This window comes from Ictidomys tridecemlineatus, chromosome 3 (assembly GCF_052094955.1).
Source record: "Ictidomys tridecemlineatus isolate mIctTri1 chromosome 3, mIctTri1.hap1, whole genome shotgun sequence".
Classification (NCBI taxonomy): Eukaryota; Metazoa; Chordata; class Mammalia; order Rodentia; family Sciuridae; genus Ictidomys; species Ictidomys tridecemlineatus.
In genome coordinates this window covers 19,085,679-19,229,054 of record NC_135479.1, presented here as the reverse complement: position 1 = coordinate 19,229,054, position 143,376 = coordinate 19,085,679, and the positions used below count along the sequence as shown (strand labels likewise).

Here is a 143,376-nt window from a genome sequence, read left to right as displayed (position 1 = left end):
GGTTCAATCCCCAGTTCCACAAAAAATAAATAAATAAAAGTGAAAATAGAGACAGAGAAACATTGATCTAGTCCATAGTTGGGCCCATCATTATGGGTGTGCAGGTTGTCCACTGTACAATTCTCAACAATATAATTCATGTGGTGGTTAAGTGCATGGATTCTGAACCCAGACTGCCTGAATTCAAATGCTAGCTGGAGGTCAGGGATGTAGTTCACTGGTAAAGCACTTGCCTACCAGGTACAAGCCCTGGGTCAATCCCGGGGTGTGTGTGTGTGGGGGGGGGAGAATGTGAGCTGGAAGCCATTGGACATGTTGCTTATCTTCTGTGTGCTTCAGTGTCTTCATTTGTAAAATGGGAATAGTAACAGAATTCACAATAATATAAAATAACCTCATAGGGTCACTTTTTTTAGGATGACTTAATATATGTAGAGCTTAGAACAGTGCTTTTACCAGTTCAGTTAATGCCAGGTGATTATTATTCTCTGAGGTCTGACTTCCCCATCCATAGGGGTAGGACTGCAGTTACTACTCCCTGATCCTGATTACATATCTGGATTCCTGAGGCTTAATTTTCCCTGGTGCCATCTGTAGTCTTTTTTTTTTTTTAAATATATTTTTAGTTGTCAATAGACCTTTGTTTTATTTATTTTTATGCAGTGCTGAGAATTGAACCCGGTGCTTCTCATATGTTAAGCAAGCGCTCTACCACTGAGCTAGGACCCTAGCCCCCACCACTTGTAGTCCTACTGTGAACTCCCCTTATCACTGAAGGTTGGTTATTGTACTCTGCAACCAAAAAATCTTATTTATTTATTTTTTTTTAAGTTGCTGGGGATTGAACCCAGGGCCTTGCATGTGCGAGGCAGGCAATGAGTTACATCCCCAGTCCAAAAGTCTTATCAACCAAGGTAAAAAAGACTCACCAAAAGCAACAATAGGTAATATAAAAATGCTTCCCATTAAGTAAGGGATTGCTTGGCATAGAAAGACCAGAAGTGGTACAGACAATACCTAATCAAAATTAAGTGAAATCTCAATGCAAATGACAAGTCATTAAGTGAATGGAATGCTGCTAGCTAGGATTTCATTTGCTATTCTAAGAGACAGGCTAAGCCGCCAGGACCTGTCCAGGTTTGTTCCTAAAAGGTCAAGGGAAAGAGGCCCTCACCCCTAAGATCTTTCCTCACAACACCTGAAGCTCTATCGCTGGAGACTCATGCCTTTTCTTCATAGGCCAAATTTGAAAAATATGAATGTGTGTGTGGGGGGGGTGTGGTTATTAAGTGGCTTCCTCCCTCTCCCTCCATTCTCCCAGCAACAAATATGGGCTCCAGAGCACCTGGAGAATGGAGGAGGCTGGGTTTTGCAGGAAGCATCCTCCTGCAGAATAGCTGACATGTACACCACATGTTTACAGAGAGCGAGCAGTGGCCCTTAAGGAACTGGACAGAATGTTCAGATTTATTTGTTTGGCTTGTGAACAGCAGGAATGACTGTAGCTGTTCAGTTTGGCAAAGATAAATCTGATCTTGATTGCTCTGAAATGAAGGTAAAGGTAAAAGGGGGTGAGCTTTTGGCTCCTAGAAATGATTGTTCATTTATTAAATCAGTGACTCCCAAATTTTGTTGCAGATTAAAATCATCTAGAAAGCTTTAAAATCTCTTGGCACTGGACCAAGAATGCTTGCCTAGCATGTCCAAGATCCAAGGCCCAAGGCTCTGGGTTTCATTCCCAGCACCACAAAACAACAACAACAAAACAGTAACATTTCTTTCTTTCTGGTGGTGTACAGTTTTATGACATTATTTTTATTATTATTATTGGTACTGAAGAGTGAACCCAAGGGTGTTTAACTACCGAGTCACATCATCAGCCCTTTTCATTTTTATTTTAAATTTTGAGATAAGGTCTTGTTAAATTGCTTAGGACCTTGCTAAATCCTCCTGCTTCAGCCTCCCAAGTCTATGGGATTATAGGCCTGCACCACCATGCTATCAGCTCAGTTTTATAAATTGTTTTGTGATGATAAAATTTACATACCATAAACTTCACCCTTTTAAAGTGTATAATTCAGTGGCTTTTATTATATTCTATTGTATTCACAAACTTGTACAGCCATCACCACTATCTAATTTTAGGATATTTTCTTTTTCTTTTTTCTGTACTGGGAATTGAACCCAGGGCACTTTACCACTGAGCTGTATCTCCAGCATCCTTTATATTCTTTTTGAGACAGGATCTCACTAAATTGTTCAGGCTAGCCATGAATTTCAGATCCTCTTGTCTCAGTCTCTCCATGTCACTGGGATTACAGGTATGTGCCACCACATGCAGCTTTCTGGGACATTTTTATCATTTTCTCTAAATACTCTATACTTATTAGGAGCTATTCCCATTTCTCCCTCTCCCTGACCCTTAGCAAGTATGAATTTACTCTGTTTCTATGGAATTGCTTATTATTGATCTTTCTTGTAAATGGAACCACATATCATGTGGCCCTTTGTATCAGGTTTATTTCACTTAGCACAGTATTTTCAAGATTCATTCATGTTGCCAGGCCTGGTGGCACATGCCTATAATCTTAGTAATATAGGCGGTTCAGGCAGGAAGATTGCAAGTTCAAGGCCAGCCTCAGCAATGTAGTGAGACCTTCAGCAACTTAGTGAGACATCCTGTCTCAAAACAAAAAATAAAAAAAGGATTGAAGATGTAGCTCAGTAGTAAAGCATGAAGAAGAAGAAGGAGGAGGAGGAGGAGGAGGAGGAGGAGGAGACTTATTAATGTTGAAACATATATTAGTTTTCATGCTTTTATTGCCCAATAATAGTTCACTGTATGGAAATACCAGATTTTGTTTACTAATTTATCAGTTGATGAATATTTGGATATTTTCCACTTTTTTTACTATTGTAAATAATGCTGCTAAAAAATTTGCATACACATTTTTGTTTGAACATACATTTTATTCTCTTGTCTATATATCAAGAAATGTAAGGCTGAGTGGTTAAAAGTCAGGACTTTGGATTCAGGTCATCTGGTTCCAGCTGTACAACTTGCCATCCATGTGACCTTGGGCAGGTCATAAATCTCTCTGTACCTCTAGTTTTTTTTTTTTTTTTCAAAATTAGGGTAGTAATAACACCCACTAAAGTATTGCTGAAGATTAAATGAGATGATTTAGGGGGTACATAGCAAACTCCATGGGTGTTAACTCTTATTATTTGTTTTTGTAACAAACATTTGTTCTGTGGGAATCAGGAAGAGGTGGTTTTGTTTTTAATATAATCCCTGGGAATGGAACCCAGGGCCTTGTGCATGCCAGACAAGTGCTCCACCACTGAGCTATACCCCTAGCCCAAGAGGTGTTTTTTGAGCTGAGCCTCAAGATCTAGAAGGACTTCCGGAAATTGAGATGGAGGCATTGATGGAGTGGAAGCTGCTCTTTAGAACCATATATTTTCATGGTGGCACACACCTGTTATCCCAATGTCTCAGGGAGGTGAGACAGGAGGATCCCATGTTTGAAGCCAGCTTCAGCAGCTAAGCAAGGCTCTGAGCAACTTAGTGAGAATCTAACTCAAAATAAAAATATGAAGGGCTGGAGATGGATATGGCTCGGTGTCCAAGTGCTTCTGGATTCAATCCCCAGTACCAAAACCAAACCAAACCAAACCATATATTCTCTCCCCTAAAGAAAAGTATTTCTTTTCTCTTTTTTTTTGTTCTATTCTTCCCTTCCTCTTCATCCTGTTCTCTTCTCTTGCACTGTCTTTCCTTTCCCTATCTCTTTCTTTTTTCCTTCTGGTGTCCTTGACTTTATGAAGTCACTGACCTCTGGGTAATGGACTGATGCTCTGAGGCTGCAGGTCCACCTTTGGCCCTTCCCTGGGGACTCAATATCTAGATCCGAGTGGAAGCAGGATTCTGTCAAGGGTTCTTCTCCTGCAGCCTGGTGCCAGCGCTGGGGGGCGGGGATGGACTTAGAGCTGGGTTACTTCTATTACAAATTATTGAATGGTTTTCTGTGTCGACATCAGGCTCATGTTAGGATAACAGCTCGCCCAGCTCAGGCCTGTTCAGTTAATAATTTACTGCTGGGGAAATGGGAGCAAAATGAGCCAGGGGGCATATTTTGTGTGAACTGTGGGGTACCTCTGACAGCGATTTGTGTAATTTGTCCAGGCAGATCCTAAAGCTGTCTGAATTCTAATGTCCCACCTGCCACACTGACCTTTTGGGTCCATTTTATTAACATGGTTGGCTTTGATTTATGTTTATTGCTCTGATTTCTCTGCTGAACTTGTGACCATAGCAATAGTGAACATGGAAATGGCTCTGTGAGGAATTAGGCTCCTGGATGTCCTCTCGAGGACAGTCACCAGCAGCTGTGGGTTTGTTCTGCTTTTACAGCTGGGATGTCTTGTGATAAAACTGCCTCTTTCTGCTAGGTTGATCACTTCATGTGTGCAGGGCCCCTTGTCTAGAAGGACTGACCCTATTTGGATTTAATGTTCTGCTGCTGCTACCATTTTGATATTATCAGTACTTAATTTTTTTCCATTTTTAAAACCATTTAAATTTTATTAAATTTTCCATTAAACATGGACTGGAATTGTGGCTCAGTGGCAGAGCACTTGCCTTGTACATATATGAGGCACTGGGTTCAATCCTCAGTGCCATATAAAAATAAATAAATAAAATAAAGGTATTGTGTCCATCTACAACTAAAAAAAAAAATTTTTTTTTTACCACTAAATAAATGTTTAAATTAAAACATTTGGGCTGGGGATGTGGCTCAAGTGGTAGCACGCTCACCTGGCATGCGTGCGGCCCGGGTACGATTCTCAGCACCACATACCAACAAAGATGTTGTGTCCGCCAATAACTAAAAAATAAATATTAAAATTCTCTCTCTCTCTCTCTCTCTCTCTCTCTCTCTCTCTCTCTCTCTCTCTCTCTCCCTCTCTCACTCTCTCTTTAAAAAAAATGTTTAAAAAAAAAAAAAAACATTTACTGGGAGGTTAATCATTGAAACTCTCAAGACAAACTGAACACTGGAACAGCTGCCCTCTTGGGTGTAGGAGCTGTTTCTTCACAGAATTCATGTCTGAAATTGTGGTGTGTGATTTTTTTTTTTTTGGTACCAGGGATTGAATTCAGGGGCACTTAACCACTGTGTCATATCCCCAGCCCCTTTTTAATATTTTATTTAGAGATAGGCTGTCCTTGAGATGCTCAAAGCCTCATTAAGTTGCTGAGGCTGGTTTTGAACTTGCAATCCTCCTGCCTCAGCCTCACAAGCTGCTGGAATTACAGGCATGTGCCACCATACCCAATGGTATTCAATTTTTAGGTGCCTTATTTGATCAGTCCAGGTAGTATTCCAATTTAATTTAATTAATTATTATTATTTTTAGAGGGGCACTGGGGATTGAATCCAGGGGCACTTTATCACTGAGCTAAGTCCCTAGCCCTTTAAAAATTTTAAAAATACTTTTTAGTTATACATGGACACAATATCTTTATTTTGTTTATTTATTTTTATGTAGTGCTTAGGATTGAACCCAGTGCCTCATACGTGCAAGGTAAGTGCTCTACCACTGAGCCAAAACCCAAGCCCTTTAAAATTTTTTTTAAAGAATATTTTTAGTTGTAGATGGACACAATACCTTTATTTAATTAATTTATATATTGCTGAGGATCAAACCCAATGCCTCACACATGCTAGGCAAGTGCTCTACCACTGAGCTAAGACTCTAGGCCCCTTTTTTAATTTTTTTTTTCTTTTTGAGACAGAGTCTCACTAAGTTGCTGAGGCTCCTGGAACTTTCCATCCTCCCACCTCAGCCTCCTGAATCACTGGGATTACAGGCATGTGCCACCCCTCCAGCTGTATTTGGTTGTTTAGCCTTGGCACTCCAGTTATACTTTTTCTTGCACTTGGTAGGATAGCCACATATGTCACAGATTGACGTCTGAAGATGGCAGGCCTTAGAGCCACAGTGGTGGCACAGTGTATGCATCTTATTATGATTCTGTCCAAATGATGACATTCCCTTCGTGATCTTGCTTCTGCTGCCAAGAGCCTGGAAGATACTGGAAGAACCTCAATACTTTATGAATAAGGAGTCACACATTTTGTACTAGACCTAAGTTAGTACAGCTTTTTTTTTAAGATTATATATATGTATGAATACACACACACATATTTATATTTTAGTTGTAGGTAAACACAATACCTTTATTCTATTTTTATGTGGTGCTGAGGATTGAACCCAGTGCTTCATGCATGCCAAGTGAGCACTCTATCACTGAGCCCCAGCCCCAGCCCCTTAGTACATCTTTTTGCAGGGACAAAATACCTTGAAAAAACAATTTAAAGGAGGAAAGGTTTAGTTTGATTTGTAGTTTATGAAGTTTCAGTCCATAGTATGATGGCTCCATTGCTGGGACTTGTGGTGAAGCAGAATATCATGGTGGAGAAGGTGTGGTAGAGCAAAGATCTTATCTCATGGTGGCCAGAAGGAAGGAAGGGGCTCAGCCTGGCTTGGCCAGCGACAGGAGACAGTCCTGAAGAGCAAGGCTCAAGGGACTTACTCTCTTCAACTAGGCCACCTCCTACCATTTCTACCACCTCCCAGTAGTCCAGTCAGCTATGTATCCATCAGCAGATTAATCCACACTAAGATCTGAGTCCTCATTATCTATTCACTTCCCGAAGACCCCACTCTTTTGCATTGCTGCACTGGGGTCCAAGTCTTTAACACATGAGCTTCTGGGGGGCAGTTCATATCCAAATCATAATAGGGCCCTAAAAATTCTGCAACCAGCCCCAAGTATGTGTGTATTTCATATCCCCAGTTCTTTAAATTGAGGTTAGGTGACCTCCAAGGTAATTCTATTCTTTCTTGCTCTAAGGCCATCTTGGAATCCTGAGTGATGACCTCTAGAAGGCCATAGGGACTTTGTACAGAAGTTTTATAGTCCCACCAACTAAAGTATCATAAAACATACATAGAGATAAATAATTTATTTAAAAATAAATAATGTGGGGCTGGGGTTATGGCTCAGTGGTAGAGTGCTCGCCTAGCACATGCAAAGTTCTGGGTTCAATCCTCAGCACTACATAAAATAAATAAATAAAGGTATTGTGTCTAACTACAACTAAATGAAAAATAAATAAATAATGTAATAAAAAATAAAATAAACAATGCATGGTTATATTTCAAAATTCAAAAGGTGCAGAAGGGTGTACACTAGGGCTCCACTGTGATCCTCTAGTTTTGTTTTGTTTTTTTCTTCCCTGGTGTTTGAACACAAATATGCTCAACCACTGAGCTCCATCCCCAGTACTTTTTGTTTTTTTAGAGCTTTATGGTTATACATAGTAATTGAGTTTATCTTGACAAATTCATACACGTATGGAATTTGATTTCAGTTCATGATGTGCCCCCTCTTCTCTCCTCCTCCTCCAGCACTTTTAATTGTTTATTTTAGGACAGAGTCTTGATAAATTGCTCAGTTTGGCTTCAAAACTTGTGATTTTCCTGCCTCAGCCTCCTAAAATGCTGGGATTACAGGTATGCTACACCATGCCTGTTTTTTTTTTTTTTTTTAAAGACTGGGGTCCTGCTATGTTGCCTAGGCTGACCCTAAACTCCTGAGTTCAAGCAATCCTCCTGACTCAGTCTCCACCTCAGCTGAGACCTCAGCACACAATCACCTGGAGCTTAACTCCCTACTTATTTATTGATTTTTGATACTAGGGATCGAAACCAGGGGTCTTTAACCACTGAGTCACATTCCCAGTCTTTTTTATATTTCACTTTGAGATAGGGTCACTCTAAGTTGCTTAGAGCCTCACTAAGTTGCTAAGGCTGACCTTGAACTTGTGATCTTCCCAACTCAGTCTCCCAAGCCTCCAGGATTTCAGGCGTGTGCTACTAGGCTGGGCTAACATCTTATTTTCCTTGTTCCCCTTCTGCAAAGCAAGTGCTGCTATCCATCTCTGGGCACCCAGCAGACAGAGTCTATGCTTTGATAAGACACATGTATATATTTCTATATTTTTTTTCTTTACCATATGGTGGGTTGGTTTGTATACATTTCTTTCTTTCTTTTCTTTCTTTCTTTCTTTTTTTGGAGATCCTGAGGATTAAACCCAGAGGCCACTTTATCACAGAGCTACATCCCCATCCTTTTTTTTTTTTTAACAGTGTTTTGTTTAAGCAATTTAGCTTAGATTGGCCTTGCACTTGAGATCCTCTTGCCTCAGCTTCCCAAGTAGCTGAGATTATAAGCATTTGCCACCATGCCCATCCATTCTTTTGAAAGTTCCCTTTAAAAAAAAACCTAACTATGCATCTTAGAAATAGTTCCAAACCATCATAGAGATCTACCTCATTATTTCTTCACTAACAATTTCCCATTGTTTGAGTTTACCATAATTAACTTCACAAGTTTCCCTATTGATGGACACTTAGGTTATTTCCAAACGTTTGTTCCTATAAATAGTGCTCTTAGAAAAGGATGGCCAGATTTAGCGAATTAAAATACAGGCTGTCCAATTAAATTTGAATTTCAGATAAACCATGAATAATTTCTTAGTATAAGTGTGTCCCATAATTTTGTCTCAAAAATAAAGTAGGCAATTTGGGACATAATTATATTACAAAAAAAAAATGTTGTTTAATCTGAAATTCAAATTTACTATGGCATTCTATAGGGACTCAGTAAAGATTTTTTGAATAAATTGATAAATGTTCCTTCTCTGGAATGAAAGCTCATAAGGGAAGTTATTTTTTTAAATATTGTTTTAGTTGTTGATGGACCTTTATTTTGTTCATTTATTTATATGTGGTACTGAGAATTGAACCCAGTGCCTCACATACGTGAGGCAAGTGCTCTACCACTGAGCCACCACCCCAGCCCAGGAAAGTTACTTTGAGGTGTTCCCTGTAGGATCCTTGGTATTTAAAAGATGTGTTTGTTCAACACATGGACAAATGTTACAATGATGGTCTTCATGAATGTTTCATTGGGCCCATGAGATAATTACTTGTGGAATAAATTCATTTGTTTAAAAGTCTGGTTGATTCTGTTAAATTGCCTTCTATAGGACTCCAAAACTTCTTGGCCAGGTTGTGTAATTATATTCCTATGTCACTAAGTCAGTTAACCTTTGGGGGATTTTCTAAATGGGGATCAGAAAGGAACTGAAAGTGCCAAACCCATTATACCAGCCCTTCATGTCTCCTCCATCAATTCGTGCCAGAAAATAAGGAATTTTAGATGCAAATTGTTGGAGATAACATCTGGCCCATCAGGACCCCCTCCCTCCCCCACTATCTTGTCCCCAGAGGTGCCCAAGAAGCCCAGAGCGCCCTGCCAGTTCCTGGTGATGGATGGTTCACATTGGCTGGGCTGTCCCAGAGGCACCCTTGAGTCCATTGTCCACCTGCCTCCCAGTCTTCCAATCTGTCACTGGCACAGGATGATTTAATCATTATAATGAGGCTGTCACTGAGCGCACACTCTGCTACCTCCGATGGGAGAGGTAGTTCCTTGTCCCAACTGAGCTAGGCACACATGGTCTCTGTTTGCCAACCACAGAGGGGACACGGTATTAAGCCTTTTGAACTAGGAATTAGGGTGGTTGGATTTGGGTCTCTGTTTCATCAGTTCTGTACCAGCTGGATGGATGACTTTGGACAAGTTACTTAACCTCTCCGAACATCAGCTTCTTTTGTAGTAAAAAGAGGACTAATAACTATTACTTCATGGGTGTGCCATAAAATTCGATAATTATGGGGAAAAGAGTTTGTAAACTGTGAAGTGTTCCATAAACACAAAATATTTTGAGGTATGTGTAGAATATGGATGGCAGAGGGTCTAAAGTGGTTTCTGGATTATTATTTTTTGAGGTACTGGGGATTGAAACCAGGGCCTAGAAAATGCCAGGCAAATGCTCTACCACTGAGCTACATCCCCAGCTCCGGACCTCACACGCACTAGGTGAGCGCTCTACTGCTGAGCCACAACCCCAGCCCCCCACCCCCAGCCCTTTTTATTTATCTTTTTTTATTTATGTTTCATTTTGAGACAGGTTCTCACTAAGCTGATGAGGCTGGCCTCACTCAAACTTGCCCTTCCCCTGTCTCAAACTCCCAAATTGCTGGGAATACAGGCATGTGCCACTGTGCCTGACTAGCTTGTTTTAATCTTATTTTTACTATGATGGCTTCAAAATTTCTATCCAAGAATGCTTAAAGGGCAACAATATGGAAAATGGATGGCATAACTTACTCTTTTCAAAACATTTAGAAATAGTCGATATTAATCTTAATGTCCATCAGTGCAGGGGGCAGGACTAGCTGGTTACAAGGGCCGGTGAAGCCTCTCTAAACCACCCCTTGGTTACCCCATTGTTTCTTCCCAGAACTGGGAAATAAGGTCCCTGTTCCCCTGGGCTTCTTGTTTCTCTATATAGAGAACCCTCCTGAAAGACTGTGGAGACAGACAAAATTTAGTCCATTAGCGTCTAGAAATCTGCCAAGGAGGTGGTTGCCCAAACTAATTAAAGATGGAGTTTCTCCCAAGTCCTCACCTTGGCACCTGGCAATCCTTGGAGGATGGGAGTTCTTGCAGTATTAGAAAAGAAGCCAATTTCTCAGCACTCCTGAGGAGGGAGAGCCTTCCCTGAAGAGGCTGGGAAGCAGAGGAAGTGCTAAGCCAGGCCTGGGGCGAGGGAGGGAGGTTCTTTCTCACACTTGGTAGACCAGGATGTGAGTGTTGAAGTGAAGGTCCTGACCCACCCTGTCCCTGCCTGCCAGCTCTGGGTGTGTGGCTCTGAACTCTTTTGTTTCCTTTGAAGTAGATGGAAAGGTGGCAAATCACATTTTGTGTGGCGTGTGTGGGCCTGCCCATGTGTGTACCGAGATGGGGGGCCAGGACATTGCTGACCTGGTCTACAGAGGCCCCCTTCCTGTGAAGACACACGAGTTTTGCTGGGAGCTGCAAGAGAATAACTTCCCAACAGCTACTTCCAGTGTAAATTACCTCCAAAAGTCTCATGTTGCACCTTTTTGGAGAGGCTGCCAGCTGTGTAGCCAGTTGTTGGGCCTGACAGCTTCACACTCTGAAGTGGGAAACACACAGGAGTGAAAATAGGTTTGTCTACACTGCACAGGGGTGGAAGGAATTCCCTAGATGGAGAAATCAAACGGACCTAGCCAGAGCACATCAAACCTCGGTTTATTTCACATTCCGCATCTGAGGGCAGAAATGAATTCTGAGCTTTAACAGAGCAGGGAAGTGAGGGGTGGTGCATGCTGGATGCTGGAAAAACTTGGTGCTATAGGCTGGGGATGTAGCTGGTGGTCAAGCTCTTGCCTAGCATACAGAAGGCCCTGGTTCTCTCTCCAGTACAGCAGAAAAGAAAAGATTAGGACTATAACCTTTGTAGCACAAAAGTGGGTAATGTACCCAGCTGAGAGAGCCTCTGAAATGTGAAGAGGGGTGTCTGGTTTCTGGCCTGGTGGCAGCATGCCGTGTTTCCTCCTCTGTACTCTCCTTCTCAAAGAGTTTGGGATAGAAAGGGGGACATGTCCCTTTCATGGTACTGTTTTGGCACAGGAAGTAGGTAAGTGGAAGGAGGTAGAAACCACACTATTCCCCAGCACTACTCCCAGGAGGAACCTCTTGGCCAATTAAAAGTTTGGAAGTTTGGAACCTATAGCTTTTTCCATAAAGTGGCCCTCTTTATAGCTCTTCTACATTGGCCTTTTTATTTTGGAAACTGACATTTTGACTCAGCAGGGCCTTTGAATCTGTTGCATTCTATCCAGAGTCTTAGATATCACAAATTAGAAGCCAGCCTGGGCAATTTAGTGAGACCCTGTCTCAAAATAAAAAACAAATAGGGCTGGGATGTGGCTCAGTGTTTGAGCATCCCTGGGTTTGAAAAAAAACACATCTGTTAACTTATTTACTTGTTTGTCATCTGTCTTCACAGGAGCAGAGACATTTCTCTCTCTCTCTCTCTCTCTCTCTCTCTCTCTCTCTCTCTCTTTCTCTCTTCTATAATTAGCACCTGAGAGAAGAGTACCTGACCCATAAGTGATTCTCAGAATTTGTTGGATGAATGAACAGGGACCATGTTTGTCACAGATCTGTCCAGGTTAAAACGAATGCCCTCTTTAGAAGAAAATTCTTTTTATTTTCGGTACTGGGAATTGAACCCAAGGGTGCTTTAACACTGAGCCACATCCACAGCATCTTTTATTTTTTATTTTGAGGCAGAGCTTTGCTAAATTGCTTAGGGCCTGGCTAAGTTGCTGAGGCTGACCTCAAACTTATGATCCCTTCTGCCTCAGCCTCCCAAGTCTTTGGAATTACATGTGTGTGGACTATATAACCAGCTTTCAGAGGAAAAGTCTGACACATAGATAGACTGATGTTGTTGTAGAACTAGTACCATTAATCCAGAATCACTTTCCTGCACTGAAGTCTGAATAAGGTTTCTTTTTCTAATATTTTATGAAATTGGTTTATGTGTCTATTGATTGCCTACTGTTTGTGCTAGGCACTGTACTGGGAACTTTTACATATGTTGTACCTCAACAGAGAAATTCGATTCAACAGGTAATATCATTTGAACTTTTGCATTTTTCATATATATGTACATGGACACAATACCTTTATTTTATTTCTTTATTTAATGTGGTGCTGAGGATCAAACCCAGTGCCTCAAACATGCTAGGCAAGCGCTCCACCACTGAGCTACAACTCCAATCCTGCATTTATCTATCTTTCTTTCCTTTCTTCCTTTTTTTTTTTCTTTTGTGGTGCTGGGGATCAAACTCAGGGTCTTGTGCGTGTTACCACTGAGCTGCATCCTCAGCCTTTATTTTTAAATTTATTTTGTGACAGAGTCTCACAGCATTGCCAAGGCTATCCTTGAACTTGCGATCCTCCTGCCTCAGCCTCTGGTATAACTAGGATTACAAGTACATGCTACCATATGCAGCTGGATGTTTCTTGATTCAAGGTCAAAGGGCTTACTTTGAAGTGGTTACATCAATGACATACTTGATGGAAAATATGGTGATTTGGACTAAAACTATAGCAACACATAAGACTAAATCTGAATTTAGGCAATAAAATGTTGCATTCTCCCGTTTTTGTATTTTGTATTTTTAATTACAAGGGAAGTACTGTAACAAACAAAAGTCAGTTAAAGATCTAGATAGGATTGTGTCTGGTCAACAGGGATTTTATTGTACATTTGAACTATGCTTTTACATTACAAAACTTTGAACAAATAATAGTAGGTGACATGTATCATGCATGTACTCTCATGAGTAATTTATATTTATTAACTCATTTAATCCTTTGAACAAATCCTTTCTAGCTGTTTTTTTTTTTAAGTTTTAGTTGTAGATGTACATAACACCTTTATTGTATTTATTTATTTTTATGTGATGTTGAGGATTGAACCCAGGCCTCACATGTGCTAGGCAAGTGCTCTACCACTGAGCCACAACCCCAGACCCATCTAGGTATTTTTATTATCTCAATTTTACAAACAACCAAAAAAAGCATCGGAGGCTCAGAGAAGTTACACAGCCAGGAAATGGTAGAGAAAGCATTTGAATCCAGGCTCTTATGCTTACATTATGCTGTTCTGGTAGCCAACCAACTTGTCCTGGTTTGCCCAGGACTTCCCCGATTTTGGTCAGCAATTTTGTAAATAAAGCCATAATTACATCCAGATTGTGCAGCATCCAGTGTGCTGATCGCTAAGAAGATAGGGGAATTGTGAAAATGACCTTGTTAGGCTGTTGCTATTAAAGTAAACTAGGTAATATGGAGAGAGATCTGTGGAGAGGACAAAAACATGAGCCAAGGAAAACAGTTCCAAATGAACTATAATGACTAAGAGAGAATGGGATTGGCAAAGGACTGGCTGCAATGGAGGCAAAGAGAGTTGGAAATACCCCAAACAATGAAGGTGATAATGGTGATAGTTGAATGTCATGTGTCAGTTCTTTCTTTTTGGGGGGGTATTGGTGATTGAACTCAGGGGCGCTTAACCATTGAGCCACATCCCCAGCCCTTTTTTTTATATTTTATTTAAAGACAGGGTCTCTCTGATTTGCTTAGGGCCTTGCTTTTGCTGAGGCTGGCTTTGAACTCACGATCCTTCTGCCTCAGCCTCCCTAGCCACTGGGATTCTAGGCATGTGCCATCATGCTCAGCATTGGGTTCTTTCTAATCATCTTATAAGGATTAACTCATTTAATGCTCGGGCAGCCATGTGAGGTAGCACTATTATACACATTATTTAAAACTGAGACTCAAAGATGTTAAACTGGGAGAATCCTTGTTGCATCAGAGAAAGAGACCTGCCCCAGGAGGGCATAACTTGAAAAAGAAAACCCCTGTGAAAAAGATGTAGGCTTAGGCCTATTCTTGACTTGAAAGATTGTTTCAAAATGTTTCCTACTCATATTGTTTCCAGAATCCCTGAGGACAGAGGCATTTTTTCCAGCCCCAGTGGTTTGCCCACATTTGAACTGGAAATCAGAATAAGGATTAAGAGCAGCCTGGACCTTTCACTCACCATAAAGACTACAGTTTTGTAATCAGTAAACTGCTTTTATGAGCAGAGCTTGCCACGTGACCTGGTGTTTGACAGCTGGCAAGTCAGGCGTCTCCTGTGTGTCTTGGCTGGACAACTGGATGTTAATGAATGACTGATGAAAAAACACGGCAGTGATTGCCCCTGTTAGATGTCCCATTGCTTTGGGAGACGCCCAGGCCCCTCTGGAACAGCCAGTTTCATTTTATACACCTTAGCGAATTATTCATCTGTCACCCTCAAGGGCTTGCAATTAATTTTCATTTGTCCTGGCTTTTTTACAAGTGGGTTATAAATGGCTGGCTTCCCACTGGTATACAAAAATCTCCTTTTAAAATAGTCCCCTGTAATAGGTAGAAAAGACCTCTTTAGAGCTGGGTAAATACATGAAGGACTTTGTTTTGTTCTGAGGATCGGATGGACCTGATTTGTAATAATCAGTGGCTATCCTTGGTTCTATTTTCAGGGAGAATGTGGATTTTTTTTTTTCTTTTCAGTACTGGGAATCTACCCAGGGGCACTTTACCCCTGAGCTATATCCCCAACCCTTTTAATTTTGAGACAGGGTCTTCCTAAATTACTGAGGCTGGCCTTGAATTTGTGGTCTTCCTGCCTCAGCCTCCTGAGTAGCTGGGATTATAGTGTGAGACATTGTGTTTGGCTAGAATGTTTTTTTTTTTTTTTAAAAGGGATGAGGGTAGGGCTTTTATATTTGCTTTATTTTGTTATTACTATTTACTATTTATTTTGTTATTACTATTTACCCCCACCCCCTTTCTTTTTTATAAAGATTTTCTTTCTTTCTTTGTTCAGTGCTGGGGATTGAACCCAGTTACATGCTAAGCAGGTAACTACCACTGAGCTATATCCTTAGCCTACCTACTTTAAAAAAATAAACTCTGACTTAATGGATATGTGAAGTGTGATTTAGTAAGTAATTTTGAATCAAAGTGTACTACCTGAATGCTTCTAGAAAATTGTGGTAAACTACATGTAAATCTGAATTGTACCTCCGGAACCATTTTCAGAGAATAGTTCAATGGCTTTAAGTATGTTCACATTATTATGCTACCATCACCACCATCCTGCCACAGAACTCTTCTCATCTTGCCAAACTAAAACTCGGTAACCATTAAACAATGACTCCTCATTGTCCTCCCTCCTTTTTGATTTTTATTTACTTTTTTTATACTGTAGATTGAGTCCAGAGGCGTTTAACCACTGAGACACATCCCCAGCCCTATTTATTTGTTTATTTATTTATTATTTTGGTACTGTGGATTAAATCCAGGAACACTTTACCACCGAGTTACATCCTCAGCCCTTTCTTTTCTTTGAATTTTTATTGAAATATTTGTTTTTTGTTGTAGATGAATATAATACCTTAATTTTATTTATTTATTTATTTATGTATTTACTTATTTTTTGTACCAGGGATTGAACTCAGGGGCACTCAACCACTGAGCCACATTCCCCAGCCCTATTTTGTATTTTATTTAGAGACAGGGTCTTGCTGACTTGTTTAGTGACTCCCTTTTGCTGAGGTTGGCTTTGAACTCATGATTCACGGGTCTCAGCCTTCCTAGCCACTGGGATTACAGGTGTGCACCACTGCGCCCGGCTTCTTTATTTATTTTTATGTGGCGCTAAGGATCGAACCCAGTGCTTCAAACATGCTGGGTGAGTGCTCTACCACTGAGTCACAACCCCACCCCCAGCTCTTTCTTTTTTTTTTATTTTTTAATTTTGAGACAGGGCCTCACTAAATTGCTGAAGCTGGTCTTGAATTTGCAATATTCCTGCCTCAGCCTCCTGGGTCACTCCTCTGTCACTGGGTTTATAGGCATGCGCCACACAGCTCTATTCTTTTAAAAAAGAAACTACAACAATGGAATCTTACTGTTTGTACCACTCTATCACTTCAAGGCTACATTATGTTCATTTCATCCATGTGCCATGATTCATCTAACCATTTTCCTGGTGATAGACATTTGGATTGCTTGTAGTTTTTCACTATTATAAGCAATATGGCAATAAACTTCCTTATTTTTACATAGTTTGCTTAATTGTGTATACATACCTATAGGATAAATTCTTAGAAATAAGATTTAAAAGTTAGATGGAGGGCTTGGGTATGGTTCAGTGGTAGACAGGCTTAGTTTGCATAAGGCTCTGGTTTCCATTTTTGGCATCAAGAGAAAAAAAAATTTTTTTTGGATAGATATTTCCAGATATTGAAGGATAAGATTTTAAGTCAACTGCTAATCTGAGAAGGCTGCTAATGGCTTTATGAATGGCTATAAACTAAAGAGATCTTCAGCCAGTCAATAAGGACCATGCAACTGAAGGAAGTCTATGTTGTCCTTGCACCTACATCATTTTAGGCTGGAATCTTTGTAGCACCGAGAAGCTTTGCTCTCATTATAAATGAACATCTTGGTCTTCTGATTTCTAAGACAGTCTCTTGATGATTTTGGTATCAATTCATTCTCTAGAGACTGTCAATTTAGGGTGATCAATATGATCTACAATCTAGTCTCTTTATTGTCCTTAAAGGCTCTGCTTGAAAACCTTTCTAGCTCTTTCCTATCCTTCCTACTACTTACCCTTGGTGAACATTTTAAGAATTTCTAGTCAAGCTGGGTGCAGTGTCATATGCCTGCAATCCCAGCAACTTGGGAAGCTAAGGTAGGAGGATAGTAAGTTTGAGGCTAGTCTCAGCTACTTAGTGAGGCCCTGGCTAACTTAGCAAGACTCTGTCTCAAAATGAAAAATAAAAAGGGATGGGAATGTGGCTCAGTGGTTAAGCACCTTTGGGTCCAATCCCTGGTATCAAAGGACAGATAAATAAATAAATAAGTACAATGTGATTTATCTTGTCTGTGGATTATAAACTCTATGGACAGGAATTTTTTTTTTTTACCCATTCTTGGATCTCCTACAGCACTTAGTCCATACTAAGTGTTCAGTTGCTTTGCTTAATCAATTGTTGGCTTGAACAATTAAATGCCTGGAGCCACTATGACACCTGGAATAAATATGGATTCTCATTTTGTCCAAAGTCCAAGGGGTTTCTGGTTAGCCTTGGCTGTCCTGGGGGAGTCTGTTCAAAGGAGCAAATAATCTCTTCCTGGGTATTATTCCATTTATTTTCTTAGGATTAGGTTGGGTTGGAATTTAACCAGGACCTCAGATTGTCCAATATGAATTTGAGTTAGAGATTCATACTCAACCAATCAACCTGCCCAGGTATACCGGAAGGACACACCAAAGATTGCTGTCTAGGCTTTGAAAGTGGAACACCACACCCAAAGGGTCAAACCTGTGATCGGCAGCAAGAACTCACAGGCATTCAGAATTTTCTTTGAGCTTCAAGTGACCCATATATATGATATATATTGCTGGCTTTCTCTCTGACTCTTCTTTCCTGCCTCAAATGACCCAAGATGGAGGATGCCCTCTTGACTCATTTTGTGCTTCCCTGTCCAGGATCTGTGAGTCGAGTCAAAATCTTTGAACTCATTTCCCTTTGTGGTGGTGTGTTGAATTTGAATCTTTCTTTTGAAAATCCAGGAGATACCCAGATTGGGTTTTCCCAGAGAGGGCTTCAACCATAGTCAGGCAGGCATAAATAGGACATGTATGGGACAAGAGTCACAGTGATGTCTGCCAATACAAACAAGTTTCCCTTGTGAGAAACCCCCTGGTTGTGGGTTGAACAACTAGGCATTAAGTTGCCCTCCACGTAAAAGAAGTAACCCATGAAAGACACACTGCAAACACCCACTTCTAGCTCCTCTTCATTTCCTATTAGGGCCTGGCTGCTAGTTCCTCTGGTACTAGAACCCCAATTTAGCTGGGGGGCTCTCAAACACCAGAGAACAGAACCATCTGTCTAGTGCCAGGGAGTCAGTGACAGATGCCTCTCTGGGTGCAGGAAGCGATTCTGCAACTTCAGCTGAGAGAGATTCCCCAAGTGACAGCAACGCCTCTACCCACATTTACATTTTGATCTAATTTCTGCATGTGATTTTAGAACTGATATTTTTCGGGTGATGAGGAACTAAAGCAATGACAGGCCTGAATCACCGTCATGTGCATGACAGGAAAAAAAAATCACGTTTTCTACTGCTGGGATTGCCTGCTAGTAGAAGGGCAGGGTTTTTATCTCCATGGACTTAAGCAATGGAATGTCCTACTGTCTCCTTGAATTAGTGTCTCATGCCACTGAGACTAGCAAAAGGGTATCCAGGTTGCATGTCCAATCTGTAATCTTTTACTAGCTCCTGCTATGATCATTTTTTTTTCTTGAACATTTTTTTGTGAGTCATAGGTTTCTTAAATAGCTTGCTTGAGAAGCAAGACCTTTCTATGCTGGAAGATATAATAATTTCTAGGGTCAGCAAGCATTTATTTGCAGGGCCAGCAGGCACAAGTGTCTTCTCATGCAGTAGGGAATTAAGGTCCCTGAACTTGCAGTACATGAAGTTATGACCAGGTTAGAAATGCTCACAGTTTGAGATATAGCTTCCTATAGTGTGGCACGGCCTAAGACAACCCAAATTTAAGTACCTCCTCCAAATCTAATTACTTGTCATATTGAATGAGTCACTTCATGCTCCTGAGCCACACTTGAAATGGTCACTGAGCATTGATAGCACATGGAATGAATGAACCCATAGTACTGAGTACCTGTTATGCCTCTGGCTCTGTGGTTTCTTTTCACAAGTCTTTGTTTCTGTAAAATATGGTTAATAATTCTATATCTGCTCTCTATCCCTGCAGTGTTTTCAAAAGACAAAACAAGATAATGTGGGAAGGAATAAAGATATAACAATGTAGAAGTCTAATTACCTTTCTCTCTCTCTCTCTCTTTTTTTTTTTTTTTTTTTGGTACTGAGGATTAAATCCAAGGGCACTTAACCACTGAGCCCTTTTTATTTTTCATTTTGAGATAGGGTCTAGCTAAGTTGCTTAGGGCCTTGCTCAATTGCTAAAACTGGCTTTGAACTTGTGATCCTTCTGCCTCAGCCTCTGGAGCTGCTGGGATTACAGATATGCACTACCAAGCCCAGCGCCTTTGCCTTTAATTCAGATTTTCTACATTCTTCTCTTTTTCCCTTTCATCCTAAATCTGTATGAGTTTGCCTGGGTGTGGCTTCATGGGACTGATTATTCATCTTGCCCCATCCAAGTCCAGTGCAGGCACATAGCTGGGAGAGTAGCATTTCCTCCTGATCTCATGCCCCTAGGTGTACATGTCATCTTGAAATGTACAACATCCATGGGAACATCAGCTTCCCACACATTGTAGGAGATTTCAGCTAAAATGTGTGTGAGTCACGTGAAGTTGAAGGGCTGGTTTTGGAGCTTTTGGGCTACTCATTCCCACATTATCAGAGACAAGATCTGAGTGACCAGGTGAATTTGGTCACCTGCAGCAAAAAGAGCACGGGCTCAGAAGTCAAACCATTCCATCCAGGACTCCTTGCCCTGCCAGTTACTAATTACATAAACTGGTCAATGACTTAACCCAGCTTGGGAGAAAAGGGAAATAGTGGAAGGATTCCAGGGCCTCTACAATCAGGGATAACTGAAATGAGGGATTTAAATGCCTTCAGGATAAATTTTCCTGTTTCTTCCTCTTTTTCTATGTCATTCTTTCAGTCATGATTTTTCCCTAGAGAGGGAACCATGACTTTGATAGCTCTCATGTCTCATGGGTTATAGCTCTATTATCAGAAAAGCCCTGGTCTCTTCTCTCAGTCCCAACTTCAAAAATCCTGGAGTGGAACTCTGATTGGCCTAACTTAGGTCAATAGTTAGGTCCCAGACCAATCAACTGTGGCAGGGTGGAGGCAGGGTCATGGAGTAGAGGCAAGACCATGGGTACCACTCCCAGAGATTCTGAAACTCACCGGAGCCTCATGTGCTTGCACTTAGACAGTTACTTCACCTCTCTGAGCCTGTTTTCTTATTATGTAAAATAGGACTATTAATATGGCCCAACACCATATATAGCTTTCATTTTCATCTTGCCCTTAGTTTTACTTGGGGCTGAAAAATGATGAGACAAACCAGATTTTTAAAAATGTATTCTTTTAGTTGTAGACAGACAAAATACCTTTATTTTGTTTATTTTTATGTGGTGTTGAGGATTGAACCCAGTGCCTCACACATGCTAGACAAGTGCCCTACCATTGAGCCCCAACCCCAGCTCATTGTTTTGTTTTTTTAAGATGGGTTCTCACCATGTTGCTTGGGATGGTCCCAAACTCCTGGGCTTGGGGGATGCAGTACGCACGCCTGTAATCCAGCAGCTTGGGAGGCTGAGGCAGGAGGATCACGAGTTCAAAGCCAGCCTCATTAAAAGCAAGGCACTAAGCAGCTCAGTGAAACCCTGTCTCTAAATAAAAATACAAAATAGTGCTGGGGATGTGGCTCAGTGGTCAAGTGCCTCTGAGTTCAATCCCCGGTAACCCCCTCCTGGAAAAAGAGATTTGGTGACATGCATAAAGCAGTTATTTTTATATCTAAATTATTTTGGGACAAGACCTATATTCTGTAATTTAGTGTCTAATTAAATAGTACTTTTAAAAATAGTAAATGAAAATGTTTGAATATTTAAAAATGCAAACTTATCTAAAGATTACTATTACAGGACTGGGGTTGTGGCTTAGTGGTAGAGCCTAGCATGCTTGAGGCCTTGGGTTTGATCCTCAGCACCACATAAAAATAAGTAAATAAAATAGAGGTATTGTGTCCAACATCAACTAAAAAAATATTTTTAAAAAGATTATTTTACAGAACTGACAAAAAGATGAAAATACTAGTGTGGGTATACAAATACATAATTGAAGCTGGATGTGTGCTATACCCTTGTAATCCCAGCTATTTGAGAGGCTGAGACAGGAGGATCACAGGTTTGAGGTCAGTTTCAGCAACTTAGTGAGGCACTAAGCAATTTATTGAGACACCGTTTCAAAAAAATAAAAATAAAAAAGAGAAGGAATGTGGCTCAGTGGTAAAGCACCCCTGGGTTCAATCCCCATTATCCAAAACTACCACCAATAACAAAAATCCCATGTTTGAATATGAAATGTTTCTGTTTTTGTAATCCAAATTTAAAACTACTAAAGGGGAAGATACAATGTTAAGAATTTACAAGAATTTTTTTTTTATAAATAAAGAATTTTAAGCTACAATAAATGAATAGATTAAAAGTAGAGGGGTGGTGGTTGTGGCTCACTTAGCATGTGCGAGGCCCTGGGTTCGATCCTCAGCACTACATAAAAATGAATAAATAAATTAAATAAAGGTATTGTGTCCATCTACAACTAAAAATAAATAAATATTTTTAAAAGTTGATATTGTTCTGCTTGGGAGGCTGAGACAGGAGGATAGTAAATTCGAGGCCAGTCTTGGCAACTTAGAGAGACCCTGTCTCAAAGTGAAAAAAATAAAAAGGGCTGGGGATGTAGCTCAGAGGTAAAGCAACCATAGATTTGATCCATAAGACCAGAAAATTAATTGATTAATTAAATAAAAATAAAATAAAGTAGATATGATATACATGTATTTATAATATACAAGAGATTATGCGATTATTCAGTCTTTCTTTTATAGTTACAAAAATACTTGGGTGACACCCAAAGAGTTTCCCTGTTTTTTTGTTTTTGTTTTTGGTACTGGGAATTGAACCCAGGAGTGCCTTTATTACTGAGCCTTAGCCCTTTTTATTTTGAGACAAGTTTTTGCTAAATTGCTTAGGACCTTGCCAAGTTGCTGAGGCTGGCTTTAAACTCATGATCCTTCTGCCTCAGCCTCTTGAGTAGCTGGGATTACAGGTGTGAGCCAGTGTGCCCAGTTGTTTCTTTGTGTTTTGGAGAAAGAACGGTCTCGTTGTGAGCAGGAGTAAAAATATATTGAGCACCGTCTCCTATGTGGTAAAGAGGATGGTTTCTTGTTCATAAACCCAGCTGACATTTATAAGTAGCTATGAATGACTAATCGAGACCATGACAATTGGGGGCAATACAGGTCTTAGAAAACAGCCCAAATTGAGGCCCATCATTTGAGGTCTGGTCAAATGGTCCTGTTGTTTGTCTGCACACCTCCTGTATCTTCCTATAGTTCCTATCTACTTTCCAGGGTTGTAGTAACAATGGCTAAAAGTATCTAGTTGCAGCCTACAAAGATACTCAGTAAATACTGATTCACTTTCTTTTCCCCATGTCTTAAGAACTCTTGCAAAGAATTTCATGAGGAACGGGGTGCAGTGGTGTGTACCTGTGGCTCCAGCTACCTGGGAGGACTGAGGTAAGAGGATTGCTTGAGCATAGGAGGTCAGGACCAGCCTGGGCAGCATAGCAAGACTCCCATCCTCACCCCTGCATCAAAAAAAAAAGAAAGAAAGAAAAGAAAAGAAAAGAGAGAGAGAGAGAGAGAGAGAGAGAGAGAGAGAGAGAGAGAGAGAGAAACGAGATTGGGTATAGGCATTCCATTATAGGAATCGGTCACATGGCTCAAATACTGACTGTAGTGTCCTCTGATTTGTTTTTAAATTGGCTTTGAGGATCCCACCATGATTCTCAATTTAGCCTGAGAAAACTCAATTTGAAATCTATTTCAGTTTTTTCTTTTTGGCACTGGGGATTTAACCCAGAGGCAGTTAACCATTGAGCCACTTCCCTAGCCCTTTTTATTTTGAAACACAGTCTCACTAAATTGCTGATGCTGCCCTTGAACTTGTGATCCTCCTGCTTCAGTCTCCTGAGTCACTAGATTACAGTGCCTTCCACCATGCCCAGCTATCTCAGTATTTTCTAAATGCTTACCTGACCCATTAGGAATTCAGCAGATGAAAGCATGTGAAGAAACACATCTAGTCCACAAATATATATGTGTGTGTGTGGTGTGTGTGTGTATATGCATAAATAACATATGTGTGTAAATATATATGTATATATTTTATTTACCGTGTATATATAGACACGTGGATATAATTATAGTGTACAGTATGCCACAGGCTCAAAATATCGGAATAGTTATGTAAATTATAGTTTAGAATTTCTCAAATCACTACTTTTTCCTAACAAGTCCATGTCCTTATGATATTGTCAGCACAATCAAAAGAAAGAAATAAGGTTTATATTATGTGAATGTGCAGTCTCTATCATATGGCAGAACATCTGTAACTAGCCATGTGGCTTTGGGCAAACCACTTGGTATTTTCAATTTGAAAAACACTTGTGTGCTTAACACGTGTGAAGCTTCGAGATGGAATCTGGGAGATGATTCAGACATGCCTTTAAAGAGAGGGGCCTGTTGGAAAGACTTTCAGTAGAAGTAAGTACAGAATCTGCAATGGTTCTAGAAGCATAGGGCATATTTAGAGTCAGGACTAGCAAGTGGTCTGGGTTGACTGAAGTTTATAAGACATGAAGCTAAGGTGTGTAGGGAGCTAAGGTGTTGGGGAGTTATATCCATATAGGGGTCAGGAGGGAGGGAGGTGGCATAGATCTGAATTTAGGTGACTTGAAGAATGGGATACCTTTTAAGCAATATTAGGGAAAAATAAGAGAAGGAGTGAGTATGAAGAATAATGACTTTAATTTTAAATATTTGTACTGGGCTAGGGATATAGTTAGTGATAACATGCTTGTCTAGAATGTGCAATGCCTTGGGTTCAATCCCTAGCACCACAAAAAAAAATCCTAGTTGGCTAGGTGGACATCCAGCTTGGAAGAGTTGCAGGGGCTGAAGCTAATAGACCTGAGAGTTGTTTAAAGTGGTATTTGAGCCAGGTGTGGTGGCACACACCTGTAATCACAGCTGCTCAGGAAGCTATAACAGGAGGATTCAAGTTCAAAGCCAGCCTCAGCAATGGCAAGGTACTAAGCAACTCAGTGAGACCCTGTCTCTAAATAAAATACAAAATAGGGCTGGGGGGCTGGGGATGTGGCTCAAGCTGTAGCGAGCTCGCCTGGCATGCGTGCGGCCCGGGTTCGATCCTCAGCACCACATACCAACAAAGATGTTGTGTCCGCTGAAAACTAAAAAATAAATATTAAAAATTCTCTCTCTCTCACTCTCTCTCCTCTCTCACTCTCTCTTTAAAAAAAAAAAAAAGGGGCTGGGGATGTGGCTCAAGCGGTAGCGCGCTCGCCTAGCATGCGTGCGGCCCAGGTTCGATCCTCAGCACCACATACCAACAAAGATGTTGTGTCCGCCGAGAACTAAGAAAAAATAAATAAATGTTAAAATTCTCTCTCTCTCTCTCTGTCCCCCCCACCTCTCACTCTCTCTTTAAAAAAAAAAAAAAAAAAAAATAGGGCTGGGGATGTGTCTTAGTAGTCGAGTGTCCCTGAGTTCAATCCCCAGTACCCCCACCCAAAGTGGTATTTGAATCACTGATTAGGATATAGTTTCCACTGCTAAAATAGTGATACCAAAATACTTGTGGTTTAAACCATATAGAAGTGGTTTTCTTTCTCACATTATTCAGGAGTAAGCAGTCAAAGGATAGTATGGTACTCTGGAAAGTCAAAGATGCAGACATCTTCTTTTTGCCCTGTCAAGCCCAGGGTCATTCACATGGACAAAGATGAGTCAACATTACCAAATCTGTTCTTCCAGCCAGTGGCTGCCCACAACAAAGACTACTTTTCTCCCTTGCAGATAATGTGGCCAATGAGAGGTAAGCAAAAGACATGTGAGCCTCCTACAAACATATTTTAAATATCAATATATTCTCAAATACTGTCACAGAGTATAGCATTATGAAATGAGTCTTCTGAGGGAAGGACTTCAGGGTGCCTCAGGTGAAGGAGGAGGAGAATTGAAAGCATGGGGGCAGTGGTCCTCAATCAGGGGTGATTTTGCACTCCCCAACCTGGTCCCAAGGCTCTCTAGAGATATTTTTGGTTGTCACAACTGGGGTTTGTGTGTGCTACAGGCCTCTAGCAAGTAGAGGTCAGGGATGCTGCTAAACAGTTTACAATGCAAAGGAAAACCCCCAGCAACAAAGAATGATCTGGACCCCAAATGTCAATAGTGCTGAGCTTGAGAAATCCCATATTAGGAGATGAGGACAGTGGTTCCCAAACTTTGCTGCACATTCAAATCACCCGGGGAGCTTTTAAAGCTCCAAATACCCAACTCAGACCAAGGCCAATAAATCTCTTGGTGAGACTCAGGCATCAGTATTTTCAAATAATCCCAGGTAATTCCAAAATGTAGCAAGGTTCAAGAACCACTGGATTAAAGGATCTGGTAAACTCTAAGGGGAATTTCAATGATTCCTGGCACATGGTGGGTTCTCAGTAAACATCTGAGGAATGAGCAAATATGTAAGTAATAACATCATGTGGGGTAGAAGTAAAGGGTCAGGAGTTAAGGGAGTAGATTGGAGGTGGAGGTAGAGGGAGAGTTTTGCTTACAGATTATTCTTAGAACTATTGCTATATTTGGAAACATGAAGGGCAGTAGGTTGAGGAAGAAGCTGATAGAGAAAAGAGTTTCTGTTTTTAGGTTGACGGAGAATTGTTTGTAGGAAGAGGGTAAGGAATAAGGAGAGGGAAAAGGGGTAAGGATATGAGAGAGAACAGGAGACATTAGTAGAGGGTATGAGACAAACAGAACGATTCGAGGCATGAAATTGAGAAGAATTGACACATTCTTAGACACAGAAGGATAACTCAGGTGAAGATATGGACTAATTTTGAAATGGGGATAAAGTTGGGGCCAGAGTCTCCCCCAGCCCCCTTTTCTTTTCTTGGGACTGGGAATTGAACCCATGAAGCACTTTACCATGAGTTAAATCCACATCCCTTTTTGAGTTTTGAGACAGGGTCTGGCTAAACTACCAAGGTTGGCCTTAAATTTATGGTACTCCTGCCTCAGCCTCCAGAGCCACTGGGAAAAGAGGCATGTGCCACCACCCCTGGCTAGTAGAATCTGGAATGACCTCCATCTTCCCTATAAGTGGATGGGAGGTGAGGAATCTTCTGAAAATAAATATGATGGGAGTGGATTTTGAACTTGAGAAATGTGGAGAAGTCTTGGGTCACACTGTATGAAAAACCATTGTTAAGAAGAGCCCAGGTATGGGCTAGGGTTGTGGCTCAGAGAAAGAGTGATTGCCTAGCATGCCTGGGGCACTGAGTTCAATCCTCAGCACCACATAAATATAAAATAAAGGCATTGTGTCCAACTACAACTAAAAAATAAATGCTTAAAAAGAAGAAGAGCACAGGTGGGCTGAGGATATAATTTAGGGGTGGCACACTTGCCTAGCATGTGTGAGGTCCTGGATTCAATCCCCAGCACCACTTAAAAAAAAAAAAAAAAAAAGAGTCCGGTGCTGGGTATAGTGCACATGCCTGTAATCTCAGCTACTGGGAAGGATGAGGCAGGAGAAATGCAAATTTGAGGCCAGTCTTGGCAATTTACAGGGTTTCCAAATAAAATAAGAAGGGCTGGGGATGTAGCTGAGGGATAGAGCACCCCTGTCTTCAATCCCTAGTGCTGAGTGGGCAGAGAGAATTTTTTGAGATTGTGAATTTATACTAGGTCAAACTAGCATGACCTTGGGCCTTTCTCCAGTAATGTGGAAGGAGAGAAACAAGTCAAAAGGAGCCAGTTGGGGCTGGTAAAGCAGGGACAGTAGAAAACCAATGGAGAGGGCTGGGGCTGAGTTAGAAAACTGTGCTTAGCATGTGCAAATCCCCTGAATTCAAGCCTCAACACCAAAAGGAAAGGGTGGGTGGGGGTGGGGCAGAGTTCTTTGGCATTTGTGATCACATTCCAAGATGGCTGAACATGAGATCTAGGTCAGGAGGAAATATGAGTGAAATTAAAATAGTGCTGAAGGATGGGGCTGGGGATATGACTCAAGCGGTAGCACACTTGCCTGGCATGCGCGCGGCCCTGGGTTCGATCCTCAGCACTACGTACAAATAAAGATGTTGTGTCCACCAAAAACTAAAAAATAAATATTAAAAAAAATTCTCTCTCTCTCTCTTTAAAAAAAATAAATAAAATAAAATAAAATAGTGCTGAAGGATTGGAGAAATGATGGTAGGTGAAGACTTAGAGATGTCAGGAAAATTAAAAGGAGGTTCAATGGTAGAGAAAAAGATGAAGTTGGGTCAGAGAAAATTTCATAGATTAAGATCTGGGAGTAGAATAAGTTCAAATAATGATCAAATTTAATGTGTAGGTTTGATTGTATTATCTTTTAAAGCCCTTTTAAGTATAAAAAAAAGTCTATGAGAAATGTGAATTGTTGGATTCTGAATTTACATCCTAATTTCTGAGAAGCTAAGAATGTGACCCTAATTGATCTTTTTTACACGTGAAGTTCCAAGTGGTTTGTGTCCATAGGGAGGGACTATCTGGGAGGCCTTCTGCATGTGCTCAGTGGTGAAGATGATCAATCAGTATTGGGCCTCAATGTCTTTCAAATTTTTTTATATAAATTCAACTGACACTAAAATTTAAGAGTAGGCTGTGGAAGTTGGGAAACATGAGAATCTTTCTGGGTCATATAAAAGTAAATATTTGAGAATGAAAAAATCTGCCTTGCACATTCTCATGCAATAAAGGCTAATCTCACTTTTCCCTTTCTCTGCCTTTGGGCAAATTGCAATTAAAAAAAAAAAAAAGTAAAATGGCGATATCCTAGAACAGATTACTTAAACCACACATTGGTGTTTATGGGAGGACTCAGATTCACACTCCATTGTGAGGCTAACAGGATGCTTTTCCGGGGTCTTGTGATCATTACTTGTGATCCACATAGTGGAACCTGAGCCCCTGAACTCTCTTTCTGCTGTGTTCTGAGAGCCAGAGTTTGGCTTCCTAATTGCCCCATATGGTGGTTTTATTTGGTGGCTCAGCTGGGTGGAGTGAACTCTCGGAAGAGATGCATTCATTTTTAGTTACCTCATCAGATTGCTAATTTTCAATCTGGCGGCATAAATCACCATAATTACTGTAATCCCCAAACAGAGAGGCAGATATTCTGGCACTAGGGTAGCAGCTTATTGCTATTGCTACACCAAAGCTGTTCTACCGGGTGCTCAGAGGTTGGAGAGTGTCTGGCCTGCCCTGAAAAGACACTCTGGGATTTGGGATGGAGGGCTTGCTGGGCAGCTATTTTCCTTTACCTGGGGGAAAACTCAGTCCTGAGAGGAGCAGCTTCTTCTGAACTAGCAGCAAGGGTCTGCAGTTTAAGACAGACTTTTGGGTCTGGAGTGTTCCTCAGTGGTAGAGTATGTGCTTAGCATGTGTGAGAACTTGGGTTCAAATTCCAGAACCCAAAAGAGAGAGAGAGGGGGGAAAAAAAGGCCCTTGGCCTTGGACAGCTGTTTACATGGTGGTGTGCAAACAGAACTCAACAAAACTTCAGTCCTCATTTCTTTCCCTTTTTCTCATGAACTCATTTCTTGGTGTGGCGTTATTATTGCATCTCTCCTGAGGAAAGCTTTGAAAGTCCCAAAGAATTATCTCATATCAGAGAGGAAAAAAGAAATTCCAATGTAACTTACCTCTTTAACATTTATACTTGTAATATAGATTTTAAAAAATAAAATTAAAAAAACCTAAACTAAGTTTTAGGTATACAAACTAGATCCTGAATCAGTCACTTGGTGGAAAATGTAGATGAGTGGTAGAGTACTTGCCTAGCAGGTGGGAGGTCCCGAGTTCGATCCCAAGCACTAAAGGGAAAAAAAAGAAAGAAATCTTGTAAATATGTGAAAATTCCTTACCATTCCCACAGAAGGTGAGGAGGTCCATACCAAACTTTCTTGCTTAGTTTATATCATAAGGTTGTTTGAGTACCTGTTTATTTGGTTTTGGTTTTGCTGGGCATTTTTAAATGTTTGGAGTATTGGGGATTGAACCCAGAGGAGCTTTACCACTGAGCTACATCCCCTTTTTATTTATTTAACACACTCTCTCTCTCTTTCTCTCTCTTTTTTTTTTGGTACTGGGAATTGAACTTGGGCACTTGATCAGTGAGCCACATCCCCAGCCCAATTTTGTTTATCTTTTTAACTCTTGAGACAGGATCTCACTAAATTGCTTAGATTCTCACTAAGTTGCTGAAATTGGCTTTGAACTTGTGATCCTCCTGCCTCAGCCTCCCAAACCACTAGAATTATTGATATGTATCCGGCTTTGCCAGGCATTTTAAAGACATATTAAAGTGAGAGAGAAAGAGGAAACCAGACTGTAACAAAAACAAAAAAAGCCTGCTGAGGAGGGATTTTTTTTTATCTAATACTATGAAGACTTGGTGGATTTTGAGCCCAAAGCGTCCTTATTACTGATGCCCTGAGAGTAAATTTTAGGTCAGGAATGTTCTGCGCAAAATTGAGGCTGTGCTTGGCCATTTCAAGATAAGACAGACAAATAATGGATTGCAACAGGATAAATTGCCCAGTAAGATGGCCCTGGTCCTGTCTGCCCCTGTCTCCCCCTGGCCTGGCTGCCCTCAGATGACAGGAAACAGACTTACTTTGTTTTTTGTGTTCTAGTCACCTTCCCTTATGTTTCATTAGCAGAGGGACTTGAATTATAAACACAGTTCTGCCATGAGCTTCCTTGACTGAGTGTGGCATTTAGAGCATTCTCATCCTTTTTTGATGTTTCCCACTATCTTTCAGATCTCTTATGATTCTTTCCAGGACATAGTACAGTGCCTAGGCACAAAGTAGATGTGAAAATTTTTTTTTCTTTGTACTGGAGATTGAACCCAGGGGTGCTCTACCACTGAGCTAAATTTTATTTTGAGACAGGGTCTTGCTAAATTGCCAAGGTTGGCCTCAAACCTGATCCTCCTGTTTCCTCCAAGTCACCTGGGATTACAGGCATGCTCCATCAATAAATATGATACATGGTTCAAAAGTGGAGAGGAATTTTGCAGGGGGTGGGTCAAAGAGTAAAAAATGAGGGGCTGTTCAGTTTCTTTGAAGTCTTGTCCCAACAAGCAGGGGCCTCAGATGCAAGGCTCGGGTTATTCTCAGAAGTGTCTTGAAGATTGTTCCTAGGCTCGCCATTGGGTTTAGGCTAACTTTTCTGAAGTTTTTCTGCATTAATGACAATAACTTTTGGATGGCAGTCACATGCTTAGAAACAAATCATTTTGATCTTGCCTTCTAGAGCAGAGATTTTCCCCTTGAGATCTGATCTCTTTTACTCCAGTAAAAAAGGCCAAGGCTATAACACTATTTTGTTTTGGTGACAGGATGCCCTTTCTTACCAACTTCTTAAGGATACCATTTTCAGCTACATATACCTAGATTACCCTTTCCCACTCAATCTAAGATTGCTAAGAGGTCTGGTACTTTTTTTTTTTTTTTTTTTTTTTGGTACCTGAGATTGAACCCAGGAGTGCTCTATCACTGAACTACATTCCCCAGTCCTTTTTGTTTTTAATTTTGAGACAGGGTCTTGCTAAGCTGCGTAGGGCCATGCTAAGTTGCTGAGGCTGGCTCTAAATTTGTGATCCTCTTGCTTCACCCTTCCAAGCTGCTGGAATTATAGGCATGCACCATTGTGCCTGGCTGGTACATTTTTCTCTGCTTCCTACCACCTCCTAACTCCCAAGTTCTTACCCATATGCCAGTAACTGGGATTAGTTTCTTTTATAGAGCAGAAATCGTATGATAATTGGGGGGTAGGATTGAACTTACATGTCTTGGGGCTGGAGGTGAACTCAGTGGGAGAGCATAAAAGCCCAAGGCTCTGCATTCAATTTCTAGAACAACAAGAACAAAACAAGCAACACCCCTTTTTACTTCAAGGATGGTAATTGGAAGTAATACTTATCCATCATGGGTAATAGTGAGTAGTGACTGAGTATAGTCTATTTGTTTTAGTATTTTTTTAATATTTATTTTTTAGGTGTAGATGGACACAACACAATGTCCTTATTTTTATGTGGTGCTGAGGAAACCCGGGTCCTTCCCATGCTAGGCGAGCACTCTACTGCTGAGCCACAATCCCAGCCCTGTTTTAGTATTTTTTGCAGAGGTAAATTATTTATTAAGAACTATCAATGGCTGTGTTAAAGGGTCACATGGAGACTGTCCAAGGAAGGCTTTACAATAATAATATAGTAAACAGCCAGGTGTGGTGGTGCACGGCCTATATCGAAGCAGCTGAGGAGGCTGAGGCAGGAGGATCTTGAGTTCAAAGCCAGCCACAGCAAAGCAAGGCACTGAGCAACTCAGTGAGACCCTGTCTGTAAATAAAAATACAAAATAGGGGTGGGGATGTGGTTACTCCCCCCCAAATAATAATGTAGTGAACAATTGTCTGATTATACTAAAAATATATATTGTATTCAAAGACTGTTAAAATGTTCCCCTTACCTTTTCTTTCATGCTGGGAATTGAACCCAGGGCCTTTCCCAGGCTAAGCATAAAGTCTATCACTGAGCTATACCCCCAACCCTGTATTCACTCTTTTTAAAAATATTTTTTTTAGTTGTTGGGGGACCTTTATTTATTTACTTATTTATGTATTTATATGTAGTGCTGAGAATCAAACCCAGTGGCTCACACATGCCAAGCAAGCACTCTACCACTGAGCCACAACCCCAGCCCCACTATATTCACTATTTAACTACGTATGGTTCCATGTCTCTTATAAGGAGAGTGCATAGGAAGATTCCATGTGCCTCTGTTTAGGCTGTCAAGTTATTATTTTTATCTGTTTATTTACTTGCTTTCCTTTGATTAAAAAATTCCATGGTAGTACAGGAAATATGTGATACTGAATAAAACTGTCACTTCTGAAAATATGCAGTTAATGGCATTATATAAATAAAATTTAATAAATATTGTTAATATTTACTCTTGAAACATGTTCAATAATTCCAAATTTAAAAAAAAATTCTTACAGAACCAGGTACAGTAGCACAAGTGTATAATTCTAGCTACTCAAGAGGCTGAGGCAGGAGGATCACAAGTTTGAGGCCAGTCTGAGCAACTTACTGAAGACCACATCACAAAATAAAAAGGGCTGGGGATGGAACTCAGTACTAGAGCACTTGCCTACCATGCAAGGGGCCCTGCATTCAATCCTTCCCTCCCTCCCCCCAAAAGCTCTTACAAATATTTACTGCTATTTCTACATCTTTAATCCCTTTTCTGACATAGATTTTAGAACAAACTCCATAATCTGTTCCCTTTTCCTATTACATGTCAGAGTAAAACAGAATAGAAATATCAACTTTTAAAGGCAAACACGCACTGGAAAGGAAATCAAGTGGAAGAAGCTCCTGAAATCCCAACTCCAAGCGGGCAAGTTGACCATTTTGAATCAAGTGCAGGATTTTCTTTTTTTTTAATATTTATTTTTTAGTTTTAGGTAGACACAATATCTTTATTTTACATTTATATAGTGCTAAGGATCAAACCCAGTGCTCGTGCATGCTAGGCGAGCAGTCTACCACTGAGCCACAACCTCAGCCCCAAGTGCAGGATTTTCTATTTCATTCATAGGGAAAAGGAGGAAGAGAAAATGGAGAAGACTCAAAAGCTCCGAGTGTCAGTATTGATTCCTTAGGAATCTAGAAACAAGAATCTTTTTGAGGCAGTGCACTATTTTGGTTTTCTCCACCTGCCTGCAATTCTTTAATCTGTGGGGAGATGCTGAGACGCTGAAGAAAGAGTGCATAGATCATCCGTGTCATGTAGCCAAAGCAAAAAAGCAGAAGGGGCTGATTTTCTTCCTTTTGATTAATGGGAGGGCTATTCACTTTGGAGTGCCTCCATCTCCCTACTTGTCACACAAGAAATACTCACCTGACTTTAGGGCTGCCAGAGGGGAAAAGAAAACTGAAGTTGAGAGAACTAAGTGTATGACAACAGGTTAGCAGCACAACTTATATTGGGGGAGAACAAGTTCTGAAGGCACTAAGGATATTGGCAATAGGAAAACTGAGGGTTAAATTTCACAAGAAAGGAGGGAGGTGGCTTTGTGGGGTCTCAGACTGGGGGAGGGGGCATGTGTTTGACAGGCTTCAATGGGACCACTGTCTCTGCCTTGGGATACAAGAATCATTGCTATTTGTCGTGCATGCCTACTGTGCGTCAAGCTCCTTAGATAGTCATTTCATTTAGTCTTCATCTAAACCCAGTAAGAGGAACACTATCCCAGTTTGCAGATGAGAAAACTAAGGCTCCAGACAGTTAATTTGGTCAAGGCCACCCAGTTGGAGAAATGCCACTCTCCTCATCTCATCTGTAAACTGGAGTTATTAACAGAACCAGAATCCATCGTCTGCTGGTTTGACTTGCTTGAAATCGAGCGTGAGAATACACGAAGAGAAGAGGCCCTGGACTATTCCGATCTACCGACAAGTGAGCTGGGCTTTTCCAGACTTTTGTTTGGGTTCCTTTTTCAAGGTTTCTAAAGCGCAGGCGCGGGAAGTTAGCCACCGTCTTCCGGCGCCCCTTGAGTAGTCCATGGTCGCCCTCTGCTGACGTGTGTGGCAACTTGCGGAGAGCTAACATTTCCAGGCCTGAGGGTGGATTTATCTCGCCTATAGAGGGCGCCCTTCGTCGCGCTGAGTAGGCCCACTCTTGGAGTTCCTTCCTTAAGGACTTCCTGTCTGATCTCTATGATCCATCCTGTTGCGACGGGCGAAGTTCCTAAAGTTTTCAATTTACAGTAAACAAAAGAGACCTGCTCCAACCCGGAAGTGAAAACTGGAGCCTGACCTGAGTGGCTTCCAGCGCCGGCCGACCGGAAGAAGGCAGAAAGGAAGCTGCAGCCATGGCTGTGGCTGTGGCCGCGGCGGGAGTCTTTATCGGCTCGGAGCCAGGCCCCGCGGAAGAACTCGCCAAACTTGAGTATCTGTCTTTGGTGTCGAAGGTTTGCACCGAGCTCGATAACCACTTGGGGATCAACGACAAGGACCTAGGTAAGCTTGAGGAGGTCTCAGCGGCCTCAGGGATGAGGTTAAGGAAGAAGAAGCCGGGTGATTGATGGGCCGACTGTGTGTGTTCGTGTCGATCTGTCACAGATTTGGACCCAGAGAATCTGTGGCGGTGGCTTCTGCTCGAGAGGTCCCCTCTCCCTCGGTCCCGTCATTTTATTAGAAACCATTTTCCAAAGCTGTCAGTGAAGCCTGGGGCTGCCATCTCTGCTTGATACCCCCGTCCCAAGTTATTGAACAACAGCAGCAGCCGCCGCCACAATGAGGATGATAATTATGGGTGACATTTACCGAGTGTTCACTGTGTCAGATAGTATGGTCAAGTCTTTATTTATATTATTCTATTTGGTCTTCACTCACTTTTTTTTTTTTTTTGGTACCGGCAGTTGAATCCAAGGGGTCTTAACCACTGAGCCACTCCTGAGCCCTTTTTTTTTTTTTTTTTTTTCATTTTGAGACAGGGTCTCGCCAAATTTCTCAGGGCCTTTCTAAATTGCTGAGGCTGGCTTTGAACTGGGAATACTCCTGCTTCAGCCTCCTAAGCCGCTGTTCTCGCCACTCTTTTAGATAGTATCCTTTGAGCTCTGTGCTTTACCATGTCTCAGATAGCCGTCATTTAGGCGTTTAGGGGCAGCCTACATCCAAACTAAAAAATTAGAAAAGGCCACCGACCTACAGCTAAGGTCATAGGCAGATGGAGGTGAATAGGGATGGGTAGAAATCAAGGGTATAAGTGACGGAATTGCTTTTGATGGTACCAGGATGTTTCAGCTATTGTAACAGGAGAATATGACCATAGATGTAACTAACTTTAGAGATTGATGGTAGGAAGATGAGTGAGAGAGTGCCATTTGTTTTCAAAATGAAAATGTAGCGAAATTACCAGATGGAGGAATGGTGGGAAGGGGCATGTGATAAGAGGCTGGAGAGGTGTGTGAGGCTCTGGGTTTGATCCCCAGCATTACCAAGAAAGGGGGTGGCTGGGTGTCAAGGAGGTTAGATTCCTGACCTTGGATAAGATACTTAGTTTCTCAGAAGCTGTTTTTCTCAACTGTTAAGTGGGATGATAATATTTCTTCACAGGGTTACTATATAGCACCTTGGAAGATGCCCTGAAGCCAGTTCATTTTAGTTCATTTTTTTCTTGGCCTTTCAGTCAAGATGTGCCTATCTTATACAAATCAAGAATCCCTAACCCAAAAACACAAAATCTGACAGTTTTTTGAGTATCAGCATAATGCTGGCAGTCTGAATATATTGCTGCTTGCTTTGGGATCCTTTGAGTATGGAATACTGGGCACCAAATGACTTAATTGTCCCTCTACCTTTCTCTAAAGAATGTTGCTGAAATCAGATTGCATGGGTTCCAGTCTTGTCTCCAATTATTATTGGGAAAGATGGTGTCTCAAACACTATAAAATAGGACAATAACAGTACCTACTAATGAGAATTGTTGTGAGGGTCTTGGGGATAACCCATATAAAACCCTTAGTTTAGTGCTCTGCAGATAATAATGTTCAAAAAGTGTTAACCATTAGCATTGTTGTTATTAACTTTGTGTGTGTGTGGAGGGGCTACTGGGGATCGAATCCAGGGGCTCACATATGCTAGGCAAGTGCTCTATCACTAAGCTGCATCCCAGTCCTTTTTTTTTTTTTTTTTTTTGAGACAGGGTCCTCACACCGAGTTGTTCAGGCTGGCCTCAGATTTCTCCCTCAGCCACCCAAGTAGTTGGGATTATAGGCATGTGCCATCCTATGCTGTTAGTTTGTTATTATGCATAAGCATTATGCTTAGTATCATTACAAAAAAAAAAAGGCAAATTCTACCATGAAAATGGTGTGGTAATACCAGTCACCCAGATCTTCCATTTATTTATTTATCTATTTATCTATTTATTTATTTATTTTAGGATTAGCATTCAAGAAAATAATCATTAGTAATTTCTTGTGGAACTCACAGTGTGAGGTTTATTATCTCAGCCTATGTTAATAATGTACTTGTTTTCTGAAAGTCTCTTTATGAATAAATTGCTGTAATATTAGAAGTATTTTTGTTCTTTTTTTTTTTTTGGTACTGGAGATTGAACCCAAGGGTGCTTTACATCCCTAGCCCTTTTTACTTTTCCTTTTTAGACAAGGATTCACTAAGTTGCTGAGGCCCTTGCTAAGTTGAAGAGTGAGGCTGGCCTTGGACTTGTCCTCCTGCCTAGCCTCTGGAGTCACTGGGATTATAGGCATGTGTCACCATGCATGGCTACTATTAGAAGTTTTAAGAACTAAGCATGTTTGAGGAGACAATTTTGGGAACAATTAAGTCTTTCATCAACTTGGAAATTATATCATCCAGTATCTCCCTGACTTTTACATATAGATTGGGTCGGACCTTCTAGAAACCATAGAAAGCATTCTGTGTGTGTCTGTGTGTATATGCATGGGCTCATGCTTTTGTACATTTTCACCTTTAGAGTCTATGTGGCAATGTGCATAGCTGATAGTTTTGTTTTGTTTTTGTGGTACTGGGGATTGAACTCAGGAGCACTCTACCACTGAGCTATATCACCAGCCCTTTTTATTTTTTAATTTGAGACAGGATCTCACTAAGTTATAGAGGCTGCCCTTGAACTTGTGAACCTCCCATCTTAGCCTCCTAAATTGATGGGATTATAGACATGCACCACTGCACTATGCCATAGCTGATAATTTTGTGAGTAGAGGGTATGACAGTCTGGGCAAATAGCTCTTCCTAGTTTAAATGCACTCAAGGACTTGATTGAGCTGTTTTTAAATAATGGTTTCACTTATAAAAAATTGACTAGAACATATATGGATAATCTCAGCCATCTAAATTTTCTTTCTTTACCTTCACTAGATGATAGTCTTTGGCTTTTATGACTGTTGGATAACCTGATTAGTTTTTTTTTTTTCACTGTACTTAAAACTAATTTCTTGCTCAAGTTTCTATTCTTAATTCTTTTTCTCATTTGCAGCTGAATTTGTGATCAGCCTTGCTGAGAAAAATACTACCTTTGATACCTTTAAGACTTCGTTGGTCAAAAATGGTGCAGAATTCACAGTATGTATATTTGAAGACTATTTTTTTGTTTTGATGTCATTATTGAGTTTAAATTTGGGGAGGATTTAATGGTAGGATTTGGATGTAGGAAGGAGGCAGTTTGTATATCCCTATTAAATAAGCCATTTAATGTGCAATGTTTTCATGCCATGAGGCAGTGGTGATGAATCTGGATTTCCTGTGCCTCCTTTCTAGGATATTGCATTATGATTTCCATCATTAAATATTTTTGGATGTTTACATTCTTGTTCTGTGAATCAGAAAGTCTGAAACAAGAATCTAGGTTTTAGAGGTGATGCTAAAGAATAGGAAATAAAATGGTTGAAGGGAACTAAATAACTTTTCCACTAAGGATTCGTAAAGTTAGCATTCTCTAAAGCTGCTATTTCTAGCTTCATGTTGTACCAGGTTGAATTTTGTGTTCATTTGTTCCATTAGCTAAATTCAAGTGCGTAATTATCCCTCACATTCTTTTTTTTTTGGTACTGGGGATTGAACTCAGGGGCACTCGACCACTGAGCCACATCCCCAGACCCGGTCTCACTGAGTTGCTTAGTACCTTGCTTTTGCTGAGACTGGCTTTGAACTCACAATCCTTCTGTCTCAGCCTTCTGAGCTGCTGGAATTATAGGTGTGCACCACTGTGCCCAGGTCTTACATTCTTTTTCTTTTCTTTTCCTTTCTTTTTTTCCTTCCCTTCCCTTTCTTCCCCCTTTCTTCCCCTTCCCTTTCCTATTCTTTCCTTCCCTTCTTCTTCCCTTGTCTTCCTTCTTTCCTCCCTCCCTCTCATTCTTTCCTGAGGATTACACCACTGAGCTATATCCACAGTCCTGTTTATTTTGAGACAGGATCTCACTAAGTTGTGGAGGCTGGTCTTGAACTTGTGCTTTTTCTTACTCAACCCCCTGAGTAGCTGGGATTACATGTCTGTGCCATACTTGAACCCTTACTTTTTTTTTTTTTTTTTTTTTTAGTTATAGATGGAACATAGTATCTTTTTTTTTTTAATTTTTTTTAATATTTATTTTTTAATTCTCGGCGGACACAACAACATCTTTGTTGGTATGTGGTGCTGAGGATCGAACCCGGGCCGCACGCACGCACGCCAGGCGAGCGCGCTACCGCTTGAGCCACATCCCCAGCCCTGGAACATAGTATCTTCATTTTTCTACCACTGAGCTACAGCCCCAGCCCCCTATATTCATTTTTTAGGTGTATATGGACACAATGCAATACCTTTATTTTTATGTGGTGCTGAGAATTGAACCTGGGTCCTTCGCGTGCTAGATGAGCGCTTTACCGCTGAGCCACAATCCCAGCTCTTTTTTTTTTTTTTTTTAAGCTGTAGTTGGACATAATACTTTTATTTTATTTATGTATTTTTATGTGGTGCTGAGGATTGAACCCAGGGCCTCACACATGCTAGGCGAGCACTCTACCGCTGAGCCATAATCCCAGCCCCCTTACTTTTCTTTTCTTTCTTTCTTTTTTTTTTTTTTATATTTCTTTTCAGTTGTAGATGGACACAATACCTTTATTTATTTCATTTATTATTTTTATGTGGTGCTGAAGATCGAACCCAGTGCCTCACACGTGTTAGGCAAGTGCTCTATGACTGAGGCACAACTTCAGCCCCTGATCCCTTACTTTTCTAAGTATGTTTAATCACTGATTGAGGGTTTGACAATTTTTCTCCTGTATTTTTTTCAAAGGATTCTCTTATTAGTAACCTTCTGCGTCTCATACAAACCATGCGACCTCCAGCAAAGCCTTCTGCTGGCAAAGGTGAGCAAAACTTCCAACTGAACTTAGCCTCCAGAATGATTTAGATTGTGAGCACCTTCTAAATTGTTTTTATTTTTATCAATGTAGCTGCTGAGCAAGTAAATGTTCATAAGAATTTTTCAAATGATTTAAAACAAAATTAAAATTATACGACATAATCAAATGAGTACTGATGTACTCCCCCTCTATATGTCCAGAGTTTGTTGAGGTTTTGAAGTTAATGTGTTTAGAAAATTAAATTGTATATATAATAACTATGGTTATGTGTAGCAAAGTTCCATGTCCTTTTTCAGGTTAATTCAAATCTAACATTGAATTTACTTTGTGATCTGTAATATTTAATAACGTTAAATATATCTTTTTTTTTCTCTTTAATTCTTTCTTGTTCTTCAATGAATTAAGATCCAGTTGTTAAGCCAAAAACCGAAAAAGAAAAGCTGAAGGAACTTTTCCCAGTCCTTTGCCAGCCAGACAACCCTTCCGTTCGGGTACGGACCCATTTTGAAAATGTCTGCTATAAATGTCTTCCATTCCTCTTCTTTGTATCATTAGTAATTTTATAATTTTTTTAGTAATTTTAATAATTGTTTACCTTTGTTGTTCCATGTTTCTCAAAGTGAAAATATGCCATCACTCCCTGATCATGTTCTATGTATCGAATAGTGTTGAATTGAGATATAAAGTACACATGAAATGATAAGGTTCTGAAATAGGTGACTGATGGGTGAAATTAGACTTTTGTTCCATTACTTGTTAGAGGAGCAATTTTTTTAAGGTAATTTGGTTTTTAAAATTCATTTTAGCTAATTATCTATTGAGTACTTACTGTATGCCAAGCACTGTTCTAAGTACAAGGTAAAAAACAGTGAACAGATAAGCGTGTCTGCCTTTTTGCAGATTATACCCTAATGTTGGGTGAAGAGCTAGAAATTAACATATAAGTAATCTAGTGGGGGAAGAGACAGATAATAAACAAATAAGCATAATTGTCCCACAAAAAAGATAGATAAATAAGTGTGTAGTATTTGCATAAATTACATCCTTTTGTATATTTTATGGTTTATTTTTTGGTTTTGGTTTTGGTTTTTGTTTTGATACAAGGATTTGAATCCAGGGGTGCTTTTTACCACTGAGCTACATCCCTGGCCCTTTTTATGCTTTTAATTTTGAGACAGGGCCTCTCTAAGTTTCGAGGCTATTCTCAAACCTACCTCAGCCTCCTGAGTCTGGGATTACAGGTGTGTGCCACTAAGCTTGGCCTTCCATATACTTTAAATCATTTCTGTATTACCTAATACAACGTAAATGCTATATAAATTGTTACTACTATTCTGGGTGTGTGCTGGGGATTGAACCCAGGAGTTCTCTACCATATCCCCAACTTCCCCTCCTCGCCCTTTTTTCTTTTGAGACACAGCTATGGAAAATAATAAATTGGGAGGAAGTTGGGGAGTGCTTTGGGATAGTTGCTTTTTATAAATTTTTATATCTGAATTCTAGTTGTAATTATTACTTGCATGCATTTATGAGAGAGGTGATTAATATATAATTGCCTACGTTAGGATTGTATTAAGGTCAAATGGGATTTAGTACATGTAGACATGATGCTCAAGAACCTTTGCCCATTCCTTCTGGTTGTCTCTAATCACATTAGAAATCTGTGTCCCCTCTGCTTCCTTTACATAGGTTTTTAGTGATGTGGAGGGTGGTCAGATTTGTAGATATAGCTGAAATACATACTGATTCTTGAGTAGTTTGTTTTCCCTCTCCTCCTAACTTTGCTGGCCTTTGTCCCTGCAGACCATGCTGGATGAGGATGACGTGAAGGTTGCTGTGGATGTCTTAAAAGAACTGGAAGCTTTAATGCCCAGTGCAGCAGGCCAGGAGAAGCAAAGAGATACTGAGCACCGGTTTGTCTTTAGTGTCTTTTTCTTTGGAAGTTTTGAATACTGTGATAATTGTATCTTGTGGACCAGTCAAGTAAAATTTAAGGCAAATTTACAAAATCTGAACTGGTCATGTATCCTAGTCTTGGATCTCTTTTCATTGCTCACTGCCAAGTGTATTTATGCATTAAATGCTAAGATGTTCAGAAGATAGAAATTGGGGTTGAAAGACTAAAGGTTTGTGCTATGATCCTATATTGGCCTATAGGGATGTCATAATCATTGAAATGCTTAATTCATTTTAGCACTTAGCTGTGTTTACCTTGTGCATGGCACTGTACTGGGTGCTTAGGGATGCAAAGATGAAATTGGGCTGATTTCTTTTTCAAACAGGTACTTGTTGATTTATTAGGGACAGGACAAAAAAGAAGAAGCGGAGTCGAAGCCGAGACCGAGACCGTGACCGTGATCGTGACAGAGAACGAGATAGAGAGCGAGACAGAGACCACAAGCGGAGACATCGATCCCGTTCTCGATCACATTCTAGGACCCGGGAGAGGAATAAAGGAAAGTCTAGATATCGGTCCAGGAGTAGAAGTCAGAGTCCCCCCAAAGATAGGAAGGACCGTGACAAGTATGGGGAGAGAAATCTGGACAGATGGCGGGATAAACATGTGGACCGCCCTCCCCCTGAAGAACCTGCCATCGGGGACATATACAATGGCAAAGTTACCAGCATCATGCAATTTGGATGCTTTGTGCAGCTGGAGGGACTAAGGTAATGTTGGTGTTCTTTCAGAATGAGGGCAGAATGTCTTTTATTACTGGCAGTTTTCACATTCTAAAAAGTTATGATCAATGACATATTAATGAAATCAGCTATTCCTGGTTCTTAGAAATTAACTTTTCTGTTTGTTTTGTGGTGCTGGGGATTGAAACCAGAACCTTGTGTATGTTAGACAAGTACTCTACCACTGAGCTATATCCCCAGCCCTTGACTTTTTTTTTTTCTTGTACTAGGGATTTAATCCAGGGGTATTTTACCACTGAGCTATATCCCCAGCCCTTTTTACTTTTTTATTTTGAAACAGGGTCTCACTAAATTGCTTAAGGCCTCTGGCTAGAGTTGTGGCTCAGAGGTAGAATGTTTACCTACCATCCATGAGGTACTGGGTTTAATCCTCAGCACCACATAAAAATAAAATAAAGATATTGCATCCACCTATAACTAAAACTAAAAATAAATAAATAAATAATTGCTTAGGGCCTTGCTAAGTTGCTGTGGTTGGCCTCTACCTTGTGATTCTCCTGTCTCAGCCTCCTGAGCTTCTGGGATTATAAGTATGAGCCTCTATGCCCAGCTAACTTTGACTTTTTAAATGAAATGCTTCAGAGACATTTATTTCTTCCTCTGCCTTCAGTAGATCTGCCCTTTGCTTCTTAGGACAAATGAGAATTTGTCCCTCTTTCTTCCCCATTATTCAGTATTTTCTTTAGAAAGGTGGTAATACCACCTTCTTGGTACTTATCTCATGAGCTTAAGACCATTTTGTTTGTTTATCTCCAATAAGGGTTGGAATTGCTTGGGGAAAAGGTGTTTTTTGGCATGTACCAGATGTGTCTGATTCTCTTTTAGGAAGCGATGGGAAGGCCTGGTGCACATCTCTGAGCTCCGGCGGGAAGGCCGTGTGGCCAATGTGGCTGATGTGGTGAGCAAAGGCCAGAGGGTCAAGGTCAAAGTGCTGTCCTTCACAGGGACCAAGACCAGCCTGAGCATGAAGGTAGGTGAGGTGTCCAGCCTATTTCTACATTTGATGACTAAAGGAGTGTGAGACAGCAAGTGAGATAACACCCTTGTTTCTCTGCCCTAGGATGTAGATCAAGAGACTGGAGAAGATCTAAACCCAAATCGACGACGAAATTTGGTTGGAGAGACCAATGAAGAGACCTCAATGCGGAATCCAGATAGACCCACTCACCTTTCCCTTGTCAGTGCCCCTGAAGTAGAGGATGACTCACTGGAGCGCAAGCGCCTCACCCGCATCTCTGATCCAGAGAAGTGGGAGATCAAACAGGTTGGGGCTATTAACTTTCATGGCTACAGTTATCTATTATGTAGAGTGGTGGTTAGGAGTGGGGACCCTGGAGTATGATGGCCTGGAGTGACTTTTGGCCACTTACTAGTTTGTTATCCTGAGTCAAGTTCTTGTTCCTTTTTGTGACTCATTGCCCTCATTTGTAAAACAGGTCTAATGATGGTGTTGTGGGAATTAAACAGATGAATAGAGTTGAAACTCTTAGGTTCGTGCCTGGCATATGGTAATTGCTATTTAAGTCTTTGTTATTGTTTTCATCATTCTTCAGTAAACATTAGAACTATGATGTGTCAGGCTCTGTTTAGTGCTGAGGCTACAAAGACAAAAATTTCTTTTTTTTTTTTTTTTTTTAAAGAGAGAGTGAGAGAGAGAGAGAGAGAGAATTTTTAATATTAATTTTTTAGTTCTCAGCGGACACAACATCTTTGTTGGTATGTGGTGCTGAGGATCGAACCCGGGCCGCACGCATGCCAGGCGAGCGCACTACCGCTTGAGCCACATCCCCAGCCCAAAGACAAAAATTTCATGATTCCTATCCTTGAGCTCAAAGTCCAGTGGAGGAGACAGAGCTAAACAAACACTTGTGAAGGGTTACATGTCACGTAAGAATAAGAATATATAAGAATAAGAAATATAAAGAGTACTATGGAAATAAGGGAAGGGACAGGTAATTCTTCCTAGGGATAATACCTTGGAGCTGATGCTTTTCAGCACCTTGTCATAGTGCTCCCCAGGGATGGGATATGTGACATTATAGGCTCTGACATTGTGGGTCAGAGGAGGAAAAAATACCCGTGGTTTCCTGCATGAAACCTCTGTAATTAACTGCTGGAAAAGAGTTTTGATTCTGACATATTATAAATGTTGCCTCTGTCCTTTGGCTAGATGATTGCTGCCAATGTTCTTTCCAAAGAAGAGTTTCCAGACTTTGATGAAGAGACTGGCATTCTCCCTAAGGTGGATGATGAAGAAGGTAACTAGCCACTTGGATTGACCAGGATATTGGATTGGGAGGATAATGGCAAATTGAGTCATTAGACTGGGCTGTCTATAGTTTAACCTAGTGGTTGTAAATCATTTGTTCCTTGGATCTCACCACTCATCTCTTGATATAAGCAAGAAGGTCATTTGCCTGTCAAGTATTCATTTTATTGGGCTGGGGATGTAGCTTAGTGGTGGAGCACTTGTCTTGCATGCATGAGGCTCTGGATTCAATCCCAGCACTGCAAAAAAGAAAAAAAGTGTTTATATATTATGCTAGTTGCTTGTAATAGGTTCTCATTTTAGAGGGACTGGGTTGTAGCTCAGTAGCAGAGCACTTGCCTAGCACATGTGAGGCATTGGGTTCAATCCTCAGCACCGCATAAAAATAAATACATAAAATAAAGGTGTTGCTGGGCATGGTGGTGCACACCTGCAATCCCATGGCTGGGGAGACTGAGACAGGAGGATCGAGAGTTCAAAGCCAGTGTCAGCAATGATGAGGCACTAAACAACTTAGTGATATCCTGTCTCTAAATAAAATACAAAATAGGGGGCTGGGGCTGTAGCTCAGTGGTAAAGTGCTTGCTTTGCATGTGTGAGGCACTGGATTTGATCCTTAACCCTGCCATTTTTATTTATAAAAATAAATAAATATACTGTGTGTCCATCTACAACTAACCAACTAACTAAATAAATAAGTATGCAAAATATGCCTGGGGTTGTGGCTCAGTGGTTGAGTGCCCCTGAGTTCAATCGCCGGTATCAAAAAAAAATTTTTTTTAAATAAAAAATAAAAACTATTGTGTTCATCTACAACTAAAAATATTTAAAAATAAAGTTATAAAGTTGTATTTTGGGGAATAAATTTGATCTCATAATCTTACTATTCTGAAATCCCTGGATCTATTTAGATTATTCTGAATTTGCTCTAGTAACAACTATTAATTCAACCTATTAGTAATTTTTTTAATTGTGAAATAAATCCTGTAATGGAGCATATGTAACTAGTATAATAATAATAATTGAACTCTTGTGTACTCACTGCCCAGTTGAAGAAGTAGAAAACTACCTGCACCTTTGAAGTCCTTATATGCCCTCCTCTGATTAAATCTTACTCTTTCCTCTTAGGGGTAACTGCCATCCTAAATTTTGCATCAGTCATTCACTTAATTTTCCTTACAGTTTTTTCATCTAAATATCTATCCCTAAATATTGTATAGTTAGTCTGTTTTTTAACTTAGTTCATTTGTGGATTTTGTTTTGTTTTTTGCAATGCTGAGGATTAAAACCAAGGCCTTGTGTACTTGTATGCTAGGCATGCACTCTACCACTGGAGCTAAACCCCTTGGTTTCCTTTTTCTTTTTGTGACTCTTGTATTTTTACTATTTATTCTTGTTCCTATTTATAGTTGCATTTCATATTTTCATTGCTGTAAAGCGTTATATAAATTTACCCATTTTACATTCTTTTTTTAACTGGGGATTGAGCCCAGAGGCACTTTACCACTGAGATACACCCCCAGTCCCTCTTAATACCAGTTAAAATAGCAAAACATATTTGCACAGTTTTTTTGTTGATTTTACTTATTTCATTTTTTTTTTTGTTTTGTTATGTTTTTGTGGTAATTGGGATTGAACCCAGAGTACTTTACTGCTGAGCTACATCCCTATCCCTTTTTATTTTTTCTTTTGAGACAGGGTCTTGCTAAATTCCTGAGGCCAGTCTCAAACTTATGATCCGTCTGCCGTAGTTGCTAGAATTACAGGTATGGCCACCATACCTAATGTGGCCTAGCTTCTTTTGAAAGCAACTTTGATCAGTTCTTGGGCTGGAGCACAAATGCCCCAGAAATGGCTGGGGAGTTTTCAAGGGGGAGGAATAGACACCTGGGCTAGTTTCACTTGCATTGCTGTCTTTTTGACCTTGGAAACTATTTTTGATTATGGTGCTAATAGAAATTAATTGTTTGGGTGAAAATAATTGTTCATTTCTCTTATTTGTTTATGACTAATTCTTTTCTGGGTACTTTTAGATGAGGACCTTGAGATCGAACTGGTTGAAGAAGAGCCTCCATTCCTGAGAGGGCACACCAAGCAAAGCATGGATATGAGCCCCATTAAAATCGTTAAGGTAAGAAGTGCTGGGACTTCAACCTGGAAATGTTCCATAGACTTCTTAAAGGAATAGGTCAAATTATCAGAGCTGTGTAAGCAGAACTCAGGCCACTTAAGATATTACTTACTGTTAGGCAAATCTAGAATATTTTTGTTTTAAATGGAGATTGGCTGGGCTCTGTTGCTTTTGCTCTTTTAGTTTTTGTTTGAACTCATTTTGGGAAGAAACAGAGATAAATGAGAGTATGGATCTACTCTCATTGCCTTTGCCTACATTCCTTAGGGCTCAAGTCATTATCTTGTAGATTCAAAAGCAATTTTCTTTTTCTTTTTTTGGTACCAGGGACTGAACTCAGGGGCACTCGACCACAGAACCTCATCCCCAGCCCTATTTTGTATTATATTTAGAGACAGGGTCTCACTAAGTTGCTTAGCATCTCGCTTTTGCTGAGGCTGGCTTTGAACTAACTCATGATTCTCCTGCCTCAGCCTCGCCAGCTGCTGGAATTACAGGCATGCATTACCAAGTCTGGCTCAAATGCAGTTTTCAAGGGGTCATTTGGTCAGTTTTGTCTTGTCCCCTTAATAAACTATAGCCTGGGTGTTGGAGGGCAGAGCCATGAGGAGAATGCAAACCAGAATCCATAGAACTATTAAAAACTTTTAGGTGTGGGGAAAAAACACCCATGTAATGCTTACAATCCACTTATGTAACTCTTCTGTATTGTTCCTCCCATGTGATTATCTCATAATTGCTTGACATTAGTGACAGGGAAATTGACCATCCCTTAAGGAAGCATATTTCATCTTTGGATGGTTCTGATTGTTCTTATGGTTCTTTTGTTCTTATGGTCATACAGGAATTCTTTTCTGTCTCTTTTTTATATCCTTCATACATTTAGAGGTTGCACTGTTCTTAACTCTTTTGGGGTTCTCATCATCAAGCTAAAAATCCCAATTCTTTGAGTGATTTTTAAAATTTTATCCCCCTGTGCTGCAGTTTATCCATTTATTTTATGTAGTCCAGAATTTTATTCTAGCTCTGGTCTCATGTTTTAGATTACAGTGTCTTAACATCTGCATTTTATTTCCCAGGCATTTAATGCATGTTGCTTTTTCTTGTGTTGCTTTAGAACCCAGATGGCTCCCTCTCCCAAGCAGCCATGATGCAGAGTGCCTTGGCCAAGGAAAGGCGGGAACTCAAGCAGGCCCAGCGTGAAGCTGAGATGGATTCTATTCCTATGGGACTCAATAAACACTGGGTTGATCCTCTGCCTGATGGTAGGACCCTTGGAGGGGCTATACCTTTTTTAAAAATCTGAGCCTTTACATATACACATAGAAGGTACTGCCAGGACACATTGAAAATTTAGCCTCATTTTTCCCCTTCCATTAGAGAATGTTTGTTTTCTTGGCTTTTTTTTTTTTTTTTTTGGTATTGAGGATTGAACCGAGGAGCACTTTACCACTCATCTACATCCCCATCCCTTTTTATATTAAGACAGGGGCTTGCTGAGTTGCTGAGGCTGGCCTTAAACTTGGAATTCTCCTGTCTCAGCCTCCCAAGTTGCTGACTCTAGGTATATGGTTTTTTTTTTGAAACAAATATTTAAAATGTTTTAGTAACTCTGATCAGATAATTAGATTGGCTAGTTGTTTATCCTAAATATTTTAAAAGTTTTGTTCTAAAAATATTGCAACTTTTTACTTATTTATTTTGGTATTAGGATTGAACCCAGGGGTTTTTAACCAATGAGCCATATCCCCAGCCCTTTTTGTTTTTCTTTTTTCTTTTGAAACAGGGCATGACTAAGTTGCTTAGGGCCTTGCTAAGTTGCTGAGGCTGGCCTCAAATTTGAGATCCTCCTTCCTAAGCCTCCCAAGTTGCTGGGATTATACCATGCCTAGCGAAAACCAACTTTCAACTTTCCTTTTTGTAGTGGCATGCCTATGATCCTAGCTACTTGGAAGGCTGAGGTAGGAGGATAACAAGTTTAGGCCACCCTGGGTAACTTAGTGAGACCCTATCTCAAATGAAAAATAAAAAACTGGGGGTGCAGCTTAATGGTAGAGTGCCCCTGAGTTTAATCCCCAGTACCGTATACTTCTTTGTGCAGTAAATATTAGCTAATTACTGGACATGTCATAACAGATTCTTATTAATTTGCATTAGGCAATTGAGGATACAACTGTGAATTACATAGACATGATCCTTGCTCTTAGAGGCAGGAGAGATGGACATTAACCAAATAACTACCAAATAACTAACTAATTAATTATATTCTGGTCAGTGCTCTCTGAAGAAGTACGGGTAGCATAATTGGCTAGTGGAGGTGTCATGTCACTGGGGAAGTTGAGATATGAAGGATAAATAGAACCTAGTTTATCAGAGGGCATTGGGAATGTGTTTGAAGTAGAGGAATAGCTGGCGCTGTGGGGTTAGTAGAGGACCTTATAGGAAGTTTGTGTAGCTGGAGAATAGTGAGTGAGGGGCAGGAAAATATATATATATATATATATTTTTAAAATATTTTTTTAATTGTAGATGGACACAATATCTTTTTTTTATTTGGTGTTGAAGATCGAACACAGGGCCTCACGTGTGCAAGGCAAGCGCTCTACCATTGAGCTACAACCCCAGCCCTGAAGTACATTGTTATAGCATACTTTTACCGTTCAAAGTTATAATATATTTGCTTATTCTGAAGAGCCACTAAAATTCTGTTGATTCTTTTGCTTCTTATTCAAATCACAAATTCGTGGTTGACATTAAGCCAGGTGAAATAAACTAGACAAAACACCACTTATCCAATGAAATATCCAGAATAAGTCAACCCAAAGAGATAGAAGGTAGACTAATTGGTTGCCAAGGGAAGGGAAAAGGGGGGAAAGAGATTTCTTTTGGGGGTGATAAAAATGTTCTAAAATTAGATGGTGGTGATGGTTGCACAATTTTGTGAATAAACAGTAAGCCACAGAGTTGTCACTTGAAAAGAATGATATCAGCCGGTACAGCGCGCATGCCTGTAATTCCAGCAGCTGAGGAGGCTGAGGCAGGAGGATCTGAGTTCAAAGAGGCCCTAAGCAACTAAGTGAGACCTTGTCTCTAAATAAAATATAAAAAAGGGACTGGGGAGAAAGAAAAAAAGAAAAAAAAAAAGGGGACTGGGGATGTGGCTTAGTGATTAAGTCCTCCTGGGTTCCATCCCTGGTACCAAAAAAAAAAAAAAAGAATGATATCATATATAAACTATATCTCAATAAAGCACTTACTAATATATATATATATATATTATATATATATATATATATATTTTTTTTTTTTTTTTTTTCCTAGGATCAAACAATCAAGTCTGACCTCTCTCAACTAACCTTCCTTTTTTCTATTAGGAGGTATCACAGATTGTAGCACCACTTATTAGGGTCTCTTCCCCTTGCCTATCCCCTGTTTCCCCTTCTCTGTCCTTTTCTTCACATTAATTTGTTTCTCTGAGTACTGTTGGTCAAGAATCAGGCAGAACACATGTGCTGACCTACCATTTTGTTGATTCCCTTCATTTATCTTTGAGGTAACATGAGGACGCTACTCATTTGCCTGTTTTCCTTTACAGCGGAAGGCAGGCAGATTGCTGCCAATATGAGGGGGATTGGGATGATGCCCAATGACATTCCAGAGTGGAAGAAGCATGCCTTTGGGGGCAACAAAGCTTCTTATGGAAAAAAGACCCAAATGTCAATCCTTGAGCAGAGGGAGAGTCTGCCCATCTACAAACTGAAGGAGCAACTGGTTCAGGTGGGAAGTGCTTTTAAGATGTATTGGTGATAGGGGAATAGAGGTGTTTGCTAAGAGGGATGGATGGTGTTTTAAAATTTGAAGTAATTAGACAAGTATGTGCATATTTGAAGTGGCTTTTTCAAAAGGGATAAGGAAAAAAAAACTAAACATTTGCAAATACTTTTTAAAGAAATGTTATTATTCTATATTTCTTTGTTTTCCTATGAGGAGATAAATTTTTTAATTGGGCACCCTGGATCAGTTCTGGTGGGTGGAGTATTATGGCACATGGAACAATAGCCCTGGGCAGTAATTAAAAATAGGTATACTCAGTAAACCATGGCAAAATCTTTCTTTAGATACTTCTTTCCATCTCTGGAGTTCTAATTTTAAGATCATCAAACCTTCCTGGAAGTAATCAAGTGTACTAGCTTTCAGTGAATCCTTTTTATTTTTATGTGTTGCTGAGGATTGAACCCAGGGTCTCGCACATGCTAGGTGAGCACTGAGCCACAACCCCAGCCCAGATTGTTCCTTTTTTAAAATACATTTTTAGTGCTTTTTTGTGTGGATATGCTTATTTAATTACTACTGTATTTATAGACATATAGGTTGATCACAATCTTTTGGTTTTACAAATAGTGTGAAAATATGAAATAGATAATTTTGGAGGGTGAGGTATTGGAGATTTGGGAGTGGTGGTGGGAAGAACACTTTTTATTATTATAAATTTGCTGTTGAATTCTTTTTTTTTTTTTTTTTTTTTTATTTTTTTTTTTTTTTTATTGTTGGTCGTTCAAAATGCTGTTGAATTCTTTATATATTGACTTCTTTATATATGTGTGTCTCTTTTCCTTGTTTTGTGTTAGAACATAAGCATTCATTATTTTACTCCAGTGTAATGTGTGGCAAATTCTAATGACTTGATTCAAATTCTGCTGCTTTCAGGCTGTACATGACAACCAGATCCTGATTGTTATTGGAGAGACAGGGTCTGGAAAGACAACACAGATCACCCAGTACCTGGCAGAGGCAGGCTACACTTCCAGGGGCAAGATTGGGTGTACCCAGCCCAGAAGAGTGGCAGCCATGTCCGTGGCCAAAAGAGTGTCGGAGGAGTTTGGTTGTTGCTTAGGTCAAGAGGTAGGTGGTTAGTGAAGCTACTCTGGAAATGCTAAAAGAAGAAGAATATAAAGGCCCATACCTTTTATCTATAAAATGAGAATAATACTACCTTTTTTCAGATTTCTCCTGAGGGAAAATTTTCATTGTTATCATCAATCTATTCAGGATCAGGTCCAAAGCAGATTTTACTAGAGGAAATAGATTCTTATCTATTTCTAGTAGTTCTGAGCGCTAGTATGACTGGTTTGAAATCTTGTCTGATAATTGCAAAAGGGAGAGGTTTATGCCTTAAATTTTCGACTTCTGTTCTGCTTTAGGTGGGTTATACCATTCGGTTTGAGGACTGCACCAGTCCTGAAACAGTCATCAAATACATGACAGACGGTATGTTGCTCAGAGAGTGCCTGATTGACCCTGACCTAACTCAGTATGCAATCATCATGCTGGACGAGGCACATGAGAGGACAATTCACACCGATGTGCTCTTTGGATTGTTGAAAAAGGTAGTCTTTACTGACCCTTTTACTTAATGAAAACTGATTTCTGAGAACAGGCTCTGAGTACCTATGTCCTTTGGGTAGTCTTTTTGATAAGCCACATTGCATTTCCCTTTAGACGGTTCAAAAACGACAGGACATGAAACTGATTGTCACGTCAGCTACCTTGGATGCAGTGAAATTTTCTCAGTACTTCTATGAAGCTCCTATCTTCACCATCCCAGGTCGAACATACCCAGTGGAAATATTGTACACAAAGGAACCTGAGACAGATTATCTGGATGCGAGCCTGATTACTGTCATGCAGATCCACTTAACTGAGCCACCAGGTGAGAAGAAAGAATGTTTTTTTTTCCTCTAAGATAAAAAATCCTAATGTGGGTATACCTTTTAAATACTGGTCTCTGGAGATTCTGTAAGTCTCAAGATTGCATATTTAAAATGGTGGTGGTAGATAGGCACAGTGGCAACATACCTCAGCTGCACGGGAGGCTGAGGCAGAAGGATCACAAGTTTGATCACAAGTCTGGTCAACTTGGTGATGCCCTGTCTCAAAATATAAAGGTCTGGGGGCATGGCTCTGTGCTTGTCTAGCATGTGTAGGCCTTGGTTCAATTCCTAGTATTGGGGAAAAAAAGAAGAAAGAAAGAAATGATGGTGGTCAAAGTATAAAAAAAGTGTTGTGCTGGGTTTAGATGCACCTATTTAAATATGGGTAGATGATGATTTCTTGGTTTAGCTAGAGGTCAGAATGTGAATGTGTATTTTCTGTCATTTGAAGGTCTGTTAGCCTTGTTATAACCTTTGTGTAGAATACATACAAGCCAGGCACTGTAATATCTGGGACTCCAGATACTCAGGAGGATGAAGCAGGAGGGTTGTTTGATACTGGAAGTTTCGGGCCTGCCTGGACAATTTAGGGAGACTATCTTTACTTTAAAAACAACAATAACAACAATGCACACAAAGTAAATTAATGCTCTGTTCTCTTCATAGGTGATATCTTGGTTTTCTTGACTGGTCAGGAAGAGATTGATACTGCTTGTGAAATCCTGTATGAAAGAATGAAATCACTAGGACCTGATGTTCCAGAATTAATTATCCTCCCAGTGTACTCTGCTCTTCCCAGTGAGATGCAGACCAGAATATTTGACCCAGCTCCTCCTGGCAGCAGAAAGGTAACATTGAGCTAAAATAAGATGCTCCTCTGTGCCCTGAAATCATGTGGTCTATGTAGCCAGCTGTGGAGGAGATTGTGTAAGTGCTTAAGGTGTACATGAGTCTTGTGTGTTCCATTTGTTTGATTGTTTAGATTGAACTTTGGGATGCTTAATCACTAAGCCACATCCCCAGCCTTTTTTTGTATTTTATTTAGAGACAAGAGTCTTGCTGAGTTGCTTAGGGCCTCACTAAATTGCTAAGGCTGGCTTTGATTCTCCTGCCTCAGCCTCCTAAGCCACTGGATTATATGCTTGCACCACTATACCTGGCTTGTATGATATGTTTTAGAGACTGGTCCAGCCAGTTTATCTAGGAACAGGGGTCTTATATATGACTTCTACTCTTCTGTCTTCATATGCTAATTTTTTTCTTTTTAATTAACATGTAATTATTCATATTAATTGTATACAGTGTGATATTTTGATATAAATATGCAAGATATAATGGTCAAATCAGGGTAATTAACATATCCATCATCCCAAATGAATATGATAAATATTTTTTGACATCTGCCAGGCTGTGAACTAGACATTTGGGTAGCAGTATAAGGAAAGGCCTCTCTACCTGCTGAGGGGCATCCACCAGTAAATAGGCCTTCAGCATATTATTGTGAAAGTGTTCTAGTGCTCAGATACCCAGAATGGTAGCACCCAACCCTGTCTTTTTAGAAGAAGTAAGGATCAAAGCTAATCATGCAGAACTGGTAAAGGGCAGGGGGACCTGCATTCTGGAGAGATAGACCTCATGTGATGGCGTGGAGGCTAGCAGAAGGGGCCAGTTCAAAGCTGTGTAGTTCCAGTAGTAGAAACTAAGTGTATGACTATGCTTTTAAGACAATAGGAAAATATTTTAAAAAATAGAAGTTTTAGTGAAATATGATATAATTATATACCTATGTCAGTTTTGTGCTGTTATAACAAGATACCTGAGACTAGATAATTTATAAAGAACAGATTATTTCTTATAGTACTGGAGGTTAAGAAGTCCAAGATCAAGGGCCATATCTGGCAATTGCCTTCTTGCTGTGTTATCCCATGATGGAGAGCACAGGGACAAGAAAGCAGAAAACACAGATGAGTAGGGAAGGGGCTGAATTCCTCCTTTCATCAGAATCCTGAGATGGCTAACTTGCTCCCCTGGTAATGATATTAATCTGTTCTTGAGGGCAGAGCCTTCCAGACAGATCCAGTCACCTTCTAAAGGTCCCACCTCTCAATACTATTACATTGGGGATTAATTTCCAGCACATGAACTTTGAAGGATACATTCATTCAAATCGTAAAACAATTCACTTTTCTCAAGAGAACAGTTCAGTTTCTTTTAGTATATTTATAGGATTGTGTAGCCATCACCACAAAATCTTAGGAACAGTTTCATCATCTCAAAAAATAAATTGTACACTTTTGCAGTCATCCTCCCCACCATTCACCCCTCTGCTTAGCTTCTGGGAACCACTAATATATACTTTCCATCTCTGTGGATTTGCCTATTCTATGCATTTACAGTTCATGTATATTTATGTTTGCCTATACATATACATTTACATTTGCCTATTCTATTACATTTTACATTTCATATAAATGAAATCATATAATATGTGGTCCTTAGTAATTGGCTTCTTTCACTTAGCATGTTTCCAAGATGCATCCACATTGTAGCATGTCAACACTAAATTTCTTTTCTTTTTTGTTTTTTAAGAGAGAGTGAGAGAAGAGAGAGAGAGAGAATTTTTAATATTTTTTTTAGTTCTCAGCGGACACAACATCTTTGTTGGTATGTGGTGCTGAGGATTGAACCCGGGCCGCACGCATGCCAGGCGAGCGTGCCACATCCCCAGCCCTAAATTTCTTTTTATTGCTGAATACTGTTCTATTGTATTGATGTACTACATTTTGTTTAGTATTCATCAGTTGATAGACATTTGGACTCTTTGTTCTTAGGGGCTTATCATGAATAATGCTGCTATACACACTTGTTTACAAGTTTTATGTATGTATGTATGTATGGAGAATTGAACCCAGGACCTTGTGTTTGCCAAGCAATCACTCTATGTTTGAACTATGTCTCCAACCTTTTTATTTTTTGAACAGTGTCTTGCTAAGTTGCATAAGCTGGCCTTGAACTGGCCATTCTCAAGCTTCAGCCTCCTGAGTAGCTGAGCTTATAAGCATGTATCATCTGTTTACAAGGTTTTTTTTGGACATATGTTTTCATTTCTCTTAAATATATACCTAGGAGATAAACAGATGACTTTGAATAACACTAAAGAGCTCAAATAAATGAGACCTGGTGGGTACTGGGAGGTGGAGGGAAGAAGGTGAAGGAAAAGTCAGGCATGACTCCCAGGTTTCCTACTTGGACATCTGGATGGAAGATGGTGCTGAGGAGATGAACACAGGAGGGGAAGCAGGTTTGAGGGGGGGGAATGGTGAGTTTTTCCTCTATTTTATTCCTGGTGGTTGGACTTGTGTTTTTTTTAATATTATTTTAGTTGTTGATAGATCTTTCTTTTATTTATTTATATGCGGTGCTGAGAATCAAACTCAGTGCCTCACACATGCCAGGCAAGTGTACTACCACTGAGCCATAATCTTAGCCCCTGAACTTGTTTTAAAACAGGGCTTCTGTAGCTCTGTGGCAGGTAGAAGGCTTTTACGGCCAGTAAGATGCTGGAATGATGAGAGATATTTGGGTGCCTCCTAGCAATGATTTTTCTAAGCAATTGTATTTTATGAGCTGAACCTCTGGGTGGAAGAACAGTGGCAGGGGCAAGCTGAGAATAATAATCTTCTGGATCACATAGACTGCTGCACACAGACAAACCATGAAATTCCTTTGTTGCCTCGTGGTTCATTTTATGATCGGGAAAAAATAAACAATCTCCCTCTTGTTCCACATATACATACAGCCCATTTTGTAGTCCAGATGTCTCGGTGGGGGGAAGGAAAATCTCATTTTGCACTGGCACATGTGATGCCAGGAAATTTCTGCTTTCCCAGGGTGCTAGAAAATTAAAATTGTAGTAATCAACATTGGATCTAGACAGTGAGATATGCAGCCATTTGCACTAAATGAAATTGGCTTCCATCAGCCTTAGCTCTTCACTATTCCACTTCTCTCAGGTACCGTCCCCTCTCCAATGTAACCTACCAGATGAAGGAACCTTCTCTCTGCCCATTGGAGGCTGAGCTTGGATTAAATGTCATCTTAGGGCTGACTATGTGGCTCAAGCAGTAGCGCGTTCACCTGGCATGCGTGGGGCCCGGGTTCGATCCTCAGCATGACATACAAACAAAGATGTTGTGTCCGCCGAAAACTAAAAAATAAATATTAAAAAAAATTTTTTTTAAAAATTGTGAATGCCTTTAAAAAAAAAAAGTCATCTTAACTTGCTTGAAAGGAGATAGCTGCACACTCCCTAGGGAAGATGTCAGAGGTTGGAAGTCTTGTCATACCTTAGCTCACTCCAGCTGTGCCTCTCCCTCCTGCAGGTCGTGATTGCCACCAACATTGCAGAGACATCACTAACTATTGATGGCATCTATTATGTCGTGGACCCCGGATTTGTGAAACAGAAAGTTTATAATTCCAAGACAGGGATTGATCAACTTGTGGTGACACCTATTTCTCAGGTATGGTGGCTTAACTAGTGGCTTTCTTAAAAATCCTGGCTAAGGCCTTTCTGAAATGTTTTATGGTTCCATATTTTAAAATTGTTTTCAAGATAAACTCAGTGGAACAAGGGCTGGGGCTGTGGCTCAAGCGGTAGCGCGCTTGCCTGGCATGCGCAAGGCCAGGGTTCAATCCTCAGCACCACATACAGAGATGTTGTGTCTGCCGAAAACTAAAAAAAAAATAAATATTAAAAATTATAAAAAAAAAAGATTCATGTTTATCATCTTTAGTGTTTCAACATTAAAATAACCTATGAAACATGAACTTCAAAGAAAGTTTGAATTCTAGTATCCTATTACCCAATTTAGTTGAAAAGAACATATTTTTTAATGGCCTGTACTTAGCTTTATATATGTAAAATAGTAATAACTTGTGAGACACAGTTCTTTAGTAACTATGGAATCATTTCCTGCCTAAATTACATTCTAAAATGAATTACCTGATCACCTTTTTGAAGGCAGTTTGGTAATAGAATATCCAAAATTTTTAAAGTTTATCTCTTTAACCTAACTGTTCCACTTCTAGAAATATATAGGAAAGTTAAAAATGACCAAATACGTATTCAAAGGTAATGGAAAAGGGTGTTTAATTAAAACTTTTTTTTTATTAGGGGAAACCTGGAAAAATTTCTAAATGAGCTCCAAAAGGGAAGGATTTAATAATATATGGTATATCCGTGCCACAGAATGTTATGTGACATTAACCATTACTGTGTATTTATATTTAATAACATAAACATTTGAGATAAATTATTTGAAGAAAGCAAGCTATAAAATAGCATGAATGGTATAATCCAATTTTTGTTTAAAAATACATGGTGTGCTTTTCTACAGAGTGGATATGAATGAGGCCTGGCTGAGACTGAGTACATGTCAGCTAAATGTTAGCTAAGTTTTTTTTTTGGGGGGGGAGTGCTATTGGTTTCTGTGCTGATAAGGTGGTGTGCATTTTTTCTTTATATATTGTCTTAATATTTTATAATAGGCATGTGTTACTTTTGTAACCCATAAGGTTATCTTCATTTTGAGACTTAAATAACAGTGATAGTTAATGCTTAAAGGGCATTTATCAACTCTGACCCTATTCTAAGTACTTTTTTTCTTTGCTAGTACTGGGGATCAAACCCAGGGCCTTGTACAAGCTAAACATGTATTCTGCCACTGAGCTATATCCCCAACCCCCGTGGGTACTTTTACATTCATTGACTTGGTGCATTCTTATCCCAGATTTAGATATCATAATTCTCATTTCATAGATAAGGATATTGGGCACAGAGGGGGTTAAGGGACTTGCCTAACATCAAGTTAGTTGGTGGAGCCAGAATTTGAAGCTGAGCAGTCTGGCTTGAGCTTATGTGCTCTGTACAGCTTCTCAGGGCATTGTGTGACCCTCACAATGACCAAAAAAATTGTTACACATGCTTTCCTTTTTTTTTTTTTTTTTTAAAGAGAGGGTGAGAGAGGAGAGAGAGACAGAGAGAATTTTTAATATTTATTTTTCAGTTCTCGGCGGACACAACATCTTTGTTGGTATGTGGTGCTGAGGATCGAACCCGGGTCGCACGCATACCAGGCGAGCGAGCTACCGCTTGAGCCACATCCCCAGCCCCATGCTTTCCTGATTTGGAGAGTGACATCTTTATAATGCTGTGGAGTCCCACCACTATGTGTGATTGCTGCTTGGATTTGTGTGTTTTTTACCTTTCTAAGGCCATTCTATATTTGGAGCTGGTGTAACAATTTGTAAATCCTGGTACTGTTTTTTTCTTTTCTTTCTTTTTTGTACTGGGGATTGAACCCAGGGGTGCTTAAACCACTGAGCCACATCTCCAACCCTTTTTATTTTTTATTTTTTATTTTGAGACAGGGTCTCACTAAGTTGCCGAGGACTTTGCTAAGTTGCTGAGGTGGCCTTGAACTTGCAATCCTCCTGCCTTAGTCTTCTGAGCCACTGGGATTATGGGCATGCACTACCATGCCTGGAGATCCTGGTACTGTTTGTAACAACAGATGGTTTTGTCAGAAAATGGCCCTCTTAGCCAGGTGCTATGGTGCATGCCTATAATCCTACTTGGGAGGCTGAGACAGGAGGATTGCAAGGTTGAGACTAGCCTCAGCAACTTAGTGTCCCTGGATTAAATCCCCGATACCAAAAAGAAAAGAAAACGGCCTTTTTTGTGTTTCTTTTTCTCATGGTTGCAGTTCTAATAGTTAAGTAAGTATGAGGTTTTGTGTATTTTTTTAAATTTATTTTTTAGTTACAGGTTAACACAATCTCTTTATTTTATTTTTATGTGGTGCTGAGGATCGAACTCAGTGCCTCATGCATGTGAGGCAAGTGCTCTTCCTCTGAGCCACAATTCCAGCCCCTTTGTGTATTTTTTTAGAATTTAATTTTACTGATTATTAACAGAATACATATTCTATATTTGGTAAAGTCTAAAGAAAATAGAACTCATCTTCACACCACCCTCATAGTTAGCCCGTATTAATATCTTAGGGTATTTTTTCCCCAGCCATTTCAATACAGTAATTTATATGTACACATAAAGACTTTCTACAAAATTAATTTGTATTGCAGAGTTTTCTAACTTTCTTCTTTCACTTAATGTGAGTTATTGTTTCCTTCTGTCATTGAACATTGCAGACCTGATTTTGAATAGCTGCAAGAGTTATTATTGGTATGATTAACATACTTTATTTATTTTCTTATATGTTTGGTCATAACTGAGGAGATGGTATTTTATCATTGTTTTAGCTTCTTCTATTTCTTCCATTTACTCTGCTCATCTTTGCCTCTCTTGAACAAACCCCTAAGGTGCTGAGTATAGAGAGGGGCTGCGGGGCTGGGATTGTGGCTCAGCGGGTAGAGCGCTCGCCTAGCATGGGCAGGACCCGGGTTCGATCCTCAGCACCACATAAAAATAAAGGCATTGTGTAGTGTCCATCTACACCTAAAAAATAAATATTTTAAAAAGGAGAGAGAGGGGAGGGTAAGAGAGCATTGATAGTCTTGGAATGATACTAAAGGAAGTGAAAAATAAATCCATTTCTGATTTTGCCAGTTGCCAAGTGCCTCCCACCATCAGATTTCCGGGGTAAAGTTGGTAAGTAGTGTTTAACAAATATGTCATTTTTATATGTGCCCCCTAGGCTCAGGCAAAACAACGAGCTGGCAGAGCTGGGAGAACTGGCCCAGGGAAGTGTTATAGGCTATATACAGAACGTGCCTACCGAGATGAAATGCTGACCACTAATGTGCCAGAAATCCAGAGAACCAACTTAGCAAGCACAGTACTGTCCCTCAAGGTAAAAATCACTGTCTTATTGGAAAGGGTTGGTGGGACAGTCCTATCCGTAGCCTTCATAAATTAAACTCAGCTTTATGAACCTTGTTAAATACTTGACTGATCTCATGAAACCTGTTCCTTTGAGTGAAATACAAATGGCTGTGATAACAGTTTCCCCGTGGCAGGTCAGGGGCAAAGTTGGTATGTCTACTGTGAACACACATTTTTTTTTCTCATCATAATAACCAGCAGGATATTTGATTGTAATAGGTTTTAGTTAGGTGCATTTTCTAAAATGAAATTAGAAAAATATGATCTGTGCAAACTGTGGACAAACACACTTAACCTCTACCACTTTAACGTTCCAATCTGATTCTTTCCTTTTACAAGGGGCGGGGGGACCCTTATCTGAAAACTTTGCAAGGAACTATCATTAGAGATTTCAGACTGGCCCTCTGGGGGCTTGGTTTTCATTCTGAATCATCGCTCTTCCTCTCTTGGTCCCCAGGAGGACTTTCATTCTCTTTTGGCAAGAGTAGCTGCAAAAGTAATTTCCCAGCTGATGGCATTTCCCCCGACACCAATGCTACCCTGGAGCCCTGGCACTTTACTAGTGCAGAGTGCTCTCTTGTCATTTATTATTCATTCCCTGTAAGAGAGGCTAAAACAGCTTCAGAAAAAACCTGCTCCAGTCTCTGGAGTGCCAGTAGAGAGCCATCTGTGTCTCAGACTTCTGCTCCAAGCTGTGTGACCTTGGGCAAGTTTATCTGCTGTGCCCTCTGCTCTGTGGTCTTGTCTCAAACAGGGAGCTGTTAATATTATCTGTTGTAAAGATTAGTGGAATATTGCAGGTAAAGACACTTGGCACACAGTGCTTAATAATTGCTAACATAATTTCTCATAGTTATTATTCACACAATTAAGCATTTATTGAACACCTGCTGTGTTTATGGTCATGTTCACTTTATGAGAAAGAAATAGAAAGCTTCAGTCCTACCACATCACCCTTTATACACACTGAATAGTGCATCACTCACTTGCTTTTATTTATCAGATTAGCCAACAAATGTATTAAACAACTTCTGTGCCAGGCACATATGTAGAATGCACCGTGAGGTAGTTTTGTGAATGTGATTCTCACCCATTGTGAACTCTACGAGAGCAGGGAGCATATCTTAGTTCCTACTACCCAACATGGTACAAAGTTCTTTACAGATATAAAGTAGAAATGATATATGCAGAGACAAGGCAAAGTGATACAACATCTTATTGTTATTATAAAATACATATAACATAAAATATACTAATATAATATTTTTTTGTTTTGTTTTAGTGTTGAGTAATGAACCCAGGGCTTTGTACATGCTAAGCACTTACTCTGCCCCTGAGCTACAATGCGAGCCATTGTAACCTTTTTTTTTTTTTAACCCTTTTTCTTAGTCTGGGGGTTGAACCCAGGGCCTCATGCCTACTAGGCAAGCACTCTACCACTGAGCTAAACCCCAAGCCCCAATGTAACCTTTTGAAGTGTATAATTGGCATTAAGTACATTCACAGTGTTGTCACTATGAACATTAGTATACAAATATTTGAGTCACTGCTTTCAGTTTTTTAGGTTTATATCTAGAGATATAATTGATAGATCATATAGTAGTTTAACTTTTTGTTTGTTTTTGGTACTGGGGATTGAACCCAGGGGTGCTTAACTACTGTGCCACATCCCTGCCATACCCCCCCCCGCTTTTTTAAATATTTTATTTAGAGACAGGGTCTCTTTAAATGCCTCACTAATCTGCTGAGGCTGGCTTTGAAATCGTGATCCTCCTGCCTCAGCCTCCTGAATTGCTGGGATTACAGGTGTACTCCTCTGCATTCGCTTTATGTTTAACTTTTTTTTTTTTAATTTTATTTATTTAGTTTTAGTTTTAGGTGGACACAATATCCCCATTTTATTTTTCTATGTGATGCTGAGGAACGAACCCAGGGCCTCGTGTATGCCAGGCGAGCACGCTACCGTTTGAACTACATCCCTAACCCTATGTTTAACTTTTTAAAGTTTCATCAAACTGTTTTCCATGGCATCTGCACCATATTATGTTCCTATGGCAGTGGAATAAGTTTTCATATTTCTCCTATCTCTGCCAACACTTATTTTCTATTTGTGTTTTGTTTTGCTTTTAATTAAAGCCATACTAGTGGGTATGGAGTAGTATCTTATTATAGTTTTTTGTTTGTTTTTGTTTTTTGCACTGCTGGGGATCAAACCCAGAGCCTCACACATGCTAGGCAAGTGCTCTTGTCATTGAGCTGCATTTCCCAGCCCCTTGTTATGGTTTGCTTTGCATTTCCCTAATTACTAGTGCTTGTTTTTCATTTGTATATGTTCTTTAGAGAAATGCCTGTTTAAGTCCTTGACTGCTTTTTAATAAGGTTGTTTTGTCTTTTTGTTTTTGAATTTTATGTATGGTTATCTTGAATTCATTGTTACTCTCAAATGGTGGCATTTGAAGAAATAGGAAAGAAAGTGACAAGTAGCCTCCCTCCTGTTAAGACTGTCAAAGCTGATCCTCCCATCACTTATTTCTCTTCTGTTCTAGGCCATGGGCATCAATGACCTGCTGTCATTTGACTTCATGGATGCCCCACCAATGGAAACCTTGATTACAGCCATGGAGCAGCTATATACCCTGGGGGCCTTGGATGATGAGGGCCTGCTCACTCGCCTGGGCCGCAGGGTAAGTAAGGGACAGACAGCTTCCTGTGTTCTTGAGAAGGCTCCGTGGCCAGTCTTCCATCTTTGGTTTTTGCAAAAGTAAGCATTGAGGTCCTGGAAAAGCTTTGAGTAGGATTCTAGGTTTATTTATTTATTTATTTTGGTGGTGGTGCTGGGGATTGAACCCATAGCCTTGTGCATGCAAGGCAAGCACTCTATCAACTGAGCTATATCCCCAGCCCTCTAGATATTTATTTATTTTAACCTTAATTTTTCACTGTCACTTCCCCCTTCCCCACCTAGCAATAAACCCAGGGTTGCTTTATCACCGAGCTACATCCCCTTTTTATTTTTTATTTTAAGACAGGGTCTCACTAAGTTGTCGAGGGTCTTGCTGAATTTCTTTGTGCTGGCCTTGAACTTGTGATCTTCCTTCCTCAGCCTCCCAGGTCACTGGGATTACAGGCATGTGCCACACTTCTGCTTCTACTATTACTTTAAACTTTCTTCTTTATAGAAAAAGAGATTTCTATTCACAGTTAATTTTACCTCAGGATGATTACTTAAACTAGTCTTAATTTAAAAGATGTCTGCAATATTCCTTTTTACCCCAATAGTAATTATGTTCTTGGTCACCTGCATTCCATTGGGGTTTATTTGAGGGGGAAAAAGTGGTTTTCTGATGGAGACAAACACCCATGTCATCCTGCTTTAGGGAGGTCTCCTGTGATCTGTTACCCTCTCTGACCAGTTGACCAATGATCCTGGTCAGTCCATATCCTCCACAGGGAAGCAATTGTAGTTCCTTATTTTTCCTCTAGATGGCAGAATTCCCCTTGGAGCCAATGCTGTGCAAAATGCTCATCATGTCTGTGCATCTGGGGTGCAGTGAGGAAATGCTGACCATTGTGTCCATGCTGTCTGTGCAGAACGTCTTCTACAGGCCCAAGGTAAGGAGTTAAAGCCCATGTTTCATGTAGGGGTATGGTGAAGTCAGCGAAATCAGCCTGTTGCCTCTATCATGGCTGATGGGGACACTTCTGACAGGACCTTGTAGGGTTCCTAAGACTGCTGGATGCTTAGTTAATAACTATTAGATGGAAATGATCTTCTTTCCCACTAATTGGCAGGATAAACAAGCCCTCGCAGATCAAAAGAAAGCCAAATTCCATCAGACAGAAGGGGACCACCTTACCCTGTTGGCTGTGTACAACTCCTGGAAGAACAACAAATTCTCCAACCCTTGGTGCTATGAGAACTTTATCCAGGCTCGTTCCCTGCGCCGGGCCCAGGACATTCGCAAACAGATGTTAGGCATAATGGATAGGTAAGCCAGGAATCTGGTGACTTCTCTGTTTGGGTTGAATCTCCATGAGTATCATGTCTGTTTATCTCTGAATGTATCTATAAAGTTATAAGAACTTTTATTCTTTTATTTTTTATTCTTTTATTTTTATTATTCACAGAACCCTTTTCTTCCAGCATTTCCACCTTTTATACTACTTCTCCCTAGGCAAGATGCAGCTGAGACACCCATCAGAAACTCTTAAGAGGAAGACGATATATTAGTTGTTAAAAAATGCTTTGTTTACAATCTTCTGGAACATTATTAGTCCAAATTTGAATTCTTGCTTAAATGAAATATCTTAGCTTTTAGTTGCCTCTATCTTGCCTGCTGCTTAGAACTTCCCTTGTAGTATACTTAGGGCAGGAAGGAAGGTCCTGGTGACTATTTGGGATCCCAGCATGGGGTATTGGGTACTTTCTTTATCCACTCCTTACTCATTCTCTTGATAGACATAAACTGGATGTGGTTTCCTGTGGCAAATCCACAGTTCGAGTGCAGAAGGCCATCTGCAGTGGTTTCTTCCGTAATGCTGCCAAAAAAGACCCACAGGAGGGTTACCGGACACTGATTGACCAGCAGGTGGTCTACATCCACCCTTCCAGTGCTCTCTTCAACAGACAGCCGGAATGGTAAGTGGGCAGGTTTTAGGGGCTCTTTCGGGCATAGAGAACTTATAAATCTCCTGGCACTTTGAGCTTGTATCTTTACCATCCAACTCTTTCCTTTTTTTTTGTACTGGGTATTGAACTCAAGAGCACTTAACCACTGAACTACATCCCCAGCCCTTATTTATATTTATTTTAGAGTTAGGGTGTTGATAAGTTGCTTAGGGACTCACTGCTGAGACTGGCTTTGAACTTATTATCCTCCTGCCTTAGCCTCCTGAGCCTCTGGGTTTACAGATGTGCACCACCCAGCTCTTTCTTGTTCTAATTTTCCTTATATTCTAGAGCTGTAGAAGCCTCAAGTAGGTACAATATCAAGCCCTTTTGAGAGAAATAAAATAGGGTAAAAGCTAGGAAGCATCTTAGAAATCATTTAGTGAGATGGTTTTAAAAAGTAGTATTTTTTAAAAATTGGACTTTTTCTTTCTTTTTCTTTAGGTACTTATTTCTTTCTTTTCTTTATTGAACCCAAGGGTGCTCTCCCACCAAGCTACATCTCTAGTCCTTTTTTATTTTTTATTTTAATACAAGGTTTTGCTGAGTTGCTGAGATTCTCAGTATTTTTCTGAGGCTGTACTTGAACTTGCAGATCTTCATGCCTCAGCCTCCAGAGTTGCTGGGATTACCCACATGTGCCACTGTGCCCAGCTTTAAAACTTGGACTCTTGGGGCTGAGGCTGTGGCTCAAGTGGTAGCACACTTGCCTGGCATGTGCGGGGCACTGGGTTCGATCCTCAGCACCACATAAAAATAAAAAAATAAAGATGTTGTGTTCATCGAAACCTGAAAAATAGAAAAAAAAAAAATTGGACTCTTTTTTTTTAACATTTTTTATTTGTTTTAATTAGTTATACATGCCAGTAGAATGCATTTATGCACTTTGATATATCATACATAGATGAGATATAATTTCTCATTTTTCTGAGTGTACATGTTGCAGAATTGTATTGGTCATGTAGTCATATATATACATACAGTAATGATGTCTGTTTCATTCTATTATCTTTCCTATCCCCACATCCCCTCCCCTCCTCCCTCTTCACTTCCCTCTACCTAATCTAAGATAATGCTGTTCTTCCCTAGTGTCCTGTGCCTTATTGTGCTTTAGCATCTGCATATTACAGAAAACATTTAGCCTTTGGTTTTGTGGGATTGGCTTATTTCACTTAGTATGGTATTCTCCAACTCCAAACATTTACTGGCAAATGCCATAATTTCACTCTTCTTTAAAGCTGAGTAATATTCCATTGAGTATATATACCACATTTTCTTTATCCATTCATCTATTGAGGGACACCTAGGTTGGTTCCATAGTCTAGGTATAAACATTGATGTGGCTGCGTCACTGGTATGCTGATTTTAAATCGTTTGGGAATAAACCAAGGAGCGGGATAGCTGGGTCAAATGGTAGTTCCATTCCCAGTGTTCTGAGGAATCTCCATGCTGCTTTCCATAGTGGTTGCACCAATTTGCAATCCTACCAGCAATATATGAGTGTACCTTTTTTACCACATCCTTGCCAAAATTTATTGTTGCCTGTGTCCTTGATGATTGCCATTCTGACAGGAGTGAGATGAAATCTTAAGAGTACTTTTGATTTGCATTTCTCTAATTACTAGAGATATTGAATACTTTTTCATATATTTGTTGATCAATTGTATTTCTTCTTCTATGAAGTGTCTGTTCGGTTCCTTAGCCCATTTATTGATTGGGTTATTGTTTTTTTGATGTTAAGTTTTTTGAGTTCTTTATATATCCTAGAGATTAATGCTTCATCAGAAGTGCATGTGGGAAAGATTTTCTCCCAATCAGTAGGCTCTCTCCTCACGTTATTAATTTTTTCCTTTGCTGAGAAGAAGCATCCCATTTATTGATTCTTGATTTTACTTCTTGGACTTTAGGAGTCTCGTTAAAGGAAGTCAGATCCGGGGCTGGGGATGTGGCTCAAGCGGTAGCGCGCTCGCCTAGCATGCGTGCGGCCCGGGTTCGATCCTCAGCAGCACCACATACCAACAAAGATGTTGTGTCCGCCGAGAACTAAGAAAAAATAAATAAATGTTAAAATTCTCTCTCTCTCTCTGTCCCCCTCTCTCTCTCACTCTCTCTTTAAAAAAAAAAAAAAAAAAAAAAAAAAAAAGGAAGTTAGATCCTAGGCTGATGTGGTACAGATTTGGGCCTATTTTTTCTTCTGTCAGGCGCAGGGTCTCTGTTCTAGTGCCTAAATCTTTGATCCACTTCGAGTTGATTTTTGTGCAGGGTGGGTGAGAGAGAGAGGTTTAATTTCATTTTGCTACATGTGGGTTTCCAGTTTTGCCAGTATCATTTTTGAATAGGCTATCTTTTCTTTTTTTTTTTTTTTAAAGAGAGAGTGAGAGAGAGAATTTTTAATATTTATTTATTTTTTAAAGAGAGCAAGAGAGAGAATTTTTTAATATTTATTTTCTAGTTTTCGGTGAACACAACATCTTTGTTTGTATGTGGTGCTGAGGATCCAACCCGGGCCGCACGCATGCCAGGCGAGCGCGCTACTGCTTGAGCCACATCCCCAGCCCTGTATAGGCTATCTTTTCTCCAGTGAATGTTTTTGGCATCCTTGTCTAGTATGAGATAACCGTATTTATGTGGGTTTATCTCTGTGTCCTCTATTCTGTATCATTGGTCTACAAGTCTGTTTTGGTGCCAATACCATGCTGTTTTTGTTGGTATAGCTCTGTAGTATAGTTTAAGGTCTGGTATTGTGATGTCTCCTGCTTCACTTTTCTTGCTAAGGATTGCTTTAGCTATTCTGGGTCTCCTGTTTTTTCCAAATAAATTTCATGATTGCTTTTTCTATTTCTATCAAGAATGTCATTGGGATTTTAATAGGAATTACATTAAATCTATATAATGCTTTTGGTAGTATGGCCATTAAAATTTGACTTTTATTACAAAACTAATTTTAAACCACCATGCTGCCCAGTACAGTATTGCATGTCTGTAATCCCAGCAACTCAGGAGCTGAGGCAGGAGGATTGCAAGTTCAAGACCAGCCTCAACAATTTAGTGAGGTCCTCAGCAACTTACAAGACCCTATCTCAAAAAATAAAAAGTGCTAGGTATGTAGCTGAGTACTAAAGCACCCCTGGGTTCAATTCCCATTATAAAAAACAAAAGCAGAAACATACTATGTGGTATTGGTGTGATTCTGTGCCACCACAGTAGAAGAAAGAAAGAGTTGGAGACTTGCCTGCTTGGCCTTTCACATCCTTATGGTAGTTTATAAGGTGCCTCTTCAGGACCCTAGAATTCTGTGGAAACAGTCTGAAAAACACCCTTCCATTTTCCAGAGCAAGAACAGATCTAGAGAAGAGACATGAGAGGTTCTAGGTACTTAACTAGTTCAGGCCAGAGCCAGAACTATAACACATTATCCTGTAATCTTACTTGTGTTTGAGGAATACAGGCTCCTAGTACTGGGTTGTGGCTGTCATAAACAGACTGCAGTCTTCTAGGGGGTTAGGCAGGAGAGGTAACATGACAAAATGCCAGCTCTGCTGACCAGGTTGGCTGTCGAAGGAGGCCTAATCTTAGGCTTGAGTCTTGTCTCTGTCGCCTGCAGGGTGGTGTACCATGAGTTGGTGCTGACCACGAAAGAGTATATGCGTGAGGTCACCACTATTGATCCCCGGTGGCTTGTGGAGTTTGCCCCAGCCTTCTTCAAGGTCTCTGACCCAACCAAACTAAGCAAGCAGAAGAAGCAGCAGCGTCTTGAACCATTGTACAACCGTTATGAGGAGCCCAATGCTTGGAGAATATCCCGGGCCTTCCGGCGGCGCTGACAGGCAAGCTTGTCTATTTGCCTCTTCTATAGCAGTGGCCCAGGACTTGGACTTCCTCTTACCGATGAAAAACTGGTCCTGAATGTACAGCTGTCCTGTGACTGCATTTGCTAAACTTGACTTTCATTTCTTTCTTGGTGGTAAGATAGAAACCAGGATTTAAGTCTGCCGTTGGCTGGATCCTCTAGCCCCCATCACTCCCAAGTCTTGGGCCAGAGAGTCAGGGGCTTATACTCAGCATAGCACACAATGCATCATCTTCGAGAAAGGGACAACTTGTTCAGCCTTGAAATGGGAAAAGGGAGTGAATGAATGTCTGATACATGCCACAGCTACAGAGGACCCTGATGCCCCAGCTGATGCTCCCTAGAAGAGAGAGCCATAATGCTCATCTACAGTGTCGACCTCACTGCCTGCCTCCTCCCCAGCTCCTGTACTCTGGCTTAACCTTCTGGAAATATTTATTTTCTTAAGGAAATAAGGTTTTCTGTGATTGTTTCTTTTAGCTGAAAGGTTAAGAAACTGGCCTGGGTTCTGGGTGAGGGAGATTTAGCATCTGTGATGGATGTGGTGGAGAATACCCTGGAATTAAAGCCCAGGGTCTCTTTCGAACCTAATGCACAACCCAGACCTCCAGCCTTGTTTTTCAGAATGGGTCCTGGCCCAGCTTTGCCAGTGGATGGCCTGGTGATTAACCACATCCATTCCACAAAGCACTTGAATCTGGCGCCTGAGTGGTTACAGATGCCACATATTGAACATAGAAGGCTCTCCTTTCCTCCCTCCCTCCCTCCCCCCCTCCCCTGCCATGTTCAAACAATGCACAGTGTGTCCCATTTCCTTTTGAAACATGCCAAGTACTGACACAACTTGTATTTTATTTTGTTTTTATTTTTTGCCCTGAGGTCCTTGATGGTCTTTAACAAAGGGATTTTATGATTATAGCCTCTCCTCCCCCATCCCAAGCAGAAAACAGATACCACCTCTCCGAGCCCAGCATCTGTGCTCAGGGCTTGTTCTTAGTGGTTTTGGGAAATGGCCACTTCCTAGAGCCCCTCACAGCAACTCAGGATGCTTTTTACCTGGAGGAGGAGCAGGCAGGTCCTGCTGGGGTAGGATGTGGAGCTTGTGGAGAAGCTTGGGTACATCCTGTATCATGGCATTGCTCCCACTGTCTCCCACAGCCCTGTTTTAGTAAATTCCAAAATAGGTCAATACGAGAACTGCAGAATTGTATGTCAAACACTGAACGAGACTATATGACGTTCTGGAATATAAAGGAATGTGTGTTGTCACTGGGCAGCAAAGAAACCACTCTAAAGGCACAGTTCACAGAGATTTCAAGGGAGAAGAATATAGGCCAGGGAGGGTGCTGACTGCAGATCCCTGCCCCTTCATTAAGCTGAGTGAGCACCTCCCAGTTCTGTTGGAGTGTGCTTCTTAGTGAGGCCAGGCCAGTAATCAAGGAACAGGGCATGATGTGTTACCCTGTAAGGCCTCATGGGAGAGACAGTGCAGGAAACGAGATGTAACCTAAAGGGAAGCAGGGCCCATTGTTAGTTCCTCAGTCTTAATTCTAGCCTAGATCTCCCATTCTGGAGCAACTCCTGAGCCTTGTGGCTCTGCCCATCCCAGGTGCCTACTGGCACTGACATTATTGGTGCCTAAGGAGAGGTCTGGGTTTTAAGCTGAGATTGAAAAGGGATGGTTAACAGGCCAAGGGTAAGTAATGGCAGGGCTGGTCATCCTACCTTCTGTAAGAAGGAGCCCAACTGTGTGGGTATACTTTGATCAATTCTAAACTAGAATTCTCTCCTTTTACAGTAAGGCAGGGGTCTGACCTTTTGACTGTCCATCAGAATGACCATGTTGACAGCAGAGCTGAGGCTGCTCAAAGGGTGAAGGGGACTCTGGTCTAGATTCAGAAGTAGAGCTGGCCTACTGCTCTCACATTGGGATCCTTGTTTCTCTTTCTTGAACCATTATTTCCCAAGATTGAGTGACAGCCCAGGAGAGGATGTGGGTCTCAGGCAGAGAGTTGGAATCTTCTTGGCCATTAAAGTATACAGTTCACCCCAACTTAGCAGGAGCCTAGCTCAGAGTTTCTTGGCCCTGCACATGTGCTGAGTCTCAGCTTGTGTTTGTGTATGTGGGGCTGTCCTGATGGGATGCAGGTAAGCTCTGCTGCTGCTCCGGGTTTGCTTCATCCAGTCTGGAGCACATTTTGGCTGTCCCTCCTGCAACCCAAAGAATTTCCTCCCAGTGGATGCTGTCACTATCTCATTGGAGCAGTTCCCCTCCACATTTAAGAATTTAAACAAAGCTCTGAAGAGCAGCTTGTTAATGAACAGTCCAGAAGACAAAATGTCTCAGCCAGTGGAGACCTGTCTCTAAAAACTGCTTCTCATCTAAATCCTCTGAAGTGCATCAGCCCTCCGGGTTTCTACCTGATTTTTAATACCTTCTTTCTACCATGATAGCTTGGCTTTAATGTGGAATTAAATGTATATTTTTAAACTGGTTTAAAATTAATTTTCTTGTTCAATACATTGATGTTTTGTGTTTCTAGGAAAAAATGCTAATTTTTATTTGTGGGTAGTGGTTGAGAGGCATCCCTTCCTGCTAGCACTCCATTGTTGAGTTGTGCGGGCTGGAAGCTGCCAGCACAAGCAGCACAGGCATTAGTAGTGCTGGGCTGGCCCCACCTCAGCATAGCTGCAGTTCTCATTGAACAGGAGGCTCCTGGTTTTACCTCAGCCCCTTTCCTGGGAAGCTCTTGATAGAGGGGCTGGCTCTAGAAACATCCATTCTACCCTGCTCCATCTCAGCTACTCCTCCTGTCATAACTCCTTAGTCACATGCTTCTGTGTTACTTTTCTACCCACCCTCAGGACTCTTGTCTCTCCCAAATTTGGACAAGGAGAATCTGCTGTTTCCCACTGCCCAGTCCCTGGAAGATAGGTCTCCTTCACTGGCCTGCTCTAGCCTCCCCCAGGACTCACTTGCCTAGGTGCCTTTCTCCTTTGGTTCATTTTCCAGACAACACTTATCTCCAATTCTAGCAAAAATAGCAATTTGGAGTTGAGGCAGGACATACAATTTGGGGTATGTCCAGTCATGGGAGCAACTGTGATCACAGAAACTGCAGATCTGTCTTTGCCTAAGTCCCCAGAGGGAAGGCCTTGCAGCTCAGGATCCCACCTGCCCCTTCCCCAGTGGCATAAATACTGTTGCAGGAACCATGCTTCAGTGGCCAAGGGGGCCCCACCTAGATTACAAAGTATGTCTTATCAGTTGTTTCTGGGTCCTTGAATAATAATTCTGGGAGAGGAAAAAGCAGGTATTTTGAAGCCCATTTTTCAGAGGAAAGCTAAAGTCAGAAGTGAACTACTTTTTTTCCAAATCAGCATAGGAAATTAAGTGTCAGGGACAGGCCCCAAACTTCAGTTATCTGCCCCAAGTCCAGATCTTTCTCTTCCAGGTCCATGCCCAAGGCAGCAAAGAGCAAGCAGAACTAATAGTAGGGGCCTTTATTAAGGTCTGGCAGATGAAGTGGAGGTGGAATCCCAAGCCTGGGTGGGCCTAGGAAAAGGCAGAGGAGAGGCAAAGAGCCCCTTGGAACCCATCCCTCCCTGCCTCTGTCCAGTATCCCCATCCCAGGTTCCTGCCTACGGGAGGAGAGCACCAAGAACGGGCATCCCAAGTTCTCCAGGGCCACAGCTTAGGACAGTGTAGAGTCTAGGCTTCTGCCTCCCCACAATGTAAGAACTGGGGAGCTCAAGTGAACTTCCTGGCTAGCCTGCAAGGATAAATTTGGGAAGTTCCTTCTCTGTCCCCTGAAACAGAACAATCACTTGTTCTCTGGTAGGGAAGGGAAACAGGGTTTAGGCCTCCAAGTAGGACTTAGGAAGAGGCTGACCTGAACTCCTGAGGATGGACGTGACCCCCTCCCAGCGGGGAGCTTCTGAGATTCCACCTTTAGATTTGCCCTTTTTCCACTTTTGCTTCCCAAAGACTCTGGTGAGCAACTCTATGGGCCACAGGGCAACTGATGGGATAGCAGGGGTCTGCCCCAGAGACATCTGTGGGTTTTAGAATGAGGCCTTCACCAAATTCATTGATATGTACACAGGGCAGCACCCACCCCTGATGGAAGAAGTTGTTGTTGGCTAGTAAGAGTAGCCACCCTTGGGGCCAAAGGGCTGGGCAGGGCCAGCCAGCTCTGGGAGGTAGGCAGGGCTCTCATCCAAGTGGGACAAAGGGACTGTGTCCTCTTCACTGATTGGCCGGTCAAATTCAGCTTTCAGAGCTGGACGCTGATTGTCCGGGAAGGCCAGAGAGAATAGGGCCTCAGGCTCACACACAAATTTGTATACATATCGCTCACCAGCCACCTAAGGGGAGAGAGGAGCTAGGTCAGTCAGTCGAGGTATACCCCACCTCAAGATAGGACTGGGGGACAGAGCCCTTCTTCATGTCCAGGTAGAAGTGTGGGAACCTTTCCCTCCCATGCAGATTCCCTTCAGAAGTTCACTTTCTCCTCTTACAGACTTGCTGAAAAATGCTCTCCTTGCCCCTTTGCTGTCACCTCCCCACAGTCACTGCCCCTACCCCTTGTCTTTGGACTCTCTGCCCTCTTCCCCACCTTCTGCATGATGCCTTTCTCATAATAGTATCGCAGTGAGCGGCTCAGCTTGTCGTAATTCATGGCTGGCCGGTTCTTCTGGATGCCCCAGAGCCTGGCGACCTGAGGACAAAAGAGACAAGTTTTAGGGTGGAGATGCTATCTCAGAGAAAAAGTGGGGGTGTGGGGTGTCAGAGCAATTGAGATAATTTTCTTTTTGTTTGTGTACTAGGAGTTGAATCAGAGTCAATCTACCTCCCAGATATACTCCTGACTTTTTTTTTTTAATATAATTTTGGTTGTTGATAGACCTTTATTTTATTTATTTATATATGTGGTGCTGAGAATCAAACCCAGTGCCTCACACATGCCAGGCAAGTGTGCTACCACTGAGCCACAGCCCCAACCCTACTCCTGACTTCTTTTTTTTTTATTTGAGAGAGAGAATTTTAATATTTATTTTTTAGTTTTCGGCGGACACAACATCTTTGTTTGTATGTGGTGCTGAGGATCGAACCCAGGCTGCACGCGTGCCATGTGAGCACGCTACCGCTTGAGCCACATCCCCAGCCCTCCTGACTTCTTTTATTTTTTGAAACAGGGTCTTGCTAATTTTCCCAGGCTGGCCCCAGACTTGTGATTTCTTCTGCCTCAACCTCCTGAGTTGATGGGATTACAGGTGTGTGCTATTGTGCCAGGCAAAACTTGATATTCTTGGTGCCAAATGTTAAGCCAGCCATACAACTAGTACCAGCTCACAAACTCAGGCTTGGCAAGAACTCAGGTCATGTAGAACGAGGGTAATAGTGAAGGCACATGCCACTATTCTCTTATCTCCAGGCTCCAAAGACATTGGCAAGGAGGGGTGGAGACACTCTGATATACCCACCTCCTCAGGTTCAATTAGTTTGAACTCCATCCCCCGGCCTGTCCAGGCAATGAAATGGGCATTCGTTGGGTCATCCAGTAGGGCCACCAGAAACTGCCATAGCTGCAAGGCACCCCGGCGCTGGTAGGGTGGCCCCTCTCGGAATGCCCCAACTCCTTCCTGCTTGATGTCTCCTGGAGAATGCAGAAATAGGGGGGCTTTGTGTCTTCTGGTGCCCCAGCCAACTTCCTCCCTTCTCCCAGGGTGTTTCCTCAAGGGGCCTCTCCAGACCCTTTCCCATTTGTCCCCCAACTTGCATCGATGAAATGTAATGTGATTTCTTCAGGGACACAGCCAGTAGGGGATGTAGATAAGACCCTGACCCTCCCAAGAAATCACTCTGACCTTCATATTTCTCAGGGACAACGCAGACATCATCTGGGAATGGTCGCAGAGGTTTCTCATAGCCATAGCCTTGTGGAGGAAGTTTGGAGTTGCTGAGATCTAACAGTTTACTGATAATCCACAGGGACTCCTGGCTAAGGAGACCTTCCCCCCAACAAAGCCCCCTCCCCCAACTTGAGAGCTTGACAGGGGAAGGAGGGGCTGCCTTACCCATGGCCCCATCACCTGGGGAGGCCGCGGAGAAGCCCTCAGTGTGGAGGTACATTGATGCACACCCAGGGACATCTGTGAGGGGTGGAGAAAGGGTGATGTTACAGGTGTCTGGGATGCTGCTGGAGGGAGAGGGGAGGAGGAAGTCCTACACACTTTCAAGTTCTTCCTGCCAGCCTGCTTTCCGGTGACTGTTCCTTTCCCAGTTGCCTGCCCACCACCAAATCCCAGGGGAAGTTCACCCAGAGGGAGCACGAGGCTTGAGCCCCTCAGCTTGAGGGCTGGGGCAGAGGGCATAGATGGCAGCAGCTGGGGCTAGGCAAGCTGTTCCACAAGGCCCAAGATTCCAGGGAGCAGCTGTTTCCTGTGAGTTCAGGGGGAGGAGGGGAGTGAGAGATGAACCTCCGGGGGAGAAAGGGTTCGGTGTCCACGCCTAAGATTCCCTCGGAACCGGCAAACGTCCGGTCAACAGGTCAGGTTCTCAGCCCTGTGCCTGTGCGTGTGCGTGTGCGTGAGAGCCAGAGCGTGCGTGCATCTGGGGAAGCAGCGGTGGGCACTGGGTTGCTATTTCAGGTCTAACAGCTCTTTGCACTCAATTCCATTCCTTAGCATTGAAACCTCCCCACTCCACCTCGGGAACCCGCTGTGTAAAGCCACCCTTTCCAGTTCCAACCCCTTCCCGCCCTCCCCCTCCACTCCCACCTATGAATGAGAGGCTGAAACCCGACACCTCCGGGAGGAGGCGGGAGGGCGGCTTCATTCAAGCCTCCATTTTGTGAATGGAATTCCTGACTCCATTCAGGGAAGCTGACGGGGGAGGGGCGTGAGTTCAAGGGCATGTAACAAGATCCCTCCGGTCTACAGCCTTTGAAGGTCAGCCGCAAGAGCATCTCCCTCCTCCTCCTCCCACTACCTCACAGCCAGGCCTGGCTGTGCCCTGGGTTTGAGGACGAGAGCACCCATCCGGTTCTCAGTCGGGCAGCTGCTGGGTTTGTGGTTCACCTCCCTGCCCCTGAAAGACTGGGTACCAGGAAAAGGGAAGTTCTAAAGCTCTTAGCCAGCTCTGCGCCTACTCTAATCTCTGGACTTCTTTTTCTAATGCAAAATTGCTGATAGACTTCAATTTAGTACAGAAATCGGGAGGAAAGAAGAGACGCCAGTTTTCTGTGCCCTTCTTGAGAATGGTCTTCCCTCTGTGGTTGAGGCTTTGAACTATAGCTATTTATGAACATAGCTGAGTACATCTCACTCCTGTCAACAGCCAGGTGGAACTAGAATTTAAAGCAGTCCCTATTTCAGGTACCCAGCTTTTGGGGGGGTGGGGTGGGATGTGGAAACCATATATTAGCCCTTCATTCCTATGGTAAACTAAGAGCCTAACTAGTTTCTAGTTCATGTTTCTCTCACTTTGTATTTTTAAACTTCTGCTGGAGATAGGGACCAGTGGTGACACATTCTATTCAACTTTTGTATCCTCAACTCTGCACTCATGTTCCAGATACAGTACTTTACTTTTTAAGTAGATTACTAAAACCCAAATAGAAATAAATACCTTAACTCTCCTATTGTTATAAGCTACCTGAGGACAAAGATCTGTATACCCCTTATCTTTTTATTTGAATGTTTGCTGACTGGAAAATGACAATTCTTGGGCTGGGGATATAGCTCAGTTGGTAGAGTATTTGCCTCTCATGCACAAGGCCCTGGGTTCAATCCCCAGCACCACAAAAAAGAAAAAAAAAAGAGAATTCTTTGGAATCCATGGGGGGGGGGGAAGAAAGTGAATCAGTGGGTTGAACTTATGAGCTAGTTAATAGAAAAACCTTGTGGAGACACCCGAGCTTAACTGAACTACTCATTGAGCACATGCCACCCCACCTGGCAATCCCAGAAAAACTCCTCTGAGCCCCCAGGAGAGTCTCTTACCTGAGTCGTAGGTGAAGTCTGTCCGCTCCTGTTTGATCACCACCCCCGCCCCTGGGTACCTGTGCCCACTGACCCCACCCTGGCCTATGGCCTGGCCCGCCTGTTCATATAGAGGGTCATGGTATTCCTGCTTGAAGCTCTGTTGGGGGTAGGGTGGGCAGGGCTCCGATAGCTGGTGTTGGTAGGGGGCTGGGAGGGGTTCCCGGCCCCCTCCCTGAGAAGATGTGAAGGAGTGGCACACATCCAGGGGCTGCTGGAAGATGGAGCTGGATGTAGTTGGATGGAGAAGAAAGAGAAGAGAATCTTATGTTAATCCCTCCTCCAGCTTGTCACTCCCAGGCTTGACCAGTGAGCTCTAGAGTAGGGCCTGCTTCAGTATCCCTTCCTCCCTCTCTCCCCCCATGCCAAGTCTCTATGGAGAGCTCAGGGATTGAGAACAGACTGGTGAGGCCTGGGCCCCCAGGTGTAGTGGATCTGTCTCTTTACCTATGCTCCCCGAGGTACCCATGGCCAGGGTGGGGCTGGGAGGTGCCAGAGGATCTCAGGAAACTCCGTTGTTCTGCCCTGGGAAAGGGCTGCAGGGGCGATTGTCCAGGGGCACCAGGAGTGGGGGACTTGATGGTGACTTGTCTGGGGGGGTCATAGGCACTGGAGCTAAGGGGAAACCGGGATGAGAAGGAAGAGAAGCTGGGTGAGCATCTTTGAATCCTTCGCAGGGAAGTGAAATAACAGGGATTACAAGGAAAGGTAGGGCAGAAGGGACTGGGACTCAGCCCTAAGTGAATTCTTTCTCTTCTCAATTCTGAAACAGGCCTAATCTTAAGAACACCTCTCCCCTGTCCAGAGCAAATGTGTTTTTGTCACAGTAGGCCTCTGAGTGAAAGTAGTCTGCCTAGCCTTAACACATGTCCCTGAAGCCATCCTTTGCATTGTCCCTCCTGCCTACTTAGAGGAAGTCCTTATCTGGGCTGCTCCTTACAGGAGCTAAGAAATCCCCTCTGTTGTCACTTGCATCCACTGCTGCCTCTGTTCATGGCGGGTAGTTTCCCTGAAGCCCTCTACCCCAAGTTGGAGCTCCTCCCTCCTTCTGACACCTTGACTACCCTTCATCGTGCCCATGATGGGACTCACCTGGAATAAAGGCACTGCTCGCCATGGTGGTAGGGAAGTGGCGGCTTTCTGCTGCAGGACAGGGCCGGATCTGTGCAGGGACTCTGGGGCTCCTTCTTGATCCTGGTGGTGGGGCTATGGAAAGCTACTGCACAGGTAGGGATGAGGGCAGAACAAGGGCAGAGTATGTCACACAAGAGGCAGACAGGGCTTCTAACACCTATTCTCTGAGGACTAGCTGGGTCACTGGTACAGCTTCCTCTCCTCTCTGGGTCTCAATTTTCTAAGATCTGTAGACACTTGAACATTTTGGCTGTTTTCATTATATCTAGTTTTAGACATCAGCCTAATGACCAGTATTAACCAAAGAAACTATCTAAAATGTCAACATAATAAATGCAAGCTCTCATCCCAGAAAACCCTTTGTAGGAAGGAGCACCTTGGACCTAGGGCCTTTGGTTTTCCTGAGTGCCCTGGAAAGTTCCAAGGGAGGGACATGTTTTCTTATTTGGTGCTATAAAGAATCTTTCTAGTTAAGGTTGGATATTAGCCCGCTTGAATGTCAGCTGAAAAGCATACACATGCTCCTAATTATCTGTGAAGAGCATTGTCCTTTCCTATGGCCCTTACTGGGTTCCCTAAGTCCAGCTACCAGGCCTGGCTGCCAGTGTACATGACATCCTGGCTTACTGCACTCCAGTCAAAGGCCCTGTCATCAATGGTTCTGTTACTTGTTTTTCATTCTTTGCGCCCTGTATCATTTCATTGGTGAAGATAGTTGGAAGCAAAGTATCTGACATTAAAGGAGCATTTTTCTGTTTTTCTTTCTTTTTTTTTTTGTTTGTTGTTATTTTTCTTTGTACTGGTGATTGAACTACCCAGCGGTGCTTAACCACTGAGCCACATCCCCACCCTTTTCATTTTTTATTTTGAGACAGGATCTCACTAACTTTCTTAGAGCCTTGCTAATTTGCTGAGGCTGGCCTTGAACTTGTGATCCTCCTGCCTCCTGAGTTACTGGGATTACAGGCATGTGCCACTGCACCAGGCAAAGCAGCATTTTTCAATGGTGGCATTATTGATATTGAGGCTGGACATTTTATTTATTTATTTGTTTGTTTGTTTGTTTATTTATTTATGTGGGTGGCTGACTTGAGCATCATAGAATTTTTTTTTCTAGAAGCACTGTTGGCCTCTACCCATTCACTAGATGCCAGTAACATCCAAACAAAAAAAATGTCTATATTGCAAAATGTCTCCTGAGGGGCAAAATCACCTGAATTGTATAAAACCTTAGAAAACAACAGAACTGGGTTCTACTGAATAGGCCTGAGCCCCTCACTTTAGACACAAAGAAATGCAGGATCAGACAGAGAAAGTATCCTGCTCCAAGGTCACATGGCTAGGGGGAGACAAACCCCACTTTTGGACCTAGGGCTTTATCTCCCAGTTATTTCCTTGGTCTTTGAGTCCATACCCAAGAATGGGGAGCCCTGACCTTCACCCTTTCTTTAGGAGAAAGTAAACTGGTCTCAGGTGATATTCCTATGACTCATTTCCTAACCCCCCAACCCCTGCAGCCCCCCTTTCCCAACTCCCTCCACCCAAAGCCCTCTACTCACAGTTTTCTGAATGGAAATCAGGAACAAACTGCTCATCACTGTCTGGTACCTGAGCTGCAGAGAGAGGTCAGAAGTCAGAGGTGAGTCCAACATTGGAACCCTAAGTGGCAGCCCCTGGCAGAACCATTATTGCAACCCTGCAGATCAGTACCAGCCCTGGAGGGAACAACAGCCTTCCTTAGACTGCAGGCAACTCCACCTCCACCCCTAGGCTCCACTAAGACCCTGGAGGAAAGACTGATGTTCCAAGAACCTGTCTGAGCAGATTCCAATCTTTTCCTTGATGCTTTGTCTTTATTCCCTTCACTTTTCTTAAGTGCAGACAGGCCGGCCCTTCAGAGATTACCCCTCAGAGCTCCCTCTGAGCCCACAGCAGAGTCCCACCTGGGATGGGCAGGGGTTACAAGGAGTGGGATCCTATGGATCTGGAATCAAATGGGGAGATTCAGAATATGGGAAGGGTCCAGGAATCTGCATTTTTAATTTTTTTTAATACTTGTAGATGGACACAATGCCTTTATTTTATATGTTTTTTTTTTTTTAATGTGGTGTTGAGGATTGAACCCAGTACCTCACGAATGCTAGGCAAGTGCTTTGCCACTGAGCTATAGTCTCAGCCCTCAGGAATCTGCATTTTAAACAATGTTCCAAATGATTTTGAGACGCCCAAGAGTTTTAAATCCCAGGAAAGGAGATCTAAGAGGAAAGAGGAAGGTTCAAGAAAGGCGAAAAGAGGACAGAGGATGGGAGAGGAGGAGACTGGAGAGAGCAGGGTTCCCAAGCCTGGAGGTCTAAGAAGCACTCCTACAGTGCCAGGTGGGTGGAGCTGGGTTTGAAAATAGTCAGGAAAACAAAAATAGAACAGCAGCTCATCCTGGCACATCCGGACTCTAAATTGTAGTTCTTATCCTGGCCTTTCCAGGAGTGGGCTTCTCAGATGGATGTACAATGGAGTACCTCCCTGAACCCCAGTGTTTTGGCCCACTTTTGCTCTCTCTTAAGGGAAAAAAAAAAAAAAAAAGGATTACAGCAGGAAGGGGAAGAAAGGTAGACACCAAGAAGAACTTTCTGATAGTCCAGGAAGTGACTGGATCTAAGGTGAAGCAACGGAACCTGTAGCCCAAAAAGACTGGACTCTCATGCCCTGGAGATTGCTCTCAAATTGGACAATGTGGAAACTGATGGATAAAACAACTCAGAGTTCAGAATGGCTGGTGAGGAGCACAAGGAGATGGCTAGAGATGGCTACCTCCACATCCCCAACCTGTACACAAACACCCCCATCTTTCAAGTGTCCCCCAGGTTAAGGCTCCACAGTTTCTGACTTGGATTTCAAGTCACACCCTCTTCTGGGAATTCTCTGCTCCCACTCTCACCTCCTACAGCCTGATGTTCTCTACACAGCTGTCAGAGTGATCTTTTTTTTTTAATATTTTTATTAGTTGTTGATGGATCTTTATTTATTTATTTTTATGCAGTGCTGAGAATTGAACATAGTGTCTCACACATGCTAGGCAAGTGTTCTACCACTGAGCCACAAACCCAGCCTCCAGAGTGAGCTTTTTACAAAAAAAAAAAAAAAAATCTAATTATTTTTTCTCTCTTGCTTAAAGTATGAAATCCAAACTCTTATTCTTGGCTTCCCAGGCCCAGCATGGTCCTGCCTGTCACTCTTTAGCATTCTGGTCTCCTCTTTAGCCTTCAACCCTATTAAACTCAACCCCTCCTCCCCAGATCCTTGCCTGCTTTTATTTTCTGGCTATCAAGGTCTCAACTCACTTTGACACCTCTTCAGAGGCCTGTCTGACCACTCAAATCAAAGTGATCCCTCCTGGCTTTCTATCACTTTTTTTTTTTTTTTAACTGGGAACTGAACCTAAGGATGCTTAACCACTGAGCCACATACCCAGCCCCTTTATAAAAATTTATTTAGAGACAGGGTCTCACTAAGTTGCTTAGGACCTTGCTAAGTTGCTGAGGCTGGCTTTGAACTTGTGATCCCTCCTGCCTCAGCTTCCTGATTACAGGTGTGTGCCACTGCACCTGGCTCACATCTGTTTGAATTTCTCTCCAACATCTGTGGCCCTAAACTTATCTTCTTAATGAATGTTCATATTTATTGTCCATCTCCTCCACCAGAAAGTTAAACTCCACAAGGGCAAGGGTTTCATCTGTCTTGTTCATCTGATTCTCCAGCACCTAGAGAAGGGTCTGGCTCAGAGCAGATACCTAAAGCCTTATTCTCTGACCCCTTTCCTCAGGCTCATACAAGCCAGCATTTGGGGCCTAGGAACAAGAAGGAAAGGACAAGGTTGTGGCTCAGTGGTGGTGGAGTGCTCATCCACCATGCATGAGGTACTGGGTTCAATCCTCAGCACCACATAAGGATAAAATAAAGATATTGTGTCCATCTAAAACTAAAAAATAAATGTTGGGGGGAAAAAAAGGGAGGAGATCTAACTAAGCCAGCCCTTCCCTCACCCTGAGGTTCCCCCTCTCCCCACATCAAGTGACACAAGATGCAGAGCCAGTCCCCAAAAGCACATTTTACAAGGTCTTTTACATTTGTAAAGAACTGTGGTAAGTTGTTTGGCAGAAGGATCTTTCACAACTTTGCTTTAAGTATCAGAGGGGTCAAATGCTTTTAAATATAGTTTTATAGATAGTTGATTTCTTGACAGAGATGGTAGTGAGGAAGTTTAAGAATCAGGAGTCACATCAATTAAAGAAAAATTTGTGGTAGTCAATATAATATAATCCTAAAGTGATCAGATAAATCAGAAGGACATGAAATACCTTGGCGTAAACAAGCAGTTCACACACATCTTTTCAGGAGCCCAACTATAGCACAAAGGTGGCCAGCCATTCCCCAACTGGCCTGATTCAAGAATCTCCTGGGCTTTATTACCATACACTGATTCCCAGTCCTTTCCCCTGGAAAGTCTCTTTCTATGGGACAAGGTAGCCCAGGCATTGTGTGTATGTGTGTGTGTGTGTGTGTGTGTGGTGATGCTAGGGATTAAATCCAGGGCCTTGGGCATGCTAAGCACTCTACCACTGAGCCACATCCCCAGCCAGGAACCTGCATTTTTAACAACCGACCCTAGTGACACTTAAGGATAAACTCATTTGGAAAGCACAGGAATAAAGGAAAGGTTGCAGAACTGCTCAGCTGCTCAAGGTATAAGTTCATCCCTTGTCCCTTCATAGGCCATACCCCAAAGGTGTCAGGAAGGGGGAGCAACATTCCCTCTTTGCTACTTAGTCCCAAGGGCAAGGGAAGTACAGAACTTTGGGGTGGCTGACGTAGTCTAGGCCCCTCATGGGGCCTCATTAACGGTCAGTTTCCACTGAGGTAATGGGCTAGGGGCATCTCCTGATGACGTCACTGAGCTAGAGAGCACAGAGCCCTGGAGGTCATCTTGCCTCAAGCCAAAAATCTGAACCAGAACCCCCCAGAGGAGGCTTCCCCCAGCATACAGCTCCCACCCCAAAAAAGGTGTGGCCATTCTCTCCCCAGAGCCAGGAGTGAACCCAGTCCCTGATTAGCCCCTCCTCCCAGGCACTGGCCTTCTCCCAAAAGGGTAGATCAGAACCCTCAGTCACCCAGACACCATCAACAAGGATAGAAATAGGAACGGCAGCAGAGCCTTGCGTTCCTGGAGAGCAGGAGAATTTTTAATTACCAGGTTTGGTCCTGAGTGAATACCACTCTACTTATTTTTCTTTCTTTCTTTTTTAAACACCACCCTATTTACTTGTTGACTTGGCTGAATTCTGGCTATTGAGCCAGTGTGCCAGGGTCTGTCCCAGTTCCATCTTGGCAGTAAGGTGGGGATGATCTGCCTGGGGTCATGCAGATGATTAAGAAGGGGGAAGGAAAGGGGTCAAACCAGCAATATGCCCAGATAGAGAAAGACAGAGAAAGAGATTTTTAGGGGCTGTCCTTCCAACAGGGAATCAGTAACAGAAGGACTTGAGAGCCTCCCAAAAGGGGCTCCAAAAAATTAGGAAGTTAAAATAGCTAAGCAGTGAAGCCCACCATAGACATTACCCAGCTATCTACACATGGATGCCCGTCACCTTCCCAGGAGTCAGTCTTAGGGTGAAAGGGCTAGACTTGCATTCTCTGGAGCTTCTGCTCCATTGTGTCGCCACTGGCTTCAGCTCTCACCCTCACCCTGCCCCCACCCTGGCAGCCTTGATACTGGAAGGAACCAGTTCTCTATCTTTGGAGGGGACATTTGTCTCCAGAAGAGTTCTGGAAGGGGAGGAGGAAAAAAGATGGTGAAGGAGGCATTGAGCTAGGGAAGACTGAGGAGGGGGTTAACCTCATCTCTCCCCACAGACATGCTGAGGCGCCTGCATGCAGGCCCACAGACTTGCACATTAGGGGACGCACACACCCCAATTGCTGTACTTTGCTCTTGCAACAACATGGCAACCCAGGGGTGAAACACGTCCTCCTCGTACACCCTTCACACATGGGGTCTCTTTTGGGACTTACAGATGAGGTGGGAAGAAGCCAAAGGGCAAGGGGATGGGAGCCCTTGGAAGAGGGGTCAGGAGTAATGATTTTTGTGAAAAGCAAGCGCAGATCCATCCCTTTAGAATCTGATTAAAAGCTAGAGATTGTTTTCTTCTTAGAAAAATACATATACCGTTGTATATGGTGCACGCCTGAAAATTTTACACGCATTATCAGAGGAATGAAGGACCCCTGGAACCTATCCCAAGGCTTCTGGGAATTCACAGACCCCAGCCTCATACAAAGGATATACGTGGCTCAGAGTCAATGTTTCATGCTACCAAATACACCACAAAGTCATTGTTCCCAAGGGTTCCTAAAGATTCCTGACAAGCCAGAAAGGAACCCAGGACTAGAACCAGCACATCTTTCACCATAACCAAATGCATCTTGGGCTCAGCCTGCCTGAGCCTGGATTTCCCTGTGACAGCCTGATTCTTTCTCCAGCATCTCAATAGATTTCTCCAGAAATCAAGACACATCTTCCTAGCCTCACTTCATCCCCTTCTGTCTAAGAAAATCCCAACCCCAAAGATATCTAAGCTGCCTCTAAAGAGTCTCACCAATGCTCATCCCCAATGTCCGGATATCAGATGTAGAACTGGCAACCCCATTAATATCTTTCTATACCTGCTCAGGTCAACCTGGTCATCACCCAGTTCACCACAGCCCCACCCACACTACAAGGATCCGCTGCTTCTCTCCAAATTGAGTCTCTAGGAAGAAACCAAGCTGAGGGATGGGGGGTTGTTGGGTTCTGGCACCCATTTCTCCTGATGTACCCCACCACTGGCAAGTTTCCAAAGGAAATAGTCCCTCCCTGCCACCCCAAAGTTCCCCCTGGGCTGCAGGGGACACTGACCTGGTGGGAAGAGGCAGGAGAGGAGGCTGGGGTGGTGCTGGGATGGTGCAGGGGGACAGGGCCCCGGCAGCTGCATCTGTCTCCGCAGAGAGAATGAGAAGAAGCAAGTGGCCTCAGCATCCCCCCCTCAGGCCTGGCCATCCATCGCCAGCTGGGAACCTGAGCTGCTCCCTCAGAAGGAAGGAGAGGGAACCAAGGAGATCCCAGCTCCCCCTCCGCCTTGCATTCCCCACCCCCACCTCCACACCCACTGGATTTAAATGTACAGGGACTGCTAAGGCAGCAGCATGTAACACACACACACACACACACACAAGCACGCGAGCACACACACAAACACACATGCACACTGTCATATTGACACATGCAGATAGATACACGCACCATCTCTAGACCTACCACAAAGGGGTGGGGCTTCCAAGGTTGAGAGATGAGAACATTTTTCCTCCCCCTTCCATCCCAAATCCAGGCACAAATGGACCAACTGCTGCCAAAATGCCAACCTCCGAGTCCACCCCTAGCTCACAGTCCTGGAGCTGCCCACTGTCAGGACCCTCAGCTGACAGACAAGGGAAGGAGCATGGGAAGTCAGACTGAAATCAGGCTCTGGGAAAGGAAGTGTTTGAGAGTCTGTGGAAACTGACACCTCCGCGTTCTTTAGCTCCAGCCCAGCTCCGGAACCTGGAGGGGGGGAGCTAACCCTGGCAAAGCTCTGCCTATAACTGGGAGCTGGCCACACAGGAGATGCAAAGTCGGAGAAGATGCACACAAGACCCCAGAACCCAGATTCCTCCAGCACCCACACATCCAGTGAGCCTTAATCCCACAGAATGTCTTGAGGACATGGTCTATGCTAAATAGTCATTCCGGCAACATATATATTTTTGAGATAACATAATCGCCAAGACAGACCTAGTCTCCCCTCTACAGATAGAGCCGGAGGTCTTTTCTTTCTACCCCAACCTTCTTTGGAGGATTCTGGGGGAATTGGGTTTAAGTTCAAACAATTTCCAAAGAAGGATACCCAGGGTAGAGAAATGTAGAGATCCTAAGGAAGAGGGGGAAAAAAAAAACCTCAAAAAGGGATTCCAGTGTTTTTGATATCTTGGTTTTCTGAGTGTTAAAATAAAAAGAGTGTTAACCAAGATGGGAGTGTTAACCCTTCTCAGCCTTTCTAAACCACCATGACATCTCCCACCTGCAACCCCACCAGTGACACCCTCAGGCCCCACCAAAACACACCAAAGAATCCAACCAGAACACACTACCCCACCCAGAGGAGGCCCAGCCACTGACCCCATCCTGGCCAGCTTGTAACTAACCCCCCAGCATACAGGAAGGGGGGAATTTGCCTGGGGGTGGAGACATCCAGGAGGCAAAGACCCTTGTCATTAAAAATACAATCAAGGCTATTTGGGGAGTCAGCCTCAGATCCTCTTTGCCAAAGTGCAGAGAAAAGAATTATTGAAACTTTTTTTTTTTTTTTTTTGGCTTAGACAGTAAATTGGCCCTAGGAGTTTGGAAGAGAAACCAAAGGGATAAGGATCAATGTTTTGGCAACTCCCAAAGATAGGTAACAAATTAATTGCTTCTTCTCATCCTACTGTCCCTCGCTGACCCCCTCCAACACCCCAACATGCACCTAGGCCTGGTGGTTCCTGCCAAACAAACTTTGCAAATGAAAATTTCAACCAGGAAAATGGGCCTGGAGCCAAGTTCCATTCAAATAAGCAAATACCCCACACAATGGTCTGATTCATCCCTGGTCCTAGTTACACAAGCCTGGCTTAGGGCAGAGAAAATAAATATCAATATAAGTGTCCACACTGGGCTCTGGGGAGAGCGGAGTGGCCAGGGACTTGGGGAAGGGGTCTTGGAGAACTCCTTGAATAAGGACAGGAGACAGAGGAAGTAGGTTAGATGGGACTGCTAGCACCTCCACCCCGCCGCCTGTCCCCCCAATAATAGAAAAGGCCAAGAAACTACTCACCTTCAGCAAGCCATGTCTCCTGGAAGTGACTTAGATCCTGGAAGAGATCTGAAGGATGAATAATGAAATTGGTGGTGAGGTGGAGGAAATGGTGAGAGAAAAGGAACCCTTAGTTACCGCAGTGTCCCCCCTCCACCTTGGGGGTAGGGGCTGAGAAAAATGAACAGAGTCCCTTAGAGGGAGAGTCTTTTTGGAAAATGGGGTGTGGGGTATTTCCAGGATCAGTCCTTGGTATGTGGGTGTGGGGAGTGGGGAAAGGGTCGCAGTTTATCTCTCAGGCTCTTTACCTTCAGAGTCGGGAGGCGGCAGGGAGCCCGGGTCCATGAGCTTCCCCTGCGGGATCATCAGCGCTTCGCGCAAGCTCCCATTTCCGGGCGATTTCTGCGAGAAGGGGGAGAGTACTCCCAAGTCACCCTGAGGCGCCTACCCCGGTGGCGGGGTTGGGGTCCCAGGGTGACTCAGGGACCGGGCCACCCAGGACCCCGCAGGGACCGCCCGGAGGAGGCTGTGGGGCTAGCAGGGGCGGGGTGCAGGGAGGGGGCGGGCGTGGAGGCCGGCGCGGCGCTCACGCTGCAGAAGGTGTAGGGCACTTGCTGGTCCAAGTATCCGCCTTTCATCCTCCGCTCCATCCGGCCGCTCCCTCCGGCTACACGGCCGGGGCCCCGCGCGGGGGAAGAGACCTGGGGAGGGAGGGAGGAGGCTGTATTCGCACAAGGTCCTGGGAGAGCTACAGTGAGAGGGGGTCAGGGTGACGGGGAAGGGACATTCCCAAGGCTCAGGGTCCAATGGTGAAACTTCTCCGACTCACTGGGACGAAGTGGAGGTTTCTGGCTGCTGGGCCGTGAGCAGTCACCACTCCCCTCCCGCCAAAGGAGGTCCCACCTGCTCCCGGGAGCCGGGATCTGTTTCTGCTTTCTGCAGCCCTGCTCTGCCCGAACTCGGTTACATAAGACTCTGTGTGTGTGTGTGTGTGTGTGTGTGTGTGTGTGTGTGTGTGTGTGTGTACGCGGGAGCGCGCGGGCGCGCGCTACGGAGCAAGCAAAGCGCACACCATTCGCACACCCACAACTCCGGCGCCCCCTCCAACTCTGAATCCCAGCGCCTCCCACCCAGAGTCCCTGGAATCTGCGGAGGCGGGCGGTGAGATGAGCTCGGTGTGTTGGAGGCCAAGAGGGGAATCACAGACACACTCCCTTCCATCCTCCCTCTCCTGCAGCCTCACCTGAGGCCGGGGCGTCGGTGCTGGAGCCAGGGACCACACCGAGGGCCGCGGGGCTAAGCCGGAGCGAGGCGGCCCCTGCCCCAGGTCCCCTGCGCACCGGCTTGTTTTCCGGGCGCCGCAGACAGTTGTGAGCCCGGGGGAGCAGCTGATTGGTGCATTTCCCTTGCCTCGGCCCTGGTTCTCTCCCCCCCAGCCCGTTCCCTTTGTTTCATTGACTTTTGTGAATGAAACCCTAGGGTCGGGCACGCCCGCCAATCCCGAGACTCGCCCAGCGTAGCAGGGGGGCGGAGTTTCCCAGCCGTGGTAACCAATCAGAATACAGGGGCTGGCTCCCGGTTTCATTCACGTCCTGGGCTCCCATTCATAAAAAAAAATAAAAAAATAAAAAAACTCCTCGCGGCCGGAGTTCATTCATAAAGAACTGAGAGAAAGGAGGGAAGCCCAGGATCCAGTAGCTTCTCTATGGGGCTCTGCGTTGAGCTGGGGTTTTAGGCGCCCGCGAGCTTCTCCGGCTGGCGTCGGCAACGTCTCTATGCATCTGCGTATACGTGAGATTGTGAACCCGTCGGTGTATGTACCCTGTGGGGGAGGCGAGAGCCTTGTGTGCCCGAAGGAACAATAATAACTAGCATTTATGAAGCACTTTGCTTCCACGTGATCATTTCGTTAACATAAGCTGTTGTAGCGTATTTATTGGTTCCATTTCACATATATTGAAAGCTCAGAGAGGTACTTAGGTCAGTCAGTACCGCAAGTGTTTACAGCCTCAACGCTCCCACCCTCACGCTCTCCATTGAAGCCCTGTGAGACCATGATTTAATGAATTAAGCCATGTTTCAACAATGGATTGCAGTAGGTGCTCAATGAATGTAAATTGGCATCGAATCCAGGGTTTTCCTCAAGGGTCTGTACTTTGCAGAGCTGCTTTGTGACCTACTTTCATTACTGTAAAAACCAAAGGCTCAGGATAGTTGATGTCTGAAAACATAATTTCCTCTTAGACATCTTTCTTCTCTCTTACCTGAAAGCAAGCATGGGCTACTGGGGAGCAAAGGCCCCAAATGATCTGATGACTTAGGGGCATGTTAGGTCTCAATTTTGACCAATAAGATCTGGTAATAGTCTCTGTCACGTCCTTTGTTCATCACTCCATTCAATAAATATTTATTGTGTCAGAGACTGTGCTAGGTTGCTCCAGGTACAGCCATTGGTACACACAGAACATGAAGCCTCCCAAGGCTTTCTGAGACATTCTCTAGGTCTTTAGTCAATGCACTACTTTGAGATAGTGCATAGAAATGTCTGATATTGCTTCCTCACCGGTTTGTGATTTATTTAATTTTTAATATTTATTTTTTAGTTGTAGTTGGACACAATACCTTTATTTTTATTTATTTATTTATTTTTGTATGGTGCTGAGGATTGAACCCAGGGCCTTGCACATGCTAGGTGAGTGCTGTACCACTTAGCCACAACCCCAGCTCCTGGCTTGTGATTTAACACAAGAGACTATCCAAACCCCAGACCACTAAGGACTGCTCTTCAGCTTTACAGCTGAGGCAGTGAGGTCCAGGAAGGATTTCTATTTTTTTTTTTTTTTTGTACTGGGGATTGAACACAGGGATGTTTTACCACTGAATTACATCTCCACTCCTTTTATTACTTTCTTGCTTTTTAAAAAAAATATTATTTTGAGACAGGATCATTCTAAATTGCTGAGGGTCTCTTACTAAATTGCTGAAGCTAGCCTCAAACCTGTGATCTTCCTGCCTCATCCTCCCGAATCCCTGGGGTTACAGGCTTGCACCCCTATGTCGGGGTGAGAAATAATACATGCAAGCTCTTCCAGCCCATCTGGATCAAAACTGAAACTAGAATATAAAACCTCTGGCACCCTTTTACAGCTCATTCCATAAGATCACCTTGGGCATATAAAAATAAATTCCCCTTCTCTGCTGAAATGTTCTTTAAGGCCCATGAATGTTCCTCCCCTCCAATAAGCTCTCTCCAATAAGCCTTCCAAGACAGCCTGGGTCAGTTCTGTGAGCATTCTCACCTATCACTGTGGTGTGGCTGTCTTCTTTTCTGCTTCATGGTGCAGACATCCCTGTATTGGAGAGTTCTCCAGGGCCTGGAGGAGAGGAGAGCTCATTTGTTTCTTAAGTCTTCCCTGACCTTTCTTTGTATTCATGCGGTTTGCATGAAATGCTTGTTTGGTGAATATGTACAATTAAGACCAAACTAATGGAGCTTAGCAGGAACCCTTCCCAAGGCTAGAGAGACAAGCCCAAGCAAATCCCAGTTTGGGGCTGGAACAAGTTTAGGGAGTAGTTAGTTCTGAGGCCAAGAGAAGTGGGGGAGGATTCTTCCAGAAAATCAGTTCTAATGTGGTCTCCATGACAATGGAGATTTCAGTGACTCCCTGAGTGGGAACTGGGTATCCCAGTTGGGACCTCTTTAGGGGTGCCCCTCTGATTTTTGAGTTCTTTCATTTCTCTGGAGGGCCCCCCCGGGGTTCCCTGGAGAGTAAGTGTCTTCCTCCCCCTCCCCCCCCCAACATTCCCCATTCTCCCCAGGCCTGGCAGAGACTGAAGGCCTTCCTTGCTAGGCTTTGGCTTAGCATGCACATAGAGTGAGAGAATATAACTGCAGGTTCAACACCCAGGCTTGGAGCCGTGACCTCTCCAAGGGGAGCATTCAGGTCTCTTCCTTGGCCCAAGATAGTTGGGTAAAGGAAGGAATACAGAGGCTTGAGGCTTCTGCTGGGAATCACATCACAGTGACTGACATTTACCCAGGAAGCCTTAAACGCCATGCGGTGCCGTAAGTTCAAGACCTGCACTAACTCACAGCCCTCCAGTGATCCTGTGAGGCTGATTGCCATCCTCATTTTACAAATGAGTAGACAGAGACCCCACAAACACACACCCCTAGGCCCACACAATAGACTGAGGACCACCCCACCCCTACCCCAAACAGAAGCTTAGGCACGCAGCAGACCAGATAAAGGACACGCTGAACTCAAGCCCACACATGGATACACCTAGATGCAGGGTGTTCACAGTTCCCTCCTGGACCCCAAAACGCCCCCTGACTCTCTCCAGCCTACCTCTGGCAGGAGTCACACAGGAGTCCCTCTAATAGATTGGGGGTTGGGCTTTGATTTGTTTCTCCTACAATCTGTTATAAAATGTAAATGTGGGCTTTACATAGACAAATGTCCACACAAAAACAGCCTGTGGCTTGCTCCAGAGCTGAAGTATCAGAGTACGGAATGAGAAGGGAGAGGTAGCCAGGTCTGTGAAGCCTGTTTGTAATCCCAGGTACTTTGGAGGTAGGAGGATTGCAAATTCAAGTCCAGCCTCAGAAACTTGGCAAGAACCCTGTCTCAAAATTAAATATAAAATGCTGGGAATGTATCTCAGGGAGAGAGCACTCATGGGTTCAATCCCTCAAGAAGAAGGAGGAGGAGGAGGAGGAGGAGGAGGAGGAGGAGGAGGAGGAGGAGAAAAAGAGGAGGAGGAGGAGGAGGAGAAAAGAAGGAGGAGGAGGAGGAGGAGGAGGAGGAACGGCAGCCAGCCAGCCCCTTCAGGCATTTGGATCAGACAATAAAGTGCCTTAGGAGCCATCAGAGAAGCAGTCTGTCCCCAGTCAGGTATAGAGAATGAATGACGGAGGGCTGGATTTGGTTCTCTGTGTTGCGTTACCTGGGGACATTCTGTGGTGATCTGTCCATCCTGTAAGTGGGGATGGGATGGAAATATATATTCAGGAGCTGCTTCCTCAGGGTCTGGAAAAGCAGAGAGTCTCAGTCTTTTTTGTTGTTGTTCTAATTAGTTATCCATTACAGTAGAATGCATTTTGTCACATCATACATAACATGGAGTATACTTCTCATTCTTCTGGTTGTATATGGTGTAAAATCACATTGGTCATGTAATCATATATGTAAACAGGCTAATAATGTCATATTCATTCTATTATCCTTTCTCTCCCCATGCTTCCTCCCCTCCTTTCACTCCCCTCCAGTCTCAGAGTCTTAAAGGGTAGAATTCAGAAGGTAACTCAGGGAGACAACTAGTGGAGTTGGATGAGTAAACAGGGTTCAGTTGGGTCCAATGTCCCTTTTGTATCTCCCATACTGAAGCTGTCATGAGGGGGGTGAACTAGACAGTAGGGTCTGATGGTGGGGCTTGAGGAGGCTTAGATCCTTCCCATGGGTCAGTGGGTCAGAACCATAAAAAAAAAAGTAACTCTCCAACTTCCTTTTGTCCTTTTCTTAATATCCCAGTTTCACTTTTATATTGTACCCTCTAAAGTCCTCTAAAATACAGAGGTTCTGAACTTGGGATGTGCATGCTCTGAAACTAATTTTATATTACTGTGTGTGTGTGTGTGTGTGTGTGTGTGTGTGTGTGTGTGTTTCATTTTTTCTGAACAAAAGTTTCATAGGTTCTTCTCAGGTCATCTCAGAGTATATCTATAATCCACCACCCCATCTTTCAGGCTAGACATCACTCTCCTAGTATCTTCTAGCACAAATACCTTTATACATATCTTGCCAACATATATTGCCTTAAACATTATGGGAAAAGTACTGCTATGGGAGAATGCTCTTGGGAGGGAGGTAAAGAAATTGCTTTCCTTGTTCACCTTCCACTTAGCCAGAGATCTCTTGAGACCTCACAGAACAGAGGGCCCTCCCTCCAGTCCACCATCAGGGACCATATTGAGCCACAGAATATAGGTAAAGCTGGGGGCACTCTGGTAGAGGAGAGCAATCTCTGGATGAAATTCCTAAAGATGAGGACTCTCAGCTGGGTGCTGTACTATAATCCCAGGTACTCAAAAGGTTGAGGCAGGAGGATCAAAATTTCAAGGCTATGGGGCTGGGGACATGGCTCAAGCAGTAGCGCGGTAGCGTGCTCCCCTGGTATGGGTGTGGCCCAGGTTCGATCCTCAGCACCACATACAAACAAAGATGTTGTCTTTGCTGAAAACTAAAATGTAAATAAAATATTTTAAAAAAAATTCAAGTTTAGCCTCAGCAACTTAGTGATATCCTAAGCAATTTAGGGAGACCCTGTCAAAAAAAAAAAAAAATTGCTGGTTGTAGTGTAATTCTAGCAGCTCAGGAGCCTGAGGCAAGGAGATTGAAAGTTCAAAGCCAGCCTCAGCAATTTACTGAGGTCATAAGCAACTCAGGGAGACCCTCTCTAAATAAAATACAAAAAAGGGCTGGAGATGTGGTTCAGTAGTTAAGTGCCCCCTAGGTTTTTTTTTTTTTTTTTTTTTTTAAGGCTAAGGATGGCCAGGCATGTTGGTGCATACCTGTAATCCCAGCAATTCAGGAGGCTGAGACTGGAGGATCAAAGCCAGCCTCAGCAAAAGTGAGGTGCTGAGCAACTCAGTGAGATCCTGTCTCTAAATAAAATACAAAACAGAGCTCGGGATGTGGCTGGTTGAGTGCCCCTGTGTGCAATCCCCAATATCCCCCCAAAAAAATAAATAATAAAAATAAAATAAATAAATTAATAAAAAAGCTAAGGATATAGTTTGGTGGTAAAACGCCCCTGGCTTCAATACCCAGTACCAAAAACAAAAGAAAACAAAATGGATGAGGATTCTCTTTCCCTTGGGCAGGGTAGAGGTTGGGTGTACCCAAGAGCTTTGGGAGCTGGACTCTTGAGGGATCTTCCTGACAGTCAGCAATCTGAGATTGGAGGTTCTGGTTCCCTTGAGAGAGCCCTCCATCTGTGCGTGACAGTAGTGACATTCCCAGGAGTATAGTTATGAACACAATGACTTCTATTTTTCCCCCCCCCAGTGGTGCTGGGGATTGAACCCAGGGATTTGTGCATGCGACGTAAGCACTCTACCAACTGAGCTATATCCCTAGTCCCCACAATGACTTCTGTGGGACCAAGCCAATCCCTGGAAAGGGCTGATTTTAGGATTCTTTTCTCTGGGGGAGGGGGAGAGCTGAAACCTTTTGGGGAGCTATAATTGAAACTTGTTAAAAACCTAATGTGGTACACATCTTTAAATATATTTTAAAACAAGGCTGAATAAATATGTCCTGGTTTCATTTGTAATATTATCTCAAGAAGAAAGGTTGAGCCTAACTCCTGGAGGCCAGAGACCAAGAGTTCCCTACAGAAAGCAGTTTTTATTTTTAGAAGGTGCTGGTGACTTAAGCATTTCACATTTTCTGCCTGCAGTAGCTCAGGACTCTCCTGAAAATGCAAAGCCTTTTTTTTGTCCTGTTGGGTCTCTCCCTGTTAGATTTCAGCCCTCACTGCTTCTAGAAAAAGCACCACAGCTTAAACACAGGCCTTCTCTGAAAGCTGCAGGATATAAGAATTTCTTCCTTTTGATTTTTTTTCCCCTTTCTGTCCAAGAGAGACAAACGGACAAATGTCAACAGTTTGAAGAATTAGAATGGAATCTGAGCCAGTTGGGCAGAGTCCAGGATGCTCCCCTTTTTAATTAAGTGCGGACTTGAATTATGAAGGGCTGCAGCTCCTGCTGGGCGGGGCTCTGTGAGGAAGGCAATTTCTCTCTTTAAAGATTAAATGTCATTTATTCCACTTAGTCTCTCCTCAGCTCTGCGAGAGTGTCTATATTTGCTCTTGTCATCAGAAATAATGGGCAACCTAGTGGACACCCAGCTTGCTCAGGCAGGGACAAGGAACCCTAGGGCTGGCAGAAGCCTGGGGACTTGACTCTTCCTGACATTTTTTGGGGGGAAATGGCATTGTTGATGGGGGATTCCTTGTTTTATTTCTGAGCTTCCCTCAACCTCCAAAAACAACAACAACAAAACAAAACTCTATTTTCTATCATTCTAGCCCCTGGCTGCTCTGGAGGCTTGGGGCATTCCTGCAACTTAGGGAGCTGCTCTTATAGATTTATTTCTTCTGTTCATTCTCATGTATCCTGCTGGCAATCCCAAATGTACAATTACAGTTGTTAATTCACAGTCTGGGGCCACAGAGCCCAGAAAATGATGCTTCTGGTCTATGGGGACCTGGGTGGAGGAGAAGGTGCAGAAAGGAAGGGGACACGTGCTGAGAGGACACAATACCTAACCAGATGGGGAGGAGGCATTCTGAATCCCAATTTGAGATTCCAAAACACGATGTGTGCACAGGAGCTTGACACTTCATTGTTTTCCTAAATCTTTTCAGACATATTATCTCACTACCTGTCCCCAGCATCCCCCAAAGTGGGCATTTGCAGTCCCACTTTATAGTTGAGCACTGTAGAGTTCAGAGAACAATTAGCTTTATGACAGCCCAAGTGGTCCAGGACATCAAGCTCATACTTCTAGATTCTGAGTCCAAGTTTCTTTTTCTCTTCTTCTTCTTCTTCTTCTTTTTTTTTTTTTTTTTTTTTGTGAGTGTGTGTGTGTATGCTGGGGATAGAACCCAGGGGCACTCAATCACTGAGCCACATCTCAACCCTATTTTGTATTTTATTTAGAGGCAGGGTCTCACTGAGTTCCTTAGTGCCTCACCATGCTGAAGTTGGCTTTGAACTTGTGATCCTCCTGCCTCAGCCTCCTGAGCCACTGGGATTGCAGGCATGAGCCACCCATCCCGCCTGAGTCCAAGTTTCTACCAGCTCCAGGGGTAGCAGCTTCTAAGGTAAGTAGAGACAATAGCTAGTTGTTCTTTTCTTTTTTTCTTTTTTTTGGGGGTGGGGTGGGGTACCAGGGATTGAACTCAGGGGCATGGACCACTAAGCCATATCCCCAGCCCTATTTTGTATTTTATTTAGAGATAGGGTCTCACTGAGTTGCTTAGCGCCTTGCTTTTGCTGAGCCTGGCTTTGACTTCCTGATCCTTCTGTCTCAGCCTCCCAAATAGCAAGTTCTTTTATTTTCTTCTATCTTTTGTTTTTATTTTTAAAATATTTATTATTAAAATAATTAATTTGTTTTTAAAATAAAATTTTAAAATCAATTAAAATTATTAAATGTATTAAAATAAATTAATGTATTTTTAATATCTTTAGAGACAGATCCTTGCTATGTTGCCTAGGCTGGCCTTGAGCTCCTGGGATCAAGCTCATCCTCCCAAGTAGCTGGGACTATAGGCAGGGCAGGCACAATTCACCTGGTTACCAGTTGTTCTTATCAACATGATTTCCAGTCCTCAAATATCTGACCCCATCTGACCCTCTCCTCCTTGATATTTCCTCCTTATGTTTCTTTTTGCCTCCACAAGTCAGTCTCACTTTTCTGTTAAGAAATACCTTATTGTGTGTCTTCTTAGGGGGTGGTTCGACATTTTTTTTAAATTGCTCATCAGACATGAATGTCTCCCACACAGGGAAAACTGATGGGGGTGGGTGGGGAGCATTTTGCTCCCTAGAAATTGAGAATGTAAAGTATATTTAATTAAAATGATAAATCTGATTTTCAGTTTGGTTTTTACTACTACTAAAACTAATCTATTTTATGCATGTTTCTAGAAGGCTGCAGCCATCAAATCAGAGAATATTAGAACTGTGAGGCACTTACAGATCTGTCTGGGCCAAACCCTTCATTTTTTTTTTAAACATTTATTTATTTTTTAGTTGTAGTTGCACACAATACCTTTATTTTTATGTGGTGCTGAGGATCGAAACTAGGGTCTCACACATGCTAGGCGAGCGCTTTTCCACTGAGCCACAACTCCAGCCCCCCAAATCCTTCAGGAAATAGGATCAGGTTGGGGAAATCACCAGTTGCTATAATCAGCAATTGTGAATACTGAGGCCCAGACAGACAGGGGTGGGAGACTGTTCTCCACTGTGCTACTGTCTCTCTTCTATTTTGACTTCTTTTTTTAAAAAATTTTTTAGTTATCTGCGGACACAACATCTTTGTTGGTATGTGGTGCTGAGGATCGAACCCGGGCCGCACGCATGCCAGGCAAGCGTGCTACCACTTGAGCCACATCCCCAGCCCTATTTTGACTTCTTGGTGCATCACAGGGCAGGGATCCTCAGACTCATCTTCTTTCTTTTGAAATGTCATGAACCTGTCAAGTAAACTCCTGTGAAGGCGACTGGGTCTCTGGGGGCCCCAGTATATCTATTATTCTCTACCAGTGCCATCCCCTGGCCTTTCTGATCCCCTGTGGCTTTGCAGGTTGGATCCTTGTTTTGTGGTCATTTGGTGACCAAATTGTATGTATCTCTCTTCTCTCTCTCTCTCTCTCTCTCCCACCATCCTTCTAGTAATCAGGCCTTTGTTTTTCTTGTCTGAGCTGGGTCCAGAGAGTTGAAAACAAAAGCCATTAAATTCATGTTTTATAACACTCTGCTTAAAACAAGGTTGTGAATATAAACATTTGTTTATTGAATAGGTATCCACATGGTACTAAATTCAAACATCAGCTGGGCTCAGTGGTGCACACTTGTAATTCCAGCTACTCAGGAGCTGAGGTAGAAGGGTCACCAGTTCAAGGCCAGCATGAGTAACTTAGAGAGACCTTGTCTCAAAATTAAAAAATAAAAATAAAAAGGACTGGGGACACAGCTCAGTGATAAAGCATCCCCCGCCGGGTTCAATCCCCAGTACCCAAAACCCCAAACAAACAAACGTAGTCATAATACTCTGTAGTGAAATTTTATTGATTTTTTAATTTTTTAATCTGCAATGCTGGGGATTGGGGGATTTTTTTTCTTCCTTTCCCGTACTAGGAATGGAATACAGGACCTTGGGCGGGCTTGGTAGGCAAGTGCTCTTGGCTGAACTACATCCCCAACCTCAGTGATATTTTATGATCTCTCTCATCTCTGTCCCCTTGCAACCCCTTGTGCCTTCCTGGGGGAAGCAAAGATGTTTAGCTTCTTGTGCATCCTTGGTGAGATAGTTCATATTCATATTCAGACCTCCTGCATATACATTAATTCCTTCACCTTTGTTTACACAAATGTGAGCAGTGTGGCATGAATGTATCAAGACCCAAAGAAATTTCATCCTGGAATGTCCCAGAGAACAAGTACTTTAAGAAACAATGTATGGTGTTTGTAAATAATCAAAGATGTTCAAATATTCACATTACAGAATTATAAATGTTTGGTTCAAATGTTTGTGGCAAAATATACGAGAGGTACATATGTTTGTGTATGTGTGGTTAGTATACATACAAAGATAAAGAGTTAGAAGGAAAAAAAGAAGCAATGTATGAAGCTGCCCCCCCCCCCCTCTCTCTCTCTCTCTCTCTCTCTCTCTCTCTCTCTCTCTCTCGATCTCTCTGGGGATCTGGGAATTGATCCCAGGGCACTTGGGCCCTTGCATATGGTAGGGAAGTGCTGTACCACTGAGTTATATTTCCAGCCCTGCATTTGAATTTCTAGAGGTTGTTCTGTGTATTGCTAAATTATTGTGTTTACCCTCATACAATTAAAAGTCAACACACACTACATAAATGAGAGGGAGTTTAGGCAATATTTGATTTTCATCCTGACTACCAATACTTTGTCATTTCAAAGAAAGTGTTAATAGAACAGTGACATGACCTTAGTCTGACTTTTGGCACACGGGTCACCTGGCATGGCAGTGGGAGAGGAGGAGAAGGAGGAAGAGGAAGAAAAAGAAGAGAAGGAGAAGAGAAAAAGGCATTTTAACTGGGGTGGGGTGGAATCTCATGTGTTGTTGTTGTTACTGTTACTGTTTTGTTTTCTTGAGATGTGAATCTCACTGTGTTGTCAGGCTGACATTGAACTTGGGATCCTTCTGTCACAGCCTCCTGAGCTGAAGTTATAAGTGTACACTTCAGTGTAGGTTTGATTTGCATTTCTCTGATAAGTCTAAGATGTTTACTCTCTGGTCCTTAACAGAAAAAAATTCTCTGAGACTTGCTGTGAAGTATAGGCAGAGACCTAATTGTGATATAAGACATGGAGGTTGAGCTGCCCAAAGGAGGAGGGCAAGTCTCTGGTCTAGGAACAAAGGCAGTCCAGCAAGAAGCTGGAGGGGAACCTGTCTGAGGTCCCCCAGCTAGAAACAGGCAGAGCTAGCTACGAACCCAACCAGGCTATCTGCTTTCTGAAACCAAAGCCCCTATGATAGTGTTCAAAGGATATATATGGAGAGAGAGAGAGAGAGAGAGAGGAAAGATCAGAGAAGACTTCTTGGAGGAGGAGGCATTGGAGCTGGGCAGGCAGGATTTGAATAGGTTCTAGGAACAGGGTATTCCAGGCCTCAGGGATATCAGGACAAAAGGCAGGAGTCAGGGAAGCATGAGGTTAGATTCAAGAAAGGGGGAAACTCCATGGTGGAGGGGATGGAGTCTGGGGAAGGGAGGAGACAAATCCTTGGAAGCCCTTCAGAGGCATGCCTTGGAATTTTCTCTGGAATCTTGGCTCTGTGGCCCCAGCCTGATGTCTTTGTCAGTTGTCCAAAAAGCTGAGAGAAATTCCAGACCAATCTGAGAGAGAGAGAGGCTCTGGTTGGTGGGTGGCTCTGCTTGCCCAGTCCTGTCCACATTGGTGGCCTTGGATGTGTCTCCCAGGCTGCAAGTCCAGTCTAGGTGGCTGGGATTTTCTTGAAAGGAGCCTGGGCTGGCTGCTCCGTGGCGATTCTCGGTCCTGCCTGTGAATTTTCCATGGGTTCCATAGGGTTCCACACTCCCCAAGTACTAAGGGATAAAGAAGGGGAAATTAAACTTGCATCTTATAGATTCTTCTTTCCCGGATAGGGACCCATCACCCCCTCCTGGGATGCAGTAGGGAAATTTCACCTTTGGGAACCTGGTAGATCAGTTAGAAGCCCAATTAGGAGATTTTAGTAGCTGATGCCCCAAAGGAATGAGCCTCAGGCCTTCAATCTGGGTCCCCGGCACCTACATCAGTGCTTAATAAATATTTGTGAATGAAGGGAGGAGGAGTGGCGGAGGGAGGGGGTTGTGCACAGGGTGTAAAACAGGCCTCTACCTGCCAGATGCTTCCTGTTCAGTCAGGGAGGTGGCTGGGAAGTGGCAGTATAATGTTTATTAATAACTCAAGTTGGAGGCACCAGAGGCAACCTGGGGGAGGTGTACATCAACCTGCGGGCTGGAGAGGCCACTCCCAGGGGAGGCATTTCTAGTCTAGGTGGCAGAGGCTCTGAGCTTGAGCTGTGTTAGTTGCGGATTTCCCACTCGGCCCCTCGCTTAATCTCAGCTGAGGACAGACACTTCAGACAAAGGCTTCATGCAAAGGGGCCACTGGTGTGTGTGCTCTGCTGGCTCTAAGGGTCTCCCTGAGGTGTAAAGAGAGGGTCCTGGTGACTGTGGGTCCTCCAGGTCCCCCTCCAGAGTTATGAAGCTTGCTCTTTCTGCTTAGACAGGACTGGGGGAGCATGTTGTAATCTTTGCCCAAACCCAATTTCAGCAGCTACATGTGCGGGGAAACAGCATCACCAAGCCACTCTTGAGATGCCTTGTCCCATGTTTGCATGGCAAAGTTGCTAGTGGTGGCTCTTTAGTTCACTCCTCTTCCCTGGTCCCCTCAGAATCTTAAATGCTAAAGGCCTAGGACATTTGGTTCCTACTCTGCCCTGCCCCTCTCCTGAGAAGTGATCCTAGGGCAGGCAGCTGTCGCAGGGAAGAGAGCTCATTGGAACAGCCTCTGTGCCACTTTATATATTGGGGCTCACTTAGCCTCCTCTATTATTATACCAAAACCTGGAGGCTCAGAAAGGTTAAGTGACTTGCCCACGATCACTCAGCTAGGAATGGCATTTGCAGCATGAACACCCTGATTCTCTGTCTTGTGGTATATTCATTGTATCGACTCGGTGGCCTGAGAACAGATCTAACATCTGTCTCAGACACCCCCTTCCAGAGGAACAGGCAAGGAAGCATAGTTCTAGCTCAGGACTCTGGGTTACCAATTAAAATGGTGACTAGAGCCTGAGAGAAGGCAGTAGAAAAGAAAGGTCCTGTTGGTGGCCCAGTGCTGCTCCTCTGTCAGGAGGCAGGACATCCTGGACAAAGATGCACTGCATGCCTGGTGGCTGTAGGTTCAGAGTGCTCTGCTCCCTGGGTGAGGTAGGGAAGAGGATAGGGAGTTGATGTCTACAGAGCCTTGGGGCCTTGCCTTCCAGAGAAAATATCAGATCAATGCAAACAGCCAATAGGGCCTATATCTGAAGCCCTAACTTGGACAAACAGAGGCATTCTGGGACTGGGATTAGGGAAGGAGGTGGGAAATAATTAATAAGCTATTTTATCCATTTGTTTCATTTATCTAGCAACTTCTACCTGCCAGGTGCTGTTAGGAGATGGGAAGAAGAGCCAAAAACTACAGCAAGATTTTCTTTCCCCACTCACCATACCCCAGGCTAAATGTTCTACATGTGTCATTCAGGGAAGCTAAGTCATTTCCCCAAAGTCCCAGAGCTAGTAAGCACCAAAAGGAGACCATTGGGTAAATTCACTCCAGCAATACCGAAGCCCAGGTCTCTCTGAGAGAGGCATGCTCTGAATGACCTGGGAGATTTGCCAGGGGGGCTCCACATGAGAGGCAGGCTGGGGGAATGGAGGATGGGGCTGGGGAGGTTAAGAATTTTGAAGAGTGTACTTAAGAGCTTGAACTGTCTCCTTTATACATTGAGGAGTCACTGGGTTGGGGGGAGGTTAAACCATTTCCTATGGGATCAGACCCTGGGCAGGAAAGAGCAAGCTACTGCATGGGAAAGTTCAAGAGTAGCTCATCCGCCAGGCATAGAGATGCAGGTCTATAATCTCAGTGACTCTGGAGGCTGAAGCAGGAGGATTATAAATTCGAGGCCAGCCTTAGCAATTTAGCAAGACACTGTCTCAAAAAATAAATAAATAAATAAAAGGCTGGAGTATAGTTCAGTGGTAGAGCACCCCTGTGTTCAATCCCTAGTACTGAAAAAATTACAAATGAATGAACAAATAAACAAAAGAGTAGCCCATCCCTGATTCTGTCCCCTATCCCTATATTCTCCCCACATAAGATTTGATGCCATTATTCAGCTCAGACAGATAGCAGAGGCATTACTGTGTGGCAGAGGAGAACATGGGCTCTGAAAGCTAACTCCCCAGACTTAAATTCTTGTTCTGTCATTGACATGTTTGGGACTTGAGCAAGTTAAGCTTTCTTAGCTCCAGTTTTCTCATCTGTAAAATAGCAATAATGGTACCTACGTCAGAGAGTTGGGTGTGAAATTGGTATAAAATGAGATGATTTAGGGGAGCATGGGTTGTTAGCAAGGGTTCAACAAATGCTAGTTATTATTTTCAGATGTCACCTCAAAGTTCTGACTGTTGGGAATGTCCCTGGAGTCTGATCTAAATCCCTCGTGCTGCAGATGAATCCCAGCTTCCCTGACAGTCTTTCAGAATGGGAAGCTCCTGGTTCCTGGCTCCCTTACCTCACCCAGACTCTGATCTCCTTTCCCTCCCCCACCTTCTCCTGTGATTACCATAAACCCCCTCAAGCTAGTGGGTAGGCTCAGGGGGGCCTCATGCCCCTTTGAAGTCCCAAGCCAGGTTCCCAGTCCCACATACTGACTTCTGAGAAAGCTGCTTCCCATCAAATCATGCCGCCCCAAAGCCACCCCTCCTAGGTATTCCTGCCAACTCCGTTTTATAATCTCCATGTCGGGAGGGAGGGTGGTACAGGCACTTTGTCTGCAGGAAGGAAGCAATTAAATTATTAGCACTTTGAAAAATTAAACGACATAACTTATGGCGGAATAAGTTTAGCAAAAAAAAAAAAAAACCCTTGTAATGTGAGAAAACAATTAAAAAGAATTATATAAGGTTGGGCTCGCTCCTTTATTGCAATAGAGTTAGCAGTTCATTGATTATCCTCTTGTTATAATGCAGCAGGGGCTGCCACAGAGGCAGCGACATTCAGGAAGCGAAGCGCTTTGCTGGGTCCTGCAAGGGGACAGGAGGAGGAGCTGAAAGGCTTTCCAGGAGGGGAAAGCAAAGAGCGAGCAGGGTCAGGGGAGGCTCAGGGAGCAGCTATTCCCTTCTTCTCACTCCCTGTGCTTTGGTAAACCTGGGAGAGTTTCTGGTTTCAGCTTGCACCCCTCTGTGCCCCACACCATTCATCCCAGTGAGACATACACACAGCTCTCCAGGATGACATGGATGAGGGTGACCTCTGCAGCATGACAGGAGGCCTCTGGGTATCCCCCCACCCCCTAGGAAAGTGGAAAGGTAAAATGTGTGAAGCCCCAAGGAGCACCCAGAAGCCCTAAGAAGCAACAGACTGGATGTATGCCGAGTTGTGCGGATAGATCTTAAAAACTTAAAAAAAAATGTCCTGTCGAAGCACTACAAAAGAATCAACTGCTGCTACTCCCAACCACGTGGAGGAATCTCCCAGACAAGTTGAGCTAAAGAAGCAAGACATGAACAAGAACCTTGCTGTGTAGATGAAGTTCAAGATCAAACTCAGCCAATGGGTGGTGACAGAAGCTGGAGTAGTGGTTACCCCCAGCAGGGGGAGGGGAGTTTACTGACTGGGAGGGGGCTCAAGGGACCTATGTTGTGCTAGAAATGCTCTCTTCCTTTACCTGGGTGGTGATTACACAGATGTATATAGTTGTCCCTTAGGATTGGCTCCGGGACTCCCTGAAGATATAGAAATCCACGGATGCTCAAGTTTCTTATGTAAAATGGAAAAACATTGGCATAGAACTTAGACACATCTTTTATACTTTAAAGCCTCTCTAGATTCATTTGGATATCTGGCCCAATATAAATAGTTATTGTTTAGGGAATAATGACCAAAAAGGTCGGAACATGCTTAATACAGACACAATTTAAAAAAAAACTCAAACATTTTCAACCTGCCCTTGGTTAAATCTGCAGATATAGAACCCACAGATACAAAGGGCCAAAGGCATGTAGGTAAAAATTGAGTTTTATATGGAAGGTCAGGGCATGTTACTTTGCTGTATGCATGTCATACCCCTATGGGTAAGTAAAGAGCCAAAAAGATGTGAAGGGGAAAACAAATAGGAAACAAGGAGATATATGACCCAATGCCATTGTTTAAATAAAACCCTCAGTGTGTGTGACATACTTGCCCATTCTGTAAGAATTCAGCAAACAAAGCCGGGCGGGTGGGATGGCGCACACCTGTATGTAATCCTAGCAGCTCCAGAGGCAGCCTCAACTAAAGCGAGGTGCTAAGCAATTCAGTGAGATTCTGTCCCTAAAGAAAATATAAAAAGGGGATGTGGCTCAGTGGTTGGGTGCCCCTGGATTCACTCCCCAGTACCAAAAAAAAAAAAGAGAGAGAGAGAGAATTCAGCAAACAGAAAAATAGCACTATCCAACAGAAATAGGCTGTGGGATAAAAGGGTCTGAATAAAATCAAGAGCAGGGCTCTGCACTGACCTATCAATTGTGCTAACAGGCCATGAATGGAGAGGATGGTCAACTCAATCCTCTGTGTCCCAGGTAGAAGTTTATAGAAAAAATCACTAGCTAATCCCATCAGGAGTCTTTGGGCTGGCTGTGGAGCATGTGGATAGTTGGGACTTTTTTTGTTTTTGTTTTTTGGTACTGGGGATTGAACTCAGGGGCACTCAACCACTGAGCCACATCCACAGCCCTATTTGGTATTTTATTTAGAGGCAGAATCTCACAGAATCTCCTGTCTCAGCCTCCCTAGCTGCTTGGATTACAGGCCTGCGCCAGTGCTGGCAGTTGGGACATTTTGATCTGAGAGATAAATGTAGATTCAGTCACTGATGTCTGCAGGAGGTAAAGGATGAACCTGGCTCACCATTTGCAATTGCAAAACGAATGCATGCCCAGTGGCCTAGAGCTTCCCGTAGGGAACCGTGCCCCCGCCCCCCCTCCGCCCCAAGAGTGTGTGGACCTGAGTTATCCTGCCTCTGTTTTTCCAGGAAGTTTTTTGTTTGTTTGTTTGTTTTGTTGTTGTTGTTTTGGTACAGGTCCTGACTGGGAGGGGACTCAAGGGACCTATTGTTGTGCTACAAATGCTCTCTTCCTTTACCTGGGTGGTGATTACACAGATGTATACAGTTGCACCTGTGCCTTCTCATCTGTACAGTGGAATGGAGGGTGATAACAGCACACTCTGACACATTTGCATTTAATTCTCCAGACCAGAGGGTAGCAAATCTGGCCCCCACTGGGAGGGTGGGATTAAACTCAGGGCCACTGGACCACTGAGCCACATTCCCAGCCCTATTTTGCATTTTATTTAGAGACAGGGTCTCACTGAGTTGCTTAGTGCCTCACCATTGCTGAGGCTGGCTTTAAACTCTTGATCCTCCTGCCTCAGCCTCCCCAGCTGCTGGGATTATAGGTTTATGGCACCATGCCTGGCTTTCCTGGAAGTTTTGTTATTTTCTTTGCATCTCAGCCATGAAGATGATAAAGAGTGCCTGAGGGCTGTGTGTGTGTGTGTGTGTGTGTGTGTGTGTGTTGTGTATTAGAGCACAATTTAGATCAGGGATTGGCAAATGAAAGGGTTAGGAAGTAAATATTTTAGGCTTTGGGCCATCAAGCCTCTGTCACAGCTATTCCGGAAGCTGCCATGGACATAAGTGAATCAGAAGCATGGCTGTATTCCAACGAAACTTTATTTGTGGGTACTAACATTTGAATTTCATTTAATTTTCATGTGTTACAAAGTATTACTCTGTTAATATTTTCAGGCTGTTAAAAAATGTTAAGAATGATACTTTGGGGGTTGGTGATATAGCTCAGTTGGTAGAGTGGTTGCCTAGCATGTACAAGGCCCTGGGTTCAATGCCCAGCACCACCAGAAAGAATGATACTTACTTAGCTCCTAGGCTGTGCACAAACCAGTGGGGGCCGGATTTGCTACCCCCTGGTCTGGAGAATTAAATGCAAGTGTGTCAGAATGTGCTGTTATCACCAGAGGGGTGAGGTGGTTTACCCAGCATCAGTGGAGCTGGGACTCTAACCCAGATCTCCCAATTCTGGATTTAGGTCTTTGAATAAATGCACAGGGAGGGAAGGGAAGAGTCCGGTTGTTCATGGTGTCTGTCCCCTTTTCCAGGGTCCATACCTTGCAGTAAGAAGTCTGGCTTGGCTCTGAGTGGCTAATTTTCCTGAGTGGAACAAAGAACTGCTCTCAATCGTGGAGTAAATTGTTACTCTTCAAAGCTCTTTCTTTTATTTTTATGTGGTTCTGAGGATCAAACCCAGGGTCTCACATGTGTGAGGTGAGCACTCTACCGCTGAGCCCCAGCCCCAGCCCTCTTCAAAGCCCTTTCTCATCCTTGATCTATATAGAGTGACAAAGGGTCTCTACACTGCTGTTTTCCAATCTCCCTTTGTCCCACAACATCCATTGATGCATTTCCCTCCCTCCCTCCCTCCCTCCCTCTCCCTTCCCTTCCCTCCCCTCCCCTCCCCTCCCCTCCCTTCCCTTTCTCTCTCTCTCTCTCTCTCTCTCTCTCTCTCTCTCTCTCTCTCTCTCTCTCTCTCTCTTTCTCTTTCTTTGAACTGGGGGATTTTAACCCAAGGGCACTTTACCACTGAATGACATCCCCAGCTCTTCTTATTTTTTTTTTATTTTGAGACAGGGTCTTGCTGAGTTGCTAAGGCTAGCTTCAAACTTGCAATCCTCCTGCCTCAGCCTCCCAAGTCACTGCAATTACAGGTGTGCACCACCATGCCAGGCTCAGTGTGATGAATTTCTGTATATGGATTTTATTATGGGGCATCAGAGTGTACTTCTGGTCCTATTTATACAAAATTCAAAACCGGGGCTGGGGTTGTGGCTCAGTGGTAGAGAACTTGCTTAGTATATGTGAGGCACTTGTTTTGTTTTCTCAGCACCACATTTAAAAAAGTAAATAAAATATATTGTGTCCAATTACAACTAAAAAAAAAATTTTAAAAATTTCAAAACCAGGCAAAGCTATTCTACACTGTTAGAAGCCAGGAAAGTGGTTATTCCAGGAAGGAGGCTCATGGTGGATTCCAGAGTTGGGGAAACATTCTTCTTTTATTTGAAAATGGTCTCTATCAAAAGGCATCAGAACTAAAGGTGCACAAGCCTGGACATAGGTTCTATTCCAATAAACTGCACATTAAAAATAGCTGCGGGGCTGCGCACAGTGGTGCATGCCTATAATCCCAGAAGCTTGGGAGGCCGAGGCAGGAAAACAGCTCGTTCAAAGCCAGCCTCAGCAAAAGTGAGGCGCTAAGCAACTCAGTGAGACCCTGTCTCTAAATAAAATACAAAATAGGGCTGGGGATGAGGCTCAGTGGTTGAGGGCCCTGAGTTCAATCCCTATACTCCCACCCCCCCACCAAAAAAAGAAAATCTCTAAAACATCTTAGGAAAAAATAAACTTTTTGTGAATCCAGTTTCCGGGACAGGAAGGCAGCACTAATGTCGCTCCAACTATTCTTTTACTGGGCAGCAATGGACACTATTGAAAAGCCCTCCAGATGAGACAGAAAGTTCTCTCACCTTTCACATTAACATAGAAGGTGCTAAATGCTTGTCTGGAGCACAGAAAATGTGTGAGTTTATATGTGTGAGTATATATGTGTGAGTGTGGAGAGTGTGTATGTGTAGTGTGCATGAGATGTGTGTGTGTGAGAAGTCTGTGTATGCATGAGTGGGTATATTCATGTGTGTGGCTGTATTTTTGAGTGAGTGTGTGTATAGTGTGAGATGCATGTATGTATGTGCAGTTGTGATTGTGTTGAGAGTGTGAGGAGGACGAGTGTGTATATGTGAGTCTGAGTGAGGGTGTATACCTGTGCATGGGTGGTGGTGTTTGTATATGATGTGTGTGAGGTGTGAGATGTGTATGTACACGTGCCTATGATTGTGTGAGTGTGAGAACCACCTTCCTATGGGGCCCAGAAACCTTCCTTTCCCTTTGGAATTTGCATTTGGACTTTGCAGGGGTCCGTGTGGGCACCCAGGTGGAGGTGTAGCATGGCGGTGCTGGGACTCATCTCTCTGGCATGAGGACCTGGCTAACGTTCACTACTGCTTTTTGCCTTTATGTGTTTTTGCCGTGCAACTCTCTTGATTGTTGCAGATTTATGCAGAGAAAATGGGTTCTGGTAACTGGCCGACCCTTTTAGCCATTGTTCATTTGGGTGGATCTCAGGCCCTCTATTTGTTTCTGGAGGGTTTGCTGGAATTCTCTCTGAAATGTGCCAAGCTTCCTGCCCAAGAGAAGACGTTCATTTAATTTATTTAATCTAGGTGATTTAATTCTCTCATTTAGAGAGAGCAAAACACAGATTTTGCATTACAGGGGCCTGACAGAAAGACTGAAGGAGGAGAGAGAGGGATGGAGAAGATTGAAATGTGGCAATTTCTCTATTGCTGGGGGAGAACTTCTCATGTGCATCTTACACTTGAGTCTAGGATTTTGGGGGCTCAAAGGATAAGGGCCTATCTGTGGGGTCTGTGAAAAAATGGCTGGTCTTGAGGCAGGTGGTGCATGCCTGTAACCCTAGCAACTCAGGCTGAGGCAGGAGGATCATAAGTTCAAAGCCAGCCTCAGCAATTTAGTGAGGCCCTAAGCAACTTAGCGAGATCCTGTCTCAAAATAAAAAATAAAAAGGGCTGGGAATGTAGCTCAGTGGCCAAGAACCCCTGGGTTCAATCCCAGATACTAGAACAAACACACAAACAAAAAAGCTGGTCTTTATGGCCAGATTTGAGAAAGAACATTCCTCTGCTTCCACCCTAGGTGGCCCTGCTTGGACCCCTGGTGTCTGTGCTTCCTAAGTCCCTGCCCACTGTGATCCCCCTCCTGCCCATCTCTGGGGGCTCCTCCCCCCCTCCCTTGAACTTGACTATTGGAATTCCCAGAACAGGCCATGTTTCTCTAGGGCATGGATGTCTTCTTCCACCTCGGCCTCTGCCCACTCCGTGAAACTGTATTGGTCCTTGTTAGGTCCTCTGCTCAGGCAATGGGTTTTATGAAGCGCTTTCCCATCCTCTGTCTCTTGCGCTTGACTGTGGTGCTCTCCGCACTGAGCTGGAATTCTTTGCACATGTGTTTCCTCTCCCACATGCAGCCTCAAGTTTTCCGGGGTAGAGACTGTCTTGTTCATCTCTGAATCACCGGATCCCAGGGTATTGCTTGCCACAGAGGAGATGCTGGGCCAACGGAAGCTTGCTGAATGAATGAATGAGTGAGCACACAGACAGGAAAATGGATGGACGAACTCCACAGGCCTGAAACGCAGATGCACAGACACCCACAGCCCCTCGTGTGCTAAAGTCATTGCACAAATATTCACCCACACAATGCACACTCCCTGCCACTAACTCATGGCTGCTGAACTGGATGTTAACAAGTGATGCTTGTTCTGCACACCCTGGCACTTTGCTCAGGAGGGCCCTGGGTAGCTGAGGCTTTCCTTTCAGACAAGGTCTGAGTCTCAGCACTGATGAAGGTGAAAGATGGGACATTTCTCCCCCCGCCCCCCAATTAAACCCTTATTTATTTATTTATTTTGGTACTGGGGTTGGAACTCAGGGGCACTTGACCACTGAGCCACATCTCCAGCCCTATTTTGTATTTTATTTAGAGACAGGGTCCCACTGAGTTGTTTAGCGCCTTGCCAAATTGCTGAGACTGGTTTTGAACTTTTGATCCTCCTGCCTCAGCCTCCTGAGCTGCTGGGATTTTAGGTGTGTGCCACCATACCTGGTTTTCCCATATTTTTTATTGGTATATTATAATTATACTTATTGGTGGGATTCATTGTTACATATGCATTACACATAACAATAAATTTAGCTAATATCATCTCCCCTCTCTCTCTCTACTAGTCTCCCTTAGATTATTTTTTTTTTCTAAAAACTTTATTTGTTTATGTGGTGCTGAGGATTGAACCCAGTGCCTCCCACACGCTAGGCGAGCACTGTACCGCTGAGCTACAGCCCCAGCTCCTTCCTTATATTTTTTTTATATTTATTTTTTAGTTGTAGTTGGACACAATATCATTATTTTATTCATTTATTTTTTAAGGGGTGCTGAGAATCGAACCCAGGATCTCACACGTGCTAGGGGAGCGCTCTACTGCTGAGCCCCAGCCCCAGCCCCCCTCCCTTAGATTTCCATTAGATATCCCTGACACCTTTCTTTTCCTTTTTCCTCTCTATCTTCCACATATGAGAAAAAACATCTGAACGTTATCTTTCTAGGTTTGGCTTATTTTGCTTTACATAATGTTTTCAATTTCTATTTTCCTGCACATAATGTAGTTTCATTCTTCTTTTTTTTGGGGGGGGGAGGGTACCCAGTGATTAAACCCAGGGATGCTTTACCACTGAGTTAAATCCCCAGACCTTTTTTAATTTTTTTTTTTTGAGACAAGGTCTCCTTAAATTGTGTGGGGCCTCACTTAGTTGCTGAGACTGGCTTTGAACTTGCCATCCTCCTTACTCAGCCTCCTGAGTTACTGGGATTACAGGTGTGAGCCACCATGCTTAGCTCTTTTTATTTTTTATTTTGAGACAGGGTCCCCCTAAGTTGCTGAGGCTGGCCTTGAACTTTCAATCCTCCTGTCTTAGCCTCCAGAGTTGGGATAACAGGCATGCGCCATCACCTCTGGCCAATTCCTAGTCTTTTGAGGAACCTCCAAACTGACTGCCACAGTGGTTGTACTAATTTATAAACCACTAACAGTATAAAAGTCTTCTTTTTTCTCCACATCCTCTCTAGCACTTGCATTCTTAGATAACTGCCATTCTAACTGGAGTGAGATGAAACCTCAGTATAGTTTTGATCACGTTTCCTTAATTGCTAAAGATGTTGAACATTTTTTTTTCTGTATATTTGTTGGGCATGGAGGGGCCATTCCGACGTGGCCCACGACAAAGTCGAAGCAGGTGGGGCTTGATACTTCAGGATCCTGGCTGGAGATGGGCTGCTTGGCATGTAGTAACAGGCTGGCGAGGGAGGGAGGAGGGAGGAAAAGGGTCAGATCAGTGACCCAGATTAGAGAAAGATCAAAGCTGCTGGGACAGATGCTATCTCTGTACTGATGAGTGTTCCTGCAGGCGGTGGACTATTTTGAACACTCCCCATTTAAGCTCTAGTGAGAATGAGTACAAATATCTGGCAGGTTGAAGGAGTGACTGCATGGGTTTGAATGCTGCTTGACCTTGGCACAATATTTTACATCTTTGAGACTCACTTTTTTCCCACCTACAAATTGGCGGGGGAAGGGAATCTGATCTAGGTGCCTTGGGGGTCTCTTCTTCTGATTTCCTTTCTTTGTTTATTGTGGCACATGGAGGCACACACATAAATAATCAATGTTCACATTAAGAGTGAATTTTGCCTCATACCTCTCAGTATCCCCTTGAGCTCTCAGCATAAAAGAACGTAGGCTCTGGATTTAATTTTTTGGGGGGCTGGCCACTAGCTAATTGTGACTCAGGGCAGGCTTCTCTTAGCCTCAGATCCCTCATGCATGATGTAGGGATAATAAGCATCCTATTTATCACCTAGAAGTGTAAGCACCAAGGTGACAATAAAATTCAAAAGCTTTGCTACTTATAAATATTACCAAAATGTTATTTATGATGATTTCACATAGTAGGTTCTCAGTAAATGATCACTAAATGCATAACTTTCTGAGTTTGCTTATATCTTTACTCAAACTCTGCTGACATCAATTTTCCTGGTTTCCTTTCTTTTTCTTTTCTAAATGGACTTTACCTGAATGCTGCAGAGAGCTTGAAGCAATGCAGCCAGAAGTTCCCCATCACTCCATAAAAGGCCACCACCTAAGTGCACCAACTTTGTCCCTCCCATAAGTCAACAGAGTGGGTTTGGGGTGAGGAGGGGGAAATAAAAGAGCTGTTAGCAGGTAGGAGCAAATCAGCCCATCTCTGCGCAAGTCACCACCAATAAAACTTAATCAATGCAGCCCCTTTTAAGTTGGTTAGATCAGTGACCCAGAAAATAGTTCCCCTGCAGAAAAAGGAAATGATAGTCAATAAACTGAGCCGTCAATGGGAAAAATCTATTAAAGAGAGTGAGATATCAGGAGACCTCTGGTGTTAACGGAGACCCTTTGGAACAGAGCCATGGAACCAAGAGCTGTTTTTTAACCCTCTCGAGGACCAGAGTCGCATCTGTCCCAACTCAGACACCAATGCAGCCTACAACTTCTGCAGCTTGGCTCGGCCCCCAAGTCTCCCCAGATGGGAGTGAGGAGCACGCACTGTGTTGATTTCTTTGTGCTGTTTACCTGTTCAAACTAGCATTTTGGAGTGCATGTGCTCTTTGCTAGGTGGTCAGCAGGTGGGGGTTCTGAGGCTCTGCCTGGGGTGCTGCCTAGAGATGACACCTCTCTGGCCCAGGGGAAAGAATCTGAGGTCTCTGCTTCTTCCAGCTGCTCTGACCTGGGCATTGGGAGCCAGAGGTCAAACCTGGCTCTAGACCAGGCCTGCTGACTCCATCCTGCCAGCTAGCAGCGGGGCTTCCTTCCTCTGGAGTTGATAAGAAAGGAAATCTGTCCCCAGGAAACTGAGGATAAGGTAAAGAGTAACAGCATGGGTTTAACTTGGCCTGCACACTGCTTCGTTGGCACTTTAAGCTCACTGTCATTGGGTAAAACTGGGGGATGAGGGACGTTGTGGTAGGGTGGCAGGTTTCCTTGCTTTGAACCTAGAAAAATGTGGCAGCCTGAGGGGAGGAGGGCGGCTCTGAGAGCTGGTCCTGGGAATGCTGCATGGCCCACCCGGCCCCTCACGCCACATCCACTGTCACCACCACGGCCAGGTTGCACGGATGGCATCTGAGTGCCTGTAGCTGCTGAGCATGTCTCACAGAGCTGAGACTGCCGTTAAAGAATGTCACCATCGTATCATGTCAGACACTGTCTTCAGTAAAGGACATTTGGTCACGCTGACCTGAGTAGGCATGGAAGCATCCGGGTAAGTTGCAAAGTTTCCATGGAATCAGGAGCCAGCCAGGGACTGGCCTGGGGCAAAGGCCTGCGGGGAGCAAGACCTGGGCTGGGCCTCTGCTCCTTTCATTTGCTTTTTTTTTTTTTTTAATGCATTTTTCCCCTGCAGTTCATAGGATGGAACCCAGGGCCTTTTGTGTGCTAGGTAAGTGCTCTACCACTGAGCTGCACCCAGCCCTTTCTGTTTACCTTTGAACAGAATCTTTTTCTTGTTAACTCTTCATGCATCCTTTTATGTTTAGCTATTGTTTGATCTTTGAGTTTTTTGTTTGTTTGTTTGTTTGTTTTGGGGTATTGGGGATTGAACTCAGGGGCACTCAACCACTGAGCCACATCCCCAGCCCTATTTTTGTATTTTATTTAGAGACAGGGGCTCACTGAGTCGCTTAGTTCCTCGTCTTGGCTGAGGCTGGTTTTGAACTCAAGATTCTCCTTAGCCACTGAAATTACAGGCTTGTGCCACCAGGCCCAGCTTGATCTTTGTTTTACACCTTTTTATTTTTTTGGTACAAAGGATTGAACCCAGGAGTACTTAACCATTGAGCCATGTCCTCAGTCTCTATTTTTATTTTATTTTGTGACAGGGTCTTGCTAAGTTGCTTAGGGCCTTGCTAAATTGCTGAGGCTGGCTTGGAACTTGCAATCCTTCTGCCCCAGCCTCCCAAGCTGCTAGTATTACAGGAGTGCACCACCATGCCCAGCTAGAGTCGCCTTTTGGAATGAATAGAGTCTCAGGGTCATAGTATTATTTTTGCCATCCCCACGTGAGGGTGAGGGGCATAGGGGAGATATTGGCAATTTCCTGGTTCTTGTGGAACATTTCCAGGGTCTCCCTGGGTGGGTGTCTCAAGAGGCCAAAAAGGCCAAAAGAATGAGATGAGATTGTTGGATGAGATGATCAGGACAAATATCCCCAGACTTGGGGGGAGGGCCTCCTCAATGCACTCTTCCTTCCTGACACCCCACTGCTTATGGGCTGTCAGGAGAGCGGTACAATTTGGCGGGGGTTGTCAGAGATGTTCTGCAGCGTTTGTGGAGGTAATCCATCGGCAATCTTATAAAAAATTTACTTTTTGGATCTGGGCATGTCCTGTTTCCATGGCACAGAAATTCATCAGGATGAGAATCACTTCTACTGAGAGCATCAGAACCAGACGGGCCTCTATCTTCATTTGCCACCTTGGGTTGGTCATGGCTTCTGGGAAGTTGTGGGGAGGATCCCACGCTAGTGATGATGGAATCACTTGACAAAATGCCACAGATATGTGAGTTGAGTTTCTGGTTTCTCTGAATCATGGGTTCATGCTTTTTTTTGTTTGTTTGTTTTAGGGTCTGCTGGTTTCTCTTTGGCATTTTAGGGGAATATTTAGGAAGTTTCTGATGTGCAGTGATCTGCCCAGAACCTCAGAAGGGGCTCCATCCACTTCTATCCCAGGAGCAAGGCAGGAGTGTTTATTAGAGACCTCTCTCTCTCTCTCTCTCTCTCATCCCCTTCAATTAGGTGGCCCTTCTCAACTTAACACACCTGTGAAGATGGAATCTGACATGTCTGAGTAAAGCCAACTACTCATTCCAAGGGAGGTGGCCTGAGCTTTGAAGCCAGGGGAGCATTATCAGTGTTTCAGAGTAATCTTCTCCCTCTATCTGCGGTGACTTTGGGCAAGTTACTTCACCTCTCTGAGCATAGTCTCCTAATCCATAAAATAAGTGCCCAAAATATCTCCCTCACAGCGTCATTTTCAGGATCAAACAAAGCAATGAATGTACAAAATAATGTATTTACCACAATAATTGGCACAAAGTAGGAGTTTGGAAGTGGTAGTTCTTTACCTCTTTTTTCTTTTATTATACTGGGGGTTTAACCCAGGAGTGCTTAACCACTGGGCAACATCCCTAGCTCTTTTTATTTTTTCATTTCGAGAGAGAGTCTAACTAAGTTTCTTAGGGCTTCGCTAAGTTGCTGAGGCTGGCTTTAAACTTGTGATCCTCCTGCCTCAGTTTCCTAAACTGCTGAGATTATAGGTGTGCACCATCTTGACTGGTTAGTGATTGTTTTTTTTTTTTGTTTTTTTTTTTGGGGGGGGGATACCAGGGATTGAACTCAGGGGCACTCAACCACTGAGCCTCATCCCCAGCCCTATTTTGTATTTTATTTGGAGGCAGGGGCTCACTGAGTTGCTGAGCCCTCACAGTTGCTGAGGCTGGCTCTGAACTCCCCATTCTTCTGTTTCAGCCTCCGAGGTCGGTGGGATTACAGACGTGCGCCACCACGCTCAGCCCGGCTAGTAAATTTTTAAAAAGAGTCGCACTGCCGATAGGAATGCTTCTCTGCTCCGGAACAGGTGTGGGTGGTTGGAGTGAGTGAACCTTGAGGACCCCAGTGGGCGTTCGACCCCAAATCCAGAGGCCTCAATCCAGCGTTGTGAGTTTCCGCCACAAGGTGGCGGTGTTGGCAAACACACTGCGCCTCGCCCGCTGAGACGCCCAAGTCCAAAGAATTAAACTGCAGTTTAAATTTTTATTTTGAATGTAAACGCTTATTCTTATTTTGAACGATACCACCCAATCAATCTAATCCTGGGCCGACACCTTCCAGAGACGGGAAGAGCTTTGCCTCAGATCACAGTGCTAGTTGGCAGCCAAGCTGTGTCTAGGATCTGCTGAGGATCTCTTCTTGCAACAAGGTACTTCATCCTGTGCTTTCCAACATCTCATGCTTTGGTTTGGGGTTGAGGCTGGGAATGACAAGGGGACTTGAAAGCCCTTGGTTCAGTCTTAGCATTGTTATTTTCAGAGGATGGGACCCCCAAAGTTTTATATGGTCTCCCGAGATAAATAGTGTGATCCCAGAGTCCCCGTGATCTGAACTATATATCCTGCAACTCACTTAGAGTTTATTAGTATTCTAGTGGCAGAGGCAATAAGAAAGGCATGATGAACTCCCTCTTCCCCCCGCAATAATCTGTTTTTTTTGTTTGTTTGTTTGTTTTGTTTTTAAGATGGACAGAATTCTTTTATTTATTTTAATGTGTGTGCCTCACACATGCTAGGGAAGCACTGTGCCACTGAGCTACAACCCATGCCCCAATACTCTGGTATTTTCTTAAATCCAGAGTGAATGGGTGGGCTAGCCTGGTCTGGGCTAGTGTTGTTCTTTCACAGGATTAGAAATTCTCCTGTTTTGCTGTATTGGTTAAGGAGGCCAGGCCTGAGATTGATTTGGCTTTTGCTACGTGTTAGGAAGTAGGTAAATGCTAACGCTCTGCCCCTCACGATTAAGAGATGATTACACTCGGTTCACAGCTCAGAAGGCAGAGATTCCAAGACACAAAGTGAATTACCCAAGGTCACCCAACATTTCCTGACTCTGAGCTTCTACTCCCACCCTCCAACTGGGATTAAACCCAGAGGTGCTCTATCATTGAGCTACATCTCCAGTTCTTTTTGTAATTTGTCAATACAGGGTCTTACTAAATTGCCCAGGCTGGCCTCGAACTTGTGATCCTCCTGTCTCAGCCTCCTGGAGTCACTGGGATTATAGGCGGGTGCCACTGCACCCCACTGAGCTTCTGATTTGGGGGAGCTGGCCCAGTTGGGTGGGAGAGGGCTGAGATGGCCCACCTTTATGGTTTGTGCCCTCTCTCCAGGTTCTTTGTCCTTCCAGGGAGAGTCCCTGCTGAACAGAACATTCTTTGCACAGGCTCTGTGCCTCCTCCCGCTTTGCCCCCTCCCCTCTGCAGCTTCCCATGAGTTCCTTTCCAGAGCAGTCACTCACTGAATAGGTTGCTAGTGGAAATGTGGTTTTCAAATTTGGGAAATCTCCATTAAGTCCTTTTATTTAAGGAGGATGTCATTATCGCGCCTCCCTAAGGACTATTACGGTTCTATTAGGCAAGGCCGCAGACTTCCTAGGTACTGTCTGGGGTCTGATTCCTGGGCAGGAAAATGCGAGACAGGAAGAAGGGGAGGGGGGAGTAGGAGAGAGAACAGGGCATGGGGGGGGGGAGCTCGAGGAGGGAGGAGAAGGAAGAAAGGAGGAGAAAAAAAAGAAAGGGAAAGAGAAATGAGAAAATTAGGGAGAGGCCGAGGGTATCCCCCTCCCCAGGTGATAGCCAGAGGGCAGAAGAGACCTAACTGCCTGCCTGTTCTCAGCCTCTGCACAGACAGGGGGTCTGGGGCAGTTCTTCATGTCTCCAGCAGCTCACCACTCTTAGGTCTCCAGATTTGAGAAGGGGCCTCTGGGAGGGCCAGCCGAGAGGAAGACGATGCTCAGGGAGGGCTGTTCTGGAAACTGGGGCTGGGCTCAGGGCATTGACCTTCCTGGCCACTCTGGAATGTATTATTTTTCCCTCCTCTGCACCCCACTCCCACCCCATCCCAAGTGAATTCCAAGGAAGCCTACTTTCTCTTTGCTCTTTACTCTGCGCCAGGCAACTAGAGTAGGTTCAGGCACACAGTAGGTGCTCAGTAGGTGTCTGTGGTGGGAATAATGAATGAACTGTGATGAAGAAACAGTACCACTGCTTCCCCATCTTCTCCCTTCCTGCATTCAGAACGAAATCATCTGGTTTGAATGGTTCTTCTCAGGGAAGACTGTTGACCCCTGATGCCCTCAGATCATCCTCCTGGGATACACACACACACACACACACACACACACACACACACACACACATGCACGCACGCATGCACGCATGCACGTGCGAGCAGTGGGCAGGGTTTAGGGAGGGTCAAGAACCACATGGCAAGCAGCTGACCCTGGTTTGGTCAAATGAGAAGAACAAAAAGTCTGGCCCTGCCTGTTAGTGGTTACCATCCACAACTGGAAGTGTTCTAACCTTGGGGCCGGAAGACTGGGCTCTGTGGACAAACACCCTGGCTGGGAAGTCCCCGGCCAGTGGATCCCCAGGGCCTCGGCAGCCTCCCTGCACGCCACCCTGCCCCCTTCAGACCTTCTGCAGGCTCCTGGTCCTGAGGCCAGGATTCCACCCAGGTGCTCCCCTGAGAGCTGGCCCAGTGCCCCTGGGGCTCCCCTCCCTTGGAGAGGGCCTGTGCAGCAGTGATTAATGAGGCGGGGACAAAGCCTTTCTTCCCCAGCTGTGTCAACACGCCCCTGCCCCCGTGGCCTGTGGGCTGCAGGTTGGAGGAAGCAGCCCCAGGCTGGCCTTCCCAGGCTGTTCTCCCTCCCCCTGGGCTCCTCCAGGCCCCTGCCTCCCACTGGGCTCCAGAGCCTCATGGTGATGATGATGATGAGGACGATGATGATTTTATGGCGTTTGATATTTGCTGAGCACATGCCCCTCCTCTTTTCTCGGTTCCTTCCATCAGCTTCCTGAGCCAGAGGATGGGACAGGTGCAGCTATCTTTGGGTCACCAGGAGCAACTGGGCTGTAGTTCCTGGAGCTGATGCCCCCTCCTCTGTGAAGCCTTCCCTGATCACCCCTGGCAGGCTTAGGCTTGTGGTCTTCCTCCAGTCCCTGCCAGGTATTGTCGTGAGAGAAGAGTTCATCTGTCTGTTACCGAAAGCTTGGTCCTCAACCCTGATGCCAGTCCAATAACGAGGACACGGGTTTGAGAAAAAGGAAAAAGAAGGTTTATTGCTTTGCTAGCAAAGGAAAAGCACAGGGGACTCCAGTCCCAGGGGCTGTGGTTCTGCCTATTGGGGAAACAGAGGGCTTTAAAGAAGCCATTCAAAGGCTACATTCCAGGTGTGTCCTGGCAGGGGGTCCCAGGTGCACCTTGATGGTGTGTTGAAATTCACTTGTTAGGGCTGGGGATGTGGCTCAAGCAGTAGCGTGCTCGCCTGACATGCGTGCGGCCCGGGTTGGATCCTCAGCACCACATACCAACAAAGAAGGTGAAGGAGACCACTTTCTTGTGTCCACCTTACTGCTTCCTTAAGGAAGGGAACTGTGTTTCTCTGAGTCTTATGCTTCTTTTGGTGGGTGGGGAGGTCCTGGGGATTGAACCCAGAGGTGCTTAACCACTGAGCCACATCCCCAGCTCTTTTTCTTTTTTATTCTGAGTCAGGGTCTCGTTAAGTTGCTCAGGGTCTCACCCAGTTGCTCAGGGTCTCCCTAAATTGCTGAAGCTGGCCTTGATCCTCCTGTCTCAGCCTCCAGAGTTGGGGTTACAGGTGTGTATCACCACGCCCAGCTGGGTCTTATGCTGTTCTGTTTTGTGGTGCTGGGAACTTAACCCAGGGTCTTGTGCCTGAAAGGCAAGTGCTAGACCACTGAGCCACACCTCAGCCCCTCTTATGTGTCTTCGAACCTGCAGTGCTCTTTCCCACATAGCTATTCTCAGGGCAGCCTAGCATGCTGCTTGGCATGTGCTATGCTAAATACTTATTAAATGAACAAATGGCCTATACATCTGGAATGGTTCAGAATTCCAGGGCTTTATTCTGTGCTGTCTATGGTTCTGGGCCTCGTGTTTAAGCAAGCTCGGACCTGCCCGGGACCACACACCCTGGTCCCAGCTTGTTTGGGGGTGCTCCCAGTGATTCTGATAGAGATTGTCAGAGTCTTTTGCCACTGGAGAGTGGAGGGGGGTGGTGAGGCTCAAGAAGCCAGAGGCAGTCACATGACTTTTAATTTTCAAATAATTTTACATCCATAGAAATGTTGCAATGATAACAAATTATACCCTTTACCCAGTTTCCCTATGTTACGATCTTCCACAACCATGGTACTTTTATCACTGAGAACTCTACATTACTAGCAATTAAACTCTAGTCCCCAGTCCCTTTTTATTTTTTAGAGACAGGATCTCAGCTAAGTTGCTTTGGGCCTTGTTAAATTGCTGAGGCTGGTTTTGAAATCAAGATCCTCCTGCCTCAGTCTCCCCAGTTGCACCCAGCACAAGATGGTGTTTAATTTAAAAATTCATGCATGGAGCTTCGGGTGCAGCTCAGTGATAGCGCACCTGCATGTGCAAGATCCTGGGTTCGGGCTGGGCAAGGTGGCTCACACCTGTAATCCCAGAGGCTCAAGAGAATCGCAAGTTCAAAGCCAGCCTCAGCCAAAGCGAGGAGCTAAGCAACTCAGTGAGCCTCTGTCTCTAAATAAAATACAAAATAGGGCTGGGGATGTGGCTCAGTGGTTGAGTGCCCCTGAGTTCAACCCCTGGTACCCTTCCCCCGCTAAAAAAAAATATTGTCTTTCTGTTCATATAGTTACATGTTTATTTCCTGTGGCTTCTCAGGCTCTCTTGCATACTGCTCCCTCCATACAGTCCTTTTGGGGACTGAAGTTTTGAAAGTCTCAGGTCATCTTCTGTATTCCCAGCATTATACTCTGCCGAGCGCAGGTCTGATGAACGAAAGAAACAGGGATCCCTGGGTCAGTAGAGGGCTGGGGAAAACAGGGGGAGGGTGGGAAAGGATGTATGTTTGGGGAAGATCTGGGTGGGGGTCCAGGTTGTGGCCTGGGATCCCCTGGAAAGCAGAGACATGGTGTTTGAGCTGTGAGTAGGATAAATGTCCTGGGTTCCCCAGTTCCTGGGTCCCAGCTTTTGTCTCTTTCTACTTGTTTATCCATCTTGCCACGTGTATCTATTTGCAGCATTGCAGTTGGTCTTTTGCTTGCATTCCTGGTAAACTGAAATAATTAGAGTTGAATTTTCAATTCACATGTTACCTGATGTTCTGTTTAGTAATACAGGCAAACATCCCACCCACCCCCCTGCTTTAAGGAAGGCAGGCTCCTCGGGTGAAGCTGTCTAAAAGGGCTGGAGGAGAAAGAAGCCTGACTGCAGGTGGGGGAGGGCTCCCTTAGGCTCCTTGCTCTTTGACCTCTGCAGACGCAGACTTGGCTCCTTTCTCGGAACAATGACTGCTGTTGTCATCCTCTATCCCTGTTGCTTTCCAACTCTCTTTGCTCTGAGAGGTGAGCAGACAGCGAGGTGGGGAGGAGGGTCAAGAGGGGACAGTGGGGGATGTGAAGGTAATTTGGAATTTGGAATTACTTTTGGAAGGATAGCCAGGGACTTCTGGGTCTTTCACTGGCTCTGTATTTGGGTGAGGGGCTGGGCTGATGGCCTGGGAAGAGAGGGAGAGGCAGCTGAAGATAGAGGACCCCACGTGTTTTCCCCACCCTGCTGGGAACAGGAGGCCCTGCTGAATAGTTCTGAGGCCAGAGGTCCAGGACATTCCCTGGGCTTCCAAGCCCAGGTCTCCCCAGGGGAAAGGCCTGCAGAGGTCAGCTCAGCAGGGGGCAGAGGGCACAGAAAGGGTCACAGGAGTCATTGCAGTAAGGGGGCAATGTCTTGGGGTGTTGTCTCCAGGTGCCAAGAGCCACAATGTGCTTTTGGAGCAAAGGACATTTACTACCGTTTCTTTCATAATTCTCTGGTACAAATTCACTTCCTGGTCGTTCTGATGATCTCAAAGGTCCATAGGGGGGTAGTCATTGCCTCAAGAACCCTTGGTGATTTGAAACCTCATCATTCCAGGATCCCAATTGTTTCCCCAATTCACACTGTACCCATCAGGCAGTTGGTTTAGAAAGGAGCAGAGGTTTATCATGCTGGACAAGTTTTGGGGTACCTGCCTGAGCCCTCACATTCCAACCACTGTAGGAAGTGCTGGGCTAAGGAGTGGTCTTCTCCTGAATTCCTGGGTCCCTTCTCACTGTTCCCAATGATGGGAACAGGGTGGGCACCTGACCTTCTAGGGAAGTTTTAAATTTTCCACTTTTTCCTCTCAAGCTTTGATAATTTTAGTCTATGAAATAAATGGACAGGAGATTAACAGTGGGGAACACCTCTAGACCCAGCAACTCAGGATTATCCTCTGGGATTATCGGCCCTCCCCACCATGCCTGGTTTACAATTGGTTTTTGTTTTCAAGCCCTTCCCGTTGTTCTGGACCCTTCTCCTATAGTATATCTGCTCCTCTGGGCTTCCTAGATGGCACTTGTTCTTCCTTCTCCTGGTCCCCTGGCTCTTCATGGGTGTCCCTCATCTCTGTCCCCTTCCTCCGTGAGCCTCGGCTCTCTTCTCATGTGACGCTCTCTACCCAGGCAGCTCGTGGGGCCCAGGTACCCTCTGCTCATGCTTCAATATCTCCAATATCTGAACAGTCTTCCAGGCACCCCAGGGTCAACAAGTTCACAGTTGAGCACCTCCCCTGCTCCCAACTTTTCCCTCCTCCTCTATTTCCCTACAGATTTGCTGTTACCACGATGCACAAAGGCCCAAACCTGAACACCGGCATCAACCTGACTCCTCCATTTTTCTTACCCCCGTCTGTACTTCATCAGTATAGTTTCTTGTCAAAAATCTCTCTGAACTCCATCCCTGCCTCCTGTCCCTACCCACCAATACCTTGGTTCGGGTCTTTGTCATTTCTTCTGGGATGATTGCAAAATATACTAATGGGCTTTTTACCCCCAGACCCTTCCGGCTCCAGCCCCTCCTCTCCATGACTGCTAGTGTTCTCTTTCTAAAAACAGATCAAAACATGGTGTTTTTGCCTGACAGCTTCCAGAGTCTCCCCACTGCCAAGGGAATAAAATCCAATTTTTTTTTTTTTTAATCTCACACAGGGAGGGCTTTCATAGACTGCTGAGCTTATCTTCCCCGCCCCCACCTTGGGCTGTACAGTTTGCTCAGCCTGCTGCCTCCTGTACCCACCTTTTTCACACTCTACCTTAATCACCCAGGTCCTTATCTGAAAATTGTTAGTTCCTCTGTCTGGCACAATTCTATTTGCATGGCATTCAAGGCCCTACTCTGTGATACCTCCGTCCACTTTCAGTGAAATAGTGGTCCTTGCTGGGTGTGGTGGCACAGGCCTGTAATCCTAGCAGTTTGGGAGGCTGGGGCAGGAGGATCCTGAGTTCAAAGCCAGCTTCAGCAATTTAGTGAGGTCCTAAGCAACTCAGTGAGACTCTGTCTATAAATAAAATTCAATATAGGGCTGGGGATGTGGCTCAGTGTTTAAGTGCCCCTGAGTTCAATCCCTGGTAGCAAAATAATAAAAAAAGGAAGTTGTCTTCTCCAAATTCTATCTCTAAAGAATACATGCACAGAGAATCCTTGGAGGAAGGGACGTGCTTATCTGCGGTCCTCATGCAGTCCAACGTGGAACGTTTAGCCAGCGTGGTTTGAGCTTTCACGGGAAGGCGTGCACGATTGTGCTCTAAGCTTCGGCTTAGCGGGCCTTTTTTGGCTGCGAAGTTGGTGGGTCTTTTTGCACTGGTACAAGAGCTCGTGGCGGGCCGCTCGGCGCCGTGACCTGGCCTCACTATGTTGGTGCTATTTGAAACGTCGGTTGGCTACGCCATCTTTAAGGTTCTAAATGAGAAGAAACTTCAAGAGGTTGATAGTTTGTGGAAAGAATTTGAAACTCCAGAGAAAGCAAATAAAATCATTCACAGCTCTGATGGAGGGCAAAATCAATAAGCAGTTGAAGAAAGTTCTAAAGAAAATAGTGAAAGAAGCATATGAACCTCTGGCTATAGCTGATGCTAAACTAGGAGGAGTCATAAAGGAAAAACTGAATCTCAGTTGTATCCATAGTCCTGTCGTTAATGAACTTATGAGAGGGATCCGATCACAAATGGATGGATTAATCCCTGGGGTAGAACCACGTGAAATGTCAGCCATGTGTCTTGGATTGGCCCACAGCTTGTCTCGATACAGATTAAAGTTTAGTGCTGATAAAGTGGATACAATGATTGTTCAGGCGATTTCCTTGTTAGATGACTTGGATAAAGAACTAAACAGGGGCTGGGGATGTGGCTCAAGCGGTAGCGCGCTCGCCTAGCATGCGTGCGGCCCGGGTTCGATCCTCAGCAGCACCACATACCAACAAAGATGTTGTGTCCGCTGAGAACTAAGAAAAAATAAATAAATGTTAAAATTCTCTCTCTCTCTGTCCCCCTCTCTCTCTCACTCTCTCTTTAAAAAAAAAAAAAAAAAAAAAAAAAAAGAACTAAACAACTACATTATGCGATGTAGAGAGTGGTATGGCTGGCATTTTCCTGAATTAGGAAAAATTATTTCAGATAATTTGACATACTGCAAGTGTTTACAGAAAGTTGGTAATAGGAGGAACTATGCTTCTGCCACACTATATGAATTCCTGCCAGAAGAAGTTGAAGCTGAAGTGAAAGCAGCAGCAGAAATATCTATGGGAACAGAGGTTTCTGAAGAAGATATTTGCAACATCCTGCATCTTTGTACCCAGGTGATTGAAATCTCGGAATATAGGACTCAGCTCTATGAATATCTACAAAATCAAATGATGGCCATTGCACCCAATGTTACAGTTATGGTTGGAGAATTAGTTGGAGCAAGGCTTATTGCTCATGCAGGTTCTCTTTTGAATTTGGCTAAGCATGCAGCTTCTACAGTTCAGATTCTTGGAGCTGAAAAGGCACTCTTCAGAGCCCTTAAATCTAGACGGGATACCCCTAAATATGGTCTTGTTTATCATGCTTCACTTGTGGGCCAGTCAAGTCCCAAACACAAAGGGAAGATTTCTCTAATGCTAGCAGCCAAAACCGTTTTGGCTATACGTTATGATGCATTTGGTGAAGACTCCAGTTCTGCAATGGGAGTTGAGAATAGAGCTAAATTAGAGGCCAGATTGAGAAACTTGGAGGATAGAGGGATAAGAAAAATAAGTGGAACAGGAAAAGCGTTAGCAAAAACAGAAAAGTATGAACACAAAAGTGAAGTGAAGACTTATGATCCCTCTGGTGATTCCACACTTCCAACCTGTTCTAAAAAATGCAAAATAGAACAGGTAGACAAAGAGGGGGAAGTAACTGAAAAGAAAGCCAAGATTAAAGTAAAAGTTGAAGAGGAGGAGGAAGAAGAAGTAGTACTAGTAGAAGAAGAGACATCTACCAAGAAGAAGAAGAAAAAGGATAAAAAGAAACACATTAAAGAAGAACCAGTTTCTGAGGAAGAGCCGTGTACCAGCACAGCAATTTCTAGTCCAGAAAAAAAGAAGAAGGAGAAGAAGAAGAAGAAGAAAGACATTGAGGACTAATGGAAAAGGAAACAATTTTGGCACCTGGAAACATCATGCTTAAGATTCAGATGGGAGTATGCCAGAGATGCTCTCTAAAATAATCAAGGAGAGGTTGAATGAAACAGTGATTAATCATCTCTAGCTTTTCACACTTGTGTCTTTCTTTATGTCAACTCTTGTTAACCTTATTATGTCAACATTTGTTAGAGTCTTTGATATATAAATAAAAATATTTTCTTTGTATTTTAAAAAAAAGAATACATGCACATCACTCTATATTGCAATTTTCTTTTTATTTTATTAATGTTTTTGAAATTTTTTTTAGTTGTAGTTGGACCCAATACCTTTATTTCTTTCTTTCTTTTTTTTTTTTTCTAAGAGAGAGTGGGAGAGAGAGAGAGAATTTTTAAAAAAATTTTTAAAACATTTTCGGCGGACACAACATCTTTGTTTGTATGTGGTGCTGAGGATCGAACCCGGCCGCCCGCATGCCAGGCGAGCGCGCTACCACTTGAGCCACATCCCCAGCCCCAATAACCTTTATTTCATTCACTTATTTTTATGTGGTGCTGAGGATCGAACCCAGGCAAGCAGTTCTACCGCTGAGCCACAATCCCTGCAATTCTTTCTTTCCTTCTTTTTTTTTTTTGATACTGAAGATTGAACCCAGAAGTGCTTAAACACTGAGCTGTATCTCCAGCCCTTTTTTATATTTTATTTAGAGACAGGGTCTCTCTGAATAGCTAAGTGCCTCACTAAATTGCTGAGACTGGCTTTTTTTTTTTTTTTTTTAAGAGAGAGAGAGAGAGAGAGAGAGAATTTTTTAACATTTATTTTTCAGTTCTCGGCGGACACAACCTTTGTTTGTATGTGGTGCTGAGGATCGAACCCGGACCGCACGAATGCCAGGCGAGCACGCTACCACTTGAGCCACGTCCCTAGCCTCTGAGACTGGCTTTGAACTCACAGTTCTCTTGCCTCAGCCTCCCAAGCCTCTGGGATTACTGGTGTGGGCCACTGCACCCAGCTGCAATTATTTTTCTACATCTGTAAATATCTTGCGCTCAGGAATATGTCTGACTTGACTAATGCCTGGCTGTGCCTGGCATGTACAGGCAGCTAATGGACACCTATTATTGGAGGAATAAATGAATATGCAAATGAATGAATTTTTTTGGTCCTTGGATTTACCTCCTTCTTATCTGTGAGTATAAACTGCAGAGGTGGATATGTACTTCTCACATCCTGTTTACCAATGTTTTCCCAGGATAGTGCCTGGCACATAGTAGGAACTCAGTGTTGGTGAATTGGTTGTGCAAAGTTCCCTGGATGTAGATTTCTTTGGAATAAAAAGCATCAAATAAACATTCCTGTCTTTATTTAATAGACGAAGGGCTGGGGATGTGGCTCAAGCGATAGCGCGCTCACCTGGCATGCGCAGGGCGCTGGGTTTGATCCTCAGCACCACATGAAAGTAAAATAAAGATGTTGTGTCCACCAAAAACTAAAAAATAAATATTGAAAAATTCTCTCTCTCTTAAAAAAAAAAAAAAAACAGATGAAGCAACTGAACTTGGAAAGTTTAGATACCTCTTCCTTCGTGCATGGAAACATCAGATATTCCAAGGGACAGGGCACAGTTTCTGCCGGGTCCCTTGGTTAGGGGTTGCTGACCAGCATAGAACCCTCAGCATACATGGAAATTTTATATCACCAGTTGAGCAGCCTCCTAGGAGCGTGTTGTTCTGGGTAGGCTATTGATCTCCTCACTGGAGTTTGTATTCCAAGAAGAGGCCTCTGTGACAGACCCTGATTTAGGGTAAGGGAAGTGAGTCACTCTCCAAAGGTCCAAACTGTAAGGGACACTGAAAAACTCAGTAAAACTTAACATGATATTTTTTTAAAAAATGGTAAACTACTCATTGGGCCAGCTGCCTATTTTAAAAAATAGTTTTATTGGACCACGTGCTGGGATAAAGGTAAGATGGATGAGGCAGGGTATTGAGGGCAGGCTGAGATCTTGATTTTGAGACTGATATTTTACCATCATGGTCTTTTGCATTAATTTTGAATTCTTAAAAACAATTGCATTAAGATACTATCTATCTTGGTATCTGAGTTTTCTTAAGTTTTCTTCTCTTAAGTTATGTGACTGAGAGAAGCACTTCACTGGCCTTTCAGAACCTTCCCTCAGTGTCCTGGGAACCTGAGTTGGGCAGATGCAGCCCAGGATGAGGTTCCCTGGGGCTTACTTTCCCTGGATCCCTGGCTGACCTAGATGAAGCAGCTCAATCTTCAGAGATTGTAGCATGAAGTTTTAGTTTGGTTTCTTTAGGAAATTAGGGTCTCCCCTCTCATACTGGTGGCTATGAGTCAGCCACCAGAGGTAACAGGCTGGATTCTAACTGTCATGTGAATCTGTCCTTCTCCCATCCCCTGCTGTAGCCTCCCCCACCTTCTGATTGGTCTCCTTGACACTAGCCTTTCTCTCTGCATCCCTTCAGGGCACCTGGATAAAGTGCACATCTTGCCTCAGGGTTAAACTCTTCCCTGGTTAAACTCTCCAGTGCCCTTGGCACAAAGTTCCCATGCCCCAAAGCGACAAAGACTTTCCTTGACCAAATTTGAGTTAGGCCCCTCTGAGTCCTCTTTTTGATGAATCCCTGACTTTGGGCTTTGTCCTGGGACCATTTAGCCTGGTTGCAGCAAGAATCCTGCTAGGACAGTTTAGCAAACCCGCTTCCCCCACTTGATATCTGATTAAATTCCTCATCCTCTGTAGTTATAACTTATCAATTTGATCTGTCTTCAGCAAGAATCCTCTCACCTTGATGTGTAGTAATTTTTCATCTACTGACTCCACCCTGGTCTTGGCTATAAATCTCTTTTTTTTTCCTGGGGGCAGGGGGTGACCCAGGTACTCAGGGTCTCATTAAGTTGCTTAGTGCCTCGCTAAATTGCTGAAGCTGGCTTTGAACTTGTGATCTTTTTGCCTTAGCCTCCCAAGCTGCTGGGATTCCAGGCATGTGCCATGTGCCTGGCCTAAATCCCTTCTTATCCTTGTTGTATTTGGAGTTGAGTCTCATCTGTTTACCCCAGTGTATTAGTAGTCTCCTCCAGTGTAGGTTTCCTTTCCTTCTCTCTCTCTCTCTCCTTAGTACCAGGGATTGTATCTAGAGGTACTTAACCATTGAGTCATATCCCAGCCCTTTTTATTTTGAGACAGTCTTGCTAAGTTGCCGAGGCTGGCTTTTTGTTGTTGTTTTTATGGTTCTTTTTAGAGATACATGACAATAGAGTGTATTTTGACATATTACACATACATAGAGCATAACTTCCCATTCTTTCTCATTTTTGTGGTTGAACATGATGGTCATATGTTCACATATGAACATAGGAAAGTTATTTCCAATTCATTCCACCGTCTTTCCTACTAAGGCTGGCTTTGAACTTGCGATTCTCTTGCCTCAGCCTCCCAAGTTGCTGGGATTATAGGAGTGAGCCACTGTGCCTGGTCTTCCTTACTATCTTTAATAAGTGTTATTAATACTTTTTTTAAAAATATTTTTTAGTCATCAATGGACCTTTATTTTATTAATTTAGGTGCGGTGCTGAGAATCAAATCTAGTCCCTCACTCATGCTAGGCAAGTGCTCCACCACTGAGCCACAACCCCAGCCCAATGAATACTTTTTTTTTTTTTGGTACCACGGACTGAACTCAGGGGCACTTGACCACTGAGCCACATCCCCAGCCCTATTTTGTATTTTATTTAGAGACAGGGTCTTCGTTCCTCCCCTTGGCTGAGGCTGGCTTTGAACTCAGGATTCTCCTGCCTTAGCCTCCTGAGCCGCTGGGATTATGGGAGTGCACCACTGCAGCCGATTCTCACAAATACTCTATTATTTTACACATCAGGTGGCCTTCCTAAGCCACCCTAGCCTTTGGATTCTCTGCTGCAGCCTCACCAGACCCCTCCTGGTTAGAGCACCTGAGTCCTTTTCTTCCCTGCTTCTCTCTGAACTCACATCTCCTTATTTGCCTTCTGAACCAGCTCAGAGTCCCTTCTGTGCCTTGTGACGCCTCTCTGCTCACCCACGTGATTCTGTTGGCTTCTCTGTGTCATAGTTATTTATTTACAGATCTGTGTCCCCACCACACTGTGAGCTCCTCGAGGGCAGGTCATGTTCATTTTGTATTCCCTCTGCCCACACCCCCTGGTATAGGCCCTGGCACAAAAAAGGCACCGAGTGAATGAGTGAGCCAATGGCTGGCTGGCTGGATGGATGGAAAGGATAGCATTGGAGGGGAGAAAAAATAATTCTTTCCTCGTTCATTACAAGGTTCATGGTTTGAGATCCTTATAACAAAAGACAGATTCGTGAGAAAAAAACACCTAAATGTATTTACTATGTTTTCCATGACATGGGAGGCTTCATAAGTGAAATGAAGACTCATACAACAGGGGAAAGTGGGTATTTGTACTGAGGCTAGATGAAGAGTGGATGGTCATGCAGAAGCAAGACTGGACAAAGGGGTGTGATCTAAGCAGATGTGATAACCTGGGGGGCAGCGTAGGGAGCCTGTGGGTTCAGGCATCTCTGACTTCATTCCTCTCCTTCAGGTTCAGGAACTGTCTGGAATAAAGATCCCAAGACCTGATTGAAAAGCAGATCAGAGAATTCTTTTGTGATTGGCTTCAGGGGAGAATGGCAGAAGGGCAGGGAGGTCTTGCTTCTATCTTTTCTTAAGAGACCAGGGGGCCTGAATTTTGGGGTAGTGGCCCTGAACTCTGCTGCTGTCTCTTATACTCCTTCAGGATTTGCCATTTAGCAGAATTCTGAGCAAATCCCTAATCCCTATTGTCATTTCAGAACTCACAGCATCAGATTCTGGTGGAGGTGAAGGATTCCTGGTGCCCCAGCATCAGGGAGGATGGGTGAGAAGGCCACCTTGGGAGAGCTGGGTCATTCCAGGGGAGGAAATTAAAAGTAAATTGAATTAATTAGTTTTCATATTGAACCCTGCTTCTTGAGTGTGCTAAATGTCTGATTAAACAAACAACTGAAAAGATAGACTCACTTTGCAATCATTTTTCTATAGTAAGAGAAAAGAGGAAAAAAAAAAAACAAAGATGTTGATTTAAGATACAACCCGGGGATGGGGGGTTGGGGACACCTGGCGAGGGCTCCTGTTGTTTAGGGTCGGAGGTCACAGGAGCAGCTGCTGCCTGGGGATCAAGCTCAAGGTTCTGGAGGGATGGAAAAACCTGGCCTGACGCTTTTCCTCAGCGGACCCTTAACTGCTAACAGGAGCCAGCTGACGAACACAAACAGAGGCGCTGTGACCGGCGCAGATCCCAGCTTCCTCTGAAATTTCCAGGCCTCTTTTTTCCTGTCGGATTCCAGACAGATGAAATTTTCCTGGCCCTGGACCGTTCCTGGCAGCATCTCCCCTCTGAATCACCATAAATCAGGGCTGGGGGTGAGCAGTGGGATTTTTCTGATTGACAAGCTGCTGCCCTGGTAAAATGGGGCTCTGCTTCCTGGGCTAAAAATAGCTGGGGGTTGGGTGGGGGGTGGCTTGCCTGAGTCCTCCACATTGCTGGTATCTGCTTCGTATTTTAAATATTCCTATCTGTGATTATTATTTCATCCAGGAGTTCCCATGGACGTGCTTATGTGGGCCGCTGGGGGCCATGGTGGTCGTAAGTGACACCATTGTTAGGGGGATCACATGGGGGGCCTGTGCATTCCTCAAAGCCTCCATCATCCGCAGAGCCCCCAATTAATTTTAATACAAACACCGGATTTGGCCTCCCCCACGCCTTTGCAGCCATAACACATGAGGTCATGCTGCTTTGGTTAACCAACCCGAGGAGTAGCTGGGGCTTGGGGGCTTCCAGGTCTCTGGGAGGCTGGGGTGGCTGTCCTCCCTGGCTCAGGCAGGGCTGTTTACTGCAAGGGAGTCTGCACCTGCACTCTCGACCTTCCTTCCTCAGAAATCCTGAAACCTTTGATTTTTTTTTTTCTTGCCCCAGTCCCTCTCCTGTCTCAAACCACTCCCTGGCCAGTGTGCCACCCCACCACCCCTATAGTTCTTTGAAATTCTCTCCCTCTGGGTGTTCTTGCAAACACATCTTCATCCCCCTGGAACCTGGTGTTACCTTTTATCTGGCTCCTTGTTCACTGCAGGGGTTTCCTCCTCCAAGAAGCCTTCTAGAAGAGACTGGCTGGTTGCGGAGCTCTGTTCAGGGGAGGAGGGCAGTTGCTGTCCCCTGGCAGAGCTTCTGGGCAGGAGGGCTGATTTGGGGTCATGTTGAAACTGGAGTTTTGATTTGAGACTAGATTCCCCACTTTGCCAGTTTCCTCTGGGTTTCTGTCTTGCAAATTTTGAAGAATAAAGTTCACAGGCAATCATGGAAGGGAAGAGTAAACGGAGCAGGATTTATTTAAGAGAAAAGAGATATAACTCCCACCATGCGGGAGGGGACCTGACAGCAGAAAAATCTGTTTTGGTGTGCCATCTTGGGCGTTTAGGTATGGTTCTGGGTAAAGCATGGAGCAAAATGTATGTTCAATAAGCATGGAAAAGTACCAGGCTATTGTGGGTTCACCCCCATCTTCCTTCCTATAACTTCACCTGGGGTCACCCCCACCTTCTGTTTTCCATCTCTGGGACAAAGGAGTTGGGTGAAGGTGAGCCTCAAGTTCTTTTTTATTATTATTATTATTATTTAATTTTTTCATTGTGGATGGACATAATACCTTTTATTTATTTATTTTATGTGGTGCTGAGGATTGAACCCGGCGCCTCAGGAGTGCTAGGCAAGTGCTCTACCACTGAGCCCCAGCCCCAGCCCAAGCTTCAAGGTCTTTAACATTTAAATAGGCCTTTACATTTGAAATGGTGCTCATTAATATTCTACCTTTTAGCTTCCAAGTTTGGTTCCTGTGTTTATGACTGACACTGATATTCTTCTTCAAAGTGTGAGGATCACCCTAAACAAGGTGAAGGAGAGTGAACCCTGCAATCCACAGGTGCCCCTGAAAGCTGAAACAGGAGGGCTACTGATTCAGTTGCAAGCCAGCAGGATGAAGCAGGGCTCAGTAGTTCAGCTTGATTTTCTCCTTCTGAGAAATCTTGGATGATGAAAGGAACTGGAGACCCAGCCTTCCCTTGAATTAGTCAACATCCCAGTCCCCTTTCCTGACACATTATGCTCTAGCCACACAATTGGGTGAGATCTCATCCTCTGCCCCAACTGTGAACTCCTTGAGAATGCATCTTTTAAACAAAAATATGTGAGGCTATTGTGCTATTGTTTGGACTGAGCTTCTGCACTAGGCTCCAACAGACCAGAGCAAACCAAAATGGAATCACTTATACTAACTGAAACTTTAAGGAAGGAGATACTCCAAAACAGATCAGTTTTGCTGAAAACATGAGATGATATCTGAGTCAATGTAATAAGGAAGTCCCTCTGCTTTAACCCTAACAAAAAAGTAAACTGAAGTTAACTAATGTTAGTTATTTTTAAAAAAATTGTTCTCTTTCCTTACCAAACCCATTGTTGTCCCGTGGGAACTCTCATTCTATTTTATAGAATGGAGGTGGATCCTATTAATGAATTGTGAATAAAAGCCAATTTGATTTATGACTAAATTGGTTGCAGATTTGTCATTTGACTCATGTCTTCGTTGTCTTTGCAGCCACCCTTTCCACACTTAGAGCTATTTCCTACAGTGTCTCCAACGCACATGTCTTTTATGCCTCCACGCCTCTGCCTCCCTGCTTAGCGCTCCCCTTGTTCCTTTTTTGCTAGTACAACTCATCCATTTAGGACCAAGTCCACGTGCGAGGCCACCTCTGTGCTGGTCACAGAGGCTTGCCTGCTCCTCAGGGCTTTCACATGGAAGCAACTTCATGGGTTTGTTTCCTGCACCAGATAGAACATCTCCTTGTTAATTTCTTTCTCTAGCCTCTAGTGCGAGCCTCAGCAAGGGCATTTTGAATTAGATGGCACCTGCCCATTGTTTTTGGAGACTGTTCTGGTGAGGGGGATCAGGTAGGGACTTTGCTCACCCTTTAACTGCCAGGGCTGAGCTGAGTGAGGAGTCTGTAAGCGAGGATGTCCCTGTCTTGCCACAAGTTCAGCTGAAAGGGGAAACAGGCTGGGGTAGAGCTGAGAAGAGCCAGGCAGCTGCCTCAGGTCAGACAGCAGGGATTCCAGAGTCCAGCCATAGAGGGTTCAAAGCTCAATTCTCTTCTAACCACCTGTGTCAACTTGCGCAAGTTATTTGTTGTCATTGAACCTTGGATTCTTCTTTTGCAAAATGGGGATACTAACCCTCACTTCCAAGGCTGTGGCGAGGAAGAAAGAGGATAGCATATGCCAGGCTTCAGGCACATGGCTGGGCAGGGGCTGCCTGATCCTCTAACCAGAACTTCAGAATCAGGACTCGGTGCTTTATCTCTGCAGGTTCCAGGAGTGGCTCCCTCTCCCCAGGACCCCTCCTAATTTTCTGACAATAACAGAGGACAGCAGTCTGCAAGGGGAGTCCATCAGGGCTGGAAGCATGCATTTCACCCAGGCTGGTTTCAGCTAAAAACCCAGACCTCAGACAGGAGGGAGGAAAAATTATTAAAGGATTAAATCCAGAATAATCCTATAAGCCCCAGGAGGCTCAGAAAGCAATAAGCCATGGACTTAAAATCTGATCTGTGAAGTCACGGGGGTGGAATCGACATCCAAATGCAGGGAGTGGGTTTCCAGTGTGCAGTGTGGTCAGATCTTTTCTAAAATATGGCCTCATTTTGGCCACTTGGACAGCATTTTTTTCCTCATCTTGTCATGGTTTTTAATAACAAGGAGCGAGCTGTAGGAGTGGGGGAACTTTTGCTAAGATTCCACAAAAATAAAAATTTAATTAAAATACACAAGTCGTGAAATTCCATCCTTGTAAAGTGAGACATCTTGGGACTCTGCCCCGAGCAGAGCTTGCTCCCTGGGGTCCCAGGTTCACACCGGCTCCTCCTTGGGCCCTGTTGGAGGAGACACAGCCTGATTTGCTGTGTGTGGCTGGTTGCGTGAGGAGGCATCTTCCGGCTCCTCCTCTGAACTCTCTCTGGGGTGAAGCAGATCCCCAGTGACCTGTTCAGAAAGGCCAGGAGGGTCATGGGGCTAGAGTGGGGGCTGTTTTATGGGACTGGAGGCAGGTTCCTGCATGTGAGCTCCAGGAGGGACGGGGTGTCCTGGGATTTGGGGGAAGAAAATATAGTTTCCAATTTTTCCCAGGAAAGGGGCAGGGAGGAGGGAGAGAGAAGCCCCAGAGATTTAGAGCTAGGGATTCTTGCATTCTGGTCCCCATGATGTACAACTAGCTGGGCCACATGAACAACTCACCTCTCTGTGGGTCTCAGTTTCCCCATCTGTAAAATGAATTGAGGCTAGATCAGGGATTTTCCAAGCACACATTGAGAAGTCTTAAGAATCTCATAAAACCTCCTTGGGTCTTCCCAGGGGTCTCTGAGGGTCAAGGTTACCCTCCTCTGGCCTCCTTCCTTGCTTCCTTTTCTCCATTTCACAGATTGGGTTTTGTTTGAACAAAGGGTGCCGAGGCTGAAAAAGCTTGAATCCTCTGAGGACCCTTCTGGCTGGAACAGTCTGTGATCTGCCCTTCAGCATCTGGCCCCAGCCTCCATCTGGCCTTGCTCTGGTGCAGGAGGACCTCGGCCCCTCCCACTACCATCTCTTTCCCTTTTCTCTCTTTTCTGAGTCAGGCCTCTCTTTCGACAATTTGACGAAAGCTTCCAATCTTCTCCTTAGAAAACACTTATAGGACAAAATATATACCGATTGAGTATGTCTTATCTAACATGTTTGGGACCAGAGGTGTTTGGGATTTTTTCCCCCCAATTTTGGAAGAGTTGTGTATACAGAGTGAGATATCTTGGGGATGGGACCCAAGTCTAAACATGAATGCATTTACGCTTATATATACCTCATATACATTGGCCAACCATAATATTATTCAATATTTTTAACAATGTGCATGAAACAATGTTTCGTGGTATGGACTTTTCCATTGTGGCAATAAGTTGGTGCCAAAAGGTTTTGGATTTGGAACATTTTGGACTTCAGATTTTTGAATTAGGCATGCTTCACGTGTACATACTGTAAAATATAACTATTAGAGTATCAATATCCCTTTTGGGAAAGAGACTGTCTGTGAGAAAATGATTCAATGGGGCCATGAGCCCCAGGGCCAGGTATGAACGTGGGGCAGAACTGGGAGAACTGTGGGCCTCTGGATGTGAAGATAGTGCTCTGTATAAGAAAAGGCTAATTCTGTGGACCTTCTCCCTGTCCTGCAGGTACTTCCAGTGTTTGGCTCTGGCCCAATGCAGACCTGGAAGTCACCTCTTCCCTATGTCTTTAATCTCTAAAACTGTCTCTGGTCTGAGCTCCTCCCATATCCCAAATCTCATTCGTGTTATTTTTTCTCACACAGAAGATTCCAGGGCTGAGGACTTCACCCCTCACACACAGGCTTCTCTAGCTCACTCTGAGATGTGATCCAGACATTTCCATGGGAACTTTCTGGGCTGTTCTGACTATGGGGTAAGCTTGGCATTCTGCATCTGGTTGAGTTCTCTTCCCCCTCAGGACTAGGTACCTGTCCCAAGAGAATAAAAGTCTACTGCCACCCCCATCCCTTCCTCCCCACTCCTGAGGACATGTTCCTCCCAATGACATAATCTCTGGCACAGGGTCTCAGCTGGAAGGAGCAGCCGTGGGTCACCCGCTGCAGCTAGCTCTAGCCTGGGAGCTGCCACCACTCTGTCCTAGGCCTCAGCTCCTGCGGAATTTATTGCTACCCGTTTTTGTTGGATCTGACAACTACAGAAAGTTGGAGAAAGGATTTTGAATTTGTCCCAAGGAAATAATTCAAAAGAAGAAAAGCATTACAGGCAAGATGGTGTCCTGTGGTATGACACTGATCAGCATCAACCTAGAAGTCTAATAATGAGAATAATCAACAATTGCCCTGCATTTCACATTTCTTCCCTGTACCTTGCAATTACCCTGGCAGCTGGGTAAGCACTTGGCCCAAGTTTATAAAATGAAGCAGAGCTAGACTTTGAACCTGAGATCTTTTGACTATATCTCTATGGTGATATTCCTTCCACTTGATTTTATCACTTGCCTTACACAGCTTAAGTTTGCTAAAAAATGCCTTTTTTTTTTTTTTTGGTCAGTGACATGGTTCAAACCTAGGTTCTCATGGGTGTTAAGCCTGCACTCTACAACACAGCTACATCCCCATTTCCCAAGAAATCAAACTTTCATTGATTGCTGGCTTACTGTGTGCCAGGTACTGTGCCAGGCATGCTACAGATGTATAAATATGAGCACATATGTATGCTCAGCAGACCTTTCTCCAAGCTCTGTGAGATGGACGTTATTTTAAAGATGAGGAAACTGAGACTCAGAGTGGGTTATTTCTCCAGAGTCACAGATGCACTTTCAGGTTCTAATTATTGTAATTAACAAAGCAATGAATTGCATCCTGATTCCATCTTTTTTCTTTTTAAGAATTATTTCCCTTAGAATAAACCAAAATGGGGCTGGGGATATAGCTCAGTTGGTAGAGTGCTTGCCTTACATACACAAAGCCCTGGGTTCAATCGCCAATACCACTAATAAAAAAATGAAAAAAAAAAAAGAATAAAGCAACTCTGAACCTCAGTCTCTTTTTTTGCAGTCATTGTTTTGTAGGGTTGTGCTAAGATGAGATATCCTATGTAAGAGCAACTGGCAAAGTAAGCAACATATAATAAGTCTCAGTTGATGTGGATTTCCTGTCTTCCTTTCAAAACCCTTGACAGCAGGCATAGTAAATGAGACTCATTGTTTTGTTTAACAAGATGACTCTGGAATGGGTGAATACTTAACCATGGACACAGGTGGCCCAGAGTTGGCAGTATAAAGGAATACAGGGGACACAGAATTAAGTCTGCAGAGTCCTCACCTGGCTAAGACAGGCAGCAAGATAGTTTTCTAATGCTACTGTCAAGTCCTGTATTTGAATTTTAAAAATCACTGACTCAAGTCCACAACAGTGGGTGAATAGGTTTTCCTTGCAGTTTGTGGGACATAGAAGGGTTTTAGTCACACACAAGGTCAGAATGAATCATCTGTGAGATATGTCCATTAAAATGCTAATGGCATCTTGAGTGGGAATAATGGACAGTGTCCATCACTCAGGAGGAAATAGTTCTGTTGCAAGACCACATCTAGAGTGTTGTGAGCCATTCCAGGCACCATATTACAGGAGGGACATTGATCTATTGAGTATAGACAGAGGAAGGGGGAAGGGTCTGGAAATAAATGGAGGCTGGAGGAACAAAGATGTTGGACCGTATATTAGTTATTACTTGACATGTAACAAATTATACCCAAACTTAGTGGCTTAAATAAAACCCCAGACACTTATTATCTCCTGGTTCCTGTGGGTCTGAAATCTGGGTGTGGCTTAGTTAGGTCCTCTGCTTAGGGTCTCCCAGGGCTGCAACTAGGGGTGTTGTCATCTTACCTTAACCAGGGAGGAGGATCTACTTTGAATTCACTCTCATGACAGTTGGCCATCAGATCCTTGCCCTGTAGGTCCCTCCATTAGGGCAGTTCACAATATAACAACTGACTTCTCCCAGAATGTGGGCTCAGAGAGAGGAAGAGAGTGAGACAAATGGATATCACTGTCTTTTGGAAAGCTAAAATGGAAGTGACATCCCATCACTTTTACCCTGTTCTTCCTTTTCTTTTTTTTGATATCAGGGATTGAACCCAGAGTGCTTAACCACTGATATATCCTCAGTCCTTTTCATTTTTTATTTGAGACAGGGTCTTGCTGACTTGCTTGGGGCCTTGCTAAGGTGCCAAATCTGGCATCAAACTTTTGACCCTCCTACCTCATCCTCCTGAGGTGTGCAGCATTGTTACCTGGCTGCCCTGAGATTTAGTTCACTCAAAGGGAGTAGAGATTATACAGGGATGTGGGCATAGCAAATGGGACTCATCTCTTAAAGGTTGCCTAGCCCAGCCAGGAGAAGAGCATTTGAGATAGAGGTGAAGACAGAGTACCAACTCACTCTTTGTTAAGAAGGGTCGCTTGTTGCTGGGCCCAGTGGTGCATGCCTATAATCCCAGCAGCTCCAGGAGGCTGAGATAGGAGAATTGCAAGTTCAAAGCCAGCCTCAGCAATGGTGAGGTGCTAAGCAACACACTGAAATCCTGTCTCTCCATAAAATAGTGCCTCTGAGTTCAATCCTTGGTACCCCACCCCTAAAAAAAGAAGGGTCTCTTCTTGCAGAGCGTGCTGACTGCATCACCCAGGGTACACATGCATGGAAAAATGTCAGGGAGGCCAGTCAGCTGGAGTGTCAATTACAACTCCCCAATAATGGAAAGGACTCCCTGGGTAGATAGTGAGCTCTCTATCCCTGGTATTGTCTAAGCAGAAGCTAATGCTTAGGTAAAACCAGGCAAGTGGTGAAGGTTCTGGTTTGGATGGCAGGCTAGACCATGTGTTTCCAACTCTAAGAGCCTGATTTTCTGCCATTTGGACTTTCAGGTATTTGCAGTTCAGGAATGATTACTGATGTAATTGTTACTCAATCTTGGCAGAAACTATTTAAATAGCAAGCTTTTCAGCTTTTTAAAAATAAAAATTCAATTTTTAGCTGGGTGTGGTGGTGCACGCCTGCAATTCCAGGTACTCAGGAGGTTGAGGCTGGAGGATGGCAAGTTTGAGTCCAGACTTAGCAACTAAGTGACATTATTTGAATGTCTCAAACATTCAAATAAAAATAAAAATAATAATAATAATAATAATAGCTGGGGAATGTAGCTCAGTGGTAAAGCACCAACCAGTACTACAAAAGATAAAGTAAAAAAAACAAAGAAAAGAAAAAGGATTCAATTTACAAAGTGGTAGGTAAGGGGTAGAACTACCCTTTGTTGACTTCCTGTGATTGGCCAGGCACTGTGTCATTGGGTAATTGTGACAGCCATCACATCTTCTGACAAGGAAAACGAGGCTGAAAGAGGTGAGGTGATAGGCTCAGGTCACACTTCTGGGCAGCAGCTGAGTTGGAACTTCAACCTGGTTAACTAGGTATGAAGGCGAGCATGGTTGGAACAAGGCAAGAGCTTTGGACCTCTCCTGGGTGGGCAGCAAGGCCCTAAGTCAGATGGTTCAGGCTCTTAGGGACTGCACAACAGTGAGGGAATAGCCATCATTCACTTCTGCCGACTTGATCATGACTTCTAGCATCAGGCCAGCCCCAGTCTAAGGAGGTGCCCTCTCTTGGGTCCCTGCAGGCCCTTGGACTTGGATTCTTTGGCAGCATTGCTCAATCTGAACTTTCCTCCCTTCTGGTCTCGCTTATGGCCCCTGCTAGACCACAAGCTCCTCTTTAGCACAGAGTATGTCCCAATTTGTGGCCATCTCCATGGTTTTTAGAACATAGTAGGTCCTCCTAAAATATTGACCCGAGACAGTTAGCCAAGGCCGGGAGGACACTGTGGGTTCATTTCATGTGCTTCACATTCTCCTCGCCATGTAATACTGTCCTTTGTTGTGAGGAATTTGACTGGTTTAACTTGTCCTCAGTTCCATCTGCTGGTCATTTTCCCTGGCTTTCTCATTTCATATTGTCCAGAAAACTGGCCTGTGAGTTTTTATTCAGTCTAAACTACACAGAATGTAGTTTAGACTGACTTCACAGAGACCCCCCAAGGTAATCTTGTCTCCTATAACAGCTAAGACCCTGGGTTAATATGGGGGCCCAGGCTGTTTCTTTCTTATTGATCCACCATCCCTGAGCATTGCTTTTTTTTTTTTTTTTGGTCACTCAGCCACCCATAGAGTGGTGTCCTTATCTGCATGGTTCCAGACAGATCTCTACTACCTCTGCATTCATATTCCAGGTGGAAGAAGGGGTGTAGGAAAAGCTCTGACTCCATTTTTGATGGTTGACTGCAGGCAGCTTTAAGCTCCACCCCTCTCTTTCTGAGAAGCCAATGAGAAATCCCAGGTCCTCCCTCCTTTGGCGCCTGCAGGAAGTTCAAACTGCACAGGAACCCTCACTCCAGCCTCATTCCCCAACCAACTCAAAAACCTTAGGCCAGTCCCTGTTCTCTCTTCTTCCCAGAGAGCCTCATTATGTGAGTAAATAAACTATTCATCCTCTTTTTGGTATGTGTGTAGTGTGGTCTGCCTTGACATTTGAACCCAATTTTGGGTGGGGTTCCATTATGTCTTTGCAGCTGGTCACAAAACAAAAGGGAAATGGGCAAAGCTCTCATTGCCTAGAAGGCATGCATGGCATTTCTGCTTGCTTCCCGTTGGTCATCACAGAGTCACGTGAGGAGCTAATGAGCCATACCTAAGCTGCAAGGGAGGCTGGAAAATGTAGTGTCTACTGGGCCTCCATGGGCTCAGCTGAAATTCTAGGGTTTGTTGCTAAAGGAAGAAGGGGAGAATGATACTATCAGTCACATCACCAGTTTACAGATGCAGAAAAGATACTTAGGTTAAATAAATTGCTCAAGATAACACAGCCAGAATTCCATATCCATCAGCCCTGGTGCTATTGCAGAGAGACGTGCCACTTGTCTACTAAAAGTCATCCCAAGCAAACTATTCTCCTTGAGGGCAGGGCATGTGCCTTTCCTTTCTGGTAGTAAGTGCCCAGTCAGCACTGGTTGTTATTGTGAGAGAAAAGTACCAGAGATTCACAGCTGCTTCTGTAGCGTTTCTGGAGTATCACACTCACTTGGGAGCAGGCCCTGGGTTTCTGGATGGGTGGGAGGACTGTGGGTGAGGAACAGGAGCAAAGGAAAGCAAAGGCAGGCTGATTTGTTTCTGCCATTCTGCACAGCCCTGCATCGGCACCGGTCATAGTACAAGCTGCATTAAAGTTTCATCATCTATTTCTGTTTCTGTCCCTTTCCCTAGACTGGAATTGTCATAAGTGTTCTGTAGGGGCAGCACTTGGTCCAGTGCCTGGTATGTGACAGGCATCTTACAAATGACTGTTGACTCCCTGAGTCAGTGAACTGAAGAAGTGGGGGTTGAAGAAAGGATGGGGACACAATCAGGGATTAGAAGGATGTCACATCAGTTTTACCGCAGCAATGCTCTATGACAACCTGCCCCAGACACTGGCTAACAACTGTGGTTCACATGTTTTCTCCACACACGACTCTGTGGGTTGGCTGGCTCTGCTGGGGCTCAGCTGAACTTGGCTTCAGGAGGTGTTCAGGTATGCTTTATGCATTTCTTCATTTTCTGGGGCAAACTGCTATTTGGGGCATGGGTCCTTCTGAGGGTAAATGGCAGAAGCAGAAACATATGGTGCCCCTTCAGGCTTTGGCTTAGGACTGGCATTCTGTCACTTCTGCTCCTATTCCATTGGCCAAGACTGGTCATATGGCCAAACCGAGATGGGGAAATAAATTCCACCCACTCTTCTACCCCAGGGCCCCAAGATAAGTGAGAGCGAAGAGCTGAATGACAATCTACTACAGTGTACCTAAAGCCCAGAACCTTCTTTATTCCTAAAGTGAGAATCTCCAAAAGTGGTTGCTGTGGTCCTGATGTCACTTTCCCCTTGGGATTTAGGGAAGGAGGCAACAATTATCCCCATTATCCATTGCCCTCTCCGTGTCTTTATTTTTTATTTTATTTTTGGGACCATATAGCAGACTCAGGGCTATATGGTCTTTATTTATTTTGGTACTGGGAATGGAACTCAGGGACACTCAACCACTGAGCCACATCCCCAGCTCTATTTTGTATTTTATTTAGAGACAGGGTCTCACTGAGTTGCTTAGTATCTTGCTGTTGCTGAAGCTGGCTTTGAACTTGTGATCCTCCTGCCTCAGCCTCCCTTGCCCCTGGGATTACAGGTGTGAGCCACTTGTCGGACTCTCTTTATTTTTTTATTTTGAGATGGGGTCTTGGTGAATTGCTTAGGACTTTGCTAAGTTACTGAGGATGGTTTTGAACTTATGATCCTCCTGCTTCAGTCTCCTGAGCAGTTGGGATTACAGGCAAGCATTCCCAAACCCAGCCTCTCCTCTTTATTAGCAGAACAACCCAGGTGTTAGTTGGGCACATGATACCCACTAGAGTCCACATTTCCCAGCATTCCTTTGCAGTTCAGTGTGGCCACGGGACTAAGTTGTGGCCATAGTTGTGGCCATTGGGATGATGCAAAAGTTGCTACAGGCAACTTAAAAAAAAAAAAATATATATATATATATATATATATTTATATATATATTTAGTTTTAGGTGGACACAATATCTTTATTTTACATTTATGTGGTGCTGAGGATTGAACCCAGTGCCTCATGCATGCTAGGTGAGCACTCTACCACTGCGCTAAAACCCTAGCCCAAAGGCAACTTCTAATGTCTCCCCCACTCTGTCCTTCTTGCCTTGGGCTGGATATAGCCTCACTTGGATGATGAGGAAGCCTTGGCCATGGCCATGAAGATGAGGCCAGCATTCCAGGGGATACTGGAGAACACCATGGAAGGAATCTAGATGTCCACACAAGCTCTTGGAGTTTGCCCTGGTTGTCTGCCCAGCCCTGAACCAAACATAAGAAAATAATACAATTCTTATTTGTTCTAGCATCTTAGCTTGTTGTGCCTTAGCCCCTAGAGGTTAAATAAATTGATTTAACCAAAATGTGGTTTTCCTTTGCCAAATTGAGAGAGGATGGATTAAAAAAAAAAAAGTTGTGAACTACAAAGAGTAGTCAAGGGAATCCAAAAAATGAGGCATAAACCAATCAAGTTTATCACGGCAATGCCTCCCTTCACCGTGACCATGATCAGGGCAGTCTAATTGGGGGCTAGAAATTTGGAGAATATGAAATTTAAAACAATAATGACAAAGAATGGTAAAAATTTAAATGGTACAACATTTATATACATAGCATATGTGCCTCTGAATTGACAGAAAACAAAGGGATTTGGCTCTTCCAACAGGAGCTTTCAGAGGGCCTGTTGTTAATATCGCCCTCTTCGTGATTCATAGATGGAAAATCAAAGTTGGTTTGAGGGTGTGTTTCAGGGCCTTGCATGAGGCAGCCAAAGTGCCAGAGCTCCGTGTCCTACTATTCGTGACTCACCCCATGGACTTGCACCATTTTCATGCTCACCTTGTAGAATTTCCAACTAGTACAGCTTCGTGGTCACTTTATGGCGTTTCTTACTCCCCAGTTCTCAGGCTGCTTCTCTCCAACCAGCATCATCTTATTTCCTGCCCTTTCTGACCTGGGCTTATGGCCATGCTGTTTCTTCCTTGACAAGGACCAGGAAAGTTACCCCAAG

General features: G+C 43.7%; 2 protein-coding genes, 1 long non-coding RNA gene, 1 other non-coding gene and 1 pseudogene across 13 annotated transcripts; 4 read left to right on the top strand and 1 right to left on the bottom strand.

Moving 5' to 3' along the window:
• Window positions 1-34,379: 34,379 nt before the first annotated feature.
• Window positions 34,380-71,189, top strand: Dhx8 (DEAH-box helicase 8). Its single transcript, XM_005328081.5, has 23 exons — window positions 34,380-34,590; window positions 37,595-37,680; window positions 39,393-39,465; window positions 39,868-39,953; window positions 41,266-41,375; window positions 41,764-42,129; window positions 42,988-43,132; window positions 43,223-43,426; window positions 44,333-44,420; window positions 46,465-46,562; window positions 47,680-47,827; window positions 50,158-50,339; window positions 51,270-51,464; window positions 51,764-51,949; window positions 52,062-52,272; window positions 52,940-53,121; window positions 56,656-56,796; window positions 59,992-60,147; window positions 62,726-62,863; window positions 63,663-63,791; window positions 63,972-64,168; window positions 64,639-64,818; window positions 68,453-71,189. Exons 1-23 carry the CDS (start codon window positions 34,443-34,445, stop codon window positions 68,670-68,672), a joined length of 3,669 nt encoding a protein of 1,222 aa, XP_005328138.2. The 5' UTR covers window positions 34,380-34,442; the 3' UTR covers window positions 68,673-71,189.
• Window positions 71,190-72,187: 998 nt separating this feature from the next.
• Window positions 72,188-88,261, bottom strand: Etv4 (ETS variant transcription factor 4). 9 transcript variants are annotated; one of them, XM_021728313.3, is made up of 13 exons: window positions 88,040-88,261; window positions 87,387-87,497; window positions 87,105-87,198; window positions 86,818-86,865; window positions 79,438-79,491; window positions 77,837-77,963; window positions 77,192-77,359; window positions 76,706-76,971; window positions 74,780-74,854; window positions 74,570-74,638; window positions 74,186-74,358; window positions 73,318-73,419; window positions 72,188-73,066 (listed from the first exon to the last, which is right to left on the bottom strand). In XM_021728313.3, the coding sequence occupies exons 2-13, from the start codon at window positions 87,444-87,446 to the stop codon at window positions 72,842-72,844; spliced, it is 1,461 nt and encodes a 486-aa protein (XP_021583988.1). In that variant the 5' UTR covers window positions 87,447-87,497; window positions 88,040-88,261; the 3' UTR covers window positions 72,188-72,841. The 9 variants fall into 9 exon arrangements, with proteins under 9 accessions (XP_021583988.1, XP_021583989.1, XP_077897151.1 ...); XM_021728314.3 differs by having other exon boundaries at window positions 74,795-74,854; XM_078041025.1 differs by lacking the exon at window positions 88,040-88,261 and adding an exon at window positions 87,700-87,835.
• Trnae-cuc (transfer RNA glutamic acid (anticodon CUC)) lies at window positions 76,434-76,507 on the top strand. Its single transcript has one exon. It is a non-coding gene; the product is annotated as a tRNA-Glu (tRNA).
• Window positions 88,262-106,913: 18,652 nt separating the features above from the next.
• On the top strand, window positions 106,914-136,714 carry LOC144375614 (uncharacterized). 2 transcript variants are annotated; one of them, XR_013435631.1, is made up of 3 exons: window positions 106,914-114,242; window positions 115,211-115,661; window positions 135,477-136,714. It is a non-coding gene; the product is annotated as an uncharacterized LOC144375614 (long non-coding RNA). The 2 variants fall into 2 exon arrangements; XR_013435630.1 differs by lacking the exon at window positions 135,477-136,714 and adding an exon at window positions 129,837-130,037.
• Window positions 123,049-125,206, top strand: LOC144375609 (nucleolar protein 58-like; annotated as a pseudogene).
• Window positions 136,715-143,376: the final 6,662 nt, after the last annotated feature.

Coding starts and splice junctions, on each gene's coding strand:
- Dhx8 (XM_005328081.5), top strand. CDS start 34,443: ATGGCTGTGGCTGTGGCCGCGGCGGGAGTCTTTATCGGCTCGGAGCCA. Junction 51,465..51,763: donor GTTGTTGCTTAGGTCAAGAG/GTAGGTGGTTAG, acceptor GTTCTGCTTTAG/GTGGGTTATACCATTCGGTT. Junction 53,122..56,655: donor CTCCTCCTGGCAGCAGAAAG/GTAACATTGAGC, acceptor TCCCTCCTGCAG/GTCGTGATTGCCACCAACAT.
- Etv4 (XM_021728313.3), bottom strand. CDS start 87,446: ATGGAGCGGAGGATGAAAGGCGGATACTTGGACCAGCAAGTGCCCTAC. Junction 77,964..79,437: donor TGATTTCCATTCAGAAAACT/GTGAGTAGAGGG, acceptor CTACCTGTGCAG/TAGCTTTCCATAGCCCCACC. Junction 76,972..77,191: donor GGGTACCTCGGGGAGCATAG/GTAAAGAGACAG, acceptor AACTACATCCAG/CTCCATCTTCCAGCAGCCCC.